Source organism: Lissotriton vulgaris, chromosome 2_1 (assembly GCF_964263255.1).
Source record: "Lissotriton vulgaris chromosome 2_1, aLisVul1.2, whole genome shotgun sequence".
In the NCBI taxonomy this organism is placed as follows: domain Eukaryota; kingdom Metazoa; phylum Chordata; class Amphibia; order Caudata; family Salamandridae; genus Lissotriton; species Lissotriton vulgaris.
The window spans coordinates 1,650,887,287-1,651,031,465 of record NC_141687.1 but is presented as its reverse complement, the minus strand read 5'-3'; the positions used below and the strand labels follow the sequence as shown (position 1 = coordinate 1,651,031,465).

At 46.0% G+C, this 144,179-nt stretch overlaps 1 protein-coding gene across 2 annotated transcripts; it reads left to right on the top strand.

Moving 5' to 3' along the window:
• The first annotated feature begins 44,779 nt into the window (after positions 1-44,779).
• On the top strand, positions 44,780-121,348 carry LOC147733018 (regulator of G protein signaling rgs-2-like). 2 transcript variants are annotated; one of them, XM_086958899.1, is made up of 5 exons: positions 44,780-44,896; positions 79,435-79,556; positions 84,887-84,982; positions 117,022-117,262; positions 120,453-121,348. In XM_086958899.1, exons 2-5 carry the CDS (start codon positions 79,438-79,440, stop codon positions 120,639-120,641), a joined length of 645 nt encoding a protein of 214 aa, XP_086815025.1. In that variant the 5' UTR covers positions 44,780-44,896; positions 79,435-79,437; the 3' UTR covers positions 120,642-121,348. The 2 variants fall into 2 exon arrangements, with proteins under 2 accessions (XP_086815025.1, XP_086815026.1); XM_086958900.1 differs by having other exon boundaries at positions 44,790-44,896; positions 117,025-117,262; positions 120,453-120,770.
• The last annotated feature ends 22,831 nt before the right edge of the window (positions 121,349-144,179 follow it).

The window sequence follows — 144,179 nt, the reverse complement described above, 5'->3', positions numbered from 1 at the left end:
ATGATGGCTGAAATATTTGTGATGCTTGTCAGAGAGCCAGGTCAGGGCTATATCATCAAGGTATTAGCTTATCTCGGTGGTGGACGCATTTGTCCCAGCAGTATATAGTCATGCATAGTATTCCGTGAAGCAGCCTATGATAGATGGGTATCATATTTAAATACACCCTGTGTATCTACAATGCAGGTAATGTGAGATGCCGTGTGCATGGGGCGTACCCTGCTGGAGAGCGTGCGCCCTGGCATGCCCTCTTCTCTATAATTACGTGCTGTTTAGCTATTCGAGATATATTTAATTTCACTCTCATGAATTTGTGGTAAATGTCAAGATTATTCCTGATGTCTGCCAGTATTGTAGGTTCCGGAGTATTCTTGTAGTCCATCTCTAATTGTTTTATGTCCTTTTCGACCATGAACAGTTGTCTTTGAATGTCTTTCAACATTCCAGCATGTTTGCCTATACAGAACCCTCTGATTGTCACCCTGAATGCTTCCCACAGTACCTTGGTGCTTTCCACCGAACCCACATTGGACTCAAAGTATGCAATAATGGCCTGCCACAATTCCACTCTGAAAACCTGGTCCAACATTGTGCCAGGCTTTAGGTGCCATGTATACTGTCTTGGGGTGTGCGTGGGAATGGCAAGTTCTAATCTGACCAGTGCATGGTCTGAGAGGGTTTTAGACATGTGTGTGACTGTGGTAGTCCATGTGCAAACATCAGCGGTAGCTATTCAGTGATCAATTCTGGACCACGTGTTATGTGTGGAAGAAATACAGATAACTATCTTATGACCTGGGTTACGCATCGCCATATATATGTCATTAAATAGTCCACCATACCTTCTTTGAGTGCTTTGGCGGACTGCCTACCATATCTATCATTACTCGTGAACCTATCCATGAGGGGGTCAATGCATGTGTTAAAATCCCCACCCCAGAGTATTGCTGACATAGCCCATATTTGTACAAAAAGGAGGGATCATCTGTATTTAGGCCATATGCAGTGACAATGGTTAAGAGTGTTCCTCCGAAGTTTCCCTGAGTGATGACATATCTGCCCTGTTTGTCTGCAATGGAATGGAGCATCGTGAATGGTGTGCCACATTTTATAAGCAACAGTACACCCCTGGCATACGTAGAATAAGAGGACGCTAGTCTGTATGCCGCCCATCGGGCTCCTATTTTACTCTCTGTGGTATTAGTAAGATTAGTCTCCTGGAGACATGCTACATCAACTTTGTGATGGTCTAAGTATGCGAAGACTTTCTGTGGATTTTTTAGGCCCCGTACATTCCATGTCATGAATGTCAACTTTCTTGTAGATTGTGGTCTGCTACCCATGTCCTGGTAGGGTGGCGTTAGTGATAAAGTATTGTCTTATGACTGTGTATCTCGTATTGCATGTAGCTTGTAGCATGTTCCCTCCTCCCCACCCCCACCCCCACCCACTTCGCTATCCCAATCACAGCGAAGGCAAACCCAATAAACAGGTAACAGTGCCCCCACCCCCACACATCCCCCTTAAAGAGAAAGAAATACGGTGTGGTGTACACAGGTTGGTTGTAGCTGCCAGCCGGGAACCCCAGTGACACCATGACATGGGGGGGTCGCCTGTCTAATCTCATAAAGAAAAACTTAGTGCAATCAACATACCCTGCGAATTACAAAAGGCATGCAGTGTGTTGTCTTAGAAACATGTTACAGTCTCATTTATTTTCCCGCGCTTGGCAGGTATCTACTATGCTCCGTTAGTTATATGCATCACATTAAGCTTTAAGTTCCAGTCTATCACTTATCTGTGTCCCTGGGTAGCGTTGTCCAAGACATCTAACATTCTTTTTTCCACGGCGTCATAGTCAGTGCTGAGGAGCCATTTTATCATTCAACATCAGAGATGCCCCCTTGTTCTTCTGGTTCGACTCTGGGTGATCTCCTACGCGGAGTCTGCTATTTCTTTAGTTAGTATTTTAGCACGTCTTTGGGTTCATTGTACACTGTGCTCTTTCCTCCATCGTAATTTCTTTTTTACCATCAGAAACTTCTTACGTGCTTCTTGGGCTTGTGGTGTGAAATCCGGATAAATGGAAATTTCCATCCCCTCATGCTTCAGACTTCCCAGTTTGCGAGCTTGCATAGCGCCGCGTCATGGTCTCCATAGTTCAATAGTTTGGCAATCATTGGGCGTGGTCGTGTCCCTGGTGGGGCCGGTGGAGCAAGAGATCTATCCGCCCTCTCAATAAGAAAAATGACTGAGAAAGTTTCTTTGTCTTTGTCTAGCAGTGTTATCAGTAGGGACTCAGTAGGGACTCGACGTCGCATTCCATATTTCCTGTATTCGTCTACTCTGCTATACCCATGAGGCGTAGGTTATTCCGGCGGGACCTCGCTTCTAAATCTTCTGACTTCGCCAGCCACGCCTTTAACATTTTGTCTACCTTCTCCTGTTTAGCCTCCATTTGATGCTGGGCTTCTTCCATATCTGAGATGAGTCTCTCTGCCATGTCTATTCTTTCCGTATTTCTATCCAGACATTCAGACATTCGATCTACTCTGTAGGTTAAGGACTCTATTTTCCCATCTATATTGACAGTGTGGACTGGATTGTAGTAAACATGGACAGAAAATCTACAACATTGTCAGAACGCGTTGCCGCCGCTGTTACCTGGGTGTCAGGCTGTTCGTCTGAGAGGAGGGAACCACAATTGTGTGCGCGCACTCCCCCGCCTCCTGCATCCGTAGCGCACCCTAGGCCTTGCTGGCGCAGTCTTTGCACAAGCTTATTAAGGGTTGAGGCACCTGTGCCCTATTGTTTGCCCCCAGCTCTCCTTCAGCAGCTTTTGCCTCCTCAACTATAGCCCTCCAGTGTAGGCGCTGATCCGCCGCGGCTAATGCAACTATTTCTATGTCTTTGTTGCTGTACTTACTGGCTGGTAATCTTTGTGGCTTCTCATTGTTAAGCTGCAGTTATCAATCCCTACCACACACGCCGGGGCTCCTCTGCCGATGCAGATCACTACGGCCTCATCTCCGAGGCCTCAGGCAGCCTCACACGGCCCAGAATCGGGGCCGCCCACAATCTTGGGCAATTTATTTTCTGGACTCCGCGGTCTTCGTCTTTGCTCCGTGTCAGATCACGGACCCTCGGATGGCAGCTTAGGGTGGACTGGTGACCCCGGCCAGAGGCGCAACTAGAGATACATTTCGGGGGGGGCTAAGAAAAAATTTCGGGGGGGGGCTGAACCTTTAATCAGTGGGCAGAGTGGAGCTGCAGGGGCTCTTGGAAGGGGTGCAACAGCTGCAATGCCTAATTAACATTCAAATGGTCTTTTAAAGACCCGTGAAACGTTCGTGTGCGGCTCTGTGTGTGCCCGAGATCTGTCTCATCCGGGGATGCCACACACGACGGGGGGGGCTGAAGCCCGGTGAGTCCAATGGGTGTTGCGCGCCTGACCCCGGCTGGACCTCTGATTACTGAGGTGTGTGAGGCGCAATGTTCCTTCTGCCAACAGTTCCTCTTTGTCTGCAACGGGTCTGGCGTAGTGGGCTCACAGGAACGGGGACTCATGCAGGTCGTGCTCCGGCTCAGGAAGTAACGTCGTTTTGCCGCACTACGGAGCTGGGTTCAGCAGTGACAGTGGGATGTACTGGACACCGCTGCCTTCCGATGAATGTATTCATGGGTTTTATTCCATTTTGCCAGCTATGTGTGCAGGATAGTTAAAGGATCGTCAGGCGACCGAAGGAGCTCGCTTACAAAGCGGCCATCTTAGGGCGTGGCTAGCCCCAATCCCTGAGTCAAGCATTTCGTTACCTAACCTAAAACATGCATTGAAATAAAAATGTCATAATGGAAAGTTATTCTGCTTTAGTCAGAAGAGAAATGGTGATTGTTTTAAATTTAAAAAAGTAAACAAAAAATTAATGGAGGTTTGCCAGTTTGTTTGGGCAGCACAACTCCGAGCAATGCACCATTAAAGACCTCCATGATGTCACAGATAACATAAAAATAGCATCTATAGCATCATTGAAGCTGCTAAGGGGGGCTCACCACACCTATGGAACTCTGGTCATGGCTAAGTCATTTTTTGGGATATGAGTGTTAAGTGCAGGGCCTGGCTTTGGGCCATACTCTGAAAGCATGACACACTGCCTGCCATGAAAATGGAACTTCTTAGAAAACTTTCACACTTATCCATCTGTATGAGTTGGGTTATTTCTCCCTTAGTAATACCTCTAGCTGAATTAACTCCAACAGCCATCACAAGTGTGTCCAGGTCTGTAATTATTAAATTCTGAGCTCGGAGAAACTGGGCCGGTTTCTAATGCTGCAGGGCAGGAGCGGCAGCCAGCAACGTTAAACGGCCTCTGCAGCCATCTATTTAGGGGGAGCAGAAAATACTCTCCCTGGACAGGCAGTAGCGTGCCCTGGACACCTGAGAATTGTTATTGGCTGGAGAAGGGATCTGAATTTTATTGCAGCATCGTCAAAATTGTGAATCGTGTATTATTTGCAATTTATATGCTCTTTAAAAAACATTCACCGCCTTGGGTGGCTACCCCCAGAAGTCTGTGACTTGAGGGAAGTGGTGACGGCAAGCCAAAGGTATGCAAATTGTGAGTCTCACACAATTAAACAGTGTAAAAGCCTGCACGCAATTCGCAAATCAATAACCAGTTGCGATCCTGCAGGTTGCCATTTTAGATGCCAGATTCAAGCACCTTTTTATAAATGATTCACAAATCGACTGTGATTCACAGGTTTTGTGTGGTGAAAATAAATCCACAGGCAAAGGGAGACACATTCATGAGTTTCTGACCCCAAGGCATAGGTGGGTGGAAAACACAAGGCTGCTGGCAGCAGTTTGGCTGGTGATGAGGTTAGGTGCAGGGCTGGTTGCAGCCCAGGCCCTATACCCAACCCCACATTGTGCAACCTGTGGCCGTGTGCAGAAGGGGTTGGCCAACTGCAAGGTTTGAACCCTGCGCCCACTAGATATCTAGCTAGGTAGACAGCAGACAGACAGATTTTTTTTTAGAGCCGAAATGACCCCACTTCTACCTGTGGTCCACCTGCTCTATTAAAATATTTCCACTTTATTAGCATGAAGCGATTTCAGCAATGTGGCAGGAGCACTTTTTGAGAAAATACATACCTGTTAAAACCAGTGGCGTAATGAACCTTGAGGGGTCCCCCCTGCAGGGTACATGAAGGGGCCCCCTCCAGACTCAATCTAGAGCTCCCCAGCAGAAGTGCGGTGCTGACGGGGCCCCCTGGAGGGTGAGGGCCCCCACGCACTGCAGGGGCCTGTGTTACGCCCCTGGGTAAATCACCTTGTCATGGCATCCTGGTCGACACGTTTTTTGGTATTTCAGAAACACACCCCTCAAAGTGTGGGTTTCGTTTTGAAATACAAAAGCATTTGTCATTGGCATGCACACATTTTGTCCCTGTGAGTTCCACCAAGCCGCACCCGGAGGGCCAAGGCAGGAAAGATTATCAGCATTCCGTCCATCATTTGCTTGCTGTAACACTTTTTGCCCTAAGTGGGATGGGTATGCCCAGACATGGGTCCCTTGCTCACTGTGCCACCGGATTCAAGCTAGCCTGGCTGAAGAAGGGTGACATACCCTGAAACCGGTCCCAGTATACTTGTTTCCGGTCCAGGGAGGACCTGGCCTGGCAGTTCGGTCTAGACTGTTCCCATGGGGCAAAGGGTCAAGACTGATTTGCATATGGCTGGGTCTAAACTGGGATGGCATAGTGGGCAAAAGAACAATGGATTTAACCCGGATCTTTTGACTGGGAAGAATGTTTGCATTGTCAGCATTCCGTCCATCATTTGTTTGCTATAACACAGAGCAGAAAACAAGTCAGGTCTTCCAAAGCACATACATTGATATATGCATGGTGGGCGGGCCACTGGTCACAGATTTCGACGGCAGAGCAAGTCGACACTCTGAAGTAGGAAGCCTGGTTGCACCGCTGCCTAAACCGTTTGGTGGGGCAGGTGCAAGCCCGGTTCTACAGGTGGCTGGGTGGACCAGGCTTTCCTAAGGGAACCCTTTGGCTAACCCAAGGGCCATCTACATATGTAAATGTGTCCATTTGTGTTATTTTTAATGCTTCAATGTGCAATAGCTAGCAGGGACTTTGAATACTTTGCGACTGTGTGAAAGTCACAAAGGGGGTGCAGCCAGGCATGTTATCCCAAAGCCTGTGTTCCATGGGTGTGCGTGGGGTCATTTGGAGGAAACAAAAAAGCCTTGGTTTGTTGCAAGACAGAGAACAACAGCTGCCTTGAGCAGTGCAGGTTACAACCAGGGCTTTAACTGAAATCGGTCCTGCCACTGCCCAGACCCTGCAATCATTAGAAATGGGTCCCCACAGCACTCTATGGGGCATATTAGCAAGAACCTCGTTAAAATTATCGCTGTTTTAGCGGCAGGAAACTCCAGCTAAAACAGCAATAATGGGCTTGCTAATATGCGTTATAGAATTCCAATAGAAGCCCAGGTTAGATGTGCAGGACATCTAACCTGGGCTTCTATTGGAATTCTATAATGCATATTAGCAAGCCCATTATTGCTGTTTAGGCGGCCGTTTCCTGCAGCTTTAACGGCGATAATTTTAACAAGGTTCTTGCTAATATGCCCCTATGTTCATATCCCTTACGTAACAAGCAAAAACACAGATTGGTTTATCAACAATGAGTGTAAAAACCTTTTCGATGTGCGTCATTCAGTCCCTCTTTACATTTAACATTTTATTTCTTCTTGCCCATGCATGTTTGTCTTTTCGAGATGTTGTTTCACTATTTTTTTTAACACAACATATGAGTCTTATGTAGTGCATATTTTGAACTGAGTCACCTGTTGTTACCTGGGTGAGGTCAGAGCATGTAGGGCTTTCGTGGCATATACACTTGTGAGCTCTGGTGTTGCTGCTGAAGGCAGAGTGAGTGTCTGACACTGCATGTCAGTGGGCCAGAAAGGTATTCAGATTTCATGCCTGTGAAATCATTATGGTCTCTGGAGAGTGCTCAGAGCAATGGTTACATATGTGCCAATTGAACTGCCATTTTAGGTGGAAGTGGGTGAAGGGGGTATGCCCAACTGTGAAATATTAACAATGCCAAAAGAAAATACTGCGTTTACAGGTGAGGAGAGAGAGAAAGAAAGAGGTAACACAAGGACGTACAAGCCAAAGAGTAGCCTAAAAAGGCAGAGATGAAGGGAAAGGAGAAGTGTGAAAGATTCAGATGGATTATTTCAGAAAGATATGGGAAGAAAAAGGGGGAGCGTGCTGCACAGAGTGACAGATTGCACGGCAAAGGGGGTGGAGTTAAGGGGAGAAAAGGAGTGACTAAGACACTGTAGCTCACTGGACAGCCTTTAGTAATGGTTAGTTCATAGTACCTTATTTTCAGAAGTGAAACATTTTCTATTCTAATTATTCACAAAAATTAACATTGTTCTCATGTATTTGGGACTGCTCTCAATCAATCAATCAATCACTAAAATTTGTATAGCGCGCTACTCACCCGTGAGGGTCTCAAGGCGCTGAGGGGGTGGGGGGGGGGGGTTGCTACTGCTCGAACAGCCAGGTCTTGAGTTGTTTCCTGAAGGAGAGATGGTCCTGGGTCAGCCGTAGGTGAGTGGAGAGGGAGTTCCATGTCTTGGCTGCCAGGTAGGAGAAGGATCTTCCTCCGACGGTGGATTTCCGACATCGTGGGACGGAGGCGAGGGCGAGGCTGGCAGATCGGAGCTGGCGGGTGGGTGTGTAGAATGTGAGGCGGCTGTTGAGGTACTTCAGGCCCATGTCGTGGAGAGCTTTGTGTGCGTGGGTGAGGAGTCTGAACGTGATCCTCTTGTTGACGAGGAGCCAGTGAAGGTCTTTCAGGTGGGCAGAGATGTGGCTGCGGTGAGGGATGTCCAGGATGAGTAGTGCTGAGGCGTTCTGAATGCGCTGGAGTCTTTTCTGGAGTTTGGCTGTGGTTCCATCGTAGAGGGTGTTTCCGTAGTCCAGACGGCTGGTGACGAGGGCCTGGGTGACCGTTTTCCTAGTTCCGGTGAAGATCCATCGGAAGATCTTTCAGTGTTCACTTGCTTGGTCATCATGAGGGAGGAGTCCAGGATGAAGCCCAGGTTGCGTGCGTGGTCCGTAGGTTTGGGTGCGCTGCCCAGGGCAGGGGGCCACCAGGAGTTGTCCCAGGTGGAGGGAGATGGTCCGAGGATGAGGACTTCCGTCTTGTCTGAGTTTAGTTTCAGACGGCTGAACTTCATCCATTCTGCGACGTCTATCATTCGTTCCCGGAGGTTGGCTTTGGCGGTGGTGGGGTCGTTGGTGAGGGAGAGGATCAGCTGGGTGTCGTCGGCGTAGGAGATGATGTTGAGGTTGTGTTGGCGGGCGATGGCTGCGAGAGGGCTCATGTAGATGTTGAAGAGGGTGGGGCTGAGTGAGGATCCTGGAGAAACGCCGCAGATGACTTCGGTGGCCGCGGATTGGATCGGAGGGAGGCAGACTCTCTGGGTTCTTCCGGCGAGGAACGAGATGATCCACTCCAGTGCCGCTCCTTGAATTCCGGTGTTGCTGAGGCGTTGTATCAGGGTGCGGTGGCATACGGTGTCGAAGGCTGCTGAGAGGTCCAGGAGGATGAGAGCAGCTGTTTCCCCATTGTCGAGCAGGGTCATGATGTCGTCGGTGGCTGCGATGAGGGCGGTCTCGGTGCTGTGGTTTGCTCGGAAGCTGGACTGTGAGGAGTTGAGGGATCCGTTGGTCTCGAGGAAGGCGGAGAGTTGTCTGTTGACGGTCTTCTCGATGACTTTGGCTGGAAAGGGGAGGAGCGAGATGGCGCGGAAGTTCTTGAGGTCCGTGGGGTCCGCGGTGGGTTTCTTCAGGAGGGCGCTCAGCTCGGCAGGTTTCCAGCTCTCCGGGAAGGTGGGGGATGCGAAGGAGCTGTTGATGATGTTCCGGAGTTGGGGTGCGATGATGGAGTCGGCTTTGTTGAAGATGTGGTGTGGGCAGGGGTCGGTAGGGGAGCCGGATTGGATGGTGTTCATCATGCGGGTGGTGTCTTTGGTGCTGACAAGGGTCCAGGTGCAGAGGGTGGTGGTGGGGAGCGCTGGTTCGGTGGTTGGTTGCATGGTCAGCGCGCTGAAGCTGTTGTGTATGTCGGCGATCTTGCGGTGGAAGAACGAGGCGAGAGAGTCGCAGAGGTCTTGCGAGGGGGTGATGTCGGTGTTGCAGGCGCTGGGGTTGGAGAGCTCTTTAACGATGCTGAAAAGCTCCTTGCTGTTGTGGGTGTTGTTGTCCAGTCGTTCTTTGAATGCTGTCTTCTTGGTGGTGCGGATCAGCTGGTGGTGTTTGCGGGTGGCGTTCTTGAGGGCGGTCATGTGCTCTGCTGTCTGGTCGTGGCGCCAGGCTTTCTCAAGGGTGCGGCAGGTTTTCTTGGAGTTTTTGAGGTCGTTGGTAAACCACGAGGCTTTCCTGCTGCCGGGTCTGTTGGGAGGGTTCTTCAGTGGTGCGAGTTCGTCGGCGCAGTCGGTGAGCCACTGTGTGAGGTTGGGGGCTGTTTCGTCAGGGTCTGTCGTGTTGGTGGGCGGGTTCTGGCTGAGGGAGGTGGTGAGCTGGCCGGCGGTGATATTGCTCCAGCTTCTGCGGTGAACTGTTGCGGGTGGTGTTGGGTCGTGGTTCTCCTGAAGTTGAAGTGGACGCAGCTGTGGTCTGTCCAGTGTAGTCCGGTGGAGTGGCTGAAGGAGATGTGCTTGCTGGAGGAGAAGACGGGGTCAAGCGTGTGGCCGGCGTAGTGGTTGGGGGTGTTCACCAGTTGCTTGAGTCCGAGGTTGGCGAGGTTGTCCAGTAGGGCGGCGGTGTTGCAGTCCTTGTTGTTCTCCAGGTGGAAGTTGAGGTCCCCTAGGAGGATGTAGTCTGTGGAGGTGAGGGCGTGTGGACTGACAAAGTCTGCGATGGCTTCGCTGAATTGTGTGCGTGGTCCTGGGGGTCTGTAGATGAGGGTACCTCTGGGGTGGTCTTGGGGTCGGTGTATATCTGGAAGTGGAGATGTTCGGCGGCGGCGAGGGTGTCATCGGAGTTGGTCGTGATGCGGATGGTGTTTCTGTGGACGATGGCGATGCCTCCTCCGGTTTGGTTGACGCGGTCCCTCCGGGTGATCTTGTAGCCCTCTGGGATGGCTATGGCGATGTCGGGGGCCGAAGAGACGTTCATCCAGGTTTCCGTGAGGAAGGCGACGTCTGGTGATGTTGTGTCGAGGAGGTTACAGAGTTCCACAGCCTGCAGGTCCTGAGGCAGGTGAATTTGCAGGCTTGGCAGGTGAAGGGTCCGTATGTGCGCCTCGGGGTGGCTTGGTAGCAGGCAGTGTTTCGGCCGGCGTTGAGTGCGTGGAGGGTGGCGGCGGCGTAAGATCGTCGGGTGCGCTGGCATCGTCGTGGACCAGGGGTCCTGGCGCTGGGCACACTCCAGGAACGGAAAGGGCGTAGACAGGCTTGCCTTTGGTGCGCCTTCAGTGCACAATCGGCGCACCCGCTGCTCGCGTCCGCTGCGCGGTCGCGCCACATCGCCATAGAGGGGAGGAGGAGGTGGAGGGGAGGAGGGGTCAAATGGGAGGCGGGAAGGAATAGCCAATGGGTGCCAGGGGTGGGCTGCACGGGAGGCAGTGGCGGGAAGACGGAGGAAACGGGAGGAGAAGACTCCCGGCAATCACAGGCGCGCTAACACACACAAGGGGTACAGAAGGAGAAAAGGGGGCGGGCAGGCACACCAGAAGACACTGGGGGTACAAAACGAAAAACGGGGCGAGCAGGCAGACTCAAACAGACTCGGCCAGAGAGGATGGGGCGGACAGGCGCACGGGCACGGAGCAGGGCCCAGGCAGTCCAGGTGACGATCGGGCAGAGTGTCAACTGTAGCGAGGAAACAGGCGGAGCAGCAGGCAGGCAGGCGGAGATGCAGTGGTAGGGAAGTGACCTACCCGAGAGTCAGGGGTCACTGTCTCCGCAGCACCGCGGTTGCCTTAAGATGGGAGGAGGGGAGGAGGGGTCAGCTGGGAGGCGGGAGGGAATAGCCAATGGGTGCCGGGGGGGGTGGGGCAGCACGGGAGGCAGCGGCGGGAAGACGGAGGAAGCGGGAGGAGAAGACTCCCGGCAATCACAGGCACGCTAACACACACAAGGGGTACAGAAGGAGAAAACAGGGCGGGCAGGCACACCAGAACACACTGGGGGTACAAAACGAAAAACGGGGCGGGCAGGCAGACTCAAACACACTCGGCCAGAGAGGAAGGGGCGGGCAGGCACACGGGCACTGAGCAGGGCCCAGGCAGTCCAGGTGACGATCGGGCAGAGTGCCAACTGTAGCGAGGAAACAGGCGGAGCAGCGGGCAGGCAGGCGGAGCTGCAGCGGTGGGGAAGTGACCTACCCGAGGGTCAGGGGTCATTGCTAAAAAGCATTGGCAACAAAAACAAGTTTTGGCTTGCATTAGGGATATGTCCATAGTTAGGATCTGTCTAGTTGCAATAAAGTAGCACACAACTAAGCTGGTTTCACCATGAGATGAAGTAATTACTGCACCCTGGCCAAAATGGGGTTCCATGGTCTTGAAACTTCTACTCCTCCTAGGTGAACACCACAAAGTGGTCTACTTTTGGTGTAGAAGCGTCTCCAAGGGCTTCACTCCTTTTTTTATGTTATGTTATGGTCGTAGATGGACTCAATAAAGTGATTTATTGGTGAGAAGCCCCTCCAGGGGCTTCATGCCTTTTGGTCATGGATGGACTCAATAAAGCTATGTATTGGCGGTGCATCCAGAGGTTAGGCTGTTGTTTGCCAGGACTGAGTCAACCAAAGCCCCTTCAGGGAGCACCTATTCTTGTCCTGCCATGCAACCTTGGCTCTCGTCTCCATGAAGAATAGTCTGCATCAAAGATAGTGGGCTTCAGATTACCAAAAAGCCAAGGTCTCTCCTAGAAAGCAACACAAATAACCTAAATGACGCTCAGACGTCTCTTTGTATACTGCTTTATGCGTGGGCGCGTTTATGTGCTGCTGTGACAAGCCTGAAGCGCAATCTAAGGACATTCACTCCCTACATGAAAACTCTACACTGTAGATGAGACCGCAGTCAAAAACCCAACCACATGTGTGTACCACTGTAAGACACGTTTCTACCTACTAGCCCACTAAGAGAGAGTGCCTTGAAGACTCAAGAGGTTCAGAGAGCAATCTAGATATGCTACAAAACCAACTAATGATTTGTGGTAAAAGTTCATAGGAGATGGTGTCTTTGAAAGGCTGAAAGAGCTGTGTCAGAGGGAGTCACATCAGGGAATACTTCAATGACACTGTCGGTCAGCATGTGGCTGAATTCATACCAGCTTTTCCCACTTTCATTGCTAGCAATTTCGTATAAGATCACATTTCTAAGTGTTTCTAACTATTTCTAAGTGCATTTTGAAATAATTATCTTATTTGCTTTATCCTCACACCCTACCAAATGCTGATCCCTGCTAATGTCCCAAATGCTTTAGAAGCGCCATGCCTGCTCTTTTAAATACTTATTAGAGAGAAACAATAAGTCCCATATAAAGTCTTAATTAAATCTTGTTGTATTTTAAGTAAAGTTATTAGACCAGTGTGCATTCACCCATTTTCCGTGAAATTTCTTAGGTGTAAACCGTTTTCTCATAACTACAAACCATATTTATTTTCATGATTGTTACTAACCCACACTGTTTTAAAAAGCCCCTTTAGTCCTTCTTGTTTCCAAAAGTTCCTATAGAGAATATCCTAACCCAGTTTAACAATGTATTTAAATAATCTCACCTTTATACCAGTCACACCGCAGGATCTATTACAATGAGACGTATGTAAGGAATGTTCGAAGACATTTTGGCAGAGAGACAGAATGAGATCTTGCAAGTATTCTTCACGAGGATCCCACAAACCCCCTCTGACTAGTCTACTATGTGGCAGTGGCGGCCGGTGATTTTAGCAGGGAGGGGTTAGGGGGCCACACACTCATTCATAACACTCACTTACTCAAATACACATACATACATGCATGCATGCATCAAGCATCAAAAACAAAACATGCTTTCACTGCAACTCTCTGGGAGGGCAGCCTTGGAGGTCCCAGGAGGGTTGGGGCTGCTGCCTTTCCTCATTGGCTGACCTCAATGTGGGAGGCAGCAATCCCTCACTCGTCACAAAAAGGGATAGGATGAGTGAGACTGCTGACTCCACCCCACTCTGTGGCGAGGTGTCATGATTGACACTTGGCACTGGGCACTGCAGGACTTAAAACTGAAGCACCCAGGTCCTAGTCAATCAGTGACGTTCCCGCTCATCACAAGGGGGGGTCGGTGGGGGGGGGGGGGGATTAAGGCCCTTTTGCCATGCTGAGGTGGGTACGCCCACAGGGTTGTGAAATCCACAGCATGGCAAAGGTCAGCTCAGGCAGCCAGGAGCCTCCAAATTTTGCGCATGTCTATCTCTTGGCTGCCTGACCTGAACCAGAAATGTGAGAGTGTCTGTCAGGCTGACCTCTGTTCAACAGTGATAGGCACTCTTTACTTGGGGAAAATGGTGGGGGTGTGGCCCCTCTGCCCATACGGACTGGCTGCGGTTGCCTTATGGATAGATGTGAATTAGGTGATGAGGAAAGCTGATGTCATCAGATCCATCACCCATACCCAAATTAATAACAGGGTGTGCTACAACACTCCACTAAAACTAAAGACAAAGGGGCAGATTTACAATAACTGGCGCATCCCCAGGGATGCGCCAGTTATTGTGCACCACAGCTCCGCCACCTATGGGGCAAAAACAGCACCGATGCGTGACGCATCTGTGTCGTAAAGGCGGCGCATTGCTGGAGTTGCGTCGCAAGCGCGACGCAGCCTCAGCAGTGCTCCTGGGGGCCCTATCTGTCCAATGCTGCATCAAGCCTTACGCCTGCTTCAAGCAGGCGCAGGGTTTTGACGCAGCATTGGCCTAAAAGTGCTTGCGTGAAATCTTATAGATTTCACGCAGGCACTTTTGCGAGGCGCACCTGCCCCGGAACGCCCACCCTGCGCCGGAACGCCCACATGTGGCGCAGGGCTTTACAACATGGCGCATCTGCCTAGATGTGTCACGTTGTAAATGGGTCGCAGGGATGCGCCACATTTACGCCGCCATTGCGTGACGCAACGGCGGCTTAAACGTGGCGCAAGTCAGACATAAATCTGCCCCAGAGAATGCAAGCGTCATGTAGAAAGTAACTCAAAGCCGGGCAGAAAAATGGGTTCTGGGCATGACAACAGATTGACCACCTAGATCCAACAGTACTAAATATGCGTTACCATCGCTTTTTAAAAATGTCCATATTGGACAGCTTTTGATAGTCTAAACAACAGAACACAAAAATATTTTGCTGATTTTTGGCTACTTACCCGTGTATCTTTATGGCCCACCCAGGCTCCATCATAGCCCGCCCAGATGCACAATCCTGGGCAGGTGATCCGTGATTTAAAGTGACGCTCCCTACCCACTACAGTGGAGACAATGTCAGATTCTGATGTAGTCAATGCACTTACAGTTATTGGTAACAGATTGAGTTTGCAGTGATGGCCACAATATAGGCTGTTCAGTGAGCAACGATGTGGTGATTGCAGATGAAATTTAAGGTTTAAAGTTATGTTTGGGGAGTTTACCAAAGTTAACAGAAAAAGTGACAAAATGTAATAACTCCTCTGATAAAAAGTTAAATGGCTGAATTTTCGCAGTCGGATAAATGACAAATGCTAGTCGAACATTTAGACAATGAAAGGCTCGGGTGAATGAAACGTTTCTGGTCTATTGGACAGTCAGGGGGTCGTTCATTCCAAAAGAGAATGCAAAGTGCAAACTGAGGGTTGGTAAGATCTCAACAAACTGTGATGGATTTGGAGAAGCTCAAATGCCAAACACATTACATCAAAAAGAATAAAGCATATGCTCAGAAAAAAGTTAAAATTCCTATTGGATTCATCGAAAACCTAATTTAAAACAGGCCAGTTAAATGTAAGCAAATGAATGCTTTTATTCGAAAATAATACAGAAATGTTCTAAGAGCTCTGGATAACAATGTAGATTGGTGTATGCACATTACCCCTAGGCTTGAATTAAACAACGTCCCCCATATTAAGCCGCTCGTGCTGCATACTTTATGCACTGCAAGAGAAAATGTCAACCCACAGGGTCTTAATTTATTTATAACGTACAACATTTTCCAGAGAATACAGTACTGGCACAGAGAACAGCGATTTCACATACTAACTTTACCATATCACTTGCAAGGGCAAATGATCAGAAATTGCAAAGTTAATTAATAAAAGAAATAAACAAACGCTTATATAAACAGAGAACAGAAACAAAAAGAGAAGGCCTGTTACTTGCAGCTATAGAGGGTGAAGTCTTGAAAGAGATTTTGTGAAAAGAGCCAGTAAGGCATAATGAAGAAGGGCATGATTAATATAAGTAGTAGTGGTGAGGTGGAGGGGCTACTCTAAAAATACAATTCTGTACCAGAATGCAAGGAATGTTTTAAGGAGTGCTGATTGTGGGAACTTCTGTAGGAGTCCCATGACAGGCAGGAGTTACCAGGCTCAGACATTGACAACAAAAGTTGTTTACCACAACTGTTTTGGGGCTTAACCTTACTATTTAAAAGACACACAATTGATGGACATACTGCAGAACAAATCAAAACATTCACCCCACGTCAAGAAATCTGGGTTATATCCATCATTCCTTTGCTCACCATGCCACCCCAGTTTAGACTTGGCCATGTGCAAATCAGTCTTGACCCTATGCCTCATGGGAACAGTCCAACCCAGTCGCATGCTCTACATGCCACTGGAGTCAAGCTATCCTGGCTCATCAGGGCTGAAAGCCCGAAACCGGTCCTAGGATGCTTGTTTCCAGTCCAGGGAGGACCTGGCCTGACAGTTCGGGCTGGACTGTTCCCACTGGGCCCAGGGTCAAGTCTGATTTGCATATGGCTGAGTCCAAACTGGAATGGTATGGTGAGCAAAAAAACAATAGATTTAGGCCCAGATCTCTGTACTGGGGTGAATGTATGACATTGTTCTGCATTCTGTCCATCGATTGTTCTTTTTGCATTAACCTTACTATTCAGCCCAAAGCTGTGTGCCAAGTACACCCCTTTAGACCTTGACCCTCACGGTAGCAAAGTTGAGCAGTACAAGACTTAAACAGAGAGGTAGTATGGGCTTAGAGGCTTGACAACTAAATTAGGGCAATAAACTAGTGTCCAACCAATGCTTATTCTTTAGAAAAGAAGCTGTATGTTACTCTGTTTTCACTGTTCTGTACATAATATCAGGTGGCCACAAATAACAAAACTTCTCAGATAGCTACTCAGCAGTTCTAGTGGTACAAGGCTCCCTGATACTCTCTGTAGTTTTGTGGGGGCCAATCCAATCTTAATCACCTCCCCAACTTTCTAATAGATCAGTTCCTCTCTTTTCTGGGTGCAGTGCTTAATTTGAGCTCGTGGTTTACGGTGCTCGGCACCGGCACTTAATTGCCTGCACCGGTGCTTATGACAGTCTGCCACATGATGGCACTGTCTGGCTAATTTAGATATGAGCACAGAAGCCTTTATTAGTGCAATTTACATGAACTTTAACTAATACCTGCCTCCTAAGCCTTTCTTATAGCGTTGCTGGCCTGGAATAGTATGAATTGCCACACTTGTAAGAGTGTGATATTTAGTAGTTTGCTAGTTTGTCCTGTCATTGGCAGCTGGTAGGTGCAATGAGTGGTGCAAGCTGCAGTGGCCTCCTTATGAGAGCCCCGGCACTTATTCTTTTACAAATTAAGCACTGGTGCATAGTAACTTTGTGTCAGCATTCAGACCTTTTGGTGGAAGGCAGCTTCTGAGGTTGTTGCTAAACAGTGGGGGGAGCACTGCTCCGGTTGGTGAACGTTCTGCATGGCTCACTATATGGCATTGTCAAAGTTTTTCCCTTGCTTGCTCTTTGAGGGAATGGTGTCTGTGCCTGCTCTGGTAGGTTAGCAGTAGATCTGGGTAAAATTGAAATTACTCCAGCATAATGTGCATATTTCCACATTACGCTTGTTGGAGAAAATCCCCGAAATTAGGGGCATATTAGCAAGAACCTCGTTAAAATTATTGTTGTTTTTGCGGCCGGCGATAATGGGCTTGCTAATATGCATTATTGAATTCCAATAGAAGCCCGGGTTAGATGTCCTGCACACCTACCCTAGGCTTCTATTGGAATTTTATAACGCATATTAGCAAGCCCATTATCGCCGTTTTAGCAGCAGTTTCCTGCTGCTGCTAAAACGGTGATAATTTTAACCAGGTTCTTGCTAATATGCCCCACAATCCTTATGCCACTTTGTGTAATTATGTGTCATTGGTAGTAAATAGTTACAGCGAACGCAAACATTGACAGGTAAAATTTACTCTAAATTCATGGGAATAACAGTACGTTAGTTTCTGTCATTTACAGTGCCTTCACTTTTTGCACTGTTTTTAAGTTCAAAGTGCATCCTTACATCAAAAATTGATGCAACAATGCATTTCACACTAATGTGTAGTGCAAAGTGATGTCTTTGTATTTCACATAATTACACACAATTTTTCTGAAATTTTGCATAATTACGCGAAAGAAAAGTACATGAATATCGCACGCCCATTGTCCAGAGTGGCAGCATCAGCACCAATGGAGTGGAGGGTGTACTGGGGCCATAATGCTTGAGATACAGTAAATCTTGCTGTCTGGCTTCTGTCTTGGGCACAGTCACAAAAACACCATCCTAGCAAGCTAGGTGCCCGCCCTGGGTGGAAGCAATCAACGCCTCCAACAGGTGTAGTCTCCTCTGATGATTTTGATCTTCTCTCCGCACCTATAGTTCTCTTCATAGGAAAGCTAGGGACTAAGGCCTAGATGTAGGTAATTTTATTTTACCACTTCTTAAATACCGAATATTACCGATTCGGTATTTATGAAGTGGTAAAATTGAGGGGGGGATGTAGGTATTACAGAATCGGTAAATACTGAATCGTTGAGATTCGGTATTTACTGATTCTGTAAATACCGATTCGGTAATGCCCATTTATTCCTATGGGCATTGAAGCCCATAGGAATCAATGGGCATTACCGAATTGGTATTTACAGAATCGGTAAATACCGATTCCAGCAAGGGTGCAGGGGATGTCACTTTGACACCCTCTAGCACCCCAAATACAGGCATGTGTGCCATGTGGCAGGCAGACATGCCCTAAGGGTATGTCTGTCTGTCACATGGCATAGGTGTGCATGCACACATGTGCATGCACACCTGGATTCGGTATTTTACCACCCAACTGGATTGGGTGGTAAAATACTGATTCTGAAAGGCCTTTGGGACTCAGAAGAGTCCCACTTACATTAGAAGTTACCGAATCTGTAAAAATACTGAATCGGTATTTTACCGAATCGGTAAATTTACTGATTCCGTAAATTTACAGATTCGGTAAAATTGGCCCCCTACATCCAAAAAACCCATTTACCGGTTGGTAACGGCCGAAATCGGCCGTTACCGGCCGGTAAATGGCCACCTACATCTGGCCCCTAATTCTGAATTTCTTGAGTGCTAGAATGCTTCTAGCCTGTAGATGGTTGTGACAAAACACACTCACTGTCAAGTTTGAGGAAATCCTCAGGCATAGGTGTACCTGTACTGTGGGGACACCTTAGGGCGCTTGGACCTCATCCTTGGCACAGCGGTGCAGGTCTCTCCCCACGTCACAGTGCTGGAGTTGATTTGTCTAACTTCGGATCTTTGCAGCCTCTCTCTTTTAGAATGGCTTCTTCCTTGTGTAAGGGTACTTCTATTGCCCCTTACAAGAAGCCCCTTAAAGCAGGCTCCAGACAGCCAATCCTGGCAGACTGGTTAAATGTCTAAAGGTTATCGGTCCTGAATCTGGCAAGGGGCAGTGAGGGATATTCACCTCAACCCCTGCAGCTCACAACGTTTCTTGGTCACCACTGGTTTGGGGACCCTGGACTCAGGGAAAAAACACTGACGCACTGACTGGAAGTTTCTATCCCATCTTTATACCAAAGTTGCAGACAGTGTTTGTGAATTTTAGTGTTCACCCTTGAGACCAGTTTAAGACTATTGCTGAATTTTGCACAGAGACAACTTTGGGGGTCGGCTCTCGGTCTCAATCCTTGTCACAAGAGGGCCTTCAAAGCATTCATATAATTGATGTGCCCTGAGGCCATGGGCAACAAGCATTGGTAAAACCAATAGGTCTCAAATATGCAAGAGCTATTGGCTTTGCCAATATGTTTTAGCAATATTGTACACCAGGGTTGATGCTGTACAGCATGACTAAAGATTAGTGGAATAAAGGATAGTGGTGTGGAGTGGAGTATCATAGAGTACAGTAGAGTGGAGTGCTAGGGAGTGGCATAGAGTGGCATGGAGTGACGTACAGTAGAGTTGAGTGCTGAGGAGAGGGGTGGATTGGAATGTCATGGAGTAGCGTACATTGCTGTGGAGTGTCATGGAGAAAGTAGAGTGTCATAGAGTTGAATGGCATAGGGTTGAGTGGCATAGAGTGGAGGACAGTGTCAGAGTTGAGTAGAGTGTTGTAGAGTGGAGTGGCACAGAATGTCGTAGACTGGTGTAGAGCACAGAGGAGTAACATAGTGGGTGTTGCATAGAGTAAAGTAGAGTGTTTTTTAGAGTAGTGTGGTGTGGAGCAGAGAAGGCGTTCTAGAGTGGAGTGGCATAGAGTGGAGTAGAATAGTGTGTCATTGAATAGAGTGAAGTAAAGTGGCACAGGTTGGCATAGAGGGAGTTGCGGAGAGTGGAGTACTGTAGAATGGCATAGAGTGGAGTAGATTGCTGAAGAGCGGAGTGGAATAGAGTGGAGTGTCAGTGGAGCAGAGTTTGATGAAGCAGTGCATCATAGAGGGGAGTACTGTGCAGTGGAGGGTTGTACAGTGGATTGGAGTAGACAGGAGTAAAGTGGCCTAGAGGGAAATCGCGTAAAGTACAGAGGTGCAGAGTAGAATGGGGTAGAGTGCAGTGGCATAGAGTGCATTCGTTTTAAGTAAAGTGGTGAGAGTGCATTATCATAGAGTTCAGTGACGTACAGTAGCGTAGAGTGCAGTGGCATTGAGTAGAGCAGTGCAGAGTAGATTGAAGTATCATTGACTACAATGGCATAGAGTGGAGTTGTGCAGGGTGGAGTAGAGTGGCGTGCAATTAATTGGCAGTAGAGTGTCGTAGAGTATAGTGGCGTAAAGTGCAGTGGTGAAAATTAGTTGGAATAGGTGCAGTGGCGTAAGGTAGATTGGTTCTGGGTAAAGTGATCTAGAGATCATTGGCATAGAGTGCAATGGCATAGAGTACAGTGGGATAGCATACACTGCAGTGGCATAGAGTGGAGTAGAGTGGCATAGAGTGCAGTGGTACAGAGTAGATTGTTTCAGAGAAGAGTGGTGCAGGGTAGAGTGGTGTAGAGTGCAGTAACAGAGTACGATGGCGTAGTGTGTAATGGAACTGAAAGTTGTGCGCACATTCACTGTGAGTGCATCCCTGTGTGTGGGCACACCATAGGTTCTTAAACAAAGACTCCTTTATAAGTTTGATGTTCAATGTTCATTTATTCATCACGCTTGATTTGATATTATATTCATATACAATGCATCCTTATTTTCTTTAAGATTTCTCATATAAATTCATTTTTTAAATTCATTTTCAAACGCTCCAATGCATTTCGGGCTCCATAGCCCTTTATCCAGGAGCACTGGAAGCAAAAATAAACAAGATATCCCCAATAAACTGGTAAAGTCAGGGTACTTAAACCGATATACATATACATGGGTTAGTGTGCCTTATGTGCGTGCCGCGTACAAACCGTGGAGTTTGTAGTGTGTAATGGTGCAGAGTAGATTGGTGTAGAGTGCATTGGTTTTGAGCAAAGTGGTGGTGAGTGCATTGGCATAGAGTGCAGTGGCATAGAGTGGTACAGAGCAGAGTGGAGTGGTGCTGAGTACCGTTGCGCTAAGTACAGTGGCATGGAGTAGAGTGTAATGGTGCAGAATAGATTAGAGTGGCATAGAGGGGAATGGCTTAGAGTGCGGTGATGTAGAGTGCAATGTTGCAGAGTAGGGTGGCATAATGGCATTGTGCAGAGTGGAGTGGTGTGGTGCAGAGTGAAGTGGTTCACAGGAGAGTAGTGTGGGGTAGAGTGCAGTGGCATCAAGTAGAGTGGAGTGGTGTAGAGTAGAGAGGCATACAGTTGAGTCAAGTCAAGTCAAGTCAGATAATTTATATAGCGCGCTACATACCCAGAGGGTCTCAAGGCGCTTGGAGAAGGGTGGGGAATTACTGGTCGAATATCCAAGTTTTAAGTTGCTTTCTGAATGCTAGGTGGTTCGGAGTGAGGCGAAGGTGAGTGGGAAGTGAGTTCCAGGTTTTAGCTGCCAGGTAGGAGAAGGATCTTCCTCCCATGGTGGTTTTGTTGATGCGAGGTAAAGCAGCAAGGGCTTGGTTGGAGGAGAGTAGCTGGCGGGAGGGGGTGTAGAAAGAAAGTTGTGTGTTGAGGCATTCGGGTCCAAGTTCGTAGAGTGCTTTGTGAGCGTGGGTTAGGAGGCGGAATGTTATCCTCTTATTAACGGGGAGCCAGTGGAGGTTTTTCAGGTGACTAGAAATGTGGTCTTTACGCGGGATGTCTAGTATGAGTCTGGCTGATGCGTTCTGGATGCGTTGGAGTTTTTTCTGAAGTTTTGCGGTGGTACCGGCGTAAAGGGTGTTTCCGTAGTCCAGGCGGCTCGTGACCAGTGCGTGGGTGACCGTTTTTCTAGTTTCGATGGGAATCCAGCGAAATGTTTTTTTGAGCATGCGAAGAATGTTGGAGCAAGATGATGAGACAGCGTTGACTTGTCTGTTCATCTAGAGTGAGGAGTCCAGGATGACGCACAGGTTCCTTGCGTGGTCCGTCGGGATGGGTGCTTTTCCAAGGGCCTCTGGCCACCAAGAGTCATCCCAGGCGGAGGGGGAGGTACCTAAGATAAGGACTTCTGTTTTGTCTGAGTTCAGTTTCAGACGGCTGTGCTTCATCCACTCGGCTACTTCTTTCATTCCTTCATGTAGGTTGGTTTTGGCGGTGTTCGGGTCTTTGGTGAGTGAGAGGATCAGTTGAGTACCATCAGCGTAGGAGATGATGTTGAGGTTGTGTTGGCGTGCGATGGTCGCGAGGGGGCTCATGTATACGTTGAAGAGGGTGGGGCTGAGTGAAGATCCTTGTGGCACGCCGCAAATGACTTCTGTGGCCTCTGATTTGAATGGTGGAAGGCGGACTTTCTGAGTTCTTCCGGTAAGGAACGAGGTGATCCATTCCAGTGCTTTTCCTTGGATTCCGATGTTTCTGAGGCGTTGTAGCAGGGTGCTATGGCAGACTGTGTCGAAGGCGGCGGAGAGGTCAAGGAGGATGAGGGCGACTGTGTCTCCATTGTCCAGTAGGGTTCGAATGCGTATGGAGTGAAGTGGCATGGCATGGATTGGTGGAAAGTATGGAGCAATGGCGTGGAGTGGTGCAGAGTAGAGTGGAGTGGGGTAACGTGAAGTAAGCATGGTATGGTAGCATACTGGCATTACAGACAACACATCTTCAATTGAAATGACCATTACATTTGCTCTCACATACAGTTTTACTGATAAAACTATACATCACACAAATGATAATGTGTGGAAATGTCATCACCCAATGTATTGATTGAATCATCAGCACAGTTAATTTATTGACATTAAAATTGTGTTCTGTGCTAGAAAACAAATCTCACTTTGAAGTCAGAGAAAGAAAAATAAACACCCAGCTCCCTGGAAAACACAGCCTGACATTTAACCTCTGTTTTTGAATGCACAGTAAATATGACACGATAAGAACAAGATTTAAAGGCCTGCCTACAGAAAGCAAGTTCATGGAAGAATACAGTAAACAAGGTTTGGGCAATGGGCGGAATAACCTCGAGCTGAACAGCCTAAGGCAAATAAAGCCAGCACAGTGAAAGCCAGAAAATGTGAGACACAATCCGCAAAGCCAATGATAGCAATGGGTGCAATGCTTTCCTTCTTTTGTTTATTAAAACAGATCCAGAAAATACAGTTCACAGTTATAAATAGCAATAGACAGGCAGATCATAAAACAATCAATACAGTACAAAAGGATAGCAGTAGCTAAAATAGATCATCAAATAGAGCGATTATTACTAATATCATCATACTGGGCTATTAATCAATTCATTATATTCGGCCCCGATTTAATATTCCTATGTTAGCTCCCTGGTCAGACAGTAATCAGACTTAAAAACAGCATTGGGATACACCAAGCCTCTAAAAAGAAGCCTCTCGCTGAATCTCACTCAGTCCTCCCTGGATGCTCTGCTCTAATCTGCCCATTTATATGTGCCCATATCTTCTTTCCCCGAATTTCGGTCTACCTACCCCTACAGGCATTTATAGCCATCTCTTGATTATACGCTCCCAGGAGCCTGGCAAGCGACATATGGAATGTTGGTGGTTCTACATCTTTCCATCTTGGGGCTAGCAATATCCAGAATATCGCAGTACCCAAAAACAGGCAGTATTCTTGTGCAGTATTAAGGGCCAAGGAGCTATCATACCCCAGAATCCACAGTGTAGGGGTCAGTTGTAATCTAACACCAAATAATTACTCCCAAAAGCCAAGCAACCCTTCCTTCAGTGCGGACAGTTTTTCACAATCATACAGCATATGGATCAGTGTGGCTGGTCCTATCCCACATCTAGGACAGTTATCATCTGACCTTTTCCCCCACATAAATAGCTTGGAGGGTGTAAAGTATAAATTAAATATAGTTTTGTACAGTTGATCCTTTAAAGTTTGAGGATAAATGTATATTGGCGGTTAGGGATAGGTTCATATATATATCTACATCAGGATTTCCTAATTTCGTTGCCCAGCTTGTTTCTGTTCTTTCTAAATTGTCTGGTAGTTTTTCAAGTAGCAAGCTGTAAATATTCCTGAATCTGCTAGATTTCCTGGTGACAACTTCCATCAATGGGATCTTGTCTATGTTAATCCTTGGTCTACTCAGGATAAGACTACTACTGATCTGGACGTATTTAAAATATTGATTATCCGATATTCGAAACACTTGCTGAAGCTTAGAGAATTGAAAATCTTGCTCTCCCCCACAGAAATCCCCATTGGTTCCTACCCCCATAGTTTCCCATTTCTTCCCCATAGCGCCATTACCTGGGCTGGGAATACTGATGAACACCACAAGGGGGTATATCTACAGATTCTCGGAATTGCCATACATTTAGAGACCTGTTTCCAGATTCTCCATGAGCCGTAGATTACTTTGAAGCGTACCTTCTTATAATAGCTCTGCTCCAGTTGTCTTACGAGCAACCCAAATGCTTCTTTCCCTTTAGCAAATTCATAAATTGTAGGTATTCTCAGTCTTTGCTCTAGATCCTTATTTCTATCCACTACAAACAGGGAGACCATCTGATGAAGGAGGGCCGCCCTATAGTATAAGGTAACATTAGGAATTGCAAGACCGGCACCATCTTGTGGTAAAGCCAAATATTTTAAAGCCCTCCTTACCTTCCCATACTGCCATATAAAGTTAGAAAAAGTTAACTCCAAGGCTCTCAATATATTGTCTTCCACTACTAGAGGTACAGCGCGAAACAGATATAGAATTTTCGGTAACATGGTAATTTTTAAAAAGTTCCTTCTTCCTATGATAGACACATGTAGTCCATTGACTCTCCTTAGATCCGTAGCTATTGATTTGAGCAGAGGTTCAAAGTTACAGTTAACAATTTTGCCCACCTTAGCGCTAACTCTGACCCCTAAATACACAGCCGAATCTGCTCACCTGTGATCATTAAAATCTACGTTATCTGTGCATATAACAATTGTTTTCGCCTTGTTCAATGCACAGCCAGAAAGCGCCTTTAACTCTCAGCAATCTTTACTATTTCCTCGATTGCCTATACTGGATTAGTAGTGAGTACTGCCACATTGTCGGCATATGCCAATACCTTAGTCTCGTACCCCTGAGTTGTTACCGGTTTGATCTTCCCAGCCTGTAGGAGTTTAACCACTAGTAGATAGATATATAAAACAAATAAAATAGGGGAGTAAGGGCACCCTTGCCTGGTCATCCTTGTTTTAATTATATTGCCAGATTCCTTCCCCATGTGTTGTAATTGAGCTCTTGGTTGACAATACATTGCTTTTATTGCCCTTATAAATTGTGATCCAAAGCCATTCAGCTCCATGATTCCCCATGAAAACTTCCAAGACACCCGATCGAAAGCCTTTTCGGCCTCGAGGAGGATCATAGCCATCTGGCCCCCCGTCCCTGTTATGATGTAAAAGGGAGACATAACTCAGCAGATATGGTCTGTAGTTCCTTTACCTGGGATAAAACTATGTTGCCACGGGGAGACCAGGTGTTCTATAACCCTCCCAAGCCGATGAACCAGGATCTTAAAATAGATTTTCGTATCTGAATTAATCAACGATATTGGCCGATAAGAAGATGGGTTATTTTTTGGTTTCCCTTTTTTGGGAGAATATTATGATATCAGTTTCTTTTCACAATTCAGGGGGGGTTCCACTATATTGTACACCCCTAAACAGATCTGCTAAGAGGGGTGTTATAGTTGTACCTAAGATCTTATAAACCTCCACCTGTATTTTGTCAGGACCAGCGGCTTTTCCTAGTGCCATTCCATGCAGTGCTATGTGGACTTCCTCAAGAGTGATTTCTTCTTCAAGTTTTTCTTTTATTGGCCCCTCCAGGCCCCCACCGAGTTCAATACCAGTCACTACCCGCAATATCTCATGTGTGACATCAGGGGTACCTTTATTAATATCATCTTGATATAGGGTTTGAAAGAAACCCTTTAATAATATCTTCTGGGTCAGTATAAGCTTGTCCGTTTATTTTAATAGAGGCTATTAAATTCATGGATATCTTCTGCCTAGTGTGTAGGGCTAGCCTCCTACCAACTTGCTCTCCGTTTTCATAAGACTAATTCAGATGGGAATGGTATTCCTCTGCAGATCTTTGTGACAGCCATTTATTTATCTGCTTCTAAAGCAATTATCCGAAACATTGTTTGAGCCCCTTCCAGTCCCTGTGCTATTATCACGGTGTGTTCCTCTTCTGCTTTGGCCAAATCCCACATTAATTTTTGATTTTTGATCATCACCCCCTGAGTCTTAGCCCTGGCTACAAAACTAATGGTTCTACCCATAAGAGCAGTCTTAAAAGAGTCCCAGACAACCCCCCTGTTAGCACTAAATCTATACTACTATAATAAAGGAAGAACTTTCAGCCTTTGAGGCGGGTAAACTCGGGAACCACAGCGCCAATCCACACACCTGATACACCGTTGGAATCATCAGGGTGTGTATATGGTTATAGGCTATATAAATGTAAAAAAAAAACGTTATTTCAAAAATTTACAGTAAAAAATAAAAAATAGTCCCTCCGAAGTAGCGCCGGCCGCGACGTGTGTGCTCACGTCAGCAGCGCGGGGAGCAGAGGCGTCCAGGAGCCAGACTGGGAGCAGCGGACATGGCGCGGGGGAGGAGTGGTGACTTGAGGAGCAGCGGACAGGCCAGCGGCGGTCAGGTGAAGTGGCGAGAAGCGGTAAACTGAGGAGCGGCGGCTGAAGTAAGGGGACCCATGTCGGAGCAGGCGGGAGTCGGGGCAGGCGGGGGTCGTGGCAGGCGGGGGTCGTGGCAGGCGGGGGACGGCCCAGCAGGGGACGGCCCGGGCGGGGGCCGGGCTGCTGCAGGGGCAGGTGGGGGTCGGGGCAGGCGGAGGACGGGACGGGCGGGGGCCGGGCTAATAGCTGTGGGCCAGGACTCTCCAGGGCATAGGAGACAGGTCTTAAAAGAACAACTATCTGCTTTAAATCCCCTCCACCACCATATGTTTATGCCTCCCGGAAGTGAAAGGGAAGCTTACAAATACTGGCGCCTACGCGTTTTTCTATACCCCCGACTGCTGCTCTCATGGAAGGTGTGGAGACGCACAAAATCCTGTTTCTGCGAATATGTTTAAATGCATGTTTGTACTTCTCCGAACTTTGTGGTAGTGGAATTTTGCACATGAACATTCTGTTGTAAACTCTATGTTCAACGGGGCGGCAGGCGGGGGTCGGGGAAGCCTGATTTCTCCCGGACAAGGTCGGGACGAGCTGCTAGTCTATTTATATTGAAAAATTTTTGTGGCCAACTCTTTATGTATTTATTTTTATTTATTTATAAAGTTTTATATAGCGTGAACAAGATCCTGAGGGATATCAGAACGCTTTACAATAGGATGGAAGAAAGGACATGAATACAAAATTGTCATCAGAAAAGGAGTTGACTAATGCCCTGACAGGAAAATTGGTCCTTTGGTTTACAAAAAGAAAGAAGAAAAAATGACCTTGTATGCATTTAGTTTGAAACTTCTGAAAGAACACTGCAGGGTGCAATATATTCATTATTCACTAACAGTTTTCTATCAAATGTCCATTTGCTCTGTCTTTTCTTAAAATGTATTATTTCAATTTCTAAAATTAAAGGGTTGTGATTGGATATTATCTTAGGAAGTTTCTTGATACTAGCCCTATCTAATATATCCTTTGGGCAGAATGCTGTACTAAGTCAACATTCGGAATGTCCCCAAGATGTCTTTAGCAAACCAGACAGTCTGGTAGGCTGTAACCTAAAAGGATTTCCGGAGACCCCCACCAGCAACCACCGGCTTAAATTAAGTATTGAAAGGCAGAGACCTTTTCCATCAAATAGAGATCATCAGTGACATCAGGTCAAATAATGAGCACAATACACTGTTCTAATAACAGTCAAAAAGAAAGAAGACTAAAATAGCGCACATAGAAGTCCTAATGCACAGATGTGAATGCATGTGTGCAATATGTGTCATACTCAAAGCGGAAAAACAATGTAATGCAAGCACAAAAGCAGAATTCAAAAAGACATGGTGACTGCAACTCCTGCTCACATCACTACGCCTACTCAGTTCTAAGGTTAACTTGGCTCAGTGGTAGTCCTAGCTGGTTAACCTCCAAAGAGGTGAGGTGAAACTATCCTAGCAACACTGCACGGAACATACACACAGCCAAGAACATTTCATTTTGCTTCAACGGGGCCTCAATTTTCCAAAGACAGTGGATAAAAGCTTTAGGCTTGAAATTAATTTTATATAATGTGGGCATGCAATTTAACAGGGTCTCGAGACATTCTTCAATAAGTATAAAGCATCTCTTATTGCATTTTTTTCATCACATTTATCAAAAAATGTCCAGCCTGCCTTGAGTAAGTAGAATATCTGTCATATAATATGATAACTAATCTACTTTGATGGGAGAGGATGTCAAAATACACACATCACAATTTCAGGCATTAAACAGGATAGTTATCCCTCAGTTTAGACAAATGTTATTGTGTGTGTGTGGTGGTGGGGGGGGGGGGTGAATTTCACTTCCAGTGAAGTTTCAAGCGACTTTTAATCGAAAGATTAGAAAAACACAACTTACACTGACGGCTGTGTACACTGGCTAAATGCCTTCTAAACAATATAATCTAACAAATAGATCCTTTGTCCGGCTTTTACCGATCATCCTACTTACTTGGCCCTAGTTTTTCTTTTTAACTTTAATTTACATTGTATTAAATTGAAACCGACCTGCAAAAAAATAGAAAATGGAAAAATGTATTTTTGTCATCCATATTAAGAAAAATTTCTATTTACAATTTGCTTTAGGGCGACAAAGCTGCATAACATGTCAATAGCCTCAGTGCGACCACCCTCTCAACCGACAGTAGTCAAGTTAATTGTAAAATTGAGGTAAATTTTTCAAAAAGAAATATCATCGCCCAAAGCAGGATCATTAAGTAATATTTGCAGAAATTGATATTGATATAACTTGTAAAGGGCAGTGAATGCCCAAAGGCATCTTGACGCTAGCAAATGCAAGGGAAGCGACAAAGGGAGGATATAAAAAACAAGAGTCAATAGTTTAAGTAAAGCTGGACTAATACTGCAGCACATAAAGCCAAGTTTTCAGATGTTTCTTAACGCATGTCAAGTTAGACTGATGTTTTGCCTGGATGGGCAGTTTATTCCAGAGCTTACATGTTAAAAGGACAAAACTTCTACCCCCCCACCCTCAAGAAACTTTACAGCATTTTTGGATAATCACCATTTTAGATGACACAGAATGAAGGGTTCTCCTGGGCTTGCACGAGGAAAAAGGCGACCTGTATTATGCAGAGATTTATAGGCCAAACAGAGGGGCATATTACCAACGTTTAGCGCTATTTACCGCTAACGATGCTTAGCAACGAATTTTTTAACGCTAAGCATCGCCGGAAATTATCGCAGAGATAACTTGCTATTAGCAAGGTTTATCTCAGTAGTGATAAAAATCCTCGCGCTAACTGCCAATTGAGAGATTATCTCTGGAAAAACAACGATAATCTCTCGAAGTTTGGCGTTAGCTTGATTATAGGGGCTCACAAACTTAGCCATGATATCCACCTTCCATAGGATATCATGGCTAAGTCAGGAAAATACCAGCAGCATTCTGTATGATTTGTAATTTATTCTAAAAGCATCGCTGAAAACCGAAATAAATAGCATTGCAATAATCCAACCTAGAGAATATTAGCGCCATAACCACTGTTTTCTGCAGATCAAAAGAGATGAAAGAAAAAATATTTGTCAACATTCTTAAAGACAAAAACAGGTGGAAGAGAGCTTATTGATCTGATCAGAGGAGGTGAGATAGGAGTCAAAAATCACTCACAAATGTTTAACTTTTAGAACAGGAAGAGGAAGGGGACCCAGGTGTTGCAGCCACCAACAAGAATTCCAAATGGAAACCTCCTTACCAAAAAAGAGGACCTCGTTTTTTTTCAGAGTTTAATTTAAGGGAATTATGTCTCATCCAGCCAACCACTTCACTCATACAATTATTGAAGCATTGTGAGACATCCTTCACATCACTGGAAATCAACACCACAATTTGGGTATCGTCAGAGTAGGAAATGGTTGAAAAGCCAAAAGAACGAGCCAATAAAGCCAAGGGAGCCACATATACATTAAACAATATGAGGCTCATTGAAGATCTCTGAGGAACACCGCAGGACAGTGAAAATGGTCTAGACGTGAACTCTCCTAGGGCATGAATGAGAATGAGGGAGTAACAGTGAGTACAAGTGAGTGTGAGTAAGAAAGCATGTGTGAGAGTGAGTTTGAAACAGTAACAGTTAGACTAAAAGCATGCAAATGAGTGGAGAAGAATTTGTGCAAATGAGAGAGGCTGAATCAATGAGAGTGAGTGTGAGTATGAGAGGGAAAGTATGTGAGTGAGTTGAATGTAAGTGAGCCTGAGTAGAAATATGGGGGTATACTTGTATGTCTGTTCTGGGCCCGATAAATAACTTCTTGGCTTGTAGAGCAATAAATGGCAAAATTACACTGGCATGCTGGAAGCAATTCTTAGCATAGCAAAACCAAAGGGGATGTTGGACAGAGTGTTGAACATTGCAAGCACTCACCCCCAGTCAACTGATCTGGGTTGAATCCATCTTCATTCTTTGGCTCACTCCGCCACCCGAGTTCAGACAGGGACATATGCAAATCAGTCTGACCCTGTGACTCATGGGAACAGTCCAGCCTGAACTGCCAAGCCATGTCTTCCCTGGACCGGAAACAAGCATCCTGGGATCGGTTTCTGGCTAAACAGCCGTCATCAGCCAGGCAAATCCAGTGGCAAAGTGAGCAAGGGACCCACGTCTGGTAATACCCTGCCAACTTAGAGCGAACAAAACAAAGCAATACTCATTAAAACTGTTCTGATTGGACCCCGACCTCTTATTTTAGCCTCAATTTTCTTTACATCTACACACACCAGGCCCCTCACATGCACAGCACCTTACGGCAAGGAATAAAAGATCTACGCCAAAGAGCCCCGCCATGGGTGCCCATTGGGTATTGCAGGGCCGACCCGATGAGGACCTGACCCAATGATGAAGCATGACACCTAGATGGCTGGGTGTGTGAGGGTCCTAATTCTGACTAGGGGAATAACCCCTCTTTCTAGATATTAGATGAGCATCTGCTCGCTTACACAACCTGTTTTTTCCTGTCAGTAACTACATACCCTTTTTGTGTTTATCTGTCGCTGGCATGTATGCTGGACCTGTTGAAAAAAGCCCTTAGTTCCCCCTTTTTGTAGAAACTAAGGGACACATTAGGATGGCGGGCGGACTTAGTCCGCTCGCCATCCCGACGCAAAATGGGACCGCCCGCCATAAGGGCGGGGGTCCCGTGGGGGCCATTAGGATGCACCCGCCACACTGGCAGGCACATTGTTGTAGGTCGTAATGAGGACTCCAGATACAGGAAGGTAGTAGGTAAGTAGTTTAATGCAGCAGCACGGAAGCAACAGGACCGTCGCCCATCTGGCCAAGCATTAACTGCCACAGAGTAGAACTAGCAGTAGCGTCATGGGGAGAATCACATAAACAATCTAGAAGGTTGGCAGAAGGGAAAGGCAGGGAAGGGAACAAGCAGGGAACAAGCTATGTACAACACACATCCCACATTTTTAGCATTGCGGCGGGCGGCGCTGAAATCACCGCCCGCTGCAATGATAAAAATGCACATCATGCATTTCAATGCACAATGTGACAGGCACCGCACGGTCCCTGCCACGTTGTATTTTGAAATGCAGGGGGATACCATAGGTACCCCCCCCCTCATGTGCACCCCCCACCCCCTAGAATCCCTGGGGGCCCGCAACGGGCTCCGCAAGTGATTTCTGCCTGCCTTTCCATGGTGGCAACGGCATTTCACCGCCATTATGCTTACTATGGATGGCGGTGTCTGGGAGACACCGCCAAGGTGTTAGCAGCTTTTCCGCCCGGTCGACTCTCCGACAGGGCAGAAAACTGATGGACGGTTTTCAGTTCGCCGGGCTCCCCCCCGCCATGGTAATGTGGCGTGGCGAGATTACAGTGTGGGCGGAGGTTTTCTGGGGGCGGATCGCCACCGTCATAGGGGCGGTTGCGATCTGCCTGCAATCATAATGGGGCCGGCCCTAAGTGACTGCACTCACCAAAGAAATGCCACTATGCTGGGAACTGCCCAGACTTTTAATGCAGGGTTCACAACCAGCAGATTTTGGCAAAGTGGTAAAGCCGGGAATAATTAAACATTAAGGTCCTGATTACAAGTATAGGTGCTGTGTAATGCACATGATAAGTAACGATACAACAGGGTGCGTTAGTTAAGCAATGCGAAAAATAGCACTTATTGTGAGTTTCTAGGGAATAACGTGGATTTTGGTGTTTAATGCACCAAAATTGGCATGAGATGGTAAATAGTGTATGCTTTTCCTTTTCAATTGGACAAAGGTTGAGGTATTTAACACATCCAATAAGTATTGTATGTGTTTAATACAACCATATTTGAAATTCCGAACTCTGCATAAACATTTACGCAGACATTGGGAAATATCTTCATAATCATGGCCTTATTCTCCTAGTGCCCTGGTTAGAACTTTCCTAGTGTACCATGTCTAACAGTGGAGGCCGGGTGGGGAGGCTGCCAACCTCAGTGCATTGCAAACCTTGCCAAGGGGTCTTTGTCAAGGGTGTTTACAGCACTCGCTACCTGACTAACCCTGTTTCTAAGCCCTCCTAGGCCTAGCTACGCCACTGGTCTGGCTACAGATCAGCATAGTCCGAAGAAAATGTTTAGTTTTCTGTAATTTCAAAACAATGCAGAGCTTATTCAGCAACCATTTTTGCCTGAAGACAATGTTTCTAGCGCCGAGAAGGGCAGTAGGGATGCTTTCACCATCCAGTTTTGTTGGCATCTGTACATTATACAGCGCCTTGAAGCCCTGGAGAGTTGACCTTTAATTTCGGTTAGTAATACCAGACCGTAATTAATTACCGATGTCAGGCTTATCGGCAAAGTCGGGCCCAGTATTTCCGCTCGATTATGGATTATCTCCTATTAGGCCAATACGGAAAGCGGAATAACATGAAAAAAGATGTACTACCGGCCCACTTGCTGCATGGTTTGCTGAATTCCGGGTTGTTTTCCAAAGTTGATAAGCGACTGGAATTAACACTAAACATGTCATTCCTGTTTTTTGTAAAAATTGGAGCCTGGGGCCAAAACAGGAATTCCATCAAAGTCCTGGTGAGGGCCAGCGTCCGCAGCCTTAACTCTTCCAGCAGGTGAGAGGGCCAAGACACGACTCACACACCTTTCTTTCTCTGAGTAAATGTAGCTCGCTCCTGAAAAATTCCAGTCACACGAAAAGTGTGTGGTAAAGTGATGAAGAGAGAGGAGGCAAGGAAAGAGGACGGGGTGGGGGAGGGGGAGAGAACGACTAACTGAAAGACAAACAGGAGAAAAATTACGGTGTGGGGAAAAGCAAGGAGACTACGGGAAAAATGTATAAACGACTGAGAAAGAGACAGGGAAATAAGAGGGAGCGAGAGAGACAGCTGCAACAAGAGGAAAGAGAAACATAACGGGCTAATGTAAAGAGAGAGAAGAGAGATACACATAGAAGAAGTGAAAAATGGGGGAGGGCCAAGTGCTGTCCTGGTTGGCTGATACTAAGATACCCGGGATAACGGGGGTGAACTCCATTTAACAGTGTTGTACTCCCGCAGCCCGGCGGGTAACGGAAGTGGATAAGGCTAGTAAACCCCCACCATTCGTCCAAAGATGACCCCGACCGAGGGAAGTTGCAGATTGAAGAGGTTTAAAAACTAAGGGCCTCATTTATGAGAAATGACGCATCGCTGCGTGAAAGCAGTGATGCGTCACTTCTCAGTGCGCACTCCTTGCGACATACCTGATGCATCATATTCAATGTATGACGCATCATGTCGCAAGGAGTTACAGATACGTCAGTATTTCTGACATACCTGTATGGTGCAAAAGTGACGCATTGCTGGAGTGTGCCGCAAAAGTGACGCAACTCCTGCAATGCGTCCTTTCACATGGGGCAAGCCCCATGTGAATGGGCCTGCGTCAGTCTTATGCCTGCTGTGAGGCAGGCACAAGATTTTGACGCAACGGCGTCCTAGAAGTGACGCAGTGAAATCTCATAGATTTCACGGCGTCACTTCTACAAGGCTTTTTGCGGGGGAAGGCCCCCCTGCAGGCGCGTAACACCCTTTGGACTCAAAGGGCTTCAGCCCCTCCCCCCCGTCGTGTGTGGCAGCCCTGGATGGGACTGCTTCCCTGGCACACACACAGCGGCACCCGAGCACTTCACAGGTCTTTAAAAGACCATGTGCATGTTAATGAGGCCTTGCTGTTGTTTCACCCCTTCTAAGAGCCCCTACAGCTCCACTCTGCATGTTGCTTAAAGACTCAGCCCCCCCCTGAAATTTTTTCTTAGCCCCCCCGAAATTTGGCTCTAGTTGCACCTCTGCCCCCTGCATATATTATACCTGACGTGGGTATAATGTAGTGCAGGGGTTTACAAAGTGACGCATCTGCTTAGATGCGTCACTTTGTAAATAGTGCGCAACAGGAGGCATGTTTTGCCCCTCCGATGCGTCACAAAAAATGACGCAAGGCCTCATTAACGAGGCCCCAAATACTCATTGGAGAAGAGGGTCTAAGAAACAAGCGGATCCAAAGTGGGTGCACAATCAGCTGGTCTGCACTCGAAGAGGAGATCTGTGAGTGACAATCACCAAAGTGCACCACACCAGGGATTCAGTGGACACCTGGAACACGGACCACTCCCAGGGTAGTGTCCCTTCAGTGTGCTGGTGTGCCAGGAGGCTGCTGCCCTCTCCTGGGTCCCAATAGGATACGTATGTGAATGCACCGTGGGCCTCATTTATGAGAAGTGATGCATCGCTGCGTGAAAGCAGTGATGCGTCACTCCTCAGTGCCCCCTCCTTGCGACATGATTGATGCATCATATTTACAGTATGACGCATCATGTCGCAAGGAGTTAAAGATACGTCAGTATTTCTGATGCACCTGTATGGCGCAAAAGTGACGCATTGCTGGAGTGTGTCACAAAAGTGACACAACTCCAGCAATGTGTCCTTTCACATGGGGCAAGCCCTATGTAAAAGGGCTTGCATCACTCTTACGATTGCTCTGAGGCAGATGTAAGATTTTGACACATTTGAGTCCTAGAAGTGGCGCAGTGAAATCTGGTAGATTTCACTGCGTCATTTCTAGGACCCTTTCTTGCGTGGGAACACCCCACCCTGCATACATTATACCTGGCGCAGGTATAATGTAGCGCAGGAGTTTACAAAGAGACTAATCTACCTAGATGTGTCACTTTGTAAATTTGGCTCAACAAGGCGCATTTTTTACATTGCTGGTGCGTCACAAAAAGTGACGCACCAGTGGTGCAAAAGTGACGCAAGAGCTCCCAAATGAGCCCCCTCATCTGTGCTTTGCCAGGAGACATCTGCATCCATGTGGGTATCCATATGTTCATTTTCTTTAGCCAGATAAATCTCCCTGAAGGCCGCACACCTTAAACAGAAGGAGACAGCAGCACATAACAAGATGCTAAGTGCACGCCCATGGCCTCCTCCACGGATTGTAGCTTTGCGAGTGGAGCGTGAGTTTCCTCGGACACCCGTGGGCGGCGGTGTGCGATAGCCCCTCCTAGGTAAACCTAAGCTTCTAATGTTACCACCTGGGAGGAGGCGTTTTGTTCGACAGCCCTAGCTGAGAGCTACTTCAGCAAGAGGTGTGTGCTGTCAAATGTTCAATGTTTGATTTATCTTGCAGACTAAGGCAGAGCATGCCTGGACCCACTTCTGCACTGGGCAAGTACATCCATAGGCCGATATCGCGGTTTGGGGACATCTTCCCTGGGCTTAATTTGTAAAATATTAAGTGCCAGGGCTCTGACCAGGAGGCCACTGCAGCTTGCACCACCCATTGCCCTTGGCATCGCTGCCAAAACAACTACTCACCATCTCTCTCGCATGTATATGCGACAGTTCAGATTATTTCAGGTCCCAAAATCTAAAGGAATGGCTTGGATGGCAGGTATTAGCACTATTTTAATGTATATTGTACTACAAAACAACCAATGTTCTGCTCATCTCTAAATTAGATGAGCAGCGCCACCATGTGGTAGACTGTACAAAGTATGGTGTTGAGAATTAGGTGCCAGTGCTGAACACCGGAAACCAATTAAGTGCTGGTGCTGAGCACCGGAAAGCACTGGCTCAAATTATGGTCTACCTCGTACTAGGCCCAAAACTCCCTTGAGCCCCTATCAGCCTAGAGCAACATCTTCCCTCAGCTGATCCCTTCTTAGGTCCATACATCTCATCTCCCATCAAAATTATCCCTTACATCCCACCTAATACCAAATAAACTGTCATCACTGCCCTCATTTTATCCATTTTAGATCACTGCAATGGACTCTATGAAAACTTGAAGGAGAAACTCCTGAAAAGACTCCAAATTATGCCAAATGCAGCTGCTAGACTGCTCTTGGTTTCCAAATTTTCAATCTTTCTCACAAAGAATCCATAAGCTACACTGGCTACCAATCAGAAGTCAAATTAAATTCAAGACCCTCTGCAAGGTCCATAAGGCACTTCCTGGCATAGGCCCCGAGTTTCTCAGAAATACTCGGGACTGTACAGTAGACTTTTGTGCTCCTCTGGTGCCCAGAAATTGGTGGTGCCCAGATTTCGTAAAACTAACTGGGGTGGTAGGGGTTTTGTAACAGTGACTGTATCTGACTGGAATAACAATTAGCCACACATCTGGGTCTTACCCTCCCTCGCCCTATTCAGAAGAGGTTGAAAACGTGATTTTCCAGCAAATAATTGGGGCTTTCAGTTGTGTTGCAATGCGCTCGGCCCCAAGACCCCTTTGAGTAAGAGCACTCAACACATTTGTATGTAGCCTAAGGGCTAGAGCGGTTGACCTCGAAGCTGCGAAAGCTGGTTTGAGTCTCGGCAGAGACGCTCAACAACCTGTGATTCTGGGGAAATCACTTAATCGCCCTGTGCTGAACAAAATGAATGCGCCCGTCTGTAATGCAACTGGTGCTCCTGTAAAGCGCTCTGATACCTTCTGGGCGAGTTAGCCCTATATAAAACTACCAAGAAAAAAAATACATTCAACTAGCATCCACTGGGCCCACATGTTTCCAGGCTCCATGTCTCAGTAGAGACACGTCTCCGGGGGCTACTTCATTCGACGTTCATTTGCCCACTTTCCTCTGGTCCCACTTGTCCGTGAGTGTAAACTTTCCTTGCGTCATCGCGCAAGAAATCATTGTCCACACCTCTTTAGGAGCAAGAAAGGCCACTTTATTTTAGGACAGGTGCATCATAAATTTCATAACACATTCATTATTTATTTATTCACATAACTCAACTCTACAGTGAGCCTACGAAACCTAAATCCCAAAACCCCGAACAAACTCCTGCCTACTACCCCTAGACCTACCCAACTAGCTACCCTTCAGGATGGCCAACCCGCTTCAGGCTGCCCACCCCCACTAGCAAAAACCCGCCTCCAAAAGAACAAAGGCACCCATCCTAACAGTGGCAAACCTACAGAAACAAAAACAGCGCCTAGAGCACCGTAAAATAAAAAACCCACAAATAAATAAAAAAGAGGGAGGGTGGGTGGGGCAAAACAAACCTCCCCTCTAGCCTCCCGCCACGCAGTTCCTAACCGCCAGCCTGTCTCCCCTTTTATCCCCTCCGCTAATCAGTTCCACCTGATTCATGATCCTCGCGCGAACCTACCCAGGAAGAGACCGGCTCGCGCCTGGCTCTCCCTGGGTCCCCCCTCGCGCAAGAAATCATTGTCCACACCTCTTTAGGAGCAAGAAAGGCCACTTTATTTTAGGACAGGTGCATCATAAATTTCATAACACATTCATTATTTATTTATTCACATAACTCAACTCTACAGTGAGCCTACGAAACCTAAATCCCAAAACCCCGAACAAACTCCTGCCTACTACCCCTAGACCTACCCAACTAGCTACTCTTCAGGATGGCCAACCCGCTCCAGGCTGCCCACCCCCACTAGCAAAAACCCGCCACCCAGGAAAACCTTTAGTGTTTTCCTGCCCCACCTAAAATTGGAAAGGAAGGAGCACACCACAACTGCACCTGAAGAACTTTGCTAATCAAATCCCTGAGTTCCAGAAGGTAAAAAGAGATGCCCAACGCAGAGAGATGCACACCGTCCTCACAAAATAAATGATGTTCAGAGACTTTCAAATGATAATGATTCAAACAGTAGATACCCAAATGGTGACAAAAAAGTCGCATTGTCCTGTTCACTTTCCTTCTAGCCTTTTCCAGGGCGGAATGGTCCCTTGCCCCACGCCATTGCAAACGAGGCACGAACTCAGTCCACACCAGCATGGTGCTCACCCATGTGGTTTTGATGATTTCCAAGTCTTGCTTCATTAGTTTTAACAAAGTCAACCCAGAGAGAGAAACCAAATCATTCTCGCCCAAATGTAGCACCAGGAGATCCGGAGGGCCCCCCAAACACTGAGAAACCAAAGCAGCCAAGGCGGGAAAAAGCCCACCCCAGCGCATGCCCCCTGTTCCATGCCAGGAGACTTCGTGTGTCATGCTGTTTAGACCAAGTGATCTCCCACAGAGCTGACTGGCAGCGGCTACAGCTGCCCGTTTTATAAAAGAGTGCCCCAGTATCCACACCCTCCGTTTGGATCCGGCGACTGATGGCCAAGGACCTAGGAGAAAAAGAAATGTTAGACAAGCAAAATTGCACTATTTTCTCACATATTTTTCACAGCACTTGGAACGCCAACGACCAATGCGACGAATCTGGGACCAGTCCCACCCCAACCGAGCGGCCTCCGTCGCCGCACCAATTCTGAATGAATGGGTACCAAATGGAACAGGATCCTTCCCCAAGCGCAACAAAACCTTGCGCAATACAGCCAACAATTGAGATGCAACTATGGGACTACCATCAGCATGACAAAATATGGGCCCCTGGAGAAAATGTTGGGATGACACAAACACTTCCCATTCCCCCACCGGGCAACATGCAGAGACACCACTCCTGCCAAGGAACACCCATTTACCCCTCCCCATCTGGTCGGTCTTGGATGCCCGCAGCCACAGCCGCACTCTGTCACTTTCCAATACCACCTCACCACTGGTCATACCTACCCTGCCCCGTAACCCCAGCAACTCTGATGCCCGAAATGCCCCAAAGAACAACCAAACAAAACACAAACGAAATTTGGCACACTCAAAAGCATCATGGCAACACACCTCCAATTCCGGCAACAGCATCTGGAGCAACTCAAAAGTCACTGGCTGCCGGAGCCGCTGACCACCAGCCCGAAGCCTAGCCAAACCCTTCAACACTTTACGAACCAACACCCCCCCAACCGGATCCCTCCCCCACCAAAGCTGCCCATAAAAAGAAACCCCAGCCAATTTGCCAGAAATAGTAGTGGGCGATAGGCCTTTGTCCGCCAAATGTAAAACAAACTGCAAGATGCATTGTTCATCAGACCAACCATCCCTGATCGAACCCATCAAATCCTTACCGAACTGCAGAAACTCATTCCAGGCCTTCACATAACCCCGCCGTGTGGAGTCAGCCACAGAATTTTCCACCAATTGTTGAACCCTCAATCCCCCAGGTCCCATACGTACTGTGGGATCGCTGTCGGTTCCAGGTCCGCCCCAGGAGCTAACTTGCGGAACTCGGACCACTGAAAGCGAGACAAAGAGTCAGCGATGCAATTAGAAGTACCAGGAACATGCCTTGCTTTAAAGACAATATTTAATTGCAGACACCGCAGCATGAATGCGCGCAGGAGCCGCAAAACCCGCAAGTCGCGAGCCTTTTGGTGATTGACAAGGTGTACTACTGCCAAATTGTCCACATGGAACAAGACTGAGCGATTCTGAAACTCAGCCCCCCATAGATACAAAGCAACCAGCAGCGGGAAGAGCTCCAGAAACGCTATGCTGCGACCCTGCTCCTTCCAGTGCGCCGGCCAGCCGGCCGCGCACCATCGACCTTCCCAAAATACACCGAAGCCGTGAGCCCCCGACGCATCAGTGAACAACTGTACTTGCCACACCATGTCCTCATCCACAAAAAACAAGGACACGCCATTGAAATCCTGCAGAAAACGAAGCCAGACAGTCAAATCGGCAGGCACAGCGGTGGTGACACGCACCCGGTGATGGGGAAGGCTGGCGCCGGACATGGAAAGACCCAAACGTCTGCAGAACGTCCTGCCCGCCCGAACAACCCGGCAAGCAAAATTGAGGTACCCCAAAAGCTTCTGGACCGTCCGCAAAACGACTTTCCGTTCCCCCAACACCAGATGTATGAAATCAGACATTTCCTTCACTTTAGCCTCAGGCAATCTCGCCACCATAGACAGAGTATCAATTTCAATCCCCAAGAAAGTCAGGGACGTACAGGGACCTTCTGTCTTGTCCGGCGCCAAGGGAACACCCAGTTCCTCAGCCAGAGCCTGAAAGATGTTCAAAGCCGACTGACACTGCCCAGATCGACCTTCCCCAATGAAAAGAAAATCATCAAGGTAATGACAGACCAAGACGTGGCCACTAACAAAAGTGAAGCGCCACTGCAGAAAGGTACTGAATGTTTCAAAAAGGGAGCATGACACTGAACATCCCATGGGCAGCACCCGATCCACGTAGAAACTACCATCAAAATGCATTCCCAACAGACTGAAATCCCAAGGATGGATGGGCAAGAGCCGGAAAGCCGACTGAATGTCGCTCTTTGCCAGCAAAGCCCCAACACCAGCCGTGCGCACGAGCCGTAAGGCATCGTCCACCGAAGCATAATTGACAGTTGAGTCAGCTGGATCAATAAAATCATTAATTGATGCACCCTCGGGCCAGGACAGGTGATGTATAAGACGAAACTCCCCTTCCGCCTTCTTGGGCACCACTCCCAGGGGTGATACAATCAAGTCAGGCAGAGGACAATTCACAAAAGGACCCGCAATCCTACCCGCCGCAAGCTCGGCATCCAGCTTTTTCCGCACAACATGGGGACTCTCCTTTGCAGACTTCAAATTGTCCGACCACCTGCCCACCCTGGGTCCCTGATACCCAATCCGGAACCCGATTTTGAAACCCCAAGACAAAATCTTAGCAGCCTCAAAATCCGGATAATCCACCAGCCAGAGATCGAGAACCTCCTGCCTAATAGGAGTAGGAGCCCTTGTAAACAGACTGTTGCGGCTGTCCCCTACCCCCTGAACCTCTTCCCTGATCACCAAATCGCTGTCCGGGAAAACACTGGGTGAGCGCATGCTTCCCCCCACACTGCGAACACTCATGTTTGTACCTGCAAGCTGGTCTGTTACAGGAACCCCTGTTAAAATGCCAGCATGTGCCAGAGGCGGCCGATTGACCTCTGCCCCAAACCCCCGCCCCAGACTGAGCGGGGCGAGCTGAAAAGGGCCGATAATATACTGGCTGCCCGCTAGCCGTGTGGGTCGTAGCAGGTGGATTTGCCGATGCCATCCATTGCAGCCATAACTCGGAATCGACCTCACCCCACGAACGATCAGGAAAAGCGCTCATGGGCGCCCTGAATTCGTCATCGTAAGACAACCATGCAAAGCCGCCAAAATAACTGTGAGCCTTGCGTATGACATCTGCATATTTAAACATGTCTATTGCCTTCTCCGGATGACGTTGGCAATAAACGCTGGCATAAATAAGAAAGGCCGAAGTCCAATTCTCTATGGACTTCGGAACACGAGGCCTCCGAGCCAATTCTAATTCCTCCTCTTTGGACCCTTCTTTTGCCTGGACATCCCTATGGAGAAGCCGAAAAACATCCACAAATGCCCCAGACCATATCAGATTCTTTGTTTTTTCAGACAAATGGGACCCCAAGGGCATCCCCACCCCAGAATAAGGCAACTTTTTCGGTAGGATACTATCCTCCGTGACCCGTGTGGCAACCACCCCGCCACCCCCTGCTGTAGAAACTTCTTTTGCAACTTGCACAGTAGAAACATTCGAAAGTACAGGCCGCTCAAGCCTCGGTGCCAGAGCGACTCGCTCAACCACAACCCCATCACCCGTACCAATAGATCTTGTACTTTTAACAGGGAGACTCTCCCTGGGTTGCCACACAGACCACCACCCATCCTTACCTCTTGGCAGCTGCTCCGCCTGCGGTTGAACAGCCACTCGATCCCTTTGAGTAGGTCCAGACCTCACTGCCCCTCGTACTGCTGCATGGTCCGCACGAGACGCCTGCAAAACACGAGAAACAGTGGGTTGCCCCAACCCACCCCCCTGGGCCCGTGCTGCCAAAAGCCCAACATCTTTGTCTCTCAATTCCCCCTCTTCCAAATCATCATCATGAAAACTCCCACAGAAAACTTCATCAGAAAATGCGACTTGCGCGCTGCCACTGGGCATAGCCCCATCACCAATACCCCCATCATAAAACTGCCAGTCAATGTTCTGAAAGCTGTGTGTACCGAAAGCTGTAGAAGAGTTATCCGCTCCAGATAACTCCCTTGAAAGCCCACCACTGGAAACAGCCGTGGGGACAGTTCCCGGGCCCGTAGAAACTGCCAACAGCCGCCCAGCCGGAGGCGCAGCTTGAAAACTGCGACCGCTCAAGCCAGACAATGAAGTGTTCGCAACAACATGCTCCCTGAAGGCTGAACCGCAATCACCCCCCAAGGGACAGCCCACCGACGCCAGACCATGGACACCACCCAACCCAGTCGTATGACCACCCTGGAGGCCACCTGGCCGCCCCCTAGGGACCGGGAACAAGGCTTGCCCTGGATACAGTGGCGCCCCCTTGTGTAACAAACCCCTCTCGCCAGGAGCCAAGGGCGTGGGGGTGGCAAACCGGGGGCCAGGCACACCGGCGGCCGCAGACTTGGTGGCCGGGGGGGCAGCAAGCTAGGGACAGTGCCCACTGAAACCACGGCAGGGGCAGGGGTGGAAACCTCGGGGGGGGTGAGCCGGCAGCGCGGCAGTGCGTGGCCCAGCGGCGGCGTCACCCATAGGTGGGGGGCCAAAATCGCGGGGGGGGCAGGACCAGGCCCCGGAGTGGCAGGAGAGAGCATGAAACATTGGCCATTCAGCCACAGGTATGGGGAAACCCCCTCCGGCAAATGGGGCACCGTAATTGGGGAGTCTACAGGCATCACAGCAGGGGGAGAGGTCAGCGAGTGCCCATGGAAATCCAGGCTCCGCCCCCGCTTCGGTCTTGGGCCCGCCTGCGGCTTCCCCGACTTCCCCGAGGCCAGTCCGCCTGAGCGCGAAGCCTGCCTGCCCACAGAACGCCCCCGCCTCCCCCCGGGCGCCCCACGAGAACCAGCGCTAAAGAATGGTAAATCACATACCTGCTGGAGGGCGCCCGGGTCACCCGGCGGGGGCTCCACAGCAGCGGCAGGCACAACGAGCATGGGCCCGTCCGCCGGCATGGCCGCCTCGCCGTCTTCCTCTTCCTCCGGGCCCGGTGATAAACACGCCTCCACAGCCCTGGAGACGCCCTCCGAAGCCTTGCGAGGTGGGCGGGCCATTCCGACCCACGCCTCCGCCGGGACACCCGGCCGCAGCAGGTCCTCGCGCCCGGCCTCGCAGAGTATCTGCACGGCCCTCCTGACCTCCGCCGCTTCCTCCATGTGGCCAGATAAAACCAAGGTACACCAAACACGCGCCGCAAAACAAACCTCCCCTCTAGCCTCCCGCCACGCAGTTCCTAACCGCCAGCCTGTCTCCCCTTTTATCCCCTCCGCTAATCAGTTCCACCTGATTCATGATCCTCGCGCGAACCTACCCAGGAAGAGACCGGCTCGCGCCTGGCTCTCCCTGGGTCCCCCCATATCATCATCATATTTCCAAATCGCTCTGAGCACACACCTTCCCGGAGGTTATATCTTGTCAATCCCACACCCTTCTGAGTGCCCATTTGCCATGGTCCATCGTCTCCCCTGACTTACACCTTCCTTGGTAAACATCTGTGCTGGCCCACACCTGCCCCCGTCATCTCGCTCAACATGGAACGTTAAATGACTTCCTGTTCCTGGGTCCATATCTTTTGTGGGCCTGGATCCCCTCCGGTCCGCCCACTCCCATGACTTTTATTTGTATCAAGATCCGCATATCCCGGGCTCAGGGCCTGAATGTGACAGTATCACACCTCTGCCCTTGCACCCGTGCAATTGAGCCGTTATCTTTCCAAGCAAACATCCTATAAATACCATCCACACCTCTCCCGTGCATATTTTTCCCTTGCTGCACACTTCCAATGGTCTTACATCTCCCCAGATTGACATTTCCATGCGCCTCCACTCGGTCTCAATCAACCAGATCATCATCTATGCCCTGTCTGCACACCTTCCCTGGCCCTCAGCTCAACATTTCTCTGGGTGGGTCGTGGGTGTACTCCCCTCTTGTCATTAATCTCTCCCAACTCGACACATCTTTCTGGGTTCTGCTTGTGGTATGAACACGAAAGCTCTACAAGAGCGGCAGCCGCAAGCGAAGGGATCCTTCAATGAACAGTCAGATGCTGCCATCTGGTGCCTCAAATGAGAACTGACCGGCAAACAGAAGGAAGCGTGCAGAAAGGGAGAGAGAGGGAGCGAGAAATACCCACACTCGGAGCAGAGCCTGCACTCCGCCGCCTTCCCTAAACAGACGGAAGGAGCCGTGTGCAGTCGTGAGCGGGAGCCTGCTGCTGCATGGGGGTGCGAGGTAAGTGCCAAGGGTTAATGGCGATAGGGAGCAATTGGCGGCTGGAAGCACAGCCCGCGATGAGCAACAGGAAGGAAGAGGGGCGCTGGCAGAGGCGGGAGGATGGGGAAGGCCTCCCTGCTACCTAATGCCGGTTGGAGGAAGAGGTGAGTAGGGTACCGCGGCTATGCGACCACTCACCGCAGCGGCGAGGAGACTGGCGGGAAGGCTGAGCTGCAAAAGAGCGAGCACGTCCCTAAACAGGAGGACATATTGCAGCTGGGCCGTACAGTTGTACAGTGCCCGGTGCAGAACGGCTGTGGCATTGCTACTGAACTCTACCGTGCAGTATTCCTGTGGCAGTGCTGTCAGTGCGGTGCGCATCAATCAATGCACTATTTCTATAGGAGTGTGCATTTGGCATAGCCCAGCACAGCATCCCCATGATACTGCTGCCAATCTGGAACACGTAACTGCAGTATTTCTGCAGAACTGCTGAGTTTGGCACACTCTGTTGCAATATGTCTGTGGTAATGCTGTTGATTTTGGCCTACTTTAGTGCGGTGTGCCCATGGTCGTGCTGGTGACTCGGGACACTGCAGTGCAGAGTTCTCATGTTCATGGATTCTGTAGATTTGGAACTGTGGAATGCAGAATGTGGACTCGCCTCACTATAGGGCAGCAAACCCGCTGTGATTGTGTACACTTGGCACACTGTAGTGCAACATCCCTTTGACAGTACCCTCTGGATGTGGCCTACCGCACTGAAGCGCTTCTATTAAAATGTGAAGTTGGCACACTCAAGAGTAGCATTCCCATGGCAATTCTAGAATTGGGCACACAGGGCAACGTTTCTATTGATACGTAGTGACGCTGGCTCACACGAGTTGGCACACATTAGGACAGTATTCACGTGGCACGATGTAGAATCGATATATTGTAGCGTCCCAAGGTAATACTGTGCATTTGGAAATCTATAATACAGTATACCATGCAATTCTGTGGATTGACCTTACTACAGCACACTGTTCCCACGGCGATTGGGTGAGTTTGGTACACTGTGCTGCAGCATTCTTTTGATAATGCTGTGGCCTGCTACGGTGAAGTACTACTATAGAAATGTGAACGTCGCACATTGCAGAGCAGTTTGGCAAACAGTAATGCAGTGTTTCTATAGAAATATTGTAACATTGGCACTGGCAAATGCAGTATTCATATGGTCATGCTGTCGATTTGGCACATAAAAGCACAGTACTAATGTGGCCATTATGCAGCTGTGGTTCACTGTTGTGCAGAATCCACAAGGTAGTGCTGGGGGTTTAATACAAGATAGTGCTGTATTTTATGGCCATACTATGACCTTTGTTAAATACAGTAAAATATTCCTGTTGTAATGTTCTGGATTTGCATAATACAGTGCTGTACTTTGTTTATCGCAACATGTGTTTGTCACAATGCTGTGCATTGTGCAGGAGTACGCTGCGTATTTAGTGTAGTTTTCCTATAGTAATGGGAGGATTTGGCTAATATTTGTGCATCATTCATGCTGTGTATTGTGTTCTCCACACTACCGTGATGCAGCTGTTGTTTGTAATTTTATAATGCTGTATTCTGAGATTGTGTTTTGTACTTGTGACACCGCGGTATTTCTGTCAGAGTGCTCTGCATTTGGCACAGGTAATGTTGCAGAATTGGCATGCACTGTTTATGTGTGTATGTGGTGTGGGTGTGTGTGAGTGTGTGGGTGTGTGGTGTGTGGGTCGTGTGTGTGAGTGTGTGTGTGTCTGGGTGTGTCTGGGCGGTGTGTGTGTGAGTTTGGGTGTGTGTTTGGGTGTGTGTGTGTGTGTGTGTGTGTGATGTGGGTGGGCATGTGTGGTGTGTGTGAGTGTGTGTGTGTGTGTTTGGGTGTGTGTATGTGTGTGTGGTGTGGGTGTGTGTGAAGTGTGTGTGAGTGTGTGTTTGGGTGGGTAAGTGTGGAGTGAATGAGTGTGTGTGTTTGGGTGTGTGTATGTGTGTGGTGTGCGTGTGTGTGAAGTGTGTGTGAGTGTATGTGTGTGTGTGGTGGGTGGGTGTGTGTGGTGTGGGTGGGTGTGGGTGGTGTGTGGGTAGGTGTGTGGTGTGTGTGGGTGTGTGTGCTGTGAATGTGGCACATTCTGTTGCATTGTTTATCATGTAAGGTTGTGGATTTGGCACAGCATGGTTCATTATTTGCATGGTAATGCTGTGGTTTTAGTACTCTGCAGATTTGTCAGAACAGAAGTTTAGTGGTAGTGCATGCTACAGTGCATTACTAATGTTGAGCCTTGGTCTCTCAACAACACAGTGTTCAAACAGAGCTGCTGTTTCCACAGGGCAGTATTCATTCGGTAACAATTAGTGTAGCACAGTGTTTCCGTGATGGTTTTTATACTTGATTATACTTGTTATGCTATGTTAGTTTATGTTATGTATTAAACATTGAAGTACAGTATTAATGTTGCTTTTGTAACATGCTCTGCTGCATTATTCTTTACAATTGGTTACATTTGACCGATACTTAGAATCGTGTCCCTGTGGTAATACTCTTGTTTTATATACTCACAAATAGGGGAGGAAGAGGATCTATATTCAAGCACATCCTCCTATGCAGTAAATTGTATCACAAAAGGGGCTTGAAAGCACAGAATAAACGTATAGCGGCCTTCTTAGGTACTTTTTGTAATATTGACTGTAGGCCGGATGTATCGAAAAGATTTTGTAGCGACACCCCTCCATCCCCCCCACCCCTAAATTATCATGGCATGCCTCATCATAGGCGTCCTTACCACCCTATAGTAGGTGAATACCAGTCTTGTGGACTCAACCTCGTAAGGAGTTCTTATATAATTCTTATTCTGGACTTAAGCAGGTATCCAGTAGTAAAAATATCTAAAGTGTAAACCCAAGGATTTCCCTTTACTAACAGGTACCCTTGATATGCTTAAAAAAAGTTTGTGGAAGATTTTTGATAAAGTATAATGGTCCATCAATCCATTCCTTTTTTTGCTGACATGTTTCGACTAATTTATGAGCCAACATAGGTCCACGGTCGTCTTCAGGGCCTAACAACTCCCTCCCTAACTACTGCATACATTTCATGCATAAACATGAGGCGTAATGCTCTCATTCCTGTCTTATGCTAAATCATTTTTTTACACCAATTGGAGATAAACGCATGATATAAAAGGAAGACATTCAGTCAAGTAGGTCAGTGATTTTAAACGATCTGGTAGCAATCATTTTGATCTGATTTGATTTTGTAAAGTGTAACAAATGCCCGAGGGTGTCTCGGTTTTAGCATATGTAAGGATAGTACTGCTGAGAGGACCAAATTGCTGTAGTTACAAAGATAAAGAGGAAAGCCAAGTATTTAACAGCTTTCTAAAAGTCCACAGATTAGATTGACATCTTAGATGCAAAGGCATTTGATTCCATATCAAAGAAGTGGTTTGAACAAAACTTCTACCGCCCCAAGAAGTTCTATTGATTTTAGGAACCAGTGGTAACCGCCACCATTAGGAACCAGCATCCTTTTGGACATGGCTGACTGAAGACATCTAGGTGAATAACACAGAGTTTTTTCTTCAGATATTCTGGACCTGTACTGTAGAGAGAGCTTTAAAATACACTCTTTTCTTTAATAGGGAGCCAATGTAGCCCCTCCAGCCCCTTGGCGGCTGATTTTTGTTTTCTGATGTTTTTTAAGAAGATGAACTGCTGTAAACTGCAGCCTCTGGGGTTTCTTTAAGAGGCTTTGCTACATGCTCCAATATAAGGCATTACAGTAGTCCAACCTCGACAAAACTAAAGAGATGACAACGGTTGTCTGAAGGTCAGACGAGTTGTAGGGCAGTGTTTTTTTCAATATCTTTAAAAGGTAAAAGCAGAAGGAAATGAGCTGATTCATCTGGTCAGCAAACATGAGTTTTGAATCAAAGACCACACCAAGGTTTTTCACTTTTGCCAACTACCTCTCCTGTTACCTCCACTAAGTCCCACACAATGGGATTGTTAAGAGGTCTTCGGGGGCCACACCCCCCTTTCTCCACCATTCTGCAAACTCACCTCTTGGCACAGAACTGGTAGAGGGATAAAGTCCACTTTACTCCTGAAGGACTTTGGGGGCCAGGAAGCCCTCCTGGTACCTCCTGTAAGTCCTACGCAGCGGAATTCTTGAGCGCTGGTTGGAGGCACAGCCCCCTTTCTCCACCACTGTGCAAATGTGACTACCATTTAAAGAAGCATTTCTAATTTAATAGGTCTCACATTTGCAAGAGTTAGAGCTATTGGCGTTGTAAATGTAAACATTTTTTACTAATGTTTTTTGGAGTGGAGTTGATGTACGTTGTGTGTAGTGGAATTATGTGGTATGTTGTGCAGTGAAACTATGTGGTTGGAAAGTATTGGGTATTTAGTGTATAGGATTTATGTAGAGTGGGAATATGTGTTATGGAGAGTAATTTTGTGGTATGGTAGTCTGTGTTGTTGAGTCGTAACCTCAGGTTTAGTCTTCCTAGGTTCCATAGAAACTAAATTGTGAACTCAATGAGACAAAAAAAAGAAGGAATCACTGAGGAGCACTTCTGCACCTAGTCAGAGGTATGAGCAAGTCCACTGGAATTCTGCAACTGTTTGGCTGCACCGACTTTCACACAATTATACATTTTGCGCATTAGCCACATAATCCTAATCTGCAGATTTGAACAAAAAAGCCTTGTTTTTAGCTCAAACGGCTAAACGTTCCCAAAAATGCAGCGACAAGTGTTACAGCGTGGTGGAAGGCCCTTTGCAAACCTAGAATGGTCACCTGCTACTTATTGCTAAATGTGGGTGTTAAATTGGTACTAATGGTGTGCAAACCACTCTTGCTTCTTTCTGCACCTCTCACCACTTTCTGCATTTCTGTTGCTTCTTTCTGCAACTTTCTTTTTTCTGCACTTCTTTTGCCTCTTTCTGCTCATTTTTTCTACTTTCTGCACATCTCTTACTTCTTTCTGCACCTCTCTTGCCTCTTTCTGCACCTCACTTGCTTCTTCCTGTACCCCTCTTGCCTCTTTCTGCACTCTGTTCCCTTTTTCTGCACCTCTCCTGCCTGTTTCTGCACCTCTCTTGTTTCTTTCTACACTTCTCTTGCCTCTTTCTGCACCTCTGTTGTTTCTTTCTACACTTCTCTTGCCTCTTTCTGCACCCCTGTTGGTTCTTTCTGTACATCTCTTGCCTCCTTGTGAACCCCTGTTCCCTCTTTGTGCACATCTTTTTCCTGTTTCTGCACCTCTCTTTCCTCTTTCTGTACTTTTCTTTCCTCTTTCTGCACCTCTGTTGCTTCTTTCTGCACCTCTCTTGCCTCTTTCTGCACCCTCTTGCCTCTTTCTTCACCCCTCTTGACTCTTTCTGCACCTCTCCTGCCTGTTTCTGCAACCATCTTGCCTCATTCTATACTTCTCTTGCCTCTTTCTGCACCCCTGATGCTTCTTTCTGCACCCCTCCTGCCTCTTTCTGCAACCCTCTTCCCTCTTTCTGTACCTCTCTTGCCTCAGTCCACCCACCTGTTCCCTCTTTCTGCACCCCTTTTGCCTGTTTCTTCAACTCTATTGCCTCTTTTTGCATTTCACTTGCCTCCTTCTGCACCTCACTTGCCTCTTTCTACAACTATCTTGCCTCTTTCTGCAGTTCTCTTGCCTGTTTCTGCACCTCTCTTCCCTCTTTGTGCAACTCTCTTGCCTCTGTCTACACCTCTTTTCCCTCTTACTGTACCACTCTTGCCTCTTTCTGTACCTCTGTTGCTTCTTTCTGCACCCTTTGGGCCTCTTTCAGCACCTCTGTTGCTTCTTTCCGCGATTCTCTTCCTTCTTTCTGAACCCCTCCTGCCTCTTTCTGTACCCATCTTGACTCTTTGTGCACCTCTCCTAACCCTTTCTGCACCCAGGCCTCCTTTTCACCTTTGTTCTTTCTGCATATCTTTTGCTTTGTTCTGCTCTTCACCTGTCTCTTTCTGTACCCCTCTTGCATCTTTCTGCACCTCTGTTGGTTCTTTCTGCACTGCTCTTGCTTCTTTCTGCACCTCTGTTCCAAATTTCTGCATCCCTCTTGCCTTTTTCTGCACCGCTCTTCCCTCTTTCTGCACCTCTCTTGTTTCAGTCTACCCACCTGCTCCCTCTTTCTGCACCTCTTTTGCCTGTTTTTGTAACTCTCTTGCCTGTTTCTGCAGTTCTCTTGCCTCCTTCTTCACCTCACTTGCCTCTGTTTGCACCTCTGTTGGTTCTTTTGCACTGCTCTTGCTTCTTTCTGCACATCTCTTGTGAATTTCTGCACCCCTCTTGCAAATTCCGGCACCCCTCTTACCTGTTTCTGCATCCCTCTTGCCTCGGTCTGCACCCCTGTTCCCTCTTTCTGTACCCCTTTTGCATGTTTCTGCAACTCTCTTGCCTCTTTCTGCAGTTCTCTTGCCTCCTTCTGCACCTCTGTTGATTCTTTCTGCACTTCTGTTGCCTTTTTCTGCACGCCTGTTGCTTCCTTCTGCACTTCCCATGCTTCTCTCTGCACTTGTCTTGCTTCTTTCTGCACCCCTGTTGTCTCTTTATGCACTCGTCTTCCTTCTTTCTGCACCTCTCTTGCCTCCTTCTGCATCTCACTTGCCTCTTTCTGCACTTCTCTGGCTTCTTTCTACACCTCTGTTGCTCCTTTCTGCAATTCTCTTGCCTCTTTCTGCACTTCTCTTGCCTGTTTCTGCACCTCTCTTGCCTCTTTCTGAACCTCACTTGCTTCTTTCTGCACCCTTCTAACCTCTTTTTGCACACCTCTTCCCTCTTTGTACAACTCTCTTGCCTCTTTCTGCACCTCTCTTTCCTCTTTCTGCACCACTCTTGCGTCTTTCTGTACCTTTGTTGCTTCTTCCTGCACTTCTCCTCCTTCTTTATGTACCCCTCGTGCCTCTTTCTGCACCACTCTTCCCTATTCCTGCATGTCTCTTGGTTCTTTCTACACTGCTCTTCCCTCTTTCTGCACCCCTCTTGCCTCCTTCTGTACCTCTGTTGTTTCTTACTGCACTGTTCATGCTTCTTTCTGCACATCTCTTGCAATTTTCTACACCCCTCTTGCCTCTTTGTGCACCCCTCTTTCCTCCTTCAGTACCACTGTTGGTTCTTTCTGCACTTCTGTTGCTTCTTTCTGCATGCCTCTTTCTGCACCCTTCTTCCCTCTTTCTATACCTCTGTTAGACGGGGACCCGGAGGGTCGGCCGAGGACAGGGGGAGAGGCCTCTGGTGAGGGCCGTCTCCAGCGATCGTACAGACAAGTAACTTCCCCCCCACAAATGGACACCACACAGGGATGCGATCTGCACACTTTATATAGTATTCTTGAGGCAAGGTTATCAACGATACAGTGGGGGCAGGACACGAGGATCCTCCCAATTCTAGTCTCTGTAGGGTAAGGGGTAGCGGGACAGTCTTAGTACCGGTCCGGTACAAGGGCGGCCAAAAGGAGCTCACAATCCTCGAGCTCAGGGATCTAAAAAGGTCGGGCCGCGGCAGCGCCAGCAGGCTAGGTTGAAAGTTCTCGGCAAGAAGGGCCGCGGCAGCGCCAGCAGGCTAGGATGATGGTTCTCGGTAAGGAGGGCCGCGGCAGCGCCAGCAGGCTACGATGATGATTTCCTTGCAGAGGGGCCGCAGCAGCGCCAGCAGGCTAGGATGATGGTTCTCGGTAAGGAGGGCCGCGGCAGCGCCAGCAGGCTACGATGACGATTTCCTTGCAGAGGGGCCGCGGCAGCGCCAGCAGGCAAGAGCGATAGTTTCACAAGGATGGGCCGCGGCAGCGCCAGCAGGTCCGGACGAAGATGCACGTTGCAGAGGGCCGCGGCAGCGCCAGCAGGCTTCGGAGAGGGTTCACAAGGCAAGGCTGCGGCAGCGCCAGCAGTCCGTCAGGGATGAGTTCTTCAAGGTGTCTCTCGACTCCAGGATACAACTGACTTCCTGCTCTGGAGCTGCCCCAGTTATAGGTCTGGTCTCCTTTGATGTCCGGACCCTCGCGCTTGGAGGTCGGGAGGTCCGGGATGAGGGAGTCCAGACACCCAGCAGGGGGGTGGAGCCAGCGCCCGGGGAGGCCGGGGGCGATCGGCACCTGGTGGGGGAGAGCCATCGACACTCCTTTCTCCCATTGACCTGCCAAGGGGTCTCTTCACCTCCTGGGTGGATGGTGGTGCCTCGATGTCGGGGCCTGGCCAGGCCCAGGGTTGGGGTCGCGTCGAGGCCACGCGGCCTCGTGATGCAGTGTCCAAGATGGCGGCTGGACCGGGGCAATGGTGCTGATGGGGGCCCGGGTCAGCCGAGGCTTGGGTGTTCGGGAGCAGGCGTCCCGTTGGGGACGGGTTACGGGTTGCTTCGGTGGGTTGCCGGGATGGTTCCTTCTGGGGACACAGGGAGAGCCGGCGTCCGGGCCTCATCATGCGGGGAGGAAGCGGGCCTTCCACGAGGCCTGTCCAACATGCGTCCCCCCAGCTGAAGGCAGGGAGAGTCACCCATCCTCTTGGGTACTCTCCTCGCCGAGGCGGAAAAAGTGTGACAGGCCGTCGGCGTTGGCGTGGTCCTGGCCAGGACGATGCTCCACCATGAAGTCCATCCCCTGCGGGGAGATGGACCATCGCAACAGTTTTGGGTTCTCCCCCCGCATCTGCATCAGCCATTGCAGGGGTCGGTGGTCTGTCTGTACCCTGAAATGGGTACCGAAGAGGTAGGGCCGGAGTTTCTTGAGGGCCCACACCACTGCGAAGGCCTCCCGCTCGATGGTGCTCCAGCGCTGTTCTCGAGCCAGAAGGCGTCGGCTGATGAAGGCCACTGGCTGATCGACTCCCTCGGCGTTGAGTTGAGAGAGGACTGCCCCAACGCCATGATCCGAGGCATCTGTCTGGACTATGAATTCCCGGCTGTAGTCGGGGGCCTGGAGCACGGGGGCGGTGCACATTGCGGTCTTCAACTTCTCGAAGGCCGCTTGACAGTCCGGAGTCCAGTTGACGGTTTTGGGGTTTTTCTTGGATGTGAGTTCTGTGGGGGGCCCCACAATGCTGCCATAGTCCTTTACAAACTGCCGGTAGTATCCGGTGAGCCCCAGGAAGGCTCGGACCTCGGTTTGGGTGACAGGTGGTTGCCAGGACTGGATGGCAGCGATCTTGAGCTGAAGGGGGGCCACCAGACCGCTCCCCACTTGGTGTCCGAGGTAGGTCACGGACCCCTGGCCAATCTGGCATTTGCTGGCTTTGATGGTGAGGCCGGCCTGCTGGAGGGCATGCAGGACTTCTCGGAGGTGGTGAAGGTGGTCTGCCCAGTGGCGACTGTACACAGCGATATCGTCCAGGTAGGCGGCGCTGAATTCTTCGAGGCCCGCCAGTACCTGGTTCACAAGCCGTTGGAAGGTAGCTGGAGCGTTTTTCATGCCAAATCGCATCACTTTGAAGTGGTAGTGGCCATCCGGGGTAGAGAAGGCGGATCGTTCTTGGGCCCTGGGGGTGAGGCCGATTTGCCAGTAGCCCGCTGTTAGATCGAAGATGCTCAGGTAGCGGGCAGCCCCCATGCGGTCAACCAGCTCATCCGCCCGGGGGATGGGGTGAGCGTCGGTTCTGGTAACAGCGTTCAGACCCCGATAGTCTACACAGAACCGGAGCTCGGGGGCAACGCCCGGGGCGGCAGCCTTGGGGACCAGTACGACTGGGCTGGCCCAGGGGCTGTCGGATGGCTCGATCACTCCTAGAGCCAGCATGTTGGTGACTTCGTTCTGGATGCAGGTGCGCACCCGATCCGGCACTCGGTACGCCCTGTGTCGAATGGGGGGACTATCCCCAGTGTCCACATCGTGAAGGCACCAGGGGGTGACCCCGGGGGTGAGGGAAAACAAGTTTGCAAATTGTAGCAGGAGAGCTCGACAGTCTTGGCGTTGCTCTGGGGACAAGGCATCGGAGAGTCTGACCCCTTCCACTGAGCCATCTTTTTCACGGGTCCTCAGTAGGTCAGGGAGGGGCTCGGAGTCTTCTTCCGTCCCGCCATCTGTTGCCATCAGCAGGCTGAGCTCCGAGCGTACGAAGTGGGGTTTAAGTCTGTTGGCGTGGAGGACTCGTAGGGGGTTCCGGGAGGACTCCATGTCTATTAGGTAGGTGACAGGGCCCTTGCGCTCTATCACCTTGAAGGGTCCTGTCCACTTGTCCTGTAGGGCACAGGGTTCGACTGGAGACATCACCCAGACTTGTTGGCCTGGTTCGAACTCGATGGAGGAGGCATGCTGATCGTACCATTTCTTCATGTCCTCCTGACTGGCCTCAAGGTTGGCTTTGGCGAGTTCCCTGAATCGCCGGGTCTGGTTGCGGAGGGTCAGGAGGTACTTATATACATCTGGAGGAGTCTTCTGGGGGCCATCTCCCATCCTTCCTTGATCAGGCTGAGGGGGCCCCGGACGGGGTGTCCGTACAGGAGCTCGAAGGGACTGAAGCCGAGGGATTTCTGGGGAACTTCTCGATAGGCGAAGAGGAGGCACGGGAGCAGCACGTCCCATTGGCGACGTAGGGGTTCTTCTAGGCCCATGATCATTCCCTTGAGAGTGCGGTTAAACCGCTCGACCAGTCCATTTCCTTGCGGGTGATAAGGGGTCGTGAACCGGTAGGTGACCCCGCACTGTTGCCAGAGAGACCTCATGTACTTCGAGATAAAGTTTGTGCCCCTGTCGCTGACGACTTCTCGGGGGAAGCCCACTCGAGAGAAGATCCCCATCAGGGCTCGGCCTACCACGGGTGCGGTCACGGTCCGAAGAGGAATGGCCTCGGGATAGCGGGTGGCGTGGTCCACCAGGACTAGGATGAATCGGTGCCCCTGTGCCGTTCGGGGGTCTAGGGGCCCCACAATGTCTATTCCCACCCGTTCGAACGAGGTGGTGACGACGGGAAAGGGTTGTAAGGGTGCTTTGATCTTTCGGCCGCTCTTCCCGCTGGCCTGGCAGGTGGGGCAGGCCCGGCAGTGGTTGGAGACATCATTTCGCATTTTGGGCCAGTAGAAGTGAGTTACCAGGCGGTTGTACGTTTTGTCTTGTCCCAGGTGCCCAGCAAGGGGGACATCGTGTGACAAGTTCAAAAGGAAGTCTCTGAAGCGGAGGGGCACCACCAGCACCTGACTGGCCCCCAGCTCAGCGATTCTTTGCTCACTGTAGAGCAGGTCATTGTCCCAATAAATCCAGTGGGCCCCTGAGGTGTCTCCTGCGCTTTGGGCGAGGGCTTGCTGTCGGAGTCCCTCGAGGGAGGGACAGGTCCTCTGCTCTTGTCGGAATTGTTCCTGGGTGGGACCACCCTCTTGACGCCACTGGGAAGGTCTTGGAGTTGAACGGGCCTTTCTTCGTTCTGCTCTGGGGGATTGGCGCTTAGGGCGGCTCCCTCCGGGACGATCGGGGGAGGAGGTTCTGGCCATTCGGGTTCTTCGGGAGTGGAGATGGCGCTGGCGGCCATGGACCGGGTTGTTATGCAGGCCCATTCAGGGAGGCCCAACATCCCCAGGTGTTCTCTTCTTTCGACGGCTGACCAGGGGGAACTTTCGAGGTCATTCCCCAGGAGGCAGTCCACGGGTGCATCATCGTGGACAGTCACCTTCAGCATTCCGGACACTCCTCCCCACTCGAAGGGGATGCAGGCCATCCGACACAGGCTTTCTGAATTGTCAGCTGACCGGACGGGGCAAAGGACGTTCGGCAAGATCTGATCCGGGGTCACCAGATGACAGCGGACTGCCGTCACACTGGCCCCGGTGTCGCGTAGGGCTTCAGCCTGGCGCCCATTAATGTTGACCCACTGGCTGTATTTCCGCGTATTGGCAGGTAGGGGAGCCCGCGGAATCATGTCTCTTTCCCTTAGGCAGACCAGAGACATGGCGGCTGACTCCCACTCGGGCTGGTCGGCCTCGTACTCTTCAGAATCTTCTGGGGTTTGCTCTTTCCCCAGGGCGGCGGCAGCGACCTGGCGGGGCATAGGGTTCTGGTACTTCGGGCAATTAGGATCGTTGGCGTAGTGTCCGGGTCGCTGGCATCGGTGGCAAGTAACGTTGGCTCGGAACCCTGGACGCATCGGGGGATTTCCCCTGCCGGCCGGGGGCGGGGCATTGCTGGCGGGAGCCGCTGGGACGGCATCTCTGCCCCGGCCCTGGCCTCCTCCTCCCCCTCGGGGGCGATGGGGTCCTTGGTTGGTTCTGTTCGGTTCGCTGGGCCCGTTGCGGGCAACTCGGGTGCTTTCCCATCGGTCAGCTTCGGCGGCGAGTTGCCGAGGTTCAGTCAGTTTACTGTCGAGGAGGTGCTGCCTGAGCTCGACGAAGCAATTGTTAGAGAGGTGCTCCCACACAATAAGGTCAAAGAGTTGCTCGTACGTGGTCACCTTGCTGCCCTTGATCCACCCCTCGAATGCTCTGCTGAAAAAGTTCACGTACTCCACCCAAGTTGTACCCGGGATCCGTTTGCAGTCGTGGAACCGCTGGCGGTACATCTCGGGCGTGAGTCCGTATCGAGTGAGTAGGGCGGCTTTCATGTGGTCGTAGGAGGTCATTTGATGGTCCGGGAGTTGCAGCAGGGCGTCTCGCCCTTCGTTGACGAACCTCCCCCATAACCCGGCTCCCCAGTCGCTTCGGGGAATCCGGTGGGAGGTCATGGCTACCTCATAGGCTTTGAACCATTGCTGGATATCGTCGTTCCGGTAATATTCTCTGACGACATCCTTGGGGATGTGGACTTTAGGGTCTGTAGTGGCAGGAGTGTTCGGACGCTCGGGAACCCCGAGATCTTTATTCTGTTTCCGAAGCTCTATTTCTTTTAGATTGCGCTCATGTTCGTAGGCTAGTTTTTTCTCTTCTAACTCTCTCTGTCTTTGTTTCTCTTCCCGCTCCTCCCGGAGCCGTAAGTGTTCCAATGTTATTTTTTGTTCCGCCAATTTCAGTTCTCCATCCAACCGAAGTCGAGCCAGCTCCAATTCATGGAGCCTGCTTTTTTCCCGTTCTCGGATCTCCTCTGGGGAGAGACCCGATCTTCTTCCTTCCGTCGGAGTGGTGTACGTTTCCGGTGCCTCGAGGCTTTGGGTTTGGGGTACGGCCGTACCCGTCTCTGCCCAAGATTCTAGGGCCTTTTTGAAGTCTTCTTTCGTGCTCAGTCCTGTGGTAGCAATGCCTAGTTCTATGCAGAATTGCTTTAGTTCTCTGTGGTTATACTCTTCTAGTTTCTACATCTGGAATTTTTCTGTGGTTCCGCTTTCTTTTGTTGTCATTGTGGTTGTGTCGTGGGGTGAGTTACTCTCTGTACGATTACGCGTTGGTTCGGATCCCACCGCAGCCACCAATGTTAGACGGGGACCCGGAGGGTCGGCCGAGGACAGGGGGAGAGGCCTCCGGTGAGGGCCGTCTCCAGCGATCGTACAGACAAGTAACTTCCCCCCCACAAATGGACACCACACAGGGATGCGATCTGCACACTTTATATAGTATTCTTGAGGCAAGTTTATCAACGATACAGTGGGGGCAGGACACGAGGATCCTCCCAATTCTAGTCTCTGTAGGGTAAGGGGTAGCGGGACGGTCTTAGTACCGGTACAAGGGCGGCCAAAAGGAGCTCACAATCCTCGAGCTCAGGGATCTAAAAAGGTCGGGCCGCGGCAGCGCCAGCAGGCTAGGTTGAAAGTTCTCGGCAAGGAGGGCCGCGGCAGCGCCAGCAGGCTAGGATGATGGTTCTCGGTAAGGAGGGCCACGGCAGCGCCAGCAGGCTACGATGATGATTTCCTTGCAGAGGGGCCGCGGCAGCGCCAGCAGGCTAGGATGATGGTTCTCGGTAAGGAGGGCCACGGCAGCGCCAGCAGGCTACGATGACGATTTCCTTGCAGAGGGGCCGCGGCAGCGCCAGCAGGCAAGAGCGATTGTTTCACAAGGATGGGCCGCGGTAGCGCCAGCAGGTCCGGACGAAGATGCACGTTGCAGAGGGCCGCGGCAGCGCCAGCAGGCTTCGGAGAGGGTTCACAAGGCAAGGCTGCGGCAGCGCCAGCAGTCCGTCAGGGATGAGTTCTTCAAGGTATCTCTCGACTCCAGGATACAACTGACTTCCTGCTCTGGAGCTGCCCCAGTTATAGGTCTGGTCTCCTTTGATGTCCGGACCCTCGCGCTTGGAGGTCGGGAGGTCCGGGATGAGGGAGTCCAGACACCCAGCAGGGGGGTGGAGCCAGCGCCCGGGGAGGCCGGGGGCAATCGGCACCTGGTGGGGGAGAGCCATCAACACTCCTTTCTCCCATTGACCTGCCAAGTGGTCTCTTCACCTCCTGGGTGGATGGTGGTGCCTCGATGTCGGGGCCTGGCCAGGCCCAGGGTTGGGGTCGCGTCGAGGCCATGCGGCCTCGTGATGCAGTGTCCAAGATGGCGGCTGGACCGGGGCAATGGTGCTGACGGGGGCCTGGGTCAGCCGAGGCTGGAGAGCCGGCGTCCGGGCCTCATCATGCGGGGAGGGAGCGGGCCTTCCACGAAGCCTGTCCAACAACCTCTATTCCCTCTTTCTGCACCTCTTTTACCTCTATCTGCACCCCTGTTCTCCCTTTCAGCACATCTCTTGCCTGTTTCTGCATCTCTCTTGCCTCTTTCTACAGTTGTTTTGTCTCTTTCTGCACCTCTGTTGCTTCTTTCTGTACTTCTCTTGCCTATTGCTGCACAACTCTTGCCTCTTTTTGCACCTCTCTTGTTTCGGTACTGCTCTTGTTTCTTTCTGCACCTGTCTTGCACATTTCTGCACCCCTCATGCCTGTTTCTGCACCCATCTTCACTCTTTCTGTACGTCTCTTGCCTCTGTCTGCACCCATCATGCCTCTTTCTGCACCTCTGTTCCTTCTTTCTGTAGTTCTCTTGCTTCTTTCTGTACTTCTCTTACTTCTTTCTGTACCTTTCTTGCATATTTCTGCACCCCTCGTGCCTCTGTGTGCACCTCTCTTACCTATTTCTGCTTCTCTCTTGCTTCTTTCTGCACCCCTCTTGCCTCTTTCTGCACCTCTTTTGCTTTTCTCTGCACTTCTCTTGCCTCTTTCTGCACCCCTCTTGCCTCTTTCTGCACCTCTAATAATTCTTTCTGCAATGGTCTTGCTTCTATATGCTACTCTCTTTCACATTTCTGTACCCCTCTTGCCTCTTTCTGCACCTCTGTTGGTTCTTTCTGTACCTCTCTTGCCGCTGTGTGCACCCCTGTCCCCTCTTTGTGCACCTCATTTGCCTGTTTCTGTAACTCTCTTGCCTCTTTCTGTACTTTTCTTGCCTCTTTCTGCACCTCTGTTGCTTCTTTCTGCACTTCTCTTGCCTCTTTCTGCACTCCTCTTTCTGCACCTCTGTTGCTTCTCTCTGTACTTCTCTTGCTTCATTCTGCACCTCTCTTGGTTCTTTCGTGTCCTCTCTTGCCTCTTTCTGCAACTATCTTGCCTCTTTCTGCAGTTCTCTTGCCTCTTTCTGCACCTCTCTTCCCTATATGTGCAACTCTCTTGCCTCTGTCTACACCTCTCTTCCCTCTTTCTGCACCACTCTTGCTTCTTTCTGTACCTCTGTGGCTTCTTTCTGCACCTCTCTTGTCTCTTTCTGCACCCTTTGGGCCTCTTTCAGCACCTCTGTTGCTTCTTTCCGCAATTCTCTTCCTTCTTTCCGAACCCCTCCTGCCTCTTTCTGTATCCATCTTGCCTCTTTGTGCACCTCTCCTAACCCTTTCAGCACCCAGGCCTCCTTTTCACCTTTATTCTTTCTGCATCTCTTTTGCTTCGTTCTGCTCTCCACTTGTCTCTTTCTGTACCCCTCTTGCATCTTTCTGTACCTCTGTTGGTTCTTTCTGCACTGCTCTTGCTTCTTTCTGCACCTCTGTTCCAAATTTCTGCATCCCTCTTGCCTTTTTCTGCACCGCTCTTCCCTCTTTCTGCACCTCTCTTGCTTCAGTCTACCCACCTGCTCCCTCTTTCTGCACCTCTTTTGCCTGTTTCTGTAACTCTCTTGCCTGTTTCTGCAGTTCTCTTGCCTCCTTCTTCACCTCACTTGCCTCTTTTTGCACCTCTGTTGGTTCTTTTGCACTGCTCTTGCTTCTTTCTGCACATCTCTTGTGAATTTCTGCACCCCTCTTGCAAATTTTGGCACCCCTCATACCTGTTTCTGCACCTCTCTTGCCTCTGTCTGCACCCCTGTTCCCTCTTTCTGTACCCCTTTTGCATGTTTCTGCAACTCTCTTGCCTCATTCTGCAGTTCTCTCGCCTCCTTCTGCACCTCTGTTGCTTCTTTCTGCACTTCTCTTGCCTTTTCCTACATCCTTGTTGCTTCATTCTGCACTTCCCAAGCTTCTTTCTGCACTTGTCTTGCTTCTTTCTGCACCCCTGTTGTCTCTTTATGTACTCGTCTTCCTTCTTTCTGCACCTCTCTTGCCTCTTTCTGCATCTCACTTGCCTCTTTTTGCACTTCTCTGCCTTCTTTCTACACCTCTGTTGCTTCTTTCAGCAATTCTCTTGCCTCTTTCTGCACTTCTCTTGCCTCTTTCTGCACCTCTCTTGCCTCTTTCTGCACCTCACCTGCTTCTTTCTGCACCATTCTAGTCTCTTTTTGCACCCCTCTTTGTGTACCTCATTTGCCTGTTTCTGCAACTCTCTTGCCTCTTTCTGCACACGCAGGTCTCCTTTCAAACAGACCTCAGGCTCAGCAGTGCACACATGCAAGTGCAGAAAAGGGCTGCTGGCTTCTAAACTGCCATGCCCTATTATATGCTAGGGACTTAGAGATGGTTTTAATCCCCCTGCCCTAATATGTACTAGGGCCTTACAGGGGAGGTCATTCTAATCACATGGTACCCCAACCCAATATTGTACCCTAGTGTATGTACATGTTTTCTCTGTATTCTAAGTGTCTTTCAGCATAGCACTGGCTCCGGGCCTGGTTAGGCAGACCCAGGGTCAGTTAGAGTCAGTTACCACCAGTACCAATATGCAAAAATGTGGGGGTTGCGCAGGGCACATGATGACTTTGCAACAAGGCCTCTTTCTGCACCTTTTTTTTCTTCAAAGTTTTATATACCGCGAACTAGACCCAAACCGAATCGGGTATCAGAGCGCTTTACATAGCACCAGTTACGTTACATGAGGACACACACTCATTTTAGGCACGGGGAGATGAAGTGATTTGCCCAGAATCATAGGAGGTTTTAGCTTCATTACAGAGACTCAAACCCAGTTCCCCAGGTCCGAGGTCGAGCGCCCTGTGCCTTTCTTCCTCTTTCTGCACATGTCCTACCTCTGTAGGCATAGTTAGAAATTAGCATTTAAAAAACCTTTGTAATTCACTGAAAGAACCATAGGTTTGAGGGATGTTATAATTAGAAATTAGCATTTAAAAAACCTCAGAAATTCACTGAAAAAACACAGGTTTCAGGGACATTATAGTTAGTTGGACATTCCACTCGTACAAAACCCGAGAAATTCAGCCAAACTCACACCCCACAATGGGTGGGTGTATCAAAGTTATATTAGGGTATCAGAAGGTGCATCAGAATATCACATGGATGATGTCTTCAGTGATGTTATTTGAGATGTCATCAGTGATGTCATCAGTAATGTCACTAACCATGTCATGAATGATGTAATACATGACATCATCAGGGTATGCAGCGTTTAGAGCGCAAGCATTACCACGGAATACCTTTACAACGCGGGCGTAACAACGAAAGTTGTTACCACGCATTGCACTGGGGGGCGCTCAAGGATAGTAAATGATTTAATTTACTATCCCAACACCTTCCCTACTATCCACGGGGACTGGTGTTGGAATAGTAAATTAAATTAATCAATTTTGCGCCCCCCAGCGCAATGCGTGGTAACAACTTTCGTTGTTACGAACGCGTTGTAAAGGTACGCGTTGTCAATGTATGCGTTCTAACGTCATACATCCCATCATCAGCAGTGCATTGTGGGGGCCTGAGTTATAGTTAGCTCAACTAATAATAACGGCCGAATTTCTCAGATTTTGTACGAGTGAAATTTGCAACTAACTTTAACGTCCCTGAAACCTGTGTTTGTTTCAGTGAAAGAAAAAAAACAATAATATATACCGGGACTGTGAACAAGCGACAGTTGGTTGTGAAACGCGTTGGTTCTTACTTTGCATTGCTGGAGTAATGACAATGAAATAAAAAGGATTGGGAAAGGAACTTTTGTGAGTGCTGACTTATTCCCTTCGTGGAAGAAGGGAGTTGTGAAATATATTGAAGCAGGGCTCTGCTTGGAAGTCATAGCACCGGTGAAAAGAGCGCCATTGGACCGCAGAATCGAGCCAAGGCTGTGGATATATATATATATATATATATATATATACATATGTGTGTGCGTGTGCTTGTCCCAGTGATTGTATAGGTGAGTGAGTACATGCATTACTGTATGTATGAGTAAGTGAGTGGGTGTATGTATAACACTATGAGTGATTTTGTACATATATTAAACATTACAACAGTATCCTGTATAGAAACAAACATTGGGCCCGATTCACAAACTATTTTGTAGTAGTCAATGTAGTACTCAAGTACTACAACGTGTAGTTCACAAACTAACAGCCAAATACCTCAACCTCTACTATCTTTTCTGCATAGAAATCTCCTATTTGGTGACAGTGATCTCCACACATGTAAGTGCATGAATTAGTAGTAGATTTGAGAGGGGCAAAGGGGAGTGGTTGAAAAATACATTCTAATGAATGGAAGAGGTTTAGAGAAATTTAAGGAAGGGTTTGGGGGAGATGCAAATACAAAACACACAACCACAAAAGAGTAAGACAAGGTGTCAAAACAGATAAAAATGTTCTCCAGCTAAGACTTGGAGTAAGTAAAACACCACTCGTTGCCAACCATTGGCACTGCAATATACTGTAATCGAAATCAGTGTAAACAGTGAACACCCCATCTGAATTCATGTTAAGTTAGTACAACATTTAAAATTATATACACACAAAACACACATATACACACATGTATAGACATTACCTACTGGCGGTCGCCAGTAGGTAGTTATAGTTAGGACCTAGTTTCCTTAGGAAGAGTGTTTTATGGCCCGCTCCGGTCAGCTCCTATCTTGAAAGTTCCGGGGTGATTCGCCAAGCGGGCCGAGATAAAAAGCGGGTCCCAAAATGTGTTTTCTCCATGTTAATTTCCGTAGGAAAATTTAGACACGGCTACAACCCAAACTGCTGAACGAAATTACACCAAATTTGGCAAAAAGGTAGTGCTTGGTTGAAAAAGCGCCCTTTTTTTAAATGTTGTAAATTCAATAATGTAATTGCGGGGGCCCAGGGCCACCCCTGGGGCTTTTATTAATGATAATGTCAGGTGGCACATGCCCCTCGTTGCCCCGGGGACTGCCAACCCCTGGGGCTTTTATTTTTTTTAAACAAACACCTGTGTGGGGGGGCTTGAGCGCCCCCGCATGCCCCTGGGACCACCACCTCCTGGGGGTACTAATATTCAAATTCGGGGGTCTGTAACGGACCCCCGAGCTCTGGGGACCACCAACAACTCCCCCGGGCTGTACAATAGGTGAGAGGGGGGGCGCGCTGCCCCCCTCCTAGAGCCCTTGATGGTCCTGGGGATCGCCACCTCCCAGGACCGGTCCTGCAGTGTCCCGGGGTGCCCACCCCCGGGACACCACTGTTTGCAATGACAGGGCGGGAGCCGTGTGGCTCCCACCCTGTCATTGCAAACCCTGCTTTGCTTCATTGAAGCGTGAGGAGGAAAACCTGCTCTTGCTTCAATGAAGCAAAGCAGATTTCTTTTCCACAAGGGGAGCTGCATGTTAGCAGCTCCCCATGTGAAAAAGCAGTGCAGTTTCTCGAAGGACGCGGGGAGCCGTCAGGGACCGTGGGGGCATTGGGGCTCCCCCCACGGTCCCCAATGGATAGGGCCTGCCCCGGGGGATGGGGTCCTCAGGGCTAGAAGTGGCCTGGGAGGGAGGCCACGTGGCCCCCTCCCTGAAGTTAAATAAATAAATAAATAATAATATGAATAAATAAAGGCCGGCCCTGGGGATGAGGTCCCCGGGTCAATAGAGGCCTCTGGAGGGGGGCCACGCAGCCCCTTCCATAAATAAAATAAATAACGTGGCCATGCCCCGGGGGTTGGGGTCCCTGGGGCCGGGCCCCCTTCCCGTTGATTTTTTTTTGGGGTCAGGCCCTGGGGGATGGGGTCCCCAGGGCCCAAAAAAAGGGAAAAGAAGGGGGGCCACACAACCCCCTTCTAAAAAAAAGAAGAAAAAAAAGACGCAATTGTGCCAGATGCTCGCCCCTTCCCAGCAACACTGTGGCATGTTTTAAATTGGGGACTTAATTCCCCTTCAATACTGGGGGTCCCTGGTGGCCAACTAGCCCACCAGGTACATCCAGTGTGTGCCACAGGGCTGTGTTGCAGAGAGGTGGTCCAGGCCACACCCCTTTTTACACCTCTCTGCAATGTACCTCTGTGGTGCTTATTGGAGGTACCTAGTGGACTACTTGGACCCCAGGGATCCTCAGGATTCAAGGGGACTTAATCCCCCAACTTACAACGCGCCAGGGGGCGTGTTTGCAGAGTGGTGGAGAAAGGGGGCATGGCCTTTGTCTACCTCTCACCAATCCCACTGTGTGGGGCTTACTGGAGGTAAAAGGTATGCAAGTTGGCCCCTTAAGGACCTCCAGCAGTGAAGGGGACTTCATTCCTCATCCAAGAGCGTGCCAGGGAGCGCTTTTGTAGAGTGGTGGGCAAAGTGGGCGTGCCCTGGTACGAGTACTTACCAATGCTGCTGTGTGGAACTGACTGGAGGTAATAGTTTGGGAAGTTGGCCCCCAAAGATGTTCTTGGGGGCCAACTACCACTCTCGTTACCACCAGTAAGTCCCACACAGTGGGATTGCTAAGACGTCTTCGGAGGCCATGGCCTTCTTTCTCTACCACTCTGCAAACGTGCCTCGTGGCAGACTACGGGATGGGGGATGAAGTCCAATTTAGTCCTGAGGGAGTTTGGGTGCCAAGAATCCCTGCTGGTACCTCCTATATGTCTGATGCAGAGGAATTCCTGAGCGTTGGTTGGACGCCCAGACCCTTTCTCCACCACTCTGCAAACGCGACTACTAGTTAAAGTAGCATAGTTCTGCACCTCTGACTTTGAGGTAGTTTTAATCCTCCTGCCCTTTTAGATACTAGGGCCTTACAGAGGAGGTCATGCTAATTACAGGGGTACCCCAATGCATAGTGTTCCCTCGTGTATGTAGGTGTTTTCACTGTATTCTAAGTGTCTTTTAGCATTGCTCCGGCTCGAAGCCTGGTTAGTCAGAGTCAGTTACCACCAGTACCCATCTGAAAAAGTTGTGGGCACAAGATGATTTTGCTACAAGGCCTCTTTCTGCTCCTCTGTTGGTTCTTTCTGCACATGTCTTGCTGCTTCCTGTACTTTTCTTCGTCTTTGTGGACTTCTGTTGGTTCTTTCGCATTTCTTTTGCTTCTTTCTGTGCGTTTTTTCTTCTTTCTTCACATGTCCTACCTCTGTAGGCATAGTTAGAAACTAACATTTAAAAAACCTTAGAAATTCATTTAAAAACCATAGGTTTCAGGCATGTTATAGTTAGTAATTAGCATTTAAAAAACCTTTGAAATTCACTGGAAAAACCATAGGTTTCATGCACGTTAGTTAGAAATTAGCATTTAAAAACCCTTAGAAATTCACTGAAAAAACCATAGGTTTCAGGGAAAGTTATAGTTAGTTGGACATTTCACTCGTACAAAACCAGAGAAATTCCCCCATTATAGTTAGTTCATCTAGCTATAACTCGCGCCCCCGCAATGCACTGCTGATGACGTCACATTTCTAAGGTTTTTTAAATGCTAATTTCTAACTATAACGTGCCTGAAACCTTTGTTTATTTCAGTGAATATATATATATATCTATGTATATATATATATTCAATAAAAAAAAAACAGTTAACATGATGTTATAGTAAGGTTAGGTGCTAAGAGCTTAGCTTACATAAAAAAACTAGAAATTCACTGAAAAAACAAAACAAAGCAGCCAAAGACAAGAAACACTGTACTAACATTAAAAAACCTCAAATACCACTGAAATATTCCAGTTATGGTTTTGGCCAGCCCACTATAACTTACACTCCCAGGTTGCACAGCTTATAACTTAACATATTGCATCACTCAAGACATATGTATCCAACCCTCTACAAGGGCTCATTCCCCATCAATTATCAACTTTTTTCTTTATCTTTGGAAGGACTGCAGGACTTATTAGTCATTTGAACAATGTTGTTCTTTATATCTAATAAGTGATATCGTCAAATAAGTGATGTAATTTGTGAAGTCATAATCAGTACAGAATGGAGTCACCAGTTATAGTTAGTTTACAAAAAACATCAACTGATGTATTTCAGTGTTTTGTTTTTTATTAATGTTCTTGTCTTATTTCAAAACCCAAATATGACATCACTTTAATCTTTGTTCTTCTCTGTGAATTTTTAGGTTTTTTATAATGTAAGTTAAGGGCATAACACCTAACCTGTTTATAGCACTTTTATGTTTTTCTCAGCACATTTATGGGGTTTTGCAATCATGTCATAAATTGGCTCAATGCCAAACCATGCACAGGAGGCCAACCCCGCTGTGCACAAAGTTTGTTTACCTAAATGTTAATATTTGAAAATTGGTGAGAATATGGGTGCAGCGAGTAAACAAATGTGAAAAGGGGATGCTGTACTTATGCAGATGTCTCTCCTTTTCACTACTGTTAGCCCATTTAGAAATATGCTATGCCTCAAATTATTAAAACCATATACCTCTTCTGACATTTTTACCCACTTGTTTAATACCTACATTAACATCTCAAAACTCATATACTCCAGCCTGCTCCACAGGAAAGGCTTTGAACTCAACAACTCTTATTCCAGTAAAATGGAGTTCAGGAGGGCCTCACTTTGTCTTGAATACACAATGTTAGCACTCTAGTTGTTCATTAGAACTCTGTGGTGAAGTTGCAGTTGATCAATAGGTAGTCAAATGACAGACTGTTGCTGGTGTTAGAAGTACATGTTTCACTCTGTATGTCAGAATGGTTAATTGACATGGATGAGGAAGTAATTGAGAACATAAAAATGAGTCCTGATTGTAGCTCTCTAGAGCCTTAACCATAATGTCTATGGCTAAAAGAAACCACATATTTTGTTCATTTACTGCAGCATATTCTTTAGGAAATGATTTCAGTTTTACATCTTTGATTCCATCAAGATGGCAGTCAGGTGTGCCACACGTTTGTCGTAAGTAAATCATTTAATTGCACTAGTTTTTTCTTATAACGTTGTGGGGAAGCTGCAGTATCGTACTGAGGAATCAACAGACAGGCTGCTGCTGGTGTTAGATGCACATGTTTCATTCAGCATACTAGACTTTTTGTTATGACATTGATGAGGAAGATATTTGAAAATGTATAGAAAATGTGTCCATATTTTAGATTTTTAGAGCACTCTCCATAATTGCTATGACAAGATGAACTCCCCTCATGTTGTTTATTTCCAAAAGAAATGTTTTAAAGTTTTACAGCTCTGATTTCATCAAAGTGAGTATCTCATGGCACGCATTTGTTACAAATGCAAAATGTTAGCATTGTAGCTCTTCATTAGACCACAGTGAAACACTGGGGAATGAACTGACAGGCTGCTGCTGCGGCTGTTGGAAGAATATGTTTTACTCAGAATATCACACTTTTTTATCACATGCCTAAGAATGATAAAGTGAATTTATGGAAAATGTGTTCTCATTTTAACTTCTGGAGCATCTTCCAAAACTCCTATGAGAAAACCGTTTTATCTCAAACATGTTTCATCAAATCCCAGCAAACGTTCAGCATTGTTCACTGGGTAAAATAACCTTAGAACACACCACAATTCCTAAAGTTATTGTGGTACCACTAACAACCACCAACAAATGATTTATAATGTGACTAAAATCTGTTATCACCCTTCCTATGTATGTATTTTATTGACCCTCAAAACCAGACTTTCACTACAATGCATTATACAGGGGACAATGTCCCAGAGCCATGTTGTGGCCAGCCAATAGGGGAGAGGGGGTTCATTTGGAACACCTCCCACAAGTCCCCTGGGGTCATAGTGTGAGCACTAAGACCCATTATATCTTTCTTTAAATCATTTTCAGGACACAGGGATCATGTCCCTGAGGCCTCTAATGGCTTCCACAACATATTCTTCATGTTGTGGCTAGCCAGTCAAGATTGACCAATCCCTTGTAAATTGGGCCATCAGAGCTTACCTTAACACCAATGGTTCAGATATCACTAACTTTGCCTGGAGGTCAACCCCTTCGTGCCCAACCCAGGGACCTCTTTAGATGCAATTTCTCGAAAACAAATGAAATGATACACACCAAATAATAAAAATCACGATTTCTGAATAAAGTTCTAACTTTGTGCCACATTTGGTGTAATTCCGTTCTGCTGTACTTTCTGTATTAGAGAGCAAATGTTCCTATTGGAATAAAAATGGCAAATTGATGTTATGGACTGTCACACTTCTTCTTTACCCTTGGTTGGTCAATCAGCACCAACCACTCCATTAAAAAAACAAAGTGGGTAAACCTTTTTTCAATAGTTTTTTGCAGAATTGTTAAATGATGAACATACATATTTATCACTCCAATGATACAGAAACTACATACATTCCAGAGTACTGGTGCAAATAAAGTTCTTTATTCCATCATTTCATTGAAGGAGCTTTGGGCCAGATGTACGCCACATTTGCGACTTGCAAATTGGGATTCACAACAGTGTCTGAGACACTGTTTGTGAATCCCAATGGGGTTGCAAATTGCATGCCTCATGCATAATAATGAGTCTGTTGCAAATTGCTACCCCATTGTTAATGGCAGTTTCTCCCAGGGATGGTGGCCTGCTGGTGTCAGCAGACCACCATGTCTGGGACTGCTTTCAAATAAAGGAGTATTTTTTTAATGCTGCCCGTTTTTCTTAAAGGAAAACGGGATGCATTTAAAAAATAAAACTGAAACTTTTCAGTTTTATTTTTAAGGGCAGGTCGTGGTCCCTGGGACCAGTTCCTGCCCTTAAAAAATATTTTGAGAGCCTCTCACGAAGGGACCCCTTCCCATTTGCAAGTGGTTTACCACCCTTCTGTGAAGGTGGGGATACTGCGACTGTTTTGCAACCGCAATTGCGGTTGCAAAACTGTCATACATAGCTTTTGGAGTCGCTATTAGGAAGGGACGCCCTTGGAACGCCCCTTCTAAATTTAATAGCGGGTCGCTAATCCTATTTTGCTAGTCGGGTCTAAATCCCATTTGTCCCCGTAAAAAACGTTAGTGCATCTGGCCCTTTGTTCACTGTGAGCGCCACTACCTTTAGTTTTTATATGCAAAACAGTGACAAACAACAAAGGCAGACTAAATATGTATGTGTTAAAGTCCTTTCTCAACTCCAGGCAGCATAAGATACGTAGATGACAAATTTCATGAGAAGAATAAATTGGTTAGGGTCAATTAATGACTCAACAACGGTGTCCATGTTGGCCAATGATTACATTGCATCATTAGTGTCCACTTGTTACTCTTAATTGGTACATCTCTATTGTTTTCCAAGCCCAAAGTTTTAAAAAATCAGTAATCATTCATTCATTCAGTCATTCCCAATTGACAGATAGTCCATAATCTGGTGGAAGATAAAAAAAAATAAGAAAAATTGTAAAATTAGAGGCAGTCACTGGTGGAAAATAATTCTGATTTAGGTTGATAAATGTACAATCTTTTCCTTTAAAAGCACATTCCATGGCACAGCATAAATCTAGCATAAATTGAGAATATATGGACAGTAGGAGTCACAGAAGGTCTACTTGATTTTCATCATTTAAAGTGTGAGTTTAAAAACTGATCCTTTAGAGTTATGTTGAAGTAGAATTGATGACTAAATGATGAACAAATCATTGGTATCTTACACTCAATGCAGATCAGCCCTGATGTGCATGGTGAGAATGATTTTAAACCAAGATCCAGGATTATGCCCTCTATACATCATGATGAAATGAATGTCTTTCGGGAAATTACTATTAATGAACTGAAACATTTAAGACACTAACAAGTTCAGTAAAATCAATAGGATTCTTAGAATATAACACAGTGAAGAAACTGAGCTGAGAGGAGGAAATAGTATTTAAACCCTCCTACAAAGGAGGAATTTTATCAAGTTGGCAAGAAATGACTATGTAGAGGAGGGTCTACACCAGCTGAGTGACTCCATTGGTTATGAGACAGTTGAACTGATTTACCAAAAGAATTTGGGACTTAGATATAAGGATTAGTTCACAATTGAATGTTGCTCAATATTTTGAAATTCTCTCTGATGGAAAATGTAGTTCTATTTAATGGATTATTGTCCTAACAAATGTGTGGTACAGCAACGGGCACCAGTTTTGTGTACTTCGGCTGGTGGGAGGACCAGGCATTCATTGATCCACTATATGAAAAGTATATACCAAATATAATACTTTGCCTGCATTGCACTGACAATCAATTTCAGTATGGAAATGAGAGTGTGTCTGACTTGTTGGAACTCCATGAACTACTGAACAAGAATAACATCAACTTATATTTCGTGATATGTTACAGCTACACAATAATTTCAATTAGTAGCTACACGTTAATTTCAATTACAGCAAACTGATCAGGTTAGAAACTATTTATAATGCCCCAAAAATGTTGGCGAAGCTAAGGGGGATAGTTTACAAAGATTTCAAGCGAGGGGATATTCCAATAAGGTCCTGGAATTTGGCACAAGAGAGATTTATATACTAGCTATAGAGGATTTGATATTTGGCTACCAACCCAATCACGATGTAGCACACTAGAGCAGTGCTATCGCATTAGTAACCCCATTTGCTGAGCAGTCACAGACTTCCAGGAAGTTGTTGTCAAACCACTGTCCCAACTTAATAAATGATAACTTTATTGGACCACTACTACCTTATTCACCAAGCATGATTTTCAGTAAAGGTCTCTCCAACAGAGATATTTTGGTATCATTTATTCTTAGTAACAACACACAATTCCTCCATTGCAAAAACAGTAGGATTTTTCAAATGTGGTTGATGTAAAGCATGCAAAAATAGTTAAAATGCTGCCTCATATTTGGTTCCTTATGACAACAAAGAGCAAACAATTATCACTTTTTAACACAAAAATATAATTGTGTAATCCTGTAAACTTTGCAATGTATGAAAAATGAAAGATGAAAAAAAGCTCAACAAAGTAGGCTATTCCAAGGGGAAAACAATGTAAAACTAAATAGCAAAAAGTGTGAGTGACCTCTGCAAAATGGATGTGTCCAAGTTGTCCATTTAACCCAATGCCAGAGGTGAATTTGAAATCCTGATTACTTCTGCTCTAAATCTAATGGCAAAAATTGGCTAATGGCCATGTTAGAATAACGAGAAGGCATTGTCTTCTGGGATGAGGACCTGCTCCCCAGTAGCACTTGATTCTTTTGGAATCCACATGCGTCTCTTCACTGACACCACAAATGCCAAGTACAGAAAATTGATGTTCATTGAAGCTCAACTGGTAAGCTAGAGCAAGGTGTAATGGACTCCTGAACACCTCAAGCGCGATGAACTTGGATGTTGGTACTCAGCATAGGCATGGTAGTGAGCCCAGTAGTATGAGTGCTCTGAGTTCGATTTGGGTGCTTAGAACAGAAGTTATAGTGCTCCTACTGCTCTAACCTTGGACCTGGATGTTCATGGCCAGTACACTAGCGCTCCTAGTAGTATTAATGCTCTCAATATTAATGGGGGGTGTTACTGTCAGTGCTCCATTGCTCCTAGTATTAGTGGGAATATTTTGAGCTTGAATGTGGGTGCTTAGCATATCTAGTGCTCCTACTGCTCAACTTAAACTTTCTCATTTTGTCAACTTCAAAAAAATGAGTTTGAGCCAACTTTGAAGCCACTAGAACCAGTGAACTTAAGAAATAGACAAAGACCCCAAATGCAAGCAGTCCACTCAGTGAGCTATTTCACCATACATATATCTTTCCTAAAACATTTGGTGACCCTGCATGTTCTGGTTTTAATGACGTTTAGCAATAAGATTTGTTAAACTTGTTTTTTTAAATAATTAGAATGTGTGGTGTGTTATTGCGTCTCTGACACCTGGCTTGTGTGTGTGCATATGTGACACTTGGAGTAAGAGTCAGTGGCCGAGATTGAACCAAAGAGTTCTCCTACCTATCTTAACATGTGGTGGCTGCTTAGTTATACTGGCGACGAGGAGCCACATGGACTACAACCTCAATACCAAAATGGCAACAATCTAATCAGTAGAAGTCGAGATATACATTCTTACATATTAAATCCCAAAACAGTGCTACAAGTCAATAGCACTAAAGGGTTACTTCAGGTCAGGCTAGAGTGGACTCATTCTAATAAGTCAAGCTAAGCCCGATAGAGTGCAGGTCAAGTACAGTTCCAAACAGGTCCAGCTGAAGTTTTACCTTCTCAAGTTGAGCCAAGAGTCCCATTCGTGGGGAAAGAGTTCACTGGGAGCATGGTGAGCCTCTCTGGCAAAGGTTTGCAGGGCGCAAAGAGCTGCCGGGCGTCTCAGACAGCCAGGCTGGGGCCTCGTGGTTGCGAGTGGAGATGCTGCTGTGCGAAGAGACACATTTGCGCCCGTTCACGCTGATCCTGCAAGCAAGCTACATGGTTCCTGAGCGAACTGGCCCATTCGCAAAGAAACCAAAAGCTTGATTTAAAGGGGCTGTATTGCAGGAAACCAACTTTGAGGCCCAGGACTGAAAGAGACACCTGTGGGACTCACGGATGACAGATTCCGCAGCACCAGCAGAGTTGAAAGAAGTCTTTTGTGACCCTGACACTTCAGAGAACTGGGTTTAAGGATGTAGAGAGCAGGTCTAGTGTCTCTCACTCTGAGGCAAGGAGCAGCTAGCAGCAGGCTGAAACAGCAGAGCAAATTGCAAAGCAGCAGTCCCCCCTGCAGCACAGCAGCTCTTCGTCCAGGCAGAATATCCTTAGCGCCAGTACAGAACTGATTTGGTGGTGTCATGGGCCCAGTACATATACCCAAATGTGCCTTTCAAGTGGGTGATACAAAGAGGCATTTGAAGATCACAATGACCCTGCCTTTCCTGCCCTGGCTCTAGAAGCGCTACAGGAGGGTATGCAGTTCTTTTTGTGGCAACAGGCACAGCTCTATTCAGGTGCAAGTGTCAACTCCTCCTTCCCAATCTACCTAAGAAAGGCCCTTCAGCCTGGTGAGGGACATCAGGATGCAAATGTCATACCCCAGATTCCTTTGTGTGACTGTTGAGAGGGAGTGCACAAAGCCCAGCTGTCACCCTAACCCAGATGTGTATTTAGAGATAGGCAGAGGCACAGAAGGGTTAAAGTAAGAAAATGCCAAATTTCTAAAAGCAGCATTTTCAGATCTGGAATTTAAAAAACAACTTTACTGAAAATATGTTTTTACATTTTAAGTCCAGAGACACCAAACTCCAATTTTCTATCTGTTCCCTTTGTGGGAAGGGTATGCCCAGACATGGGTCCCGTGCTCACTACGCCACTGGAGTCAAGCTATCCTGGCTGATGACGGCTGATAGCCAGAAACCGGGTCCTAGGATTCTTGATTCTGGTCCAGGGAAGACATGACTTGGCAGTTCTGGCTGGACTGTTCCCATGAGGCACAGGGTCAAGACTGGTTTGCCTATGGCCCTGTCTGAACTGGGGTGGCATGGTGAGCAAAATAACGATGGATTAAACCCAGATCTATGACTGGGGGTGAATGTTTTGCCAATGTGCAACATTCTGTCCATCATCCTGTGTTTTTTGTTGTTCGCCCTATGTGGGAAGTGTATGCCCAGACGTGGGTCCCGTGCTCACTACGCGACTGAAGTCAGGCTATCCTGGCTGATGACGGCTGATAGCCAGAAACCGGTCCTAGGATGCTTGATTCCGGTCCAGGGAAGACATGGCTTGGCAGTTCGGGCTGGACTGTTCCCATGAGGCACAGGGTCAAGACTGATTTGCATATGGCCATGTCTGAACTGGTGTGGCGTGGTGAGCAAAATAACAATGGATTAAACCCAGATCTGTGACTGGGGGTGAATGTTTTGCCAATGTGCAACATTCCGTCCATCATCTTGAGTGTTTTGCAAATTTCTAAAAGCAGCATTTTCAGTTCTGGAATTTAAAAACCAACTTTACTGAAAATATGTTTTTAAATTTTGAGTCCATAGACACCAAACTCAAATTTTCTATCTGTTCCCTATGGGAAATAGCACTTAAACAATGTTTTAAGGCAATCCCATGTTAACCTATGGGAGAAGTAGGCCTTGCAGTAGTGAAAAACAAATTTAGAAGTTTTTTACTACCAGGACACGTAGAACTCAAAAGTACATGTCTTACCTTTTAAAAGCAATGCATCCTGCCCTCTGGACTACCTAGGGCCTTACTTAGGGGTGAATTACATGTAATAAAACTGATGGGTTGGGCCTGGCAAGTAGGTTAACTTGTCAGGTTGAAATGGTAGTTTAAAACTGCACACACAGGCTCTGTCATGGCAGGTCTGAGCCATGTTTAAAGGGCTTCTGAGTGGGCGGCACAATCAGTGCTGCAGGCCCTCTCGTAGCATTTAATTTACAGGTCCTGGGCACATATAGTGCACTTGACTAGAAACTTACAATTAAAGGAACTATGCCAATTGTGGATAAGTCAATGTTACCTTGTTTAGAGTACACAGCATATGCACCTTTGCACTGGTTACCAGTGGTAAAGTGCCCAGAATCCTAAAGCCAGCAAAACCTAAGTTAGCAAAACAGGAAGTCAGAAGGCAAAAAGTCAGCGGAAACCATGCCATGGATGCCAGGTCTAACAAGAATGCACCTTGAGATCTCACATACACTGCCTGTTCTTTCATTGACTTGTGTTCCTAGCACCTGCGGTGTTGGGACAGGATCTTTGATAACTGCACAGGAGGCTCTGTGTCATCCTCGCTCTGTGTGATCCTCAGGGGTCAGTCTCCATGTGTTTTAACCGACGCACAATTGACTGCTGCCTGACAGATCCTCTTGTTTTTAGCACATTCGTCAGCAGTGAATCTCCATGAAAAATCTTGCACATGACTAGACATAGGATGATAGGCCTTAACTGTGTGTATAGTGCACGATCCAGGCATGAGTTTACTCTTTGCGCACTTTGCTGGTGAGTGGCTATAGTTTATGCACAGTGCTTTAGCAGCACAAGCCTGTCTGTTTTCACAGAATATATGATTATTCCACGCTAACAAGTACCACGCATGGCATTACCACGCGAATTTTACTTCGCAAGTGGCTTTACCACGCTGCTTTTTACAACGTAGGATTTTACTTCGAGAAAAAAAATCGTTACGAAACATCTAATTTCCCGTCATTGAAAGCTACATAATGATAGTGATAGGCTAAATAAAATAGGTCGAACTGCATAACCCAAAACATCGATTTTTAAAACAACAAATTATCTTTTCTTTTTAAATTCATTTTCTTTAATGTGCGCTAGAATATATATATTTTGCTAATATAGATTATATTCTTACCTGCACGCCTTTCACTAGCAGCCCTTACTTCTATCCACCACGGAAACAAGCGTCAAAACAGGTCTACCAAAATTAAAAAAGGACTTCCATTATGACGTCTTTTGGGAGGCTCTTTCCTTTAACGTCAGGGGCACTGAATTCCTTGTTATTAACCCGCTCGTTTTTTTTTGGGGGGGGGACCCCCCCAGCCCCCCATACCCACACACGTTGGTCGACTGGAAGGATTTTTTTTGGGGGGGGGAGACCCCCCCTCCAGCCCCCCCAAGCCCACGCAGATCTTACACGCTGGACGACTGGAATGAATACCACTTGCGTGGTAAAACTGTCGTGGAAGGCATACGCGGGGAAAAAACGTTTACGTGGTAAGTGCCTCGTAGTAAACGTCATGAGTAGTATTGCCTTCGTTGTAAATGATGTTTCCCGTTTTCACACACATAAATGTTATATTTAAATAGATGAAAGGAACATGTTTCACAATTCTGTTTTATTCTTATACACCATTTGTTTTCGAGAAACCTTTGTACTTTCATATGAATTGGGATCTACAAATTTCAACCTCAACAAAGTATTCTTCATGAATCTACATTATTAATAGACCGTTGTTATTGATCACATAAACATACAGGTTTTTAAAAACAAAAAATTTATGTTGTTTTGGGGTTTCATGTAGACAAGCACAATGTAATATCAACTCCATTCTTCTCATCACATCCTCGCAAACCCAATTTAAGTTGGGACAAATGGAAAAAGGTATTTTTTAAATCATTCACATATCTGTGGACTAATCTTAGTGCTGAGAGGAAATTGGCACTTTTTACATTCTGCTCAGGAGCAGAAGGCCAAGAAGTTTTGCATAAGTTGCCAATGCAATCACGTAGAGATGCTCATGTTCTGAATGAAACTGATATAGCTGTAAATAAACTATATTCACATCATCTACTAAGAATTAGCACTATTGCTGAAAGATTCCATTTTAAATGATGTATACAAAAAGAAAATGAGTCTGTAGAGAAATATTTGACTGCGTTAAGAGTACTAGCATCTTCTTGTTAAAGTGGTGCTCTTCTGGAAGAAGGCACAAGAGGCCAGTTTGCATTTCATTATAAATTAGACAAAATAAAGGAGGAGTTATGTGTCCGAGATGAGCTACAGTTCGCTGGTGTTATATAAACCACTAAGTTTATTGGACACATGTCGAGCTGTGTGGAAGAATTTGGAGGTTAAATCAGTAAGAAAGTTGATGTGAGTGTTATAGAGTGTAAATGAGCAAGCAGGCCATATGGCTAAGTGGAAAGATTGTTCTGCCATCAAAGCAGTTTGTAATGACTAAGATAGACGTGGACACTTTGTCAGTTGTTGCAGGGGGGAAACTAGTCTGAGGAGTAATGGGAAGGAGGTCTGTGATGAGGTAGTTCTCCTGGTTTGTGATGCGAAGCATAGTTGTCTATTGGTTTCTGTTAAAATCAGTTACAGCTATGTTGCGTTGATGTTTTATTCCTCCTCCAAAGTAAGCATTGTTTGTTTACAAGTATATATATAATTCTATGAAGCAATGTGCACTCAAAAAATGTGATGTTAAACCAGGCTTTGGTGGTCTCCCGATAAACATGTTGTGGTATTTTCATGTTCTTCTAGAATATAAGAGAAAGTTTACAGAAGGGAAGATGTTCTAATGTCTTCAGTTTTAAATTGGGATGACTTCAGAACTATAAACAAATAAAACAACGAGAAGGTGCAGAACGTCTTGTGGCCAAAGTGAGGAGGTGCCTTAAAAGAGGAACTGGGGAGACTTTGTTAGGAGAGCATCACTGTTCCCGATGAGGCTGCTGAGTGGTTGGCACCAGTTCTTTAAGTGTGGAAGGCCAATGGAGGCGTAAGACTGGTCATTGATCTAAGATATTGTATTAAGTGTGAGTGTTCATGTTATATCTATCCTGCTACAAGAGTTATTGTGTAGGTAGAACTCGCCACTGTACATCCCAGACAGACTAGTGTGTCTACAGGATACACTGCATAGAATAGGAGTGATTGTAAATGAGTGCACAGTGTTTCTGCTCCATGGCTGCAGGAGATCTGCAAGGACAGTGGAGAGGAGTGGCACATGCTTGAGGCATGGCATAGAATGCAATGGGCTGTGTAGAGGAGCGGCACGTGCCTGCGACATATCTGACATAGAAGAGCAGGGCCCTTGGAATAGGGTTACAAGTTCATGTCACAGATTTCACCCAGAAGTGCAGAGCCCCTGGAGAAGGGTTGGATATTCCTATCTCATATCTGACATTATAGAAAAGGGCTGAGTGTTATTTGACTGTGGAGAAGTGACAAGTGTAAAGCATCGGCTGTGAAGAAGAGCTGTGTGATCCTGTGGTATCTGCTATAGATATTCCAGGGATTTTAAAAAGGGTCAAGCGTTCCTTTCATATATCTGCTCTTTAAATAGCAGTACTTGTTCCGGCCTGTACTCGACTAGAAGAAATTGTGGATAAGGCCTGGAATTTTGGAATTTTATTTTAAATATCTTCTTGGAAGTAGAAGTGGGTGTGAACAGTAGGTGATATTTCCTGCCAAGGAACCTGCAGGCTTTTTGTAGAGTGTTCTCTTTTCCTCTGTCATGTCTGCTAACTGAATGAATGAATGAATGCTTCCTTCTCAGAGAGTAAGTATTTGGAAGCCTGCAATTCCCTGTCACAAGATGCCATAGGATGGCCCTGGGAATGGACCTTCAGACCTGCTTCCTTTTCACGTCCAACGCCATCACTCCACCACCTGGCTTATGAGGGGTGAACGCTAGTACGCAGTCTGGGGGTTGTACCTCTGGCAAGTAGCTTTATTAACCTCTGTTCTCTTCTCCACTGCACCCCTTCCCTCTGTCTCGCCAGGAGATGGAGTCCGACGAGTCAGAGCTGCAGAGGCGCTCCTCTGACACAGACAACACCCCTCTGAGCCCCCCCACGTGCTGCCGCTGCCCACGGACCTGCTGCCTGTGCTGCACCTGTCTGTGGTGAGTAGCATACCTGCCAAGTGTTTTTTCAATAATTTACCATCAGCCATTGAGTCCATGCACCCGTAAAAAAGTGCTTGGAATATCACAATAAAATGATTATGAACTGTACTTCATGAAGCATTCATCATCTCCATGGAGCCTGTCCTTTCATCTCACCACTGGTCGCAGTCGCTGTCATACAGTCTTTCCTTAGACCTCAACAATCTTCCCTTACAATGAGATGGAGCCTGTCATATCCTCTCATTGATTGTTTCCTACCATGCACTGCAAGCTCTTTCACTGTCTTATCATCTGTGTCATACACAGCAAGGCAGTCTGTCATTCCCTCTTCACTCTACAATTCAGTTTTCGCCAGTCACTCTTCGTTGAACTCATGCAGTGCCGTTGATTCTCGTTCCTCCTCATATATTACAGTGGAGATTGTCCCAATACTTCATCGCTGGTCTAACATATCGAAATGCATTCTGGCGCGCCCAAGACACGCCTAAGGCAAGCCCGTCTGCGCCCGTCCACTACCCGAATGCGACCAGCGCCAGGAACCCTGACCCTCCCACACCCCACCACTACGACTCTGCCACCCTCCAACACTCAATCCCGGGAGACGCTCCGACTGCATTAGATCCACGCCGAACACCACACATGGGCCCTTCACGTGCCTACACTGCCACAGATCTTTCACCATCAACATCACCCCCACTACTGCAGAAGGACCGCCCGACGCACACACCACCAAAATCCTGAATTGCATTCTCCTCAACGTGCGCTCCCTCCACTGACACGCCATTGAGATTTGGGACTTGATCGACACCCTCTCGCCTGACGTAGCCTTCTTCACAGAAACCTGGACCAACGCCACCTCTGGCCCCGACATCATCACCGTCATCCTCAAAGGCTACAAGATACAGAGGAAAGACCGCCCCCCCCCCCGCCCAGGAGGAGGACTCGCTATCGACCACAAAACCACCCTCTGACTCTCCACATCCAGCACGAGCGACCCACACTCCAACACAGAACACCTCAACTTCCAGATCCAGACCAACCCCAGAACTATGCTACGCGGAACCCTCATCTACAGACCACCGGGATCACGCAGCCAGTCCGCAACCACCATCGCTGAGCTCGCCGCACACCACGCAATCAGCTCCACTGACTACATTCTACTCGGGGATCTGAATTTCCACCAAGATACCTACAACAACCCAGACTATCACTCTCCTCGACAATCTCGCCAACCTCGGGCTGAAGCAGCTGGTCAACACGCCCACTCACAGAGCCGGACACACCCTCGACACTATCTGCGCAGGAGGAACAAACATCAGCTTCAGCCACACCACTTAGCCCCTCTGGAGAGACCACCACTTTTTCCACTTCACCTTCAACACCGCCTCCGCACCCAAGCTCGCACCAGAACCACCAAGAAGGAACTGGAGCAATGTCACAGAGGAACTCTTCAGCACCACCCTCCTCCTGGACTCCCCCAGCGCCAAGACCGACACCAATTCCGCAGCCACAGAATTCCACAGCTGGATCTCCTGCTGCGCCGACAAACTTGCACCCCTCCGACACCCCGCCAAGCAAGGCCCCCTAAAGGCCGCCTGGTTCACCACAGAACTTCAAGAAGCCAGACGCTCCTGCAGACGCCTAGAAGAGAAAACCTGGCAAACCAGAAAACTGTGGAGTCTCGGAACAACCATAGACACGCCCGCAAAGAATACCACCAGCACATTAGAGACACCAAAAGAACCTTCATAAGAGACAAAGTCCAGACCAACTAACCAACGCCAAGGAGCTGTTTAACGTCATATGGCATCTCACAAAGCCCCCCTGCGAAGCCACAGACATCACACCTTCCCAGTATCTCTGTGACAAACTCAGCACTTACTTCCATCTGAAGATCAAAGCCCTCTATGACAGCTTCAAGGAACCGATGATGAACTGCACCCCCTTCCCGACGCCACCAACATGCCACCCATCACGACCTGGGAACCCGCCACCGTCGAACACATCACCGCCACTATGAAGAAAACCCACGCCGGAGCCCCTACCTCACATATTCAACAAGTCCACCGCCACCATCGCACCCAAGCTAGGCCGGATCATCAACGCCTCCTTCATGTCCGGCCTCTTCCCAGATGACTGGAAGCGTGCGGAGGTTAAACCCCTCCTCAAGAAACCCACGGCCGACCCCACCGACCTGAAAAACTACCAGCCCATCTCTCTCCTCCCTTTCGTGGCGGAAGTCACCGAGAGGCTCGTGAACGCCCCACTGTCCACCTTCATTGAAGAGAACTCCATCCTAGACCCCTCCCAGTCCGGTTTCCGGAGCAACCACAGCACCGAGGCCGCCCTCCTCGCAGCCAAGGATGACATCTGCATGCTACTAGACCAAGGACACACCACGGCCCTCATCCTCCTGGACCTCTTCGCAGCATTTAACACCCTCTCTCACCACACACTTGCAGCCAGACTTCACGAATCAGGGATACAAGGAGCCGCCCTGGACGGGATCCAATCCTTTCTCTCTGGCAGAACCCAGAGGATCAGACTCCCTCCTTTCCTCTCCCAACCCACCAACATCAACTGTGGCATACCCCAAGGATCTTCACTAAGCCGCAAGCTCTTCAACATCTACATAGCCCCCCTCGCCGCCATCGTCTGACAGCAGGGACTCAGTATTGTATCCTACTCCGGCGACACCCAGCTCATCCTTTCACTCATGAAGAATCCCGAGGACACCAGACTCTGCTTTCAGGAAGGGATGAAGAATGTGGCAGACTGAATGAAGGAAAGCTGCTTGAAGCTCAACTCAGAGAAGACCGAGGCCCTCGGACCCTGCACCTCCGCCTGGGATGACTCCTGGTGGCCTCCCACCCCTACAGACCACACTTGTAACCTCGGTGTCACCCTCGACTCCGCCCTCTCCATGAACGCCAGATCAATGCCGTCGCCTCCACCAGCTTCAATGCCCTGCGCATCCTCTGCAAGACTTTCAAATGGATCCCCCCGACTGCAGAAAGACCGTCACCCACGCACTGATAACCAACAGATTGGACTACGGCAACGCCCTATATGCCGGTATCGACAGAACCCTTCTACACAGACTCCAAACCATCCAGTACGCCGCCACCAGACTCGTCCTCAGGACTCCATGCCACAAACACATGACCCAACACCTACGAGACCTCCACTGGCTCCCCGTTGAAAAGAGTCACCTTCAAACTCCTCACCCACGCCTACAAATCCCTCAACAACATCAGACCCAAATACCTCATTGAGAGAGTATCCTTTCACGTATTCCAAGAGAAACCTCCGCTCCACCGACCTCCCCCTGGCCGATGTCCCTTGCATCCACAGAAACAAAACAGCCCGGAGAGTCTTCTCCTACATCGCGGCCAAGACCTCGAACAAGCTCCCCATGAACATCAGACGCTCCCCGACCCTGCACATGTTCAGGAGGGACCTCAAGATCTGGCTCTTCAACTGATCCGGAGTTCCCCCCTCCAAGTGCCTTGAGACCCTCAAGGGTGAGTAGCGCGCTTTATAAACCCCCTGATTGATTGATTGATACTGCTTCAATGTCCTTCCTTACTGGGTTTAGGCATTACATTGAGTCTCAATCATTCCTTACCTTTCACGTTTCAATAGAGCTTTTAAATTTCTACATGGTCTGTTGTCCACTCACTCGGCTTCACCACACTGACTCTATACAATTGTAGCATAGTCCCACTCCTTCCCCACACTACCGCTTTCTTACACTACAGTTGCCTATCAATCTCCTGCCCACCTGACTGGCCCTAGGCACATTTACAGCCTTGTCCTGGCATAATTGACCGTGTACACTTCAGTGCAGTGCAGCACACTCCTTTCTAGCCAACCTTGCACCCTGTAATAGGGTCAAACTTTCCACATCTGCTGCCAAACCCCTTTCATTGCAGTCGTGCTGATTCGCTGCATCAATGTCCCTCTCTCTTCAGCATCATGCCACTCATACTCTTCAGGTGTCTCCAACAAAACGGATCTCACATGCTTCAGAAGTTTCTGTGCTCCCATGCCACCGGCCTCTGGTGCTTCAATAGAGGATAACTGTTTTCCCTCATCTGAGGCTTTCTGCATTCCATGAGAGTCTACTCAATGGCCCACACACTGCACTCATATAGTCCAATGGAATCTTATTATGCCGCATATTCTAGTTGCTTGCTGCCTCGTCAAATGTGGGAACGTGCTATAAAAATCCTGTAATACAATACACTTCTAGGCCCCATGCACTTCAGGGGAGTCTTGAGAATATCCTCCATATTATTGCTCAGTCACTTGAGTGGAGTCCAATCAATTCCTCACACACTATTCCTTGTGTATTTTCACGGTCAAATTTTTTTTAGGTCTGGCTAGACAGCGAAGCTGGGCGGAACCTGTTGTTACCAATGTTTTAAATTGTACACGGAGAGCCCAGAGAACTATCTTTCTCTCTCCTCATGCCATTCACAATTTAGGTCATTCTTCCACCTCCTGCAGAGTGTTTGTATTGCTATGGACGAGGGGCTATTCACTATTCACTATAGCTAAAAGTATACTGAATCATCAAATATTATGTTTTTTATCTCAGAGATGCATTGCATACATAAAGCACTATTCTGTTTTGCTACAGCAGGTTTTTTAAATATGTTAGCCATGATTCAAAATGTAAGTCAGGCCTATTGGCTTTGTCAGTGCTTGTTTATTTAGCAATCACTTCAAATATGTATTTAAAATAGTGGCTCTCTTAAAACCAGTACTCGAAGCTAGCAGTGTTTTAGAACATAAAACAGAATACTGCCGTGATGGAGGACATTGTGAGTTTACAAGACAATACATCAAATGCATGGTCATTGATGAAAATAAGATTTTTTTGCCAAGTGACATTGCCAGATGTACTTTCGTTTAGTCTAATACATTCACAGATGACTTGACTGATTGAACATCACAGGACCCTTCCGCACATCACAGATCGGACATACCTCAAAAGTCATATATGTCCCTCATCACTTGCCTCTGGGGCATACATGGGTAATCTGTAGGTCCCATATTGCTTTCCTTATACAAATTAATGTACCCTCACGGTTGATAAAAATCTCAGTGTCAGTTTACCAGTGCGGCTTCACAGCCTCATCGAGCTCTCAATTGCAAAGTGATATGACCTGTCATACATTAGCAGAACCCCATACAGACAATGCCTTTAGCTTGTGTTCCCACTGGATGCATTAGAATACCCCTGCGCATCTCACTGAATATAGTCCCTATGCTCCTCCAGGCTGCCTAACACTGACCGACCTCTCCTATATCCGCTGCAGGGGCCTAGCAATGAGAATTCGCAGAAAGGAGGGCAGACTCGCCAGGAGAGCAGCATCTATCTCAAGACTGGAGAGCCCTCAAAGGAACGAAGAGAGGTGGGTGTGAGCTCCCCCTGTAGGCTGGGCACATGTTTTCATGTCACTTCTATGTCACAATCCATCAGAGGTGGGTACCTGCTCTGAAGGGCCTGGCAATGCCTGTGTTGGGCGTGTGCTGCAAACATTTGAAATTCCAGCATGTTAACAAAACAGCCAATTGTCGGGAAAAATAGGGATAAACTTTTCCAAAAGCTGGGTGATTTTAAGGAATGCTTTTATTAAAAATGAGTTGCAAACAAATTGGCAGTATTTATTTCTATAGCTTACATGTCAGATTTAATTATCTCTTGCTGATTAAATAATAGGGGCTTCTATCACCTAACACTGAGGTACACACAGCAAACCAGCCATATTTGTTACCAGATCATAGAAGAAAGATCTATTACAAGGTACGTATAGTGGAATAGGACACTTTACAACGCAGGCATTTACAACGCATGCAATTACAACGCAGTCATTACAACGACTGCGTTTATTACTACGCATACCATTACAACACAAGTCAGTACAACGACTTGTTGTAGGGGAGGGGCGCTGGAGTTTGGAATAGTATAATTTACTATTCCAACTTCAGTCTGTGCAACAATAGGGAAGGTGTTGTATTTAAAATCCAACACCTTCTGCCCTATACAGCAGGTCATTGTAACAACTTGTGTTGTAATGGTATGCAATGTAACAACGCGTTCGTTGTAATGATCGTGTTGTAATGGCATGCATTGTATCGCATGGGTTTCAAACAATGTTTACCCATTCAAACCCCAATGGATTTTGATTCTAAAAGCTGCAATCAAAACCCAATTAGCATAACATGCCAAAGCAGACAATTCTTATTTTATGGATTCAGAAGCTAACTTTAGATTTCACAGGAGGTTTTCAAAACTAGCACTTAGAAATCTGAGAGCATGTGACTAAATGTATGTGGAATCTGAAATGGTCATTCTGTAGGTACGAGGGTCAACACAGGAAGCAGTGGCATAATTCATTGCTAAAGATTGTTAGCATTTGTAGACCTGGTTAATGAATGCAGAAATGCCCTTATTGGTGGTTGCACAGTATTTTCTCTGCTTAGGGGTTGTTCCTCTTTTATGGTAAAAAGTGACTCTTCCAACATACTTTTGTAAAAACTGAACGCTTACTAATTAAAAAGTGAAATATAGTGACATTGTTACTGTGATAATTAAGGGTTGTCCTGGCATTTACGTAGAAAGGGGACACAAGGTATAAGCTCTACACGTATCTCACAATTAGTTATAATGCGCTGTTTAAATTTGATTTAAATGTAGGATCAGTAACCGTAGAACTCTCAACCAAAGGGTATCTTAGTGCTTTCAGATTCTATAAACTATACCAAGACAGAGTAAGAGAAAGCAGATGGTTAATCAGTAAAGTTCAATTGTAAATATAAATTTGGTCAAATAAAAATGTCTAAATTATATTAAAATGGACAAACGGTTTTCAAGAAAGTGAAGAGCTGGAAGTAGAGAATCCTTTTTTTTGCTGCTAAGACAACCATCTGTGGCCAGGACTAACTTTCTTGAAAAGTGGAAGAAAAAGTAAAATACTATCTAAAGATTAAAGGTTAATTGGTAGCATAGTTTTTAAACTTTTGTTGTAGAAAGCCAGTTTCCAATATACAGATGGCTTGATATACCGTGCACATGGCTTTTAAAGTGATTAGTTCTGGCACAGTCAACCAGTGTAAGGATATTTTGTTGGGAGTAAAATGTGACTGTTTTGGAAGACTAACCATTAGTCTAATGGCTGCATGCTGGATTCGTTTTAACTTTGTTACTAATGTTTTGAGCGGACCAAAATAAACAACATTGCTATAATCCAACTTTGATAATATTACCTCTTAAAACGTAAGCTGGCAAGATTTTAAGTCTAATTAAGGGTGATCTTTTTCACTACTCCAAGGTGGAAAAACCACAAAAATAAATTTCGTATTAATTTGAGGCTCCAATCTAAACAGCTCATCATACTGGAACCCCAGATTACGGATTTTTTTATTGGGTTGGGGGCAGCTCCAGTTTGGCCAGCCAACAGTCTCTTACTTCTAACGGGATTGATTTTCCAATTAAAAGTTCTTTCAGTATTCATTTTGAGAAATGTCACTGACATCTATGATATATCTGATATCGGGCAAGTACGGAATGATTCCATGTTCAATGGTGTGGGTTTGTTGAGACTCACTATAATCTGATTATTATCTGTGTATATTTTGAAATTGAGGTTAAAAGCTGTAATCAGTTTTGCCAACTTAATCATTTCAATATTGAATAGTATAGTGCTTAATGAAGAGCCCTTTGGTACTCCTGAATAATATCTTGAAATGAAGACCAAAATGGTGGAAGGGAGACAGCTTGGGATCTATCATTTTAGTCAATAATCCAGTCGAATGCAATGTTTTTCACTCCAAGTTCATGAAGACTCTCCGTTAGTAAAAAATTGGAGATGGTATCAAAAGGTGGCAACACGTCAAGGAGGATCAGGGCGGCTCATGCTCCTCCCCTGATCTGCCAACAGAAGTAGATGGTTCAAAACTGCGACCACTATTTATTCAGTACTATTTGTGGCTCTGAAGCCTGCTTGATAAGAGTCCAGTAGATTTTCTTGCTCATGTCGTTAAATAATTAGAGCATTTACTTCTTTTTGAGCATCTTAATTAATGAGCATTGGCAAAGCTAAATGGTCTTCCTTTTGGGACTTATTGGCTATGCAATGGTTTTTAAACATACTGCAAAGCATCCAGGATGCTGTGCAGCCTGGCTAAAGAGTTAAAAATAAGGCCTTTGACGCAGCCACCGGCATCATTTTTTGAGACATGCGCACAATGAATGCACACACCAACAAAATGATGTGTGTGCCTGTTTAGTTAGCAATCCAAGTTAGATCAGTAACTAAACTGATCAAAAGTTCAAAAGTTTTAGTTTTTTAAAGTGGGTGAAGAAATCAACCCAGGTGGGGTGGGACTGGAAGCAAAACGGTGGTGTGGGTAGGAGAGAAAAAACTAGTTGAGAGCAACATGGGTGCAGGCAGGGGAGAAGCCCATAGGTGAGCAGTCAATGAGGCTGTGCATGGTGGTAGGGAGGAGAAGCAACAACGAGAGAGGAGGGCATGATGGGGAAGCAACACAAAGGGAGAGGTGGGTAGGAGAAGCAACAGGTGAGAGAGCAACATGGAGTGGGCGGGTGAGTAAAAGACAGGTGGGTAAGCGCCGGTGGTGGGGAAGTATACAAGTATGAGCAAACATTGAAGGGGGTGGAAAGAAGTGCACATATGACCAAGAATAACATGGAGTGCAAGGGAGACAATTGGAAAAAACATGCACTCTCGTGGAGTGCTTTACTGAAAAAAGTAGTGCTTGAAAAGCATGTAGTAGAATCTCAGACGCCAGTCAATCAAAAGTGATTGTAAAGAGGCACTGTTCCATGGGAGAGACACACACAAGATTGCCAATCTCAAACACAAATAAGAAGCAGGCTACTGAAAGGGACATTAAAGCCAACCATTAGCAAGCAATGGGCTGGCAACAGACAAAGCTGTCTAGTAGGAACGACCTACAATGGCAATTGTGAAATTAGTCTGGAGTTTCTGGGCTGCATTGGGTCTGCTGTTGGTTCTTTCAATAAAGGCTTCTAAAGAGAAGTCTTCCAGTATTTAGGCACTATTCCAAATTCGAACTATATGTTACATAGTTGCTGGGTCCGGGGGAGAATACTTTGCTCCAATAGATTGAAAATGAGCAGGGGAGAATACTTTGCTCCAAAAGATTGAAAATGAGCAGGGAAGGATCTAGTCGAGAGCCTGCATTAACTGTAGAGTTTAACTTTTTTAAATGGGTTAAATGTTGTAAAAAGTGGCATTGATGAAAGATTAGAAGACACCAGTGGATGTTCTTCTAATTCTTAAATTGTGGAAGGGCTTACTGTTTTTGTGATTTTCTCATCAAAAAGAGGAACTAGAGGGGCGTGGCCAAGATGGCGACTGGCTAGGTGAAATGAAATGAAATGAAAAATTGCATTTGTATAGCGCATAACCGCCCTGGGGCCTCGCAGCGCTTTTAGGTCACGCATTTGTGGCTCTCCGCTCCAGGCCGGCATAGCCCTGCTGATTTGGCGACCGGGAGAGCTCATAGAGTCTGCCGAGACTTCCCTGGGGGCCGCGCTGGTGCTGGGCTGTCCCAGGGACTGAAATCCTGGAGTTGGAGATTGCCGTGACGGCTACACGGAGCGGCCTGGAGAGAGCAGATGGCCGATCGGAAGTGGCCCGGAGAGTCCGGTGTCGTGCCGCCGCTGGCTGCCATCAGCGACCCCAGAGCCCTGTGTTGAGAACGCCGGATAATCTGTGATCAGGTAGCGGAATCGGTCACACCAGGTTCGAGACCGTGCAATCCCAGCCCGTCGGCAGAGGAGCTGGGTTGCGTGAGGCCTAGGTGAGCCCTGCCCATCAGTGACCCTCATGAATAGACCCGCGGGGACGAGACCATCGCCTGGAGCAGTCATGAAAGGCAAGCAAGGTGAGGCCATCAGCACTGAAGACTGCGGCCCCCAGAGCTTGGAGGGAGTCCACCAGGGAGGAAACGCACTGAGCAGCGGATTGGCTGTGATCGGAGCGGGCCTGGCATGCTGGTCCTGCAACAGAGAGACTCAAGCCCTGAAGCCTCGGCCACGGAGGCCCATTTGGGTCTGATCTACCTGTGGCCTTCCCACTGGACGTTGAGCTGCGGAGGTAGACCCTGGGGAGACGGGGCCTGGACCGGGGACTGGAAGTGGAGCAAAGCGGCCGGACCACGGAGGCAGGAACAGATTGAAGCAAAAGTGCCTCGCCAACTGGCATCCTGATGAGTGTGAAGCACCTCCCTGGCGACCCATCCAGGGCATATGTCACTAGGAAGTGACAGTGGGTACAAAGGCATTACCCCAATCTCTCAGTCGCCCCCTGTTCAAGCACCGAGCGCAGCCTGGGGGAGCTACCAGGCGTGGGCCCTGAGGTTAGGAGTGATTGCTAGCTTCCCCCATGAGGTTTGGTCCTTCCCCGCATTAAGGCACACTGGCAGACGCGGACAGACAAGCCTTGACCAGTTGAGCGGACAACACCCTGATTGGACCTAAGACACGAAAGCCGTTTCTGGGCCGCATGATAGCGACAACACCGGCTGGGGCCTGAGGGTTGCCCAGACCGGGTAGGAGAGCCCCATGAAGTGAGGAGAAGCGGAGGTGGGAAGCGGTAATCCTGCTGAAGAAGGTGAAAGGATTGCTCAATGAGCCCCCTGTGTGGTGCCTCCCCACTCACAGGATACCTATCCTACGCCTGCGCCTACCCCAGAAAGTAGTAGCATTGCGGAGCCATGGCAGCCCCCAAAGGCAGGAAGGACAGAACGGTGAAGGACATGCTGCTCAAATCAGCGACATCACAGGTGGCGAGCCAACCTACTGCGAAGGGCATGGAGGAGACAGAAGGCGCGGAGGGACTGGAGGCCCCAGTAAGTCGATCCTTCCTTGAACCACTTTTCTCCTCCCTATGGGAAGACCTGTCTGCCATGAAGCGCGATCTCTTGGTGGACCTGTAGGAAGTTCGTGAAGAGGTGGACTCCCTGGAAGAGAGGGTCAATACTCTGGAGGAGCATGAAATGGGGTGTGTAGAGGAACTCAAGAACCTTCCGCAAGAAATCCTCAAGCTACTGGAACATTTGTGATATGGCACAGGGAGGCAGCGGCATTGAAGTTCTTCTGGTGGACCTCTTTCGCTCGATCCTAAGTGAGCCCCCTGAATTCCCAATCAAATTGGACCGCACCCACAGAGTGGCCCCCAGAGGAGCAGGACCGGCCCCTCCAGCGAACATCTTGACATGTGTGCACGACTACCAGCTCAAAGAGCGAATCCTTTGTGAAGCTAGAAATAACACAGATTCCCTCTACAAGGGTCAAAAATGTACACTATATCAGGACCTGGCAGCCTCCACCCTAATCAAGCGCAAGTCGGTCCGCCCAATTGTGACCTTTTCTCAGAGAAGCCGGCATCAAATACTACTGGGGGCACCCCTTTCTATTGATCCTCCACTTTAATGGAAAGCTCAGGCAGATCCGCTCTCTCTCAACGGCTTACAAGCTTTTGAACCTTGAGGATCCCACAGAGGACAAGCCCAAGCTGAACCACCAAAGCACCCGACGGCGTAGTGGTCACGGATGGACCACCATCAAGCCACCCAGCCCCTCATCGCGTCCTGATTCGGACAGTATGGCTAAAGAACGGCAGGCGTTTCTGGCATCCCTGGCTGGAGCACCGTCGGAAGGAACACTGAGGACTGAGATCTGGGGGAGACTTTTGGCTCTCTCCATGACCATCGGACTGCACACATTCACTCTGGCCACTATCTATGCTCCCAATGAAGGACAGGAGGTATTCCTTTGCAGGGTGGCCACAGATCTAATGTCCTCCCTGGACCTGCAAGTACTTATAGGAGGGCACCTGAACATAGTGTTTGACAGTCACTTGGATCGCTGAGCTCAGAGACAGGGTCAGACGGGGCCTTATCTGCGGATGGACAACAGTGGGGCTAGTTGATATTTGGTGCCACTTCCACCCTTGCACAGCCAATTACACCTTCTACTCCCACAAGACTTATGCCAGGTTGGATTACTTTCTTGGGTCCCAGTCCCTTCTCTCCTCGGCACGACTCATCCATAGAACCAAGAACATTGTCTGATCATGCAACAATAACTATATCATTGTCATTCCTTCCCACACCTCGGTCATTATATTCCTAGAGGCTAAAGGGCACTATTCTCCACTTCCCTGAGGTCGTCACACGCTTAACTAAGACACTCAAGGACTTTCTATACATTAACGACACTCGGGACATCTCTATGGTGTCTTAGGGGAAACACTAAAATTAGTGGAAAGGACGACTTAATCGCTATGTCCCCAGCAGACAACAGGGTGTGCAGGTAGAAGAGAGAGGAGATCTCCAAGCAGGTCCTGGAATTAGAAGGGATACATAAACGGACTGGGGCTCCACGGGTATGGATACAGTTACATTCCGCGCAAACTCAACTAGCTAGCCTAGACCTGGATAGGGCGGAGTACGCTGCCCTATGCTTGAAACACCTGTTCTATACAGGGGGGATAGATGTGGCCGCCTGCTGGCCCACATGATATGCGCTCAGCGGCAGGTGGCCACAGTTTAAACGATCTGTGACACTCGGCGCACCAAATGGATGCAAGAAGAAGACATACCCCCTGCATTTAGAGACTTCTATGCAGAGCTATACTCAGCACAGCAAATACCAGAGCAGAATTCCCTTGCATTTCTTCAGGGGATAAAACACTCCCGCTTAACGACGGATCAGGCCTCCTCTCTCGACAGCCCTATCCGGGTTGAAGAGGTTATCTCAGCCATAGCTCGGCTCAAGCTTCTTAAATCCCCAGGCCCGAATGGGTTCACCGCTATATTTTATAAACCATTTTGCTCTATCTTAGCTCCAATACTAACTCAACTCTTTCATGCCATTGGTTATTCCTCTGAGTTACTGCCCACGATGCTCCTAGCGTCAATAGTCGTCATGCCTAAGCCCGGTAAGGACAGCCAATATTGTGCTTCTTACAGGCCTATATCCCTGCTGAACATCAATCTTAAGATATTCACTAGAATCCTAGCGGCCTGATTAAGGCCGTTAATGCCGGGATTGATAGACCCAGACCAGGCCGGTTTTGTGGAGACTAGTGAGTGCAGTGACAACACTAGGAGGCTACTCAACCTCCTGGACAAAACACATAGCAAGTCAGTGGAACGAACAGGGCTGTCAGTTGATGCAGAAAAGGTGGTTGACGGGGTGCACTGGCCCTTCCTGGGGGCCACCCTGGAGCAGTTTGGGGTGGGGCTTCGATTCCGTAGAAGGGTATTCAGCAGCTATAGCCATCCCTCGGCCACAGACTGGTTAAATGGCTTCTCATCCGATTCCTTCCCAATAAAACAAGAGGCACGAGACAGGGCTTCCCACTTTCTCCATTGCTGTTCGCTCTGTACCTGGAGCCGTTAGCACAGGACATGTGAGAGAACCATCAGATTACAGGGGTTCACTTTGGGGGAGAGTGCCACACCATTAGCTTGTATGCGGATTATGTCATTTACATGCTGGAAACCCCTCTGACGTCCATACCGGCCTTCCTTGCTGCGTTAGATTCATTTGCGGCTGCATCGGGCTTTCGAGTTAATGTGTCCAAATCGCAAGCCCTAGGATTCTCCTTGAGCCCACAGACTGTTGCCATCCTCAGCCAGGCCTGCCCTATCCGGTGGGATCAGAGTCATACCCTATCTAGGTATCAAATTAACTGTATCCACTTCAGAAACTGTTTCTTTGAATTGCACCCACTTGCTGGCTCAAATTTGTCGTGATTTGCACTGCTGGCGGCCGTTTAGCCTTTCCTGGCTGGGTCGGGTGGCAGCCCTCAAGATGAGCGTACTTCCCAAAATCTTACACTTATTCCAGACTTTGCCCATGGACCTCTCCCCACTCCCCGCCTGGGCATGCTGAAGCAGCTTCAAAATGAGTTCCTATCCTTTGTCTGGGCGGACAAAAAAAACAAGGGTACGTAAGGACTTGAGATTCAGACCCATTGGGAAAAAAGGCCTGGGGATCCCTGACCTGGTTCACTGTTATAGGGCTACCCAGCTGCAACCATTGTTAGAGTTGTTCCAGCCAGAGTCCGAGAAACATTGATTATTCCTGGAGCATGTGCTGGCCAGTCCCTGTGGAAAATCCCCATTCTTTGCAGAGATTCCTGACCTCCAGGACTCTATTATTTGCCAATCATACGGGCCACCCTAAGGGCTTGGGAAGCCACTGATATATGCAGCGGCCTCACCACCTACCCATCACGGCTCACCCCAATCACTAATAACCCTGATTTTACCCCGTGCCTCGACTTAGCGGCGTTCAGACATTGGGATAGGGGGGGACACAGATCAATAGGTAATTTCTTTGACACAGAGGGCCCCTTCTGTTTTGAAGATTTCGGATCTGATTTTGCAATGCCCGAAACCGAACGTTACCAATATCAGCAGATACGCCAATGGATAATGCAGCCTCAGACACGCCAGGGAGCGGAAAGGATGCTCACCCTGTACGAGAGTGGGATACTCTCCAAACAGTCAAACAAACAGCTTTTTACAGAGCTCTACCACATGCTACGCCCCCCGGAACAGCTGACTAATTCTGCGGATCAGAGAAGATGGGAGAGGGAACTTGAGTGGACACTATCCCCAAAGGAATGGTGGTATATTTTTTACAGGGCCAGACATGCGGCACGCAATATCTCTAGCATAGAGTCTGCTACTAAGATTGCGACGTACTGGTATCTCACTCCCCCCAGACTACATAGGAGCGACCCTAGCTGCTCCCCGGGATGTTGGAGGGGATGCGGGATGGAGGGCACATTGCTTCACCTGTTATTGGAATGCCCCACTCTTACACAGTACTGTGAACAGAGTCTAGATGAGATCAACAAACATTTTGACACTACAATATTGAGCTTCCCGGTGTATGTCATCCTGGGCGCTTCTGACAGGCTTACATTACCCCTCTAGTCTCGCAAGGGTAGGCAGATAGGAATAGCTCTGTGGGCAGCACTACAGAATATATTGTCCCACTGGGGTACGAACAGAACTCCCACGCGACAAGGGTGACTGCACAGGCGGGGAGTGGGGAGAGGTCCATGGGCAAAGTCTGGAATAAGTGTAAGATGTGGTATGTGCTTGGTATGGAGCGTGTCTCTTTCTCGCTCCAGGGAGATGGGGCCTCCTTTGCTGACCTGTGGCATCCTTTTATAGCCCTGCTATGCTCTGAATTCTGCGAGTTAACCTGCCCCAAATACATACGACTGCTTCGACCCCCCACGCTGCAGCAGGCCCAGGCCCAAACCCCTATACATTGACACATCCCAAGCCATGCAAGCTCTTCATCTTCTGAGGCCGACGTGGGGGGAGGGGGGCAGGGGGAATCTGGGAGGCAGGAGGGCGGTTGAGTGGTTGTTACTTGTTTTCTTTCTTGATTTGGCATATAGCATTGCAAATGTCTTCAGCCCACAACTAGGGCTATATGTTGCCTATTGCATCTTGTTTCGTCCTTTAAATATATAAGATTTAAACCAAAAAAAGAACTAGTATTTGATAACCTCTGGGAGGATACAATAGAATTCTGAAAACACTCCTGATTAGCTAGTTAGGTAATCAAACAAAAAAATTCTTGTCGTAGAGTTATTAACAATAATTATTTTGTCAGCATAATAGGAATCCTGTGTTTTATGGACCTACAACTTGCATGACAGTAGCGTAGCATTAAAGCAACATGATTGGCCGAAGAGTAAGATCATCTACAAATGTTACTCTCTTTTTTTTACATAGCTTAAAATCTCTTAAATCTTGAGAATACCACAGTGCTGACTTTTGACTTTAACTTATAAATAGTCACTTTTTTGAGTAATTGAAAAAGGGAATCCAAATTACTCATGATTTGTCCAAGTGTTGAGAGCAAATTTGTGGACTTTGATAGATCTAATGTTTGGAAAAAGTAGGTCAGTTGCATGACCTGATTGATTAGTGGGCCTCTGTATTAGTAACAGCAACAGCAGGGTTGATGTACAAAAACCCCATAATATAACCATATTTTTTTAAAATTGATCAAAAGGCATCAAGAAATCTATTAGATTACTGCTAAAATGCGCTGCTGGGCTTGGTGGCCTGTAAAGAAATAAGAATTTGATTCAGTATGTGGAGAAGTGCATTTCAAATTCAATACAATACAAGCAGGGACAATAACCCACACTACAATATATTCCAAGGGGAGATAGTAAAGCTAGCTCAATAGAGGAAAGAATATAGGGCCAGGTGTAGGAAGGCAAATACCGGTCGGTAACGGCCGATTTCGGCGTTACCGACCGGTATTTGGAGTTTGGGATGTAGGGGCATGTCAAGATACAGATTCGGTACAATACCGATTCGGTAAAATTACCAATTTGGTAAAATTACCGAATCTGTATCTTGACATGTAGGTAGCACTGTAATCAGTGCTACAGGGGTTTAAGAATTCGTTATTTACCACCAACTAGAAGTTGGTGGTAAATAATGAAAACTCTTTAAAAAGCACTTTTTTTTATTTTAAAATAGTGCCATTTTGCAGACATACATGCCCTAAGGGCATGTATTTCTGCAACATGTGCACCCATGCACAATTGAGGGGTGCAACAGGGTGTCAAAGTGACACCCTGGCACCCTTCTATCAGGCATATGCATCAAAGTAAATACCGGGAGCAAATGGGCAGATTCTCAGAATCTACCCCTTTGCTCCCGGTATTTTTGCATTTGGGATTCATCATCCCAAATGCAAAAATCGCAATTTAAGGAATCTCTAAATTGAGATGGTGTGTCCTCCTACTAACAACTTTATTCTGCGGCCGAACAGCACCTCCTAATTAAAAACCTAGAACAGTGCAAGAGAGACAGTCAACAAATATCTGTCTTGTAACGGGCCAACATGTTTCTGCCTAACGGGCATTTCATCCCTTGGCATTTGTCAGGGCCTCTTTTCTTTCAATAGTTGCACTTAGTGATAATGAAACAAAAAGAAACACCGCAACCACCAGAGTGGAAAAAGTAAGTATAACGGTTGAATACGATACAACCTGTAACAACCGAAGACATTAACCCTCCATGTCAGTTAGGAAGTACGATTTCTATGGAGGAAAATGTATAATAGTTAATTGTCAACTGACTGTGTCATTCACCTAAAACCATGTGTTTCACCAAAAACAATTATAAGAAAAATAGTCTATTCATGCTCACCCTTCATGGTAGGGGAATTGACCTCACCTCACCTGGACCTGGCTCAGGTTCTACGAGGCCCCGCACTACAAAGATATAAAAAGTAAAACAGAAAGAGAGAGCACTATAAAGCGTAGTTACACAGCCTTTTAAAATGCCCAGAACTATTCCTGTACAACAAATCTACTTATATCTAGAGAACAACATATGCGGAAACTCCAGCACTCAAACTATGTGTGCCCAACCTCAAAGTCTCCCAGATATATCATCTAACACAGAGTTGTATTTGAAAAGATGAATGACATATTCTCAGTGGGAGTAGTATTAATCTACAGACTCTACCAACAACATTTATTTTAGCTGTATTATCCAAGCCTATGTAATGTGGCTCTAAATAAATATGGTTAAGGTTCTGTGAACTCACCTCTCCGTCGGTACCTCAAGCTCCCATCTGAGTCTTGGGGGAGGTACCGAATCGTAGAGGATCTGCTCTTTAATAGTGTCTTAGGGGGGTGTTGGTATTGTAACCCTCCACCTCAATCATCAAGTAGGGAAAAACCACAGCGGGTTTATAATTCCCCTTTACCTGTCAATACCTTCTTTGAGACACACAGCATAGGATTTTTTGTTTTAACCCTGTTTTCTTGTGAAGTATGCAGCGCACTCCTTTGCGCTCGAAATCGCGCGAGAACTCGCGCTCGGGACTACCAGATGATGTCATCCTCTCCATTGTTGTAGTTCTGTTGCTAAAAATAGCATGAGTAACTAGTAACTGCAAAGAACGGCGGGAAAAACCGGGGCCAGTTCCTGATTCCGTTTCTTTATCAAGCTAAGCGCCGGTCTGCTAGTTATACCCCCGATTCCATCTGAAATGCAAAGCGATCTCTTTTGCGCTCAAGATCTCGCGAGATCCCACGCGGTAGGGACTACAAGATGACATCATACCGCCCATTCTAGTAGTTCCCTTGCTATAACATGTGTTGACAACCAAAGTATGCAGCGTAAAGCTGCATACAGAGGATCAATAACCCCTATGTTTGTATCGAGCGGGATTGGTGTTTTTAAGTTTTGATTTACTTGGTGTTCTAAATCTAACAAAAAGTTTTGCTGAAGGAACTACTGGATGATGTCATTATATCCATATTTGTAGTGCTTGCTCACTGGATACTCAGAGTCCCACGGGGTACCAGCAAGGAGAGACACACCCTCACACCCATATTAGTGGTACAGAATCCACTATTCCTATGATAAACATACAACTATTTTAATAGATAAAGTAATGTTCATAGGGTCTATATTGGATGGTGGTGGTGATGGTAAATGAAACACCCACGCTTTAGCTAGCTGTTCTATGTGGTATTTAACAAATGCCCCATCCACACATGTGGTATATTTATGTTCACCTCATAATGTCTTATGTGGCGCTTTTCATGTCATCTAAATATGGTGTTGCAATGTATGTCAAAGTACATGAAGAAGAGGCTTTGCCTATTGTTGCCCCAATCAACTATCTTGTAGAACCTGTGTGAAATACTATAGAATAGATTGCATGATCTCTGATGGGGATTTCGAATGTTGTACCTAATCATGTACTACTCCTTCTAAGTTCGTGCTGGGGAGCATTAACCCCCAGCCTGGATCTCTATAACAGGGTCCAAGGAATATCATCGTTCAATCCATCTGTGTCAGTCCGGAGCTTATAAATGCATTTTTGTTCTTTTAAGAAAAGGTACCTAGACACATCACTTATATGCCCAGGTATAAAAGGCTTTTCCAGGACAGTCCATTGAAAGTCAGTTTCATGATGTTGTTTCTCCAAGAAATGTCTTGTGAGTTTGGTCAGAGACTTCTTGCAGCGTAAAGAGCTCTTATGCTCCAACATTCTTGTGTGGACTTTTCGAGTGGTCATACCCACATATCGAATGGAGCAAGTGCATGTCAACATATAAATGAGATTATTGCTGTTGCAGTTGCTGAAATTGCATTGCACCCAAGGCCTATTCGTGCCTATGTCTATCTCACTTGAGTGTTTTGTTTGGGGACAAACGGAGCAGATGCCACAGGAGTGGTGACCCACCACAGGAGGGAGATTCCATAGGGTTTCACCAATTTTCTTGTTGATTTCTTTGGTGCGTGTATGCACCAGCCGATCCCGGATGCTACTTGCCCGTTTAAATGCAAATAAGGGCTGCGCAATCTTGTCCTTGCTGTGATTAAGAATGCGCCAGTGTCTTCTCACGATTTTCTGGATATTATTGCTCCTGGTGTTGAAAGTACTCACGAAAATTAGTCTTTCTAAAGGGGGTTTTGGAGTGGGAGGTTCGAGTAGAGCTTCTCTGTTGTTATTCATTGCTCTTTTCTTTGACCTCTTAATCAATGAACTTGGATAGTGTCTCTCCTTCAGTTGTGTACACAGGTTTCTGGCACGTACATCGAAGTCCTCCTTCCTTGAACAGTTCCTACGGACTCGTAAGAACTGCCCATAGGGTAAGTTTTGGCGTAGGGACTTAGGATGATAGCTCTCGTAAAGGAGCAGAGAATTACGCGCCATGGGTTTCCTATATAGCTCACTCTGCAAGCCTGTAGGTGTTGCATAAATAGACAAATCCAAGAAGGCAATCCTTTCTTTGTGCGCCTCCATCGTGAATTTAAGATACTGGTTCCTGCTGTTCAGCCACAGGTGGAATTCTTTGACCGAGTCTATTGTGCCTCCCCACACCACCAACATGTCGTCGATATAGCGCTTCCACCACCTAATCGAGGTGTGGAAGGGGTTGGTGGGAATCAGTACGTGCTGTTGCTCGAACTGGTGTACGTATAGGTTCGCCAGGCTCGGCGCGAAAACGCTGCCCATACTTGTACCAGATATCTGGAGATAGGTTTTGTCTTCATATTTGAAATAGTTCATTTTCATGGCCAAGGTGGCTAGAGCCATTATGAATGGTACCGGTGTAATTGTCTCACAGATATTATCCCTCAGGATGGATGTTACAACTTCTAGAGTCTCATCCTGAAGGATAGAGGTGTACAAAGATTTTACATCGAAAGAGAGCAAAAGGTCTCTTTCGGTATCAAAATCAATTTCAGGGAGGACTCGGTGTGCTGTAAATAGGTGGGCATTTGTTGTACAATAGGCCGTAGAAAGACATCTACAAAGGTGGACAGCGGCTCTAATGCAGACCCTATTCCTGAAATGATAGGCCTTCCAGGCGGAGGCCTCTGTGGCTTGTGCACTTTTGGTAAACGGTAAAAGTAAGGTGTTACAGGATGTTTTGTGACTAGAAAGGCAGCCTAATTTTTAGTAATCCATCCCTCAGTGAGGGCCTCTTCAACTAGGTCCTTTATCTGTTTGATGACATCTTCAGTAGGGTCTTTTGGCAGAAGAGAATATGCCTGTCTGTTATTCAGTTGTCTCAAACACTCTGCCTGATAATCAGTAGTGTTGAGAATAACTATAGAACCGCCCTTGTCCGCGGGTTTTATAGTTATGGACTGATCCTCTGAGAGTGATTTCAATGTTATCTGTTCCAATTTGGTGAGATTGTTAAACGACCTCAAGTTCGTACTCCAAAGTGTAGCAACATCGTCCGCAACAGCTTTCTCAAAAGCCAAAACCTGTGGCGGAACCGTGTGTGCAGGAGGTTGAAATTTGGATTTAACTTTGAGACCCGTATTAGTATCGTTATTCTGAGACTCTTCATTACTCTTATCCTTAAAAAGGTAGTGAAGTCTAAGATTCCTAAAGAATTGGCTTAGTTCACATTGAAATGTGAACGGATCTCCGTAGTTGGTCATGACAAATCCCAAACCTTTGTTCAACACTTGTTCTTCAAGGGGACTCAGTGTTTTTTCAGATAGGTTAACTATGAGGGATGATTCCCCGATGATCCTGCTTTCTGATTTTTGGCTGTTTGGCTCCGCGTGCCTGCACGGGGACCTGTCTGATCTTCCTATTGGACCCCTGTGTGTTGTGCTGGTCACCTTTTGCCTCTGGGTCGGCGTGGGCCAAACCCTAAAAAATGTTGCGAATTGAAAGCAGTAGGAAATCCTTGAAAATTAGTGGGAGGTGGTGGAGGGTATGCCTGATGTTGATTTGGTGGATTGCATTTAAACGGGCAAGTAGCATCCCGGATCGGCTGGTGCATACACGCACCAAAGAAATCAACAAGAAAATTGGTGAAACCCTATGGAGTCTCCATCCTGTGGTGGGTCACCACCCCTGTGGCATCTGCTCCGTTTGTCCCCAAACAAAACACTAAAGTGAGATAGACATAGGCACGAATAGACCTTGGGTGCAGTGCAATTTCAGCCACTGCAACAGCAATAATCTCATTTATATGTTGACATGCACTTGCTCCATTCGATATGTGGGTATGACCACTCACAAAGTCTGCACAAGGATGTTAGAGCATAAGAGCTCTTTCCGCTGCAAGAAGTCTCTGACCAAACTCACAAGACATTTCTTGGAGAAACAACATCATGAAACTGACTTTCAATGGACTGTCCTGGAAAAGCCTTTTATACCTGGGCATATAAGTGATGTGTCTAGGTACCTTTTCTTAAAAGAACAAAAATGCATTTATAAGCTCCGGACTGACACAGATGGATTGAACAATGATATTCCGTGGACCCTGTTATAGAGATCCAGGCTGGGGGTTAATGCACCCCAGCACGAACTTAGAAGGAGTAGTACATGATTAGGTACAACATTCGAAATCCCCATCAGAGATGATGCAATCCATTCTATAGTATTTCACACAGGTTTTACAAGATAGTTGATTGGGGCAACAATAGGCAAAGCCTCTTCTTCATGTACTTTGACATACATTTCAACACCATATTTAGATGACATGAAAAGCGCCACATAAGACATTATGAGGTGAACATAAATATACCACATGTGTGGGTGGGGCATTTGTTAAATACCACATAGAACAACTAGCTAAAGCGTGGGTGTTTCATTTACCATCAACACCACCATCCAATATAGACCCTATGAACATTACTTTATCTATTAAAATAGTTGCATGTTTATCATAGGAGTAGTGGATTCTGTACCACTAATATGGGTGTGAGGGTGTATCTCTCCTTGCTGGTACCCCGTGGGACTCTGAGTATCCAGTGAGCAAGCACTACAAATATGGGTATAATGACATCATCCAGTAGTTCCTTCAGCAAAACTTTTTGTTAGATTTAGAACACCAAGTAAATCAAAACTTAAAAACACCAATCCCGCTCGATACAAACATAGGGGTTATTAATCCTCTGTATGCAGCTTTACGCTGCATACTTTGGTTGTCAACACATGTTATAGCAAGGGAACTACTAGAATGTGCGGTATGATGTCATCTTGTAGTCCCTACCGCGTGGGATCTCGCGAGATCTTGAGCGCAAAAGAGATCGCTTTGCATTTCAGATGGAATTGGGGGTATAACTAGAAGACCGGCGCTTAGCTTGATAAAGAAACGGAATCAGGAACTCGCCCCGGTTTTTCCCGCCGGTCTTTGCAGTTACTAGTTACTCATGCTATTTTTAGCAACAGAACTACAACAATGGAGAGGATGACATCATCTGGTAGTCCCGAGCGCGAGTTCTCGCACGATTTCGAGCGCAAAGGAGTGCGCTGTATACTTCACAAGAAAACAGGGTTAAAACAAAAAATCCTGTGCTGTGTGTCTCAAAGAAGGTATTGACAGGTAAAGGGGAATTATAAACCCGCTGTGATTTTTCCCTACTTGATGATTGAGGCGGAGGGTTACAATACCAACACCCCCTGAAGACACTATTAAAGAGCAGATCCTCTACGATTCGGTACCTCCCCCAAGACTCAGATGGGAGCTTGAGGTACCGACGGAGAGGTGAGTTCACAGAACCTTAACCATATTTATTTAGAGCCACATTACATAGGCTTGGATAATACAGCTTAAATAAATGTTGTTGGTAGAGTCTGTAGATTAATACTACTCCCACTGAGAATATGTCATTCATCTTTTCAAATACAACTCTGTGTTAGATGATATATCTGGGAGACTTTGAGGCTGGGCACACATAGTTTGAGTGCTGGAGTCTCCACATATGTTGTTCTCTAGATATAAGTAGATTTGTTGTACAGGAATAATTCTGGGCATTTTAAAAGGCTGTGTAACTACACTTTATGGTGCTCTCTCTTTCTGTTTTACTTCTTATATCTTTGTAGTGCGGGGCCTCGTAGAACCTGAGCAAGGTCCAGGTGAGGTGAGGTCAATTCCCCTACCATGAAGGGTGAGCATGAATAGACTATTTTTCTTATAATTGTTTTTGGTGAAACACATGGTTTTAGGTGAATGACACAGTCAGTTGACAATTAACTATTATACATTTTCCTCCATAGAAATCGTACTTCCTAACTGACATGGAGGGTTAATGTCTTTAGTTGTTACAGGTTGTATCGTATTCAACCGTTATACTTACTTTTTCCACTCTGGTGGTGGCGGTGTTTCGTTTTGTTTCATTATCACTAAGTGCAACTATTGAAAGAACAGAGGCCCTGACGAATGCCAAGGGATGAAATGCCCGTTAGGCAGAAACATGTTGGCCCGTTACAAGACAGATATTTGTTGACTGTGTCTCTTGCACTGTTCTAGGTTTTTAATTAGGAGGTGCTGTTCGGCCGCAGAATAAAGTTGTTAGTAGGAGGACACACCATCCTATTTTAAAGTCACTATTTTCGTTGCACTACTATTCACTTAACCATCAAACATCAGCCATCATTGACGGTTCATTTGTGTTGGTGGACCAAATCCTTTACCAGCAACAAATGGTGTGGCGCTTGATGTCCCAATGATCAGGGGACTAGCCTAACTTACACCTGGGTTTGGTCAGATGATAGGACTGATCACCAAGTCAATTTGATGGTAACCCATTGCTAAATGTTTTGGATTTGTTGACCACTTGTGAATGATCTGTACTGTGTTGGTTTTTCCTATACACATAGTGTTCACCTTCTGTTGAAATATGCTGTCTCCATGTGATTTAAAACACTCCGAGATTCTGGTAATTCGGATTGACAGCGCAGCTACATAATTAGGCTGTTAGACCCCCTGTGTTTTTGTGTTATACAAACACTACACATTACCAGTTGAAGGTAGTGATAGTGGAAATTCTTGGGTACCTGAGAAAACATATTCGTGTTCTTTGAATTTATATTATTCTGGTGAATTGATAGCTGATCAGAGTGCTGATGTGCATGATATTCATTAGTATAAAACTTTAGAGTTTTGTAAAATGCTCCCATGCTTTCAGGGTTCAAAGACTTTTGTTTGCATTGTTTAACACTTAAATTCTGAGTGCATTAATTGTAGTATTGTTGAAATTTTCTCATGAATTTTGTAAAGGGAAGAGATGATGTAGTGTGGTTATTATAGTTAATATTGTCTTAGACCTGTTTTGGTTTCTGTGTATCATTCATTGTACTTGTACGGTTGTAAACATTTTATCTTTTAGCATTTATTCCATGTTCCAGCCCTGCTCACTGTGGATTCCCAAAAACTGCTTGAGAGTCAGTTTGAGTTGGAAGTCGCAAGAGGTGGACTGCTGAACTTGGGCTCCTGTTCATGCAACTAAATTAACCTTCAAATTTATCTGGCGTCCCAGATTTGTTTATAACACCCAGATATGATAACGATAGTGAGGAGCAGAAAAGGCTGGATTTATGGCTTCTTTACCAATGCTTGGATTGGATGCCAAATTTATTTGCATTTGGTAATGCATTAAAAATGTGGATCAAGGCTCTTTGAAAAAACGCCTCTGGAAAGAGCAGTCAGGGGTGAGGTTTCATTTCAACTCTGGTGGGAGACCCTATTTAGATCAATCAGTAAAATGCTTATCCCTTAAAAAAAATAAACTGAATGTATCTCATGCAGCTTTGAAGGAATCCCAGGTTTCAGGGGCGGTGCGTCCTTTGGGGGCGTTGCCCCACTAGCCATGGACGACCGTCACGCTGAACAGGCAGGTTAAATGTAAATAATAAACTGAGCGTGAGCTCACTCGCAAATTTCTCTGCGGCAACGCTAGCTCAGCTCAGCTTACCAGGACATGCCCGTCATCGCGGAAGGTGGGTGGGCGGGGATGCGGCAGTGATTGACAGCGCAGCACAGCAGTCTGCAGAAACAGCGCAGCTGCAGTGTGCACATGTCAATTTTTGGGCTAGTGATTTTTAGGACTGGCCGGCGCATGCGCACACAGTACAGTACCTTCCCCTCCCTCCCCTACAGCGAGTCAGGGTGCGAGGGACCCGGGCCCATGGGTCCCATTATGGGCAGGCACTAACCCTGCTCTTAGTCAATCCTGGCGTAGTGGTGCTGCTAATGCAGCGCCAGGATTGGCTGAGTGTGCAGTCTCCACGCAGCCTCGCATCATCCTTCCCTCCTCCCTCCCTTAATTGTGTCCTGGCTGCGAAGGCGCAGTGGCAGAGGGGCCCTTATCCTGGGTGGGTGCTGGTTTTGCCTTGCTCTCCGCTGTAGTCAGAGGCCGTGGAGTGTGCTAACATGGCCCTTCCCAAGGCGGGAGAGGATCGCACCCGGGGCCTTCTATATGGCGGATCAAGAGGGGCTGCAGCCTGACAGTGAAGACCGGGTCATCATCATCTGCGGGCTCAAGCTAACTGATTCTTCCGGCCTCATCTCCCGAGTCCCGCTGCCTTTGGATCGTTGGGATGCCTAACGAGGTGCTCAAGGTTGCTGCAGGTGGCTGCAGGGTTCATTGTACTTGACAGGTGAGTGTTGTGGTGGCGGCGGTATTTACTGTGGGTTGTTCTGATACTATCTCTAAAGTGGGCACGTGTACCCATGTCTCTTTGAAGCGGATACCGTAACCCCAAATCTTTGACTCTGAACTGCGTCCGCCTGGGTGGCGTAAGCCAGAACTGTGCAACTTCACATGCACACAATCCAGACTGGTGCATCTAAAAATACCAAAAGCAGTTTTCCAATCTGCTTGTATATTCCTGTGTTAAAGAAAGATACAGCCAGCGAAGAAACCCTCCTTCTGCGATCCCTCAAAAACAATCAATTAACCTGGTGGTGTAACGTGAAACCCTAGAGACTAATTTGTTCTCTTTCCACCTGCTCAACTAGTGGATAGCGCCTGCCTCCCCTTTTACTGATCCCTCTAGGCTCTTTTCGTCTCTGACCGACTTTTTATTGTTATTGTCCTTCTGTGTCATATTGTTATGAGCCGGTATAGTCAATGTAGAGCACGCCAATGACCATTACCTGAGGTCTCTCTTCTATACTTCAAAAGAGAATGAAATGAATAAACACATTTGCGTTGCTTGTCAATGCGTGTCTTTAAATCAGAGATGTGAATTCTGAAGGTCAGTTTATGATCTAATGTAATGGTCGGCCTGATTTATGTTTGTGACGACGAGCACAGGTATTTATAATGCGCTACTTTGCAGTTGAGCACTATCGTCACTTATGCGACCCCCCTGAGAGTGATTTGGGTGCTATCTGCAACTTCCACAAAGGTTACACATATTACACATGCAAAAATAACGCAATGTTACCCATCCCGAATCTTGGTAATTGTTTGGATCTGTTATCTTTTGGCGCTAGGATTCCACACACAGCCAGGTCACGCTACATTGCATGACCAGCTGAGGTGTCACTGCACGGATGTGTTTGTGCTGTTCCAAGTACTAGGGGGGTGTTTGTGCTGTTCCTGGGGGTGTTTGTGCTGTTCCTAGAGATGTTTGTGCTGTTCTTAGAGATGTTTGTGCTGTTCCTATGAGTGTTTGTGCTGTTCGTGGGTGTGTTTTTGCTGATCCTAGAGATATTTGTGCTGTTCCTGGGGGTGTTTGTGCTGTTCACTAGAAAGCAATTACAGTTTTTATTGCTCAATGATCTGTGTGTTTTTTGGATCCATCCCCAGGGGTGAACCCCTGGAACCCCAGTAGGTGGTTCAGGCTTGCTTGCCGCAGTGAAGTACGACAATTGTTCTACGTCCCGCCACTTTCAAATGTCACCAGCCGCCACTGCCAGGTTTTATCTTTTGAGTCCAAGTTGCTTGGGTTTTCCACAAACAACATCTGGGTATTATGTTAGATTCATATGCAGAGAATAATCTTAAAAAATTATGACTGATCCCATCGTTCTCATTCAAATTATGTTACATGAGATTGAGAACTTGTCTATTCTTTAGGGGAGCAGCGGCAAAGCAACAAATATTTACCTCCCACGAATGGTTGCAGATATTGCGACTATAAAGAATAGACCCTCATGCATGTTCTTTTCTTATGCCCAGTTTTCTTCAATGAGCACAGGATGTTTTTCAATCCCTTTTTTGTTAGACTTGGCATTAGTAGCTGTCTTCTTGCCTGGGCCATCTGTTTCAATTGCAGTGAAATGCAACTACTGAGTGGCTTTGTTAAATTTATGCTTGCCGTCAACAAGGTATTATTGTCAGCCACAGTCTTTTGATTTTGAGCAGCACATTCATTATATTTAGGGGCTGCAGGGAATAACGTGCACTTAGCTGGAAGCTACCAAGCGTGAGGACTGCATCACAATCTGCCATTTGAATATTGATTTGTGTGATCACTTAGTTTTCTTCACGCTGGCTATTATGGAGGCAAGGAATTTTCCCGATTTACCTTTTTGTGCTTACCTTCAGCTATTTTTTATATTCATATGGTTTGCAATAACTATTCAATAAAGAGTATTGATTGATTACTCTGGGACGGCGTGGCTACGTTTGAAATGGTGCTTTGCGATTTACAGCCAAGCAATGCAAAAGATCACAAATGCACAGTGGCGGCTTCTCCGCTAAGGCGGAGGAGCGTCACTCTCCCTGCCAGCCTCAAAACTTGAAAAATAAAATGATAATAACCTGTGTTTATTATCATTTTATTTTTCAAGTTCTAGTGGGCGGGGCCATCTCGGGGGGAGTCAAGAGAGGTAGCGGAGGGCACTGGTACTGGTGCACATGTGTGTTTGGCAAGCCGCCTCAGTGCGTTCAAACACCCATGCACACTGACCTGTCTCCAACCCCAGCTGCATTGCTGGGTTGGAGACAGCAAAGCACAGGCTCCCAGTTTACTGGCAGCGCACATTTTCAGCAATCAGGCCATTCCTGACGCTGCTTTCAAACATGAGGACAGCATCACTTTAGGCCGCAAGGGACACTGGCAGCCTGTGTTGCACCTGCAGCGAGACTCGAAGCAGAAGAGCGGTGGGTAATTGCCAGGTAAATTGATGTTTTTCCGTTCTTTTTTCTGTTTTTGTCCATTCCCTCTCACCCGCCTACCATTCCGCCTGCACAGCAGCCGCTACTGTAAGTGCAAACAGAATCTAAAACTAGGCAGTTTGGAACAATGCATCTTAATCAAGTCTAAAAACTCATGAAGATGAAAAACAAATCACGGGCACAATGGGCAACTAACAAGGCTGGACAGAAATTGATGACATTTTTTTCAGGAACATTTTCCTCAGAAAAATGTCTTATATTTCATTCCAGCATTTTTAGTTGCCCATTGTGTCTGGTGATTTGTTTTCCATCTCCTATGTATTTATTTTAAAATAAGTATGTTAATCTTACACAGCATTCATGCAGATGATTGGGGTGAAAAGACTATAAAAAAGAATGGTACTTTCAATATTTTTAACGTTAATGATATATGATGGGCTATTAGAAATGATGAAAAGGTTGTTCTATACAATAAAAGGCAAAATAATCACGATTGTAAGAGATATGACTGGAGGATGTAATTGGACGAGACATAAACTCAAAGGCAAAAAACCAGACTGAACCATGGATTTGAAGGCAATGGAAGTCTAGGAGTACTGTCAAGGTCAGACTAGGACAGAAAATAGGCTCAGGCTCCAAAATTAAACCCGCCCAACATTAGTGAGTTATATAGTTAAAAAGTGGCCCATGTTTTCAAATTAGGACAGTTTTGAAGTTGCAAAGACACTCTGTATTAGTGTTTTGTACAGTTTGGAAGACTGCTTGAATTGGAGCTTGCTGCCGGCAATGTTTGTTTTAATGCAAACACAAGGAGTTGATGGATTTAGTGCTGAAACTTTTCAGACATTCACAGCCAGTCACAGATCTGGGTTGAATCCATCATTGTTCTTTAGCTTAGAGCCTGTCGGAAGAGGAGCGGAATCCCCCCACCCCGCTCCCCCCCCCACAGGCTTCCCCCTCGACCACTGTCATAATAATACTGTGATCGGAGGAAAACCCTCGATGTCGGGCGAAAAGCCTCCAACAGTATGTCGCATAGGCTTGCCGCCCGACATCGAAATAGGGCCCCAAGTGCCTCGAATTGTTTTGATCCTATTAATAATTGTTTCCATCACATTACAGAATGTCAAAAATAAATGCTTTATTTGTGCTTTCCTCACTGCTGATATATTTTGAAATATTTGTAAAGTTCTATTTTTTTTGTTAAAAAAGTAGCATCTTACAGCCTTTCCTTTCACACTCAGCAAGATTGTCACATAGTTAACATTACAAAAGTCTCTCACTTTGCAGCCGGAGAAAGAAAAGTAAACACCAGTCTCCATGTTAAAAGACTAGGGGCCAGATGTAGGTAAATGAGATTTACGGTTTTTTAATTACCGAATTTTACCGATTTGGTAATTAAAAATCGGTAAATCTGAGGGGTGGATATGTAGGTACATCCAGATGTTCCTTTTACCGAATCGGTAAATATCTGTATTTACCGATTCGGTAAATAGGAATGAATGGGGCATTACCGGTCGGTATTTACCGAATCGGTAAATACCGATTCTGACAAGGGTGCAGGGGGTGTCACTTTGACACCCTCTAGCACCCCCAAAAAAGGTTCGGGGGCCATGTGGCAGGCATACCTGCCCTAAGGGCAGGTCTGCCTGTCATATGGCACAGGTGTGCATGCACACATGTGCATGCACATCAGAATCGTTATTTTACCATCAAATAGTATTTGATGGTAAAATACCGATTCTGTAATGCTTGTGGGACTCAGAAGAGTCCCACCTACATATCAATTTTACCGAATTGGAAAAATTACCGATTCGGTATTTTACAGAATCGGTAAATTTACCGATCGGTAAATTTACCGATTCTGTAAAATACAGGGCCCTACATCTCAAATTGCATTTACCGGTCGGTAACGGCCGAATTCGGCCGTTACCGACCGGTAAATGCCTACCTACATCTGGCCCTAAGAAGCAATTTGTCAAAAGTCAGAGCCTGGCTATTGACCTCTATGATAATATAGAATGTAAAGGCATCTTTATTGCTTGTTCACCTTTTGAACTTCAGCATATTTGGGAGTGCTGAAGGACCCCCCTCTCCCCTGTACCGGACCTGTGCTTCTGGCACGGGGGCAGGTTAGAGGGTGGTCCTGCAGCAAGAGAGAGAAGGCAGAACATAGGAAATGAAAGAGGAAGCGAAAGATAGGAGAACAGAGACAAAGGCACAATACGGGGATGAAAAAGAATCTACAACAGTGGGAGACAGGAAGTGTAGGGCAGAGTATCAACTCCATAGAGTCTTGGTATTTGGTAGCCCTAGCTTTCGGCACACTGCATTTAGCAGGACAGGTGTCAGGCTCCTTGGTAAACACTTTGGTGTCTGCATTTATTCTATTTATAAATTAAGCGCTGTAGGAGCTTAGACATTGGCATGCGGAGAGTTGTAGCTAATGACAAAACAGTTCAACAATTTACTATGTATACCATGTAGAGATGAGTTTACAAATAACACATTTAACACATTTTTCAGAGTGGTTAGGCTGCATACATATGGATTGCAGGTTTTGAAGCAAGCCAGAAACGTTATTTGTGGTCACAAGACCATCTAACCCCTCACTCGATGACTAATGCGCAGATTTTCACCAAATCAGATAGTGTACCAGCGCTGTTTCCTGCCTCTCTTTCTTTTTAGTCTTTGTTCCACTCACTTCATACCAGTTTCTTGTGATGCTAAGCATTTTCCCTCTCCTAACATTGGTAGAGATAATGGCCCATTTCTGATGTACTCTCAAAGTGCAGCTCTGTTTTTGAGGGCAAATGCAGGACACATCGGTATACATTTAGGAAGCCTTGCTTTCTCTGACTAAAGGTAAACTCAATGAGCTGCCTTAGGGTCACAAGCAGGCCTCTCATTTCGGGTATTATCAATCCTGCACAACACACAGAGGGGCATATGTACAAGCCCATATCGCCACCACCGTGTCACTTTTTATGACATTGTGGTGGCGACAGGGGCTTTGCCTTATTTACAAGGCAGCGTTAAGCCACTTAACGTGGCTTAACGCTGCCTTGTATACAAGGCCCCCTTTCACATAATGCTTAGCGTGAAAGGGGTGGGCAGTGGGTGTTGCGGTTGGTGTTCCTCTGCAACACCCATTGATTTTGACGCTGAACCCTATTTACAATGGCAGCGTAAATAGGAGGCAGTGCCAAAATTAAAACCAGGTAAAACCTGGTCTTAAGTTGTACAAACGAGGAGAAACGCTTTATTTCTCATTGTCTTTGCTTTTTCAATGTGTGCTGCTTTGTGCACTCCACCCCACCACTTAACCTTCCATTGTTGCTTCCAGGCCCATTAGGCTTCCTATGTCTCAGCCCGGGCTGCTGTTGCAGTTCGATCTGCTGAGGGCTCGTCTGGGCAGTGTCTGGAGTCTTATCTCCGGCACACCCCAGATTTTTACCGGTCTTTAAAGACCATATATGCAACCCATGTATATCTTGTGCCTCCCCTGGAGCATAATTCCTGTTGCCCTGGTTATAGTTCTCAAATTAACACCTTCATGTTAAACGACAGTCAGCAGTGTTTAATAACAAGACAATTTTAACTTTACAGGAATACAATTTAAATTTGGAGAAGAGTGCAGAGGTTGTTTAGAACGGGATTGTGTATTACATTCAAGAGTTACCTGCGCCATAAGTTCATATTTTAGATTTTCTCAAGGGCTGCATGTACCATTACTAGTCGCATTACTGAAATCTTGTGGAGATAAACTGTCGCTGCAGCTGCTTGATAGTAAGATATTCCCTTTGGCATCTGATGCAAATTTCATCCCGCTCCGAACTTAGTAGGATCCCTGCACCGTCTCATAAATGCAGCCAATGCTGCCACTTCGATTTTCGTTTACTACAAAAACTATTTCAAATCGCACACAGGTTAAGGTCACACTAAAAGAACTTACACCAACTAAAATAAAACATCTGACCCTAGACGGTATCTTTTTTGTTCGGGCTTTTTTTTACCTTTACTACTGTTTTGATGTCGCAGGTAAAGGGGCAGGGCTATGTGTCTAGCGCTTTACCCAGGTTCCACAAACTAAGTAAATGGACTTGACCCAGCTTCAAAGCTGAGGTGAGCCTGGTGCTTCCTTAAATGAACTCTGAACATTCTTGTCCATATTTCACCCATGTTCCTATGTGTAGCCATCTGTACACCTTGTGTAACTGACCTGCCAGACACGAGTTGAGCACTGCTGTGGTGACAGAAAAAGCGCTTTGACGCTTGGTCAGGGGTAGTAAGCACAATATAAATGCAATTACAATAGTTACACACCCTTGTAACCTGGTTACAGAGGCTGTTTGTTTTCTGATTTCAGTACCCCCTGGGCCCCCACTCTGCCTATTTCTTACATTTGGATTTTACTTTTGAATGCCTTAGTGTGAGAATGCATTTTATTAAAAGGAATATAAAGTAGGGTTACCAAAAGAAAAATGCCAGCCATGTGTTGTTTAAAGAGCCTGCAAAGGCCTTGTCTTGACGCTAAATGGCTTTTCAATCTTTGTTCCCTTTAATTATCAGTCATGGATCATTCAGGCAATCCTAGAAAACAATTAAAATGCATTCTGTTCAAAGAATGCACAGATAAGTGCTGAAAATAGGGTTTAGGGGACTGCTTATTGTTGTACCGTTTGGGACATCAAAATAATGAGCTGGCAACCCTAATCACAAGATTGGAAGTTTGTTGCAGGATGAGCACAATATTTATTTCCTCCACCCTCGATCCCTGGACCCTGAATAATGCCATAAATGCACAGAAAGCAGTGGGCAACATTGGCATGCATGATAGCGAAGCGTAATATTGCTCAGTTGTGGGGAGCAAGCCAGTCGCACTACCCACTAACCCTGCACTCAGTGACCCCACTGCACTTATGCCACTTACCATGAACTCACATAGTTCTCTCTCCACTTACCCTACGGTCAAATGAACACCCCGCTGACTCTGCACTGACAGTGATCACTCTGCACTCACAATGCTCTTGCGCTGTTCACCCTGTACCTCACCCTGCAGCCATACGAGCACACTACTCACCCTGCTCATGTGACACTTCACTCACCTGTCCGCCTCACTGCTCACCTTGCAATCTCACTCAAAGAAGCCCATCACTAACCATACATTCATTTGTCCCACTCTGCACTCAAATTCATATGGTCACCTCACTCACCCTGCAGTCACTCCTCTCACCCTACTCGCTGTTATATCATTCACCGTGCACTCATATGGGCACTCCTGTTACCCACACAGCGCAGAGCGCTAGTGTGCCTGCTACAAAGAATGTCTACCATGCAGATCATAGAACTTGGTATTAGTGAACTACGGTAGCTCTATGAAAAAGTGAAATGTTGGTCAGAAAGGGGCTATAGAGAGATGAGGTGCATTGGTGGAGAGTGGTAGTGAGGGAATCATGGAGAAGGAGGAAATGGTAAAGGGGGCGCTCAAAAAGTCTGTTGCACCGGGGGCAACCAGTTTTAGGGCCAGCCGTGGCTGGGAGTCTTAGCACCCCCTGAAGTTCGGGTCTAGTTGCACCCCTAGCTTCTTCCCAAGTCAGAAGTACGTTTGCTGCCTGTTTTTCATACCCCCCTCTCGAGTCAGGGCTCTCTGATTGGAGTAGTCATTCAGAACCACTAATCAACATGCAGTTTCTGCAGCAGAACACTGCTTTGACGTCAGCACCCAATGAACGGGAAAGCAGGAGAGATGCCAGGGAGTGCCGCAAATTTTGTATACATAAGTTGCAAAATACTTCAACTTTGCTAATGAAACAGCACTTCTTCACTGTTGCCTTTTGCCTCATGGTTTCTGAATTTGAAATCTGGTTCCTGTCGTTCACCTGGCATTTTGAATCCTTCCCCTCAAGGTTATCCTGGTTTGTACCCTGACAGCTACTGCATTTTACTGCAAGGAATTTACAACGGTTGTATCTTTCCTGAAGATTTAATTTTCTGGTAGGTAAGAGTGAAGAGCTTTTTGTTGTATTTTTTAAAAGCTTCGCTCCTTTCCCCTTCGTCCCACTACTAGTGGGAATGTTGGAGGCTTCAAGGAAGAGCGGATTTGAAGATAATACCATAGGTGCTGATTTTGGTTCTGGGGACCCAGGTTCGAGTCCTGGCATCGGCTCAACATCATGTGATCCGGGGCAAAATCACAAAATCTCCCTGTGCTTACAAAAAATGAATATGTGCTTGTGTAATGTAAAAGATGCTCCTGTAAGGTGCTCCAATACCTTTGGGTCATGTTCACGCTATATAAAACAGCAAAAAATATATAAAAAAATGTTGTGAGCACTCCTGTTTCCAGGTACTGCTCAGGACTGTAAATGAAGCACAACCTAAGGATGGCAGAAGCAAGAACCCATCCATACATCGACTGACTGTGGAGAAAAACAGGCACACCCCTCACCTGTGTTTTGGCAGTGTTTATACTAATTTATCCTAAATGTTGTGTTTTATGTGAAAAGTAAACCACCAGTGTAATTTTTTGGGTCAAATGTTTTCTTGGAGACTTTTCATTTGAACTTTATAATAAGCACAAACACTAAAAAACTTCAGTTTACTAAACACTCTTACTTTATTTAATAGTATTTGCCCTTTATGATGTGGGATCTGCAGGAGGGAATGTCCATCAATGATGTAGAGTACTAGCTTCCAGAACTTTTTTTTCAGGTGGTGGGGGGGAAGGGGGGGCTCGACGTGTAAAAAGGTTTAGATGGTGGGGCTCAGCTGACAAAAGTTTAAAGACCTCTTATGTACATGAAGGGGGACCTTCCTGTACATAAAGAATCTTTCCCCTGCACGCAGGCACCCTTGCACTATGGTGCAAGGGTGTCTGTGTTGGGGCTACACTGCTGATAAGTGTAGCACCAGCGCAGGGGGGAACTCAAGGCTGCACCATATCCTTGTACATGTGGTGCAGCCTTGTGTTTCTGAAGTGGCGGAGTGAGGTGTTAAGCCATGACGGCTAACGCCCCACTCCGCCATTTCCTTGCACCACTTTCCTTTACATATCCCCCAGATACCGTTGCCCCATAGTGGCCTCAATGGTATAACAGTGACTTTAGTAAGTAGTTAATATTATTTAGCCTTGCCTCCTAATGTTCAGTCTAAGGGAAGAGGCAAACGTAATATTGCAAAAAAAAAGTAAATGCATTTAGAAAATGCTATATTTTTAGAATCTATACCATGCTCCCTTTAAATGAATGAGGGTTTTCAGTATAGCAAGGCCCACTCCAGCTTTCGGCTCAGTCCTTAAACAAGGCAGCTGGACTTTAGTGCCTGTATAAACCAGCTACGGAGGGCTATAAGGCTATTGGAACATTCAGCCACTAGAGGGCAGGAAGTTCTAACAAAACAAAGGCCTCAAGGAGCCAGAGGGAATTTAAATTCCCTTGAGCTCCATCAGACCTTTGTTCACAGCAACAGCTGTGAACAACAACTCTAGAATGTTGCAGCTCTGTACATTTAAAATTGCATTATAAGCCCAGAGTACTCCATTATCTTCAGCGGAGGTCCCAACATTCCAGTGTTCTAATATAGCCTTTCAGCCCGCCGGCTCAGGCCTTTAACCAGCTATGGAGGGCTATAAAGCTATTAGAACATTCTGCTACTAGAGGGCAGAATGTTCTAACAAATAAAACAAAGGCCTCACTAAGCCCGAGTGTTGGAGCTCCGGGCTTTTACCGGCCATTAGAAGCTTAGAGCTCTCCATTGTTTTCAATGGAGCTCCCAACATTCCAATGTTTTAATATTTGTAGGTGCTTTGCTTTCAAATGAGAGGGGCTTCCAAGGTAAAAACCAATCAAGCTTCAGTCTTGTATTGTCCTACTCGAAGGCCTTTGCTTGTCACCAATCAAAGATTTGACTGATGAAGCCATAAACACCTGATCACGTATTTATTATCCTGCAGTCCTAACACATCTACACAGAGGCTGTGGCAGAAGATACATCCAGTCTACTCAAGACCCCGCCCCACACATCCTCAAATAAAAGTGTGTGTCTGACTCCTATACATGTTATACATTTATGACAGAATACAGGCAACAGAGTCTATGAGAATCTGTAAAATAATTAATTCTATTGCAAGAAACCCCTATATTACAACTCATATTCCTCTGACATCTATGACCTTCTCCATCTCCATCCACCAAGGGGTCACCTTCTTCCTCAGTCTACAGCTTCTATTATACTCTAATCATCTCTTACCCATGCTGCTCTCTGCAGACATTTTCCTGGCTCAGTATCCATCTAGCAGTATTTCATTTCTTATTGTTTCAAATATATTAAAGCTGGGCTACATGCAAGTGAATGTCAGTACTCTGTATACAGGCTTTACTTATGTGAATGTCTGTGGTGCAGGCTCTGCAGCCATAGAGGCCAAGTGTTAGTGTCATGGACCAAAATAGTTTATTTGAAGACACTGGCTATGGAATTTTGGGCATCTGTTCTAACATGTCAACTGCCTGTGCTGAAAGGTGTCAGCATATTGTAGTGGAAGGTCATCTTAGTTGCCCCATGCACCCTCCTCAGCTTCCTTCTTTGTCGTATGTTAGCTAGGTGATTGTTCTGTTTGAGTTTAGTATCCAATAATTCAGAAGGCACAAGCTGAACTATTATTTCAGTAAGGTTGAACTTCCATTCATGGCCTCTCTTTATTTCATTGTGCAACTGATTGAGAGATTAGTCACTACTGTTTGTTTCATATGGCATATGAAGACCAGAAAAAACAGCTGGCCAATCATCTACAAAAATATGAAAAGACAATTATAATTGTTAATATTGTGAACAGGCACATTCGTAGGGTATGTTCAAGAAAAAGTGAACAGTTGTAAACTGAGAGCACCATGGAATAAGGTTTAACTTGTTCAACTTGAGTGAGCTCCTATTTATGGGTCTGGGGGAATGGCACATTTTGGGCATTTTCTTTACTCCACTCTCTTTTGTTCAGCAGCAGCAGTAGCCTTACACTGGATGAAGTCACCTCCTGGACGCGGTCTTTTGATCTCTTGCTAGAGAACCCGGCTGGCAGGAGTGTCTTCGCACAGTTCCTTCAGACTGAGCACAGCGATGAGAACATGATGTTCTGGCTGGCCTGTGAGGAACTGAAGAATGAACAGCACGAAGCTCCAGTCACAGAGATTGCAAAGAAGGTCTACCTGGATTACATCTCTATCCTGTCTCCCAAGGAGGTATGATGCACATTATAGCTGCAGCCACGTCATCCTGGAACGAGCTTCCCAATCCACTTATGTTAAAAAGAATTTAGTTGAGCAACCAGTTGATCACTAACTAACAAGAGAAATACAGGCTTGGGGAGCATTGGCAAATAAAATTGAATTCATTCAATTCATAAACTTTATTCAGGTACCTTAGTAAACATAAAAAAACAAAGTCATAACAAATACAAACAGCAGTCTATGAATTTAAGGAGATATGAAAATAGATAATTATATAACAATAACACATGCTCATTAAAAAAAAAATTAAAAAATGTAAAAGAACCGCCTGTCCTGAATTGCTCCAGCGGTCTTAGGACGGGGGAGACGCAAAATTAAATTGGTGGCCTTTAGGAACTTGCACCTAGAGTGGGCTAAATGCTCACTCCATGAGCCGTTCGCAGCAAAGACTAGCCCCAAATGAACAAATGAACGCGTACATGTACATTTTTGGTTATCTCCTGTGATGGTACCTATCTCACGCTTCCCAGGTCCACTGCACATTAAAGAAGATTTTTTTAAATTGACACGTAAATCTAAGCCGTCCATATACTTGTTAAAATTTTGGCCTAAGATACGCAGAGAGTTTGGAGTGCGGCCTATAAGGACTGCATCATCTGCGTATAAAAGCATAGGGATAGATTTCCGGTTGATTTTGGGAACATCTTGGGTAACAGTTTTCAAAGAATTGTTCAACCCATTAATATAAATAATGAAGAGAAGGGGGGCCAGGACACATCCCTGTCTTACCCCCCTTCCTACTTCAATTACCCCCGAAACTTCTCCTCCCATGCCAATCCTCACCTGTGCCTGGAGATCTTTATGGAGATGCGCTAAAAAGTGTACCAGCGGCTCATGCAGCCCACCTGCCAGAAGGATTGACCACAGCTTTGCCCTATTAACAAGGTCAAAAGCTGTGGACAAATCCACGAATGCCATATATATCGGTGACCTCCGTGCAATGGTGTATTTTCCAATAGCCAAATTAAGGTTAAGGCATTGTTCGACTGTTCTCACCTTGCTCCAGAAGCTTAACTGGCATAGTTCTAGAATGTTTTTTTCCTCTGTCCAGGTTAAAATTTTATTATACAAAACTCTCCCCAATATTTTTAAGGTATTATCTATTAGAGATATGGGTCTGTAATTACTCGGCTAGGACCTATCTCCCTTCTTAAAAATTGGTACTATAATACTCTTGGCCCATGTAGCAGGTAAGGTGGCAAGGGTCAGGCAATTAAAAACATTCAGAAGCAATGGGGCCCAAAAATCAGGATTTCACTTGATTAAGTCAATTGGCAGCCCGCCAGGCCCCGGAGCTCTGTTCCCTAAGCTCTGCTGGATGGCCTCTTCTACCTCTGAGATAGTTATCTCTATGGGGGCCAAAGTGCCGGGCACATAGTGTTCTATCCCTGATTGTGGGGTGGCGTAAATTTCCGTAAAATGATTTACCCAGGCATCACTAGAAATGTTGCAACTGATCCAGGTTGATAACTGGCCAATTGATCGGACGTCCCTTACTGCGGACCAAAAGATGTTACCTTTTTTTAAACTGGCCACCTCAGAGAGAGCTTCCCAAGGTTCTGTCAGGAGGACCTTCTTCCCATTTGCAATCACTGCATTATAATTCTTCCTAGCCAACTGAACATCAGTGGCGCACCTCGGGTTGGCTGATAGGGCCCTACGTAGGTTCATATTAGCCAATGTGCATTCCCGGTCAAACCACCTGGGGCTGCTTTCTACTTGGGTGACAGGTTTGGATAGGATCCTATTGTTTTCCAAACAAGAGCCACCGGAATAGGAAGACTATAAGGTTAGTGAAGTAGAGCAGTTCAGAGATATTTATTAGACTCACATCAGATGCTGGGATTCTTAGATATCTTAGATATTTCTTATTCCTCAAAAGCTTTAAAAACAATGTGTCTGATACCTTTAACAAAAACAGGTTGTAAAGATGCATATCTTGCAAAAATGATCACACACTGACCTTGGCTGTCCTCACTGTGAAGAAACAGCCACAAAAGAAAAGCTCAAGAAAGGTTCTGCAAGTCAGAAACACAATAATAGATGATCAACCATAACCATGAGCACTCTGATATGAGGACTTTTGTCCTTGCACAGTAAGGTCCAACTGAAACCAGAGATCCTGTTATAATGTAAATTGCAGTTCCTGTCCATTGTGTCTTCCAGTGAAGAAGAAATATGATCAACTGCAGGCATCCCCAACTCTAAAATTACCCACTTGTGGGTTGATGGTTCTCATTGCTAGCTTTATGGTCAAGAAGTTCCCAATTGGCAAGATTCTTAAATATTATTATTATTATTATTATTATTATTATTATTATTATTATTATTTATTTTTATAAAGCGCGATAGTCACCCGGAGGTATCCCAGCGCTAAAGAGACCCTAATTTAGCCAGATCTGAGGAGCACGTGGGGCAAAACAGGAAAGAATACAGAAAAAAGGAGATCAAGAGACATATGTTTATGGGAAGAGGTGTGTTTTTAGCCGTTTTCTGAAGCGCAAGTATTGTGGCTCAAGTCGCAGGTCATGAGGGAGAGAATTCCACAGACGAGCGGCTTGTACCGAGAAACGTCTTCCTCCTGATCGGGTTTTCCTAAATCTGGGGGTATTGATCAAGTTTTCCGCGTTGGACCGAAGGGATCTAGCGGATATGTAGGGGGTAATGAGTTTGCGGAGGACTGGGGGGCCTTGGTTATGCAGTGTCTTGTGAACAAGACACAGGGCCTTAAATTTGACTCTCTCTCTAATGGGGAGCCAATGAAGGAGTTTGAGAGCTGGTTTAGCGGACGATCTGGCCGGTGTGTTTGTGATGATCCGGGCGGCGGTGTTCTGGATTCTCTGCAATGTGGTAAAAGTCGACTCGGGAGCACCCAAATATAGCACATTACTAAAATCCAGTCTCGATATTATGAGACCTTGGATTATTAGTTTCTGGGATTTGGGGGGAAGAATATTCTTATTTAGGGAGATAATTGGGAGTGCCAAAACCCATGGTCTTAACATAATGTATGGTGTATTCCTCAATGAAAAACAAGTCATCCATCACTGCATGCTAGAGTCATTCCGACATTGTTTTACTGTTGAAGTACAAATCATATCAATCTTGAAACCTAACTGCATCTTTATTTATCAACATGCAGGTCAGCATTGATGCAACGGTACGGGATGCCATCAACAAGTCACTGGCACGGCCAAGTGTGCACATGTTTGATGAGGCCCAGGCACAGGTCTATGCCTTGATGCACAGAGACTCTTATCCAAGGTTTCTGAACTCTCCACTCTACAGATCACTGGTGCAAAGGCTATTCACACAGGAACATGACACGTAGCAGGCATTGGTCCGCAATGTTCTCTCGAAGCAAGCAGAAAAACTGCCACAACCATGACGGACTAAAATGCCAAAAGAGCCAAATGCGTTGGCTGTATGTTCAAATCTCAGCTGTGAAGCATTGCAAGTATTTTATTCTAGTGCGCGATACAGACACACTTCCTAGTTCAATGGTTGTACAATATCAAGGAAAAGGCTTCCAAGGAAAAAACAATCAACCACTGAATGAAAGCCACTGGAAACATGTTTAAAAGCCTCACACTTTTACCTCACTCCATGACATACATGTGTTGCCTTGGTTTGGTAGCCTGGGCAACGATTGGTGAAATAAAGATATGGACTACTGATTACAACAGCTGCTTTCCTTACTGATCAGACGGCGAGGATTCCAGCATGAGTCATGTAAATTCTGAGGCCACCTATTTTTAACACTGACATTCGATGAAAAGTGCCCTAATATGGAAAGCAAGCAAGAGCATAGAAAATAGCTGTGTTATCAACGGTACAAACCCACTTGCACAAAAGTGAGGGATATGGCAAGGGCACATAGTTCTTTTTCACATCACAAGAGAAATTCCTGAATTGTGAAATGTTCAGTTCTTAAACAGATTCATGTCAGATGTGGCATGCCTAAACTGGTATTGGGATGCCCAAAGGTCTACAGTGTAATATGACAGACTTTTCTCCAATAAATCTGTTTACCTTTCGTACATCCCTGTAGGTTGATTTTACCCGATTGCTAGCAAAATGTAATTTCTGAGTAGGTTTGAAATGAGATTTCAGCGATCCACTGACACCAAAGTTTTTCTATTTGCCCCACTCTCCCTCAAAACCTACTGCTCTGGTTCCTGTTCATATGTATTGAAACCCTCAACAAGACATTTGGGGCACGACTCCACCTTGTTTTTTTTAATGCTCGCTTTATACTCATTGTCTCCATCCAGGGGGCTAGCCAATAGGTGTACTGGAGAAATTGTATACAGGAAAGTAACTCTGAAAAGCCAGTATTTGCTAGTCTCATGTCTGTGAATATGACATGACTGATTCCCTACCCTCCCATCCTCCACCTTAGCAGCCTTTCAAAGACTGTCCTTTTTGAAAATCCCCTGAGCACTCTCAAGGTCTATCAATATCAGCTTTTCTCCTATTACTAGCTCTTATCCTACACTTAGGTCCTTTTGGATCTGCAGTTTTTGGAACAGAGACCTGAGTTTCTTATGGTTAATATGGTTGGTTTAGAGAAAGTGAGGAAAATATAATGGTATAAGAGATCAGGATTATATTGTAGTGGAAGTTTGTATGGTAAAAGGTGTTAACTTTTATGGTGTATTAATTTTCCACAAATATCTCCATGGTTGATTTCCACTTTTGTGGAAAATTAGGCGTGCAGTATCTTCCAGCTTCATAGGTTTATGAAGTTCCACCTGCCTCATCCTGCACTGCACTATCCATCTTTCAGCTTCTATATTTGAAATGTTTTATAAGTGAATGGTTATCATTTGGAGTGACTATTATTTTCCTACTAAGAAACTGTGATAACTCATGCTGAGCCAGCGGTGGAAAATGAGACCAATTGTGGGGTGCAATGGAACAGAAGACAGCAAACATGGCTTTGCCTACATGAGCCACTTTGTAGACTTATCTGTGCACCCCTCAAACTCATAAATGGCAAAGGCTCTGAACAGAACCACAAGGGTATTCCTCTAACAGTAACTGAATACTGGCCCCCTTAACCGTGAACAACTTGAGTTGGAGGAGCTATGTTTTCCATTGTTCTATCCCAGCTGACTGTAGACCAGTAAAGAACAGCTCTAATTTTTATGTCATTCCTCCAAAGATCAAAAAAATATTTTTATATTGCTCTTCATATGGAATTTCTGCCATTTTGAAGTAACATAAAAAACATAGTTACCTATTTTGATGGAACTAAATTTACTGACTTTGCAAGTCTATAAGATCGGAGTTGGCCTTCCACAAAAGTAAATTTACAAATGAATAAATCTGCATTTGTAAATTCACTCTTACACGTTGTAGGAAATGTACTACTTTTGGCCACTAACCATTTCTAAGTAGTGTAACTTACATTTCTTCAGCCCCTGAAAAAAGAGGTGAAGTAGAATTTGTGAAGATAAAGTTACTATTAGTAAGTAGTAGTAGTAAATAGTTCACCATCAATGGAGCAGAGAACTTCTATTGTAAAATATGGGGAAATGTGAAAAGCAAGTAAAAAAATTAAAATGTAAACATATATTTTAATTAGAGAACAAAATAACAATTCCTACAGCACTATGAACTTAATTTTTAAATAATTTTTTTATTAATTTCAATATGTTTAATTAAATGAGAATTATACTTTAAGATGTTGAATGAATTTAAATTAATTGAAATATTTTTTATTAAAAAAGTTATTAAATTATTTTATCATAAACTAATATGTATTACTCATTTATATATTTTGTTATCCTTAAATGAATTTATTTAACATGATTTCCTATGGGGCTCTATTAAGGGCTTGATTACGAAGATGGTCAGAGTGCCTCCGACCGACACAATGTAGTCTCTGCACTGACCGACCTCCCGTCGGCGGTCCTGACCCCGCAATAAGACCACACATAGTGCAACCGCAAGCTCCCATTTCTCTATTGGAGCTTGGGCTGCAGTGGGAAACCCCAGGCCCTCAACCGAGGCTGCAGAGGCATAGGGGAACTGCTACAGGCCCCCAAAGTCCCTTTCCGGCAGGCTTTTCATGAATAGCCTTTTGGAAACTGACATAATAATCACCACGGTGGAAGCACCGTCCATAGGGAATTATGTGCAGCCTCCAACTGGCTGACGGGCTCCTTTCGCCAGTCGGAAGCCATTTGTTCCGCGCAACCGGTTTAAACTCAGACCACCTACATTGTAATTAGGCGGTCGGACTTTAAATCTAAGATGTCGGTCATTGAGGCTCTAACGAGCGGTCGGAACCTCACCGACCGACATCGTAATTGGGCCCTAAGTAGTAAACTTACATGTGTGAGGATCTTTCCATATAGAGGAATATTCACTAAGATACACTAACATGTGAATAAATATGCACATGTAAGTTTACACAAGTAAGATTTCCCTATACGTTAGCATAAGGAGATCTCGGGCCTGGGGTCACAGATCTTCCTTTGGTATAGTCTAGGAAAAAGTAAAAAAGTGTGTTTAACTTGAAAAATTAGTAAGAATATTTTTTTTAACTGCATTTTATATCTTTATTTAAAATGTAGAGCCAAATACAAAACGCTCCAGCAATAGTAACTTAAGTTAAGTTTGAAATACAATTATGTTGAATGTTAATTTAAATTAAAATTATTATTCTGAATTTTAAATTAAATAAATTTCCAACTAAAGTAAAAAAAATATGTTATATATAATTTATTATAAGTGATGTATAAAATTAAGTAAATGTATTATATTTGAATAAAAATTATGTAACATTTCTTTTTTAATTATGAAGGTTATCAAATATGTTACTATAAAATACAAAATGCTTTATCATTTGATATATTTTTAACATTATACAGAAATGTATATATTTTAAATAATATAATTTAACATTATTCCCTTATTTTTATAGCCTATCCCTCCTTAATTTCGTATGAATTGGTGTTCATACCTGTACATGTACCTGTTGAGTGGGCATGTATGGTGCTGTGTTCACTCCAGCTCTAGGCTGGAGTACATTACTACTGTCTTGGATTCGTTTTGGCTATAGTAACTTTAATATTGCTGGTTGCAAAAAAAATTGAGTTACTCTTTTGTGTGTGGGTGCATGTCCCTCTCTAAACCTCACCTGAACCCTCCCTTAAGCCTTCCATACTCCTTCCTGAAATAGTCCTATTTAGTAGTAAGAATTCTCCATTTTCCAGTCCCTCCCCATATTTGATCTTCAGTGAGATCCACATACAATTATTTACAAAAACATGAGCTACTATTAATTCCATTTCATTTAAAGACCAACATGAAAAATTAAAAAATAAAACATTAAAAATTCTCTAAGACATATTTCATTTTCTAGGAACAGCATACATTTACAAGTTTTGTCAACAGAAAATTAACCATATCTAATAAAGAGGGGTTTGAGTACTAGTCAGCACATACAGTGCCATGCTAGGAAGATTAAAACAACATGGTCAAAGTCTTGAACCCTTTGTTATATAGTTTATACAACCTATACTTGACATTTAGCAGTTGCCAAGCACCAGTAGTAATCCTCAATGGTAGTATGTGCATTCCTAACAATAAGAATATTCAAGGGGTACCATAGTCCAAATTCCATGAGAAGTAAGGCTGCAGAATTTTTCAGTTCATATGAAACAATGAGACTATATTTTTCCGGCATTCCGGCCGGAATACATGATCCCATTGTAAAATAGGAGGCACAATTCATCCTCAAGATGCCTGCCACGGGGTGCAGGGATCAACAGGGGGCACCGTAGATGCCCGTGCAACCAAGTGGGCCCTGCTGGGGGTTCCCAAAGTCGAGTTCCAACAGCCTTTCTGTTACTGAAAGGCTGCTGAAATCCAACAGCGTAATCCCAGGGGCAGAAAGAGCCAACCTTGCGATTACTGGCCGTATTCTGACTGGCGGATGGGCTCTCCAAGCCCGTCAGAAGACTTTTGGAATGACCGTTCGGATTCCTGCCAACCGCCTCCATCGTAATGAGGTGTCGGCAAAAAATTCGACCAGTATATTACGATGCGGTCGGAAAAGCTACAACTGACGGTAGGAGCTGTTTCCCACCAAATCGTAATCAGGCCCTTAGTCTCAATTTGATTTGCTAAATCTTAAATTATTCCAAAATGACATGTTTTCAAAATACAGTGCCTTCTCTCTTTCAATGAAGATTTCTAGATACAGTCTGATGGCCTGGGTCACGCTAACATGTTCAGCGTATACAATTTGCTTAGGGTATTTCCCTAAATAGTGTTTTAAAAAGACCAGTTCTTTTGGGCATCTATAAATTCTATTGCATACATAATGGTAGGACGTATTTGTAGGAGATACAACATTAATTGATGGGAAAATTGTGCTCACCCCCAAGCATTGTAGAAGCTTCTAACAGTGTTGCATGTGAGGTTGCCTTGCTAGTCAAATGCAGCGTATGTTCCTTTTCATTTAAATTAGTAGAAAAATCCTTAGATATAGATATGATTTTACAATTCCAAACCTTTCCTTATCAAGGCGCCATACATAGTTGACCTTTTTTGATACAAATTTTACTTTTTGATACATTAATCTTCAAAAATGCCCTTTGGCATAGTACAATAGGTTTTCCAAGCATTTTGGAGGAACTTGAGTGGTAAATCTAACATTACAATATCATCAGTGTAAAGTTGACTTGATAATATTTAAAGACTCGTGAGGCATCTCCTTCAGGCATAGAAAGGGCAGCCATAATCCTTAAATATTAAGAGAAAATGATAGAGGTGTCGACTAAGCAACCTTGCTTTAAACAATATGGCCGAGATACCCGCCACCCCCTCTCAACACAATCCCCAAGGATGGGAAACCGGAAACGGTTCTGAACTTTTGGAAGGCGGGAGGGAGTGACCCTCCCGGCCGTATTTATTAAAATATGAAACAAAATTAAAACATTAAAATAACAGTTTCATATTATGTACAATTTCATTTCCACATTACGATGTTTGGCTAACCTTAACAGATCTCTAATACAAAGGTTCTCCTAGCCGAACTAACATCCTACAAAACATTTGACTTGAAATTGTACATCCTAACGTTAAGGGCCAACGGCAAGGTCGTAACCGGTGTCAGATCCCTAAACCAGAAATACCACCCTCACTTGTGAGGGGAGCGACCGCACAGAGGCGTACCTCAAGTGCATCTACCAATTTCCCTTGGACTTGACGGGGGCCCCAATGAACTCGACGCCATTTAACGGTCGTCCGAGGACTCGTGTGAGGTGTCTAAAAGGTAGCGTAAACCCCCTCCCGAACCCCACACAACTTACCCATCTGCCGTCGCAGATGTCCTGGCCCCGGGAAATTCCCCAGGAGGGCCCGTAGCCCCTCCTATCTAGGAAGGGGCCTTGACCACCTTTCCTTTCCTTCCGGCGGCCCATCCTTAGACGGAACCTCCTCACCGTTGAGGGGCCAATGGCCACCTCCCCCGAGCGCTCCCATCCGTAATGGGTGACGCCCCCCCATAGGGATCTTCCAATTACTGCTCACCGATCATGACCTTACCGCCCGACCAAAAATAAATACGACAATTCTACCTAACTTACTGAATTAAAAAACAATCATAACTTATTACAAGCCTGATTACTGATCAACACTAGTGTAAAATTACTTTAGCTGAAAAAACATACTGAAAATGACCATTCTTTATTGCATATTCAAAAATTATCACCACAATCATCACAACCTGCAAGAAATAGAGTTACCACATCAAAACTTTATTCAAAAACGACTAGCTGTCCTCAGGGGCTGGTGGGTGGGTCAAAATTGGCTCTTCGTTCCGTCTCGAGCTCACGTGCAGCGGGGAGGTGCAGCTTCAGAGCACAGGAACAAGAGGATGCTTTCTTGGCTTGCTGCTCCTTTTATCCGTCTTCAGGGCGGGCGTAAACCCGCCCCCGCCTGCCTCCGAGGGCGTGGCCAGCCGCGTCAGTGTCTAGGACAACCCACTCCAGGGCGGGAAAAAGGCGCGCCCCGGCTACGCCGCTTCGGGCATACCAGCCGAGACTCGCCTCCCGCCCAAGATGGCTTCCCGGGGGGATCGTGGTACTCTACCATACGTTCGGGGGGACCGAATGGTCGCCCCTTTCCATATGGCCGAGATACCCGCCACCCCCTCTCAACACAATCCCCAAGGATGGGAAACCGGAAACGGTTCTGAACTTTTGGAAGGCGGGAGGGAGTGATCCTCCCGGCCGTATTTATTAAAATATGAAACAAAATTAAAACATTAAAATAACAGTTTCATATTATGTACAATTTCATTTCCACATTACGATGTTTGGCTAACCTTAACAGATCTCTAATACAAAGGTTCTCCTAGCCGAACTAACATCCTACAAAACATTTGACTTGAAATTGTACATCCTAACGTTAAGGGCCAACGGCAAGGTCGTAACCGGTGTCAGATCCCTAAACCAGAAATACCACCCTCACTTGTGAGGGGAGCGACCGCACAGAGGCGTACCTCAAGTGCATCTACCAATTTCCCTTGGACTTGACGGGGGCCCCAATGAACTCGACGCCATTTAACGGTCGTCCGAGGACTCGTGTGAGGTGTCTAAAAGGTAGCGTAAACCCCCTCCCGAACCCCACACAACTTACCCATCTGCCGTCGCAGATGTCCTGGCCCCGGGAAATTCCCCAGGAGGGCCCGTAGCCCCTCCTATCCAGGAAGGGGCCTTGACCACCTTTCCTTTCCTTTCGGCGGCCCATCCTTAGACGGGACCGCCTCACCGTTGAGGGGCCAATGGCCACCTCCCCCGAGCGCTCCCATCCGTAATGGGTGACGCCCCCCCATAGGGATCTTCCAATTACTGCTCACCGATCATGACCTTACCGCCACAGGCCGGATAGTTGACCGGCTATCCGGACCCCCCACAACCACTCCTGCCTAAAGGTCATGTTTTAAACTCTTTAACCAAGCTATGAGGTCTCCTATGAGTAACTCATTCCCCACCCGGGACAAATGAACCCCATCCCCCAAATACATACTGTCCCCTTTGATACAACCATGCGAAACAGAATGCAGTGTACTTGAACGAAACAATCTACTCACTTTGTTATTTATTTTCCTTACTGAATGATTCAAAGCAGAAACCGAAATAGCCCCCCGCCACACTTTCCGTGGGATCATATGGGACCATGCAATTGTGCACCCTGGAACTCTTCTTGCCAGCCAACTTACTGTGGAAAGCATTGCCTCAAGAAGAAGTCGTCTACCAGTGGCCACCAAATCGTTGCCCCCAAGATGGACTATGATTATAGACGGCGGTGACCTTGTCCGCCCTAACAAACCCTCGAAAAACGATTGAAACTGGTCAATACAGAGCCCGCCCTTTCCGTAGAAGGACACCCTGTACCCGTATTCCCCAGCCACGTGAATCATGTCACCTGCTTTGAATACGTCCGCGGCACGCCTCACGTATGAGTGGCCCACGACCCACACCTCCTTTTTCGCAGCCGGTGATGTCTGACCGCTGGTCCCCAGGTGTCGGGTCGACTGCACAGTCCGCCCCGCCTCGTAAGCTTGCGCAACTGAAAAACCAAACAAAAACAAGAAGCGTGAGTACATCATTACAGCTTCACAACATGTGCAACCGCACATACCTTTTATAACAATTCGAGGACCAACGCCCCACACGTTTTACTTCTTCTATACTCAGACCCCTGGCTGTAGCCTCAGTAGCAGCCCCTATCCGAAAGGAATGGGTCCCGAACTCGCCGGGGTTCAAGCCCGCGGCCGAAATCGACATCGCAAGCACCCGCTGGAACTGAAACCTCGTCAGTGGGGTGGCGTCAGCGTGTCTCAACAAGGTCCCCCCCCATGATGCCACCCTCAGCGCTAAATATTCCTCCACGCAAACAACAGGGCACATGGAAGACCCGGGAATCCTCTGTATGATTATGCAGTCCCCAATCGCACCCTGATCGGTTTTGGACCTGACAAACGAGACAGACATCGTCTCCCCTTTGACCTGAATGTGCTCTCGGCACAGTCCCCCCATCGTATCCTGCTTGTTCTTCGCCACTAGTTCGCTTACCCGCATAGCCCCATGGAATGCTAGCGCAAAAGCGGCTCGGAATAACACTGTTTCATACTGGGATGAACACGTTGCAGGGAGTACGGATAATAACAGGGCCAACCTATCCAGACCTATCGGGTGCCTCTCATCTACTCTGCGACCCTCAAGGCGTTGCCACCCACGTAGCGCTTTTTGCACAACGAAAGACGCTGTCGGGTCCTGGATCCCATGAGCCCTTGCCATAAAGGAAATGGCGGCCCGATGCCTCTGGGCCGTAGCTACTGATTTGCCTGCCTGATGTAAAGACAGCAGAAATTTTACTACAAACTCTTCCTGGCCCCAAAGCTCCCCCCTAGCAGCCCCCAAAAAGGCCCAATAGGAACGGAACGCCCCTTCATATGCCTTCCTCGTCCTGGGTGCTAAACTCTCTCCCACGAGGTTTTGTAGTTCGGGGCACCGAGAGACCAGAGAGCTTCGGGAAAGGGTGCCGCCACCGGGTCCGCTGTGGGCAGAAAACCCCAGAAGGCCTGCATACGGAAACGAGAAAGTGCATCAGCCGCTTGGTTCATTACCCCCGGCACATGTCTTGCCTTAAATAGCACATTCAATTGCATACACAATAACACAATTTCTTTGAGCAGTCTCAGAATCCATTTGCATCGTGCTGCCTGACTATTGATACACTCAACCACGGTCATGTTATCAGACCAGAACACCACAGAGTGATCCCGGAACCCCTCAGGCCAAGTTTTCAGGGCCACCAGAATAGGGAAAAGTTCGAGAAAAGCAATGTTACTTGTCAGCCCGTCCTCGTGCCACCATGACGGCCATTTTTGAGCCGACCATTGTGTGCCGAATATGGCACCAAAACCAATACTCCCTGCCGAATCTGTCCACAGCCCCAGCTCCTCGGAGGACACCGCCGGTTTGTTCCAGACAATTCGACCATTGAAATCCGCCAGAAATGCCAACCAAATGCGCATGTCCTGGCGAACCTCTGCCGAGAGCCTCGTGCGGTGATGACCCTCCTTCAGGCCGACCATGGCTTGAGCAATCGAGCGGGAAAAGGGGCGGGCCATCGGCATTTCTCTCAGGGCAAAATTCAACTGGCCCACCATTTGTTGCAATTGATGCAGTTTTACCTTAGTCTCACTAATACACGTTTCAAGGGATGCCCTGAATTTTAACACTTTTTCTCTTGGTAATCGAAAACAACCTTCCTCCGAGTCGAGTTCGATCCCCAGAAACTCGAGGCAAGTCGAGGGACCCACAGTCTTACCTGGCGCCAATGGCACACCAAAATGGTTCATTAAGACACAAAATTCATTTAAGGCCTGTCCACATTCTGGATCCCCGGCTGCCCCCAGGAACAGAAAGTCATCGAGATAATGCATAACATGTTGAAAACCTGTCTTCTTTGTGAAGACTCATTGCAGAAAACAACTGAACTTTTCAAAATAGGCACAAGATATAGAGCATCCCATTGGCATACATCTATCCATGTAATAGCGACCCTGAAACATGAAACCAAGGAGACGCTGATCGTCTGGGTGTACCGGGAGCAACCGGAACGCTGACTCGATGTCTGATTTTGCCATCAGCGCCCCGGGCCCCAGGCGATTCAACATGGCGACGGCCTCATCGAAAGATGCGTACCGCACCGAACACACTTCCGGGTCTATCGCATCATTCACGGAAAGACCACGTGGGGCTGACAAGTTATGTATAAGCCGAAAATCACCCGGGTCCTTCTTGGGGACCACCCCTAAAGGGGAACAAACAAAGTTAGCAACCGGTGGCAAATCAAATGGACCGGCGACACGACCTCGAGTAACCTCCTTCCCAATCTTTACCTGTACCACGGCCGTATGCTGCAAGACCGACAGTTGATTCTTACATTTTGCTACACCCTGAAAATCCCCCACTGGGATGCGGAAACCATATGAAAACCCGTTTCGCAACACCCCAGCGGAAGCATGATCCGGGTATTCGTTGAGCCAAGGAATCATTGCCATGGTATCAATCGGAGTAGGTAAAGGCGCCCCTCGGACTATTTCAGACCTGTTTGGTGCTTCCCCTACCACCGTTATCACCCGTTTTGGCTCTGCACATGGACTCAGGATGGGATGGCTGCCCACACCCCCCACATTCATGTATGAACTTGCATGACCCCTGGGGCCTCGTACATTTCCCTCTGTTAAAATTCCAACAAATCCCCCTTTTTCCTGTGTTGCCACTCGGCTTCGATTGATACTCGTTACCTGCACCTGTCCGAAAGGGTGTCCCAGAGTATTGGCGGGAAGATTCACCCCCGTTACTCCCTGACAATGGTACTTTCAACATTCCTGAACTCTCCATTTTTTGCCATGAAACGGAGTCGTAACAATCCCAAGTCAGAATTGGGTCGTGTTCTTTAGCTTTTCTAAAAATATTGTCATAACAGAACCACTGATTGCCCCCGTATGCTACGGAATACTCCATGATACGTGACTGATATATAGGCAACTCGGTCAGCAACTCGGGCCTGCGCTCGCCCATGATGGAGGTAAAAATGCCCCACGCTCTGCCCCAAGTACCAATGTTTTCGTCAACCTTAAAGGCGGCCATTTTTGCGCACCAAACACTCGGATGCATGAGCTCCTTTTGGCTCTTAACATGCTCCATCTCGTAATGGTCGGTAAGCAAAGAAAAAATGTTCACATCCTGATTTGCCCAAATCTTTTCCTTAATTTCCAGTGGAACATGCTGAGCCACCTTCTCCCTTCGTGAAGGTACAGACCCCTCCCCCGCGATCGGCAATGGCCGCTTACCTGAACCAGATACTGCGTTTGCCGCCGGACTTGGGCCTGTTGCATTTTCCGCCGCCGGAACTGGCGGGGTAACAGACGATGGTGCCTTCGCAGCCTCTCTAGAATCCCGCAGTTGTCTCATTACTGCCCGGGCGTCGTCAGCCGTGGTGCCCTCGCTATCTTTTCCCAACCACGCTGCCAATTGCGCCGCTAACTCGGGAGGCATATCTTCCCCGGTCACAGGGGTGACCACTACGGGGATCGGATGCCCCTCCTTCGGAACCGGGGTTGGCTCCTCAAGTGGGGTATCGGGAACCGGGGTTTCCCCCCCAAGTGCCCCCCTTCTGGACCTCTTGCCTCTCCCACCAGGGACGACTCCTGGTAAAGGTCGCTTCGGTCCACCTTCCCCGTCCTTAGCCGCCATCTGCTTCTTCAAATCGGTTATCTCCTTCATGAGCATGCGGAGCATCTGATCGGTACCGACCCGCTTTCCGACTTTCTTGCCTGGCATTCTCAAACGAGATATCTGTAACACAAAAGAGAAAGATTACAACGCTCAAAATTGGCTCTTTGTTCCGTCTCGAGCTCACGTGCAGCGGGGAGGTGCAGCTTCAGAGCACAGGAACAAGAGGATGCTTTCTTGGCTTGCTGCTCCTTTTATCCGTCTTCTGGGCGGGCGTAAACCCGCCCCCGTCTGCCTCCGAGGGCGTGGCCGGCCGCGTCAGTGTCTAGGACAACCCACTCCAGGGCGGGAAAAAGGCGCGCCCCGGCTACGCCGCTTCGGACATACCAGCCGAGACTCGCCTCCCGCCCAAGATGGCTTCCCGGGGGGATCGTGGTACTCTACCATACGTTCGGGGGGACCGAATGGTCGCCCCTTTCCATTAGCAGTTTTGGAAGAAAGACCCTGGTCTCCTCAAGTAAAACACGACACCATGTTGAAGTTTGCAAAGCTATAATTAATTGCAGTAAAACAAGAGACTCCTGGAATTTGGTAGTATCTTCCATTGGGTAGGTGTATTGTGTCTGTCAAAAGAAATTAGAAATTCTAATAAAGCTATTTGTCTGTAATTATTTGAATAATGGCAAGATGCCTTTTTACATATGTAAAACACATTACTGCCCGACATGGAACTATGAATGTCTCCATATTGATATCAACATTTAAAAAAAGGAAATGAAAATATGGACCGAAGAATTGATTCCTTGTTTATCACAGAAATAGGGATTTCATCAGGTCTCATAGCACTAGATGATCTTGCTTTAAGAATAAAGCCCCCAATATGTTCAATAGAAGGGGGTTCATAATCATATTCCATTACAGTAAGTGGATGATCGGCTAATGCAGTGGGGTCTAGAGTCACTGAAATAGCAACATCCAAATTTGACAAATGCTTAACCCTTGCCTCATTGCTACCTGAAATTGGTTTTACTTTTATTTTGTTGCCACTAGACTCAGCAATAGTTTTTCATTTTCTACTTATGTTTTATTGACTCCTGCATCTTTGAGTTCAATGTGTTTTATGAGATTTTTTTGTCTTTTTCCCCTTTTAGGAGACTAATTGTGTTTCCTCTTGTTGGGAGAAGTACAAAAATGGATGTCTGACTACTCTATTTATCTCTCTAGTAAGGCTACATTTTAAGGTGGAACCTTTTTCAATAGAATTGGGCTTGGAAACTTTACACATGTGACATTCCTACTAGAAAGGACTTCATGTAGAACGCAAGCTTTATAAGTGGATTTTCTGTAGACTCAAACATATCCTCAGTAGCTACTTCTATCCTTTCACATTTACATGGGTTCCAGTCCATTCTCCCTTTCGATTTATCAAAGCATAGTGTTTTTTTCTTATAATTACAGGGCTCTGTTTCTTCCAATGAAAAATCATTAGTAAAGGAAAGGACTTTAGGGGTACTTTAAGAATTATCAATATTCAAATCAGATAGAAATCCAAACATAGAGTAAATAGCAATAACAATCTATTTTGGAAAATCCCTTGCTTCTATAGTGAGCATACTTTGAGCGAACATTCTTTTCTAATCTTCCATTTGAGATCAGACAACCATTGTCTCCCAATTCAGTAGTAAATGTATACTTATGTGTGTGGAAACTCTATAGTCAGGTGGAGATATGCGCACAGAAAAAGAAAGGAGATGTGGAGGCAGAACCCCCACTTGTAGGTTTGTGAATATCATTTTGCAGTATGTTTAGTAGTATTATTGTAGTGCCATAAAATTTACTAAAAATACAGTTTGTAAAAAGGCACCAAAAAAATTGAAGAGGTGGAAATTTCCACCTATAGGTTTGTAAATGTTTTTTTGCAATAAGAAAGTAGTACTACTGTAGCACCACTTTGGGCCACATTTCGATTTTGGTCGGAGTTGCCTTCGACCAACACCGTGTCTGTTTGAGAACCAACCAGACATAGGTCGGCGGTTCTGCACACCTCATTATGATGCGACCACACATGTTGTGGTCGCAAACTCCCATTTCTCTGTGGGAGCTTGTGGGGTGGCTGAAACCACCCGCCAATATAGAACAAAACAAATGCCAATACTGTTATCCCTACTTATTTTCTTACTCTTTGATACATGCGAATTATAACGACATGTACGACCACACTTTGTTTGGCAGAATCAATCTCTTTCTTTATTTTTATTTTCAATTCACTGTTTGGTTAATTTTCACCAAATTTATCTTTTCAACCTATATACTCAACATACAAAAATGTCCTTACATAATCATAAAATTACACCTTATACACATTCATATGAATTTTCAAGGTCATCACCGTTTCATCCATCCAACATTCGCTCACATACATACACAACTTCTGCACAGATTATTTACATTTACATTACAATTTACATTATTCACAAAATCACCCTAGACAGATAATATGATGGTTCACACAAATTTGGAGCAAATAATGAACATTTTTTATGGTCTTATGGCTCAACAAATATGGTCTACGGGTTTCGAACTTATGATCAATTTTAAGTTCTCTCGAGGACCAAAGCTCCAATAAAAGAAGCTTTTCTCTAATACCTCGACAAACGCTTTCTGCATGGAAATGCAGGGGGGTACCATAGGTACCCCCCATGTGCACCCCCCACCCCCCTTCACCCAGGGGGCCCCAACGGGCCCCCAAAGTGAAGATCCGTATGCTTTTCCACGGCGGAGAACCCGCCACAGAAAAGCATGTCTGCGAAGCCATCCTAATATGTCTGGCGGTGTCTGAGAGACATCGCCACCATATTAGAGCTTTTCCGCCGCGGTTGTAAGCCGACCGTGGCGGAAAAGCGGCGGACTGAAACCAAGGCCCACCAGCCATCCTAATGTGGCAGTGGGTCTTTGGTGCGTCCGCAGCGGATTTTCCGCATCCTCCGGGCCGTCGGTGGCCTGGGGGGCATCATAGGTGCCCCCCATGGCCACAACCGGAGACTGCAGAGGAATGGAGCCCTGCTAGGGGTCCCAAAGACACTTTTCAACAGCAGTTCCATGTTGGAAAGGCGGACATGGAACTGCTATCGGAAAGTGCCATCGTAATTCAGACAGCACAAACACCGTCCATTGGGAATTATGAGGACCTTTCGACTGGCTCCTTGAGCCCATCAGAACCAAGTTGGATTCCCCGGCCCGTTTGTCTCCGACTGCCGTCATTGAAATACAGTGGTCAGAATTCAGAAAGCTTCCAACCAGCAGTCGAAAGCTCTCTGACTGACATCGAAATGAGGCCCATATTGTACTAAAAAATTCAGTCTGTAAATCAGGCCGACATCTTCAGTTCACAGTTGAGGTTATCACTATAGTTTTAAACCACTTAGCCATAATATAATCATTAGATTTTTTTTGTAGAAATAGGACAGATAAGGAGACAGAGTGCATTATGTCAGACAAAGTTACCAACTGCAAATGAGAGATTACATTTTTGTTAGCAAAAAATGCAAACATAGGTAGAATGCAATTTTCCATACTCAAACACAAGTATTAGAAAAGAGACCTGAGCCTTCACAAATGGCACAGCTATTCCTGCTCCCACAACATCAATACTACTTGATGTCCGTATGTTAACAATATTTTGCTGTTTTGGGGAAGCTACTATCGTATCTTAGGGCCTGATTATGAGTTTGGCAGTCCTAAACCAGATGGTACAATGTGCAGTCCACTGAAGGACTGCCAAACCCATGGTGCCACCTCCAGATCAGGAGATTATTCTTGGTCTGGCAGTCGGTCGTACAGTGGTTTGACAGCGGTGGTCTGGTAGGCTACTAGAAAAGCCTAAAATGCAGGCCGCCTCTCTCAGAATGCTTCCTGCACCTTCCTTCACAAACTGCAGGAACTGGGGGTGCAAATTCAGGAACGCACTACATGTGAACTCCTGTGCCCTGAATCAGAAGCCCGCTGTGTTGCTTCACCGCCACCCTTTTCATGGCGGGCTCACCGCCATGAAAAGGGTGGTGATGAAGCAACTCGAACTATTTATGGCTGTGCCGCTACGGCAGTGCAGGCATATTTTTTTCCTCTAACAACTGCGAGAACGTCGCAGAATCTGGTATCCCTGGCAGTTGCAAAGGTCCTGTGGTGGTCTGACCTTCGCAGCCATAATACTGTGGGCGGTCACGTAGTGCAGCGGTGGTCGGACTGCCACCACGAGTTCCGAACTCGTAATCAGGCCCTTAATCAGATGCCCATTTATAAGAAAATGTTAGCAAAAAATTCCACATTTAGAAATGACATTAATGCAAAGCTTGCATTTCTTATTCACTCCTGTATTCATAACTTTGTGTGTGTATTAGATTTTCTATCATTCCATACATTTGGCATCAACACATACAGCAGCCCGCACATGTTTTATGGAAACTTGCTTCCTTCAGGCTGCAAACCATCACTGAAAAACTATAGTCACTTCCATATACCATAAAAACCAAAATTACTACAGTGTGCATTTTAAAATATATAAAAACTACAAACACTTCTCCAAAGATATATGTAGGTTATTTGTATGTATAGATATTACTACATAGCTCTTTGTTAATAAGTCAAACTTCAATGGAGAGATGCCATACCCTGATAGCAATTCCCAAGCAATCGAAATTACATTCTTAATTTGAAAAATTGTATTTCTTACCAGGTTTCTTAGTTTTATCCTATCAAGAATGACTGTCTCATTTGGTACAGTCAGAACTTTTTACATAATTTCTGGTTAGATATGTTGTGTTTCTTGCATAAACATGCCTCACATAGTCAATTCTTTGCTCCATCACCTGACATTGTCTTTAAAGTCTGAGTCTTCCTACACTGAACATGTTACACACACATCTTCTAATGACGATTAGTTTCTATTGTTTGATTCTGTGGCTCTTACCAATTTAATATTTGGTGATGACGTTCACATAAATCATATCCCTTCGTTTTAGGTCCCTGTAGGTCTCTTATTCCCTTTTTCAGATCAATTAATATATCAATAGTTTAAAAAACTTTATATGACTTATATCATCAATGATTAAAGACAATATTATATCCGAATCCTACCAGTGAAGTTGGTCACATATCAGACACTCCCGTCTAAGACTCTTTGGTCTCTATCATTCTTGCATGCCTTACAATATCAATAACAAAAAACAGTATTATATCTGATTAACAACAGTCATAGTGGTAACATATCAGATGCTGCAATAATTTCAAAACTATGGAAGTTGGTGTTTTGTGTGGTTGTGTCTCATCTTAGCTCTTAACATTTCAGACTAATTACAATCAATGACAGGTTGTAATTACCTTTACATTGAATTAATGGTAACTATATGGTTATGGATGGGCTGTGCTCATCGTTCACATGTTCAATGCCTAAATTCTAATTTTTACGCAATTCTCTAATGCAATGGAATCTCATATACGGCTATATTTTGGTTAAAAATATTTATTCTGTTCATATCTCTATATTTTCTGCTTTTGGTTCTGAGAATAATCCTACCTTTTTGCTTTATGTTTTTTGTATTTAATCAAATGTCCTCCTGTGGGTAATCTGGCTTCCAGCTAGCAGTGAATGATACTGGTCACTTATAATTTCTAACAATAATTCCCATTGTCAATCGAAATTTAAACTTCCCCAAAATATATAACTCAGGAGTTGCTTAGTATTCTTGGACATAATGTGGCATACTATTGTGATTTTGAATTTAAGTTTATAGCCTAAACAGGATTAACCAAATTAGCAAAGCAGCTCCTAACTTCACACTCTTCAGAGTAGTGGTGCAGCTCTTTTTTGAATACACTATTCATAGTGTTGTTAGTTTTTTACCTTGCTCCGATCCATGCAGTCTTATCTGAAATACAACAAAATTCTAATTTAATTACCATTCACTGTTTAAATGCTAATCTTCAGAAATATTAAAAAGAGGTGTTGAGGCATTTGTCAAGATCAATAACACCATTCTGTCTGATACATAGTACAATTCAGTAGGTAAAAAACTGTACAACCAGTGTTCCTAAAACTGGAAGGTCTCTACTGATGTAAAAAAAAAATCTTGCAGTATTGGGGTGTTTGCCTCGTCACAAACCTTCAGTCAGGAAGAAATTAGAGGGCTCTACAGTCCACTGTGAGTGTCCGAATTCTTATGGGTCGAGGAGACAAATGCCTTAACAATGTCTTGAGGCAGAAACATGTTGACCAGTTACTCACCACTGGGTTAAATTATTCCCCTTTTAGTTTAAAATGTTTTCATTAGGGACGCAAATAGAGACTTTTGTTCCACCAAAAGGTAGTTTTATTATCACTGTTACCACTTTTGCACTCTGCATCCCACACCAACACCGTCCAATCATACTCTAGGATGATATGCTGCTTACTCCTCTCCACTTGTCAGAGCGTCAAAGCTCAGAACACAAGCTTGCACGAGTGGTTTGAGTAGATACTCTATCCTGAAGCATGGCAGTGCAGGGTGGTGAGGGTATCAATCCTTAATTTAAGTTTTTCCCAGTATTATTAGTGATCAAGAGACTATTTAAGGACCCCCTGTCCCCAAACATATTGGGCCTGAATCACAGAACTAACTTAAGACAAAATCCTAAACTTACTACTTTTGATATTCACAGAACGTACTTACTACTTTTGGTATTCACAGAATGCACTTACAGTGCTTCTAAGGCAGTTTCTCCTGCTTTGGAGGTATTTAAGTTTAAAGCCCAATCAGCCTTGCTATATGGAGCTGAGATATGGGGGCCATATTGTAAAAATAATTTTGAACGAGGAGAAAATAACTTCTTCCGGAAACTATTAAATCTCCCTATTGGAACGCCTTTAATCCCAGTTGTCATGGATCTTAATATCAAACGTACCGACCATTATGCATTACTCAGACCATTATTATTTTGGGTTAGGATCTGGTCAACACCTGAGCTGTTACATTATAGAGAAGGCTTAGAGGAGATTATGAAGATTGACCAAAGCAAGGATATGCCTTGGTTTAAACATGTGGCATCGTGGATGAAGAAGCTAGGCTTATCCCATTATTGGGAGGAACCATTACAGCTGACCTCTACTTGTAAAAAACTACTAGTCCTCCTTTTGGACCTATGAAAACAATAGTGTGTTACATTTTCCGCTGTCGGGTCTTTAAACCTGACATTTATAGCCTTTAAGGATGCTGCACAGTTTGAACCCTTCTTGGACGAGGTACGCCCCCAGCTAGCGAAATCTCTGTTTTTGAAGTTTAGATATGGGGTTCTACAGACAAATGTAAATATGTCTAGATGGGGCAAAAACAAGGAGGAGGGTAGCCATGACTGGTGCTCCTTATGTACGAAAGAGGTCAAGGAAAATGATGTACATATATTTTTCTTCTGTCCTGCATACGAAATAGCAAGAAAAAGATGGATTAGGTCTCTTTGCAGAAATGTGGGTGTTAGAAGATGTAGTGAGGCTGAACGTATATTGAAGACAGACACATTACAATTGGTTATCTTCAGAGTAAGCAGGTTTTTATTCAATGTATATCTAATAAGGAATAAAGCCGGGCTAAAGCTCTAGTGTTAAAGATTTATACGCTTCTACTAAATACTGCGTAAGAGTATTGTACTGGCACTTTCCCATTTGGTTGTGTTCTTTGTGCTTTATGTCTTTTTTCCTCCTAGGTAATATCCCCTTTAGTTTCTTGAGCGTTTGAATACACACATTTTAATGTGATGTATATATATATATATATATATATACATATTTTTTTTTTAAATGCCTAGATTTAAGACTTTTGAAAAAATATTTATGATGTAGATAGGTTTTATTGGCATATTTGGAATGGATCATATAAATTGCTTAACAAATAATGCCCACGTTGTTGTGCCGCAACTCTTGGATTAACTTTGAATATTGTCAAACAGTATTTTAAATTGTTTCTTTTATGGTTGTAATTGACCAAAATGAAGATTTGAATTGAATTGAATTGAATGCACTTACTATTTTTGGTATTCATAGAATGGATTTACGACTACTAACTTTACGTCCGCACTCAGGCCCAAGATTCCAGCCCTGTGGTGGAGATTCCGGCCCGGAGGTGGAGATTCGGCCCAGAGGTGGAGATTCCGGCCCAGAGGTGAAGATTCCGGCCCGGTTGTGGAGATTTCGGGCCTTGGCTAAGTCTATGCCACCGGCCGGAATCTCCACCTCCAGGCCGGAATCTCCGCCACTGGCCTGGAATCTCTGCCACCGGGTCGGAATCTCCGGCCTGAGTGCAGATGTAAAGTTAGTAGTTGTAAATCCATTCTGTGAATACCAAAAGTAGTAAGTGCATTCTGTGAATACCAAAAGTAGTAAGTACCTTCTGTGAATACCAAAAGTAGTACGTTTAGGATTTTGTCTTAAGTTAGTTCTGTGAATCGGGCCCAGTGAGTTTTCATACCACAGAACCACTAGCATCTTTGGATTTGTTTGCAATTTAGCTGTTTTCAAAATTGCATTATTTTACTACTCTAATTCCAGAATATATCCTTTTTATTTTTTTTGTGTCAACTACCAGATTTAAATTCAATTATTATGCAGCAGTCATATTCGAATCCCAAGTCGATTGAATCATGTTTTATTAGTCTTCCTGTCTGCACTGTTCAATTTTCATTGGGATAGAATGTGTTCACTTATCTTATTTGCTATTGTACTGGTTAATTGTTTATACAATAAACCATAAAGATAGTCTACTGTGTTCAACCTGATACTGTTGCTGACTATAAGTACATTTTAGTGGAAAACTGTATACAAACAATGGGGAAGGTGGATGAAGCATTTTTGAGGTCGCAAATGACCCGATTCACAGAATTGGGTGGTTTGCAAATGCAAACAGGCTTTTTCTGATGTATCAAGCCTAAAATGCAACTCAGTAACAAATCACTGAATTGCAATTTGGGTTTTCAACCAGATGCCCTATTTGGAAGGGACGTGTTTGGGGCATCCCTTCCAATTACCAAAATGGCAGTGCTATGCATAAATGTTTTGCAACCACATTCCAGCAATGGTCCTACGGATGGCTTCCTACTGTAAAAAATGTAAGTTAAACGTTTCATTTTTAAAAAATGCATTTATATTTCCTTTAAGAAAAATGGGCTATCTTTAAAAAATAAAAAGAATGTTTTATTTAAAAGTAATCACAGGCATGGTGATCTGCTGACTTCAGCAGGCACCATACCTGTGATGACTGTCATTCCTACCTCAATAAAATTCATGAGGTAGGTCAATTTGGATCCACTAGTAATTGGTCATTTAAAAGTTATTTTAATGCATTGAGAATAGGGATTTCCTAACTGCAATTCAGAGAAAATTGCAATTTGGAAAACTTTTTTACCAGTGTTAGTACATCTGGCCCCTTATCCTCAATGGTTTGCATGATCAAAAATAAATTATATTGATATTCTATATTTAGATCACCTAACTATTTCCTTGGCTGCTAAGAAATTAAGTTCACATATTATTATAAAATAGTCTACAAATGACCTTCAGGGTTTCAAATAGAAAATAAATCATTTAAGAAATCTTGTTTGTAAACTAATACATATTTTTGAATGTCAGTAAATTATCATACCACATTCTTAGTCAAACCACAGATTTAACAGAGGGTTCCTTACTGTTCCCATCTGCATGTGGGATAGATGTGAACATAATAACTACTTTTAACCAAAATATACAAAATATATAGCTTAAAATGCATTCGCAATGTATATTGCATTGATAAGAGAACTAGTGAAAATGAGAATTTACACACACTAAAACTGTGAAAGGTGAGCACACCATCTATAACTATGTATTTACCAAGGATTCGATATATTGGTAATAATGACCTGACATTGATTGTATTCAGTTTCAAATGTTAATAACTAGCAGGAGACAAAATACTACTTCCATACTCTGAACATGATAGCAGCATCAGATATGTTACTACCATGATTGTCATGAATTGGACATAATACTATTTTTAATGATTGATATTGTAAGACATGCAAGAGCTTTAGGGACCAAGGGGTCTTAGATGGGAGTGTCTGAAATGCAACCAACTTGACTGGTAGGAATCTGCTAAATTATTTTCTTTAACCACTGATAATAGAAGTCATAATATTGTTTTTAACTATTTTTGTCAAAGGTCTTTGACATCACTCAGAATGTTGAGGCGAAAATATCCCTGTAATTCCTTTTTTACCAATGTATAATGTTATTTTATATTTGGCCCCAAAATCATCTGCCCCTGCTTTCAACTGCCATGCTGGGGCTGAGGGGTGATGGGGGAGCTACATGATGAAACATGCATAACATGCATCCCCATCAATCTCTGTACTTTCCCTCCTCTCCAGGAGCTGTGCTTTCCATCAGTACTCTGACAGGCTCCCAGGGAGTCTAGCCAGAGCGGACAGGACTTCCATCATGATGTAGCAGCAGTGGTTAACATATTCGTTTATCCACCATTGTAAAGTGACAGCAGTGAATTACTGGATTTTGAATCCAGTGGTTAGTGCAAATGGCTCTCTATGAAAGCTGTGCATAATAATTGTATGTATGTGAGTGTCCTAAAAGGTTAAAGTGGAGCTGCAGGGACCTAAAACCAATGGATAAGATTGATTTGAAAGGCATCTCCAAATGAGAAGCTGGTATCAGCCAGAGATCCAAACAATTGAAAATTATTAGGTTGTGATGATTTTTGTAAACATGTTCAGTGTATGAAATGTCGGTGCTAAAAGGCAATCTTAGTTGATGGAGCGAAGATTTTACTCTATATGACAGGGATCCTTGATAAGATATGCTTAAGTAAGAATCACATCTTTTCTGAAAGCAATTTTGTATTAAGTGCTGATTTTAATAGACGAGACAGTGATTCCTGTCAGGATAAAATTAAATAAATATGTAAGAAATATGTTTCATATTGAGTATGTAATTATGATTGATTGAGAATTGTTAACAGGGTATGGCATCTCTTCACTGAAGTTTGATGTTTTTAACAGAGTTATCTAGCAAGACTTAAAAACTATAAATGTGTATTGAGAAGTGGTTGTGGTTTTTATTTTAAACTGCATTGTAGTGATTTTTTAAATGTAATATTTGAAAGTCTATAGAATTGACTTTAGTTATTCTCTGATGTTGTTTTGCTGCCTTGAAGGAAGCGGGGTTCCATGAAATGTGTGTGCTGGGGTTTGTGTTGATGTTAAATTAAGCAAATGGTAGAAAATCTTATATACACAAGAAGCTGTGAATGAGTGAAAAAGAAATGCAAGCCTTGGATTTTAACATGTGGACTTTTTGCCTGCATTGTCTTGTGAATGCATATCACATTATAATATGATACAAGCTTCCCTAAAACAGTAAAATGCGATTCTCAAACATGTTCAGGTTATGTGTGTATGCATATCATATTGATACGTAAGTAGCAAAAAGGGTAGAATACTTGTTAACAAAATGCAGAATATTGTAACACCTTCTGGTTTGCAAACTACTAACAATATGCAAAACAGAGTGACGCCATAGTGTAGCA

Excerpts from the sequence above, each read along its gene's own strand:
- LOC147733018 (XM_086958899.1), top strand. The coding sequence starts at position 79,438 with ATGGAGTCCGACGAGTCAGAGCTGCAGAGGCGCTCCTCTGACACAGAC. Across the intron at positions 84,983-117,021 it reads CCTCAAAGGAACGAAGAGAG|CAGCAGCAGTAGCCTTACAC; the intron begins GTGGGTGTGAGC and ends TCTTTTGTTCAG. Across the intron at positions 117,263-120,452 it reads CTATCCTGTCTCCCAAGGAG|GTCAGCATTGATGCAACGGT; the intron begins GTATGATGCACA and ends ATCAACATGCAG.